General features: G+C 39.6%; 3 protein-coding genes across 5 annotated transcripts; all 3 read right to left on the reverse strand.

Annotated features, from left to right (window-relative positions):
• Nucleotides 1-36,834: 36,834 nt before the first annotated feature.
• On the reverse strand, nucleotides 36,835-80,123 carry uacab (uveal autoantigen with coiled-coil domains and ankyrin repeats b). 3 transcript variants are annotated; one of them, XM_054620139.1, is made up of 19 exons: nucleotides 79,939-80,123; nucleotides 59,364-59,494; nucleotides 55,010-55,098; nucleotides 52,759-52,823; nucleotides 51,389-51,446; nucleotides 50,631-50,701; nucleotides 50,122-50,228; nucleotides 49,100-49,281; nucleotides 48,472-48,509; nucleotides 48,023-48,079; nucleotides 47,687-47,794; nucleotides 47,190-47,222; nucleotides 46,012-46,104; nucleotides 45,089-45,119; nucleotides 44,931-44,980; nucleotides 41,943-44,657; nucleotides 41,544-41,696; nucleotides 40,787-40,852; nucleotides 36,835-39,886 (listed from the first exon to the last, which is right to left on the reverse strand). In XM_054620139.1, exons 1-19 carry the CDS (start codon nucleotides 79,984-79,986, stop codon nucleotides 39,815-39,817), a joined length of 4,167 nt encoding a protein of 1,388 aa, XP_054476114.1. In that variant the 5' UTR covers nucleotides 79,987-80,123; the 3' UTR covers nucleotides 36,835-39,814. The 3 variants fall into 3 exon arrangements, with proteins under 3 accessions (XP_054476114.1, XP_054476122.1, XP_054476131.1); XM_054620147.1 differs by lacking the exon at nucleotides 79,939-80,123 and adding an exon at nucleotides 60,128-60,301; XM_054620156.1 differs by lacking the exon at nucleotides 48,023-48,079.
• Nucleotides 80,124-84,683: 4,560 nt separating this feature from the next.
• LOC129108472 (mortality factor 4-like protein 1) lies at nucleotides 84,684-93,559 on the reverse strand. Its single transcript, XM_054620308.1, has 12 exons — nucleotides 93,427-93,559; nucleotides 93,146-93,192; nucleotides 92,339-92,406; nucleotides 92,165-92,251; nucleotides 91,815-91,895; nucleotides 91,578-91,603; nucleotides 90,943-91,031; nucleotides 89,991-90,092; nucleotides 89,438-89,526; nucleotides 87,699-87,871; nucleotides 85,900-85,984; nucleotides 84,684-85,249 (listed from the first exon to the last, which is right to left on the reverse strand). Exons 1-12 carry the CDS (start codon nucleotides 93,464-93,466, stop codon nucleotides 85,165-85,167), a joined length of 972 nt encoding a protein of 323 aa, XP_054476283.1. The 5' UTR covers nucleotides 93,467-93,559; the 3' UTR covers nucleotides 84,684-85,164.
• A 7,327-nt stretch (nucleotides 93,560-100,886) lies between these two features.
• On the reverse strand, nucleotides 100,887-101,867 carry rxfp3.3a1 (relaxin family peptide receptor 3.3a1). The gene has a single exon (XM_054620296.1). The coding sequence runs from the start codon at nucleotides 101,865-101,867 to the stop codon at nucleotides 100,887-100,889; it is 981 nt and encodes a 326-aa protein (XP_054476271.1).
• Nucleotides 101,868-103,645: the final 1,778 nt, after the last annotated feature.

A 103,645-nucleotide genomic window follows, 5' to 3' on the forward strand; every position in this document is an offset into this window, starting at 1 on the left:
CGAGCAGCCTAACCTTCGCTTTAGTGGTACATCGGTGATTGATTCATTCAGGGGCTACTCCACAGTTGATTACCGAGGTTTCTGACTGAGGCGCCGTGATTGAGGCGGAGGACTGCTGGGTCGAAATTCCAGCAGAAGAAATCTGCGTAAAGAAAGTGAATGAGAAACACTATTCCCTTCAAGAACAACAGCTGCCAGAGTATCTTCAAGCAAGGCACCAAACCTCTGATCACTGCGGTGGAGCTAACGACAAAAAAACAGGTTACACTGAGGTGTGTACTGTACCAATATGAAGCAGTACTTTCATGTTATTGGCATACATTCCACCAAACCACAAGATATAATGCAGCGTGAAATAAATGCACCACATTGTTCAAGTTCAGGCAGCTTGTGGGGCATTTTCTCTCCCCCCCAGCCTGTTAAGATATTTCAGGAAGACTTTAAAGAAAGTGAATTTGGATCTGCTGCTGTATGACTGCCTCTTCTCCTGCCAAATTTAGGTATTACATTCAGCCTTTTTCAGAGACGGCGATACATCTGAATCTATTTGATGAGATGATGTGTACAGGTGTGAATACGGAGGAAGGAAACTCTTGCTTGATCTGCTCTAGTCTGCCAACAAGCTGACAGTGTCTCCCTTTCTAGGAACATATTAGCATTCCTGCAGCGCACACCAATCCCAATACACCTTGTTGGGTCAGAGAAATCAAAGCGGGGCACATCTGAGGAATATCAGAGAGGGGGCGCATAGATTAGTGTCCACAGGTTGTATCACAGGTTGTATCGCTAATTAGAGTATAAGAGGAAAATGGTGCTTTGGCTGCGCTCTGATGGTAAGCTGTTGCCAAGTGATTGGCTTCTGGTAATCAATAGGCTTCATGGGTGGGCGAGGCTGCTGGATGGGACCCTCACTTTTGAATTTTGAATAAAAAATAAATTTGCGTCAAAGGGAAGGAAATGGAGTACTGATCTGAGTTTTTGGTCCCGCGAAATGGGGGGGGAATAGACTTTAGAGCACTCTCAAACTGTTTTAAAAACTGTTTGGTAATAAATATTCAGTCTAAAAGTTAAGTTGACTGTTTGACATTTTCTTTAAGTATCTGACTGACGTCTCCAGCCGGCTGTGTAGTTCACAACAACAAGCTAATAATAGCTGTTATGCTCTTGAAACAAGGCAATGCCAAAACAATTCTTCCATTATTTCATACATTTCCCACAATGATTCATGAACCTAAAAATCAAGAAAAGCAGACAGTCTAATAGCTTTGGGATGGAAGTAGACAGCTGTGGCAGCCAAACCTGTGGACGATGACAGGAATGTTTTGTTTACAGACCACCTACTGCAACCTTCCCATGTCAGAAATGTCTGAATCCTGTCTGCAGGCATAACAAAGCCTCTCAGAAACACAATACAGCACCGAGGTAATACGATGGGAGCGGAAAAAAGGGACTCCTCGTAACCTCTCCCCTGTCCTATTTATCCAACAAACCCCTCGCTGTGATCAGTGAACGTGTCCTCAGGGACGCCAGCAACAACAGAGCAGGTAATTCTCCCTCGCCCCCCTCCTGAGACCGCCATATCCACAGTGCAAAACAAGCCAGAGTCCCAACAGAATTGACCCTGATTTAAACCCAACACTTCAATCCACTCTCTCCTCGGAAGAAAAAGGCTCTGTTTATTACCTAACATGCCCTGATGGCTCTGCATGGAGGAGGGAATGCTATGCAAGGGTAGACAGCAGTCGAAAGGAAAAGGATTAGAGCTTGGGTACGGATCGGATACAGCCTTATTTACAACTAACAATGTTTTTCTGTTGAGAAGCCAGCCTTAATTTGTTGCTTAATAACTGACTTCCACCACCATGTTCAAATCCCCCTGAGAGGCTTTTGTGGTTTGTTCGCAAGATGTCTCTGCTGCCTGCACTGCAAATTAGCCTTTCAGAAAGGCACCTCACCTTCCGGCCACAGTTTGCAACACACAAAGGGGGTCTGGGTTTTTTTTGCCTTCTTACCTTGTGCCTTTCTACTTCTTTCTGCCAGTTATAACCTTCAACTAACCTTTAAACCATTGTGAATAATTTAAATCCTATTTTCATATCAATGGAGGAGTCAAGCCAGGCAATTATCTTTTATCTGTGTACTTTGCTGTCGGAACAAAGCATAATAAAGTCTTCCCAAGAGATAGAGAGAGAGAGGCAGAGAGGGAAAGAGAGAGAGAGGCATAGAAAGAGAGAGAGACACAAGGTGTAGATAGTGTAGAAAAGCCATAGGCCATAAGGGCTTGATCTGGGAAAGATAGAGGAGATGTTTGATGAGAAAAAGAAAAAAAAAGGCAGTAAGAAAATAACACAAAGAAATGTTTGGATGCTTGTGATGGTATCTGGAAGACTCTAATGAAAAGAATGAATAATTCACTAATGAGCAACAGATCTCTCATGGAAAGAAATACTGTCTACATCTGCACTGGTTTCCGGGAAGAGGATGTGGCGGAGTGCCACGTGTGGTTTTGGTGGCGGGTGGAAGACAGTAAAGATATACATGACAAATACGCAGTTTCATTAGGAATTTAAGGTCTGTGTTTTTTTCTCGCCGCATTCTGTAGCAGATGGCCCTATTCTGTGAAACGCTGCTGTCCAGGCCAAAGACAAACTGTGTTTAAAAGAGAGGGGAATCGAGAACCGATTCTAGTTGACAGTTCTGCAGTGTCACCCGTTTCAGAATTTTGGCATCGACTTGGTACCTAAGTATCGATTCTCGTAACATCACTAGTCACATCCGGCTCTAGGGTGGCTTGGAAAGGCCCAGGGTAACCCCTAAAAGAACCCCTAACCTGGACACTTAAACTGTCCTCAGTTTGACAATGTAGGCATCCCATCAGACCTGTCTTGAAACACAAACACCGTCCCTTTTACCATGCTTTGTGGGTGTGACCTTTGCCCTGTCGTCAGCATTCATATCCATACAACTAATGTGTTTATGAATAAATTGTTTACTATAGTACAAAACTGTTTACAAGAGCCCATTGTTCTTCAAAGATCTAGCCTCTTAATTTTGCTAGCACTGTGCACAACATTGATGCATTACACAACATTTCTACCAGGAGAGCATGACCCCTGACCCCAAGAGAGGGTCACACTATCAAAAAATCTTGTGGGAAACAATGAGGAGTCATGGCAGGGAGGAAGAATTGGTCCAAAAAGCGGCTTCATTTCACAAAGAAAGATGACAACGGTGCTGCCTGTAATGTCTATAAATTGATTAGAAATTATTTAAACACATTCAAATTTGTACTCAGAGGTAATAAAACAGCTGTGTATAAACTCAAAACTTGTGTAGGTCAATTTTTTTCCAACACAGAAAAAAATTATCAGGAATCAATAAGGGAATCAACCGATAAGCAGAATCAATAATGGCATCGGTATCGGTAAAATCTTCAATTGATCAATTCCCATCCCTAGTTCATTTTTGTGACAGTGATTTAGAGCCATGTAGGAGATGGGTGATCCCAGGAAGAAAGAAATGGAAAGTGAGCACAAAAAAGAAAATGAAGAAGAAATTCCCCTTGGAACTCATTAAAATGAGCCCGCTTCTTCTTTCCCCTCCCTTTCTCATTTTTATTTTTTTTCCTCTTTCCTCCATCTGTTCCGACAGCTATCGTCTCGCCTCGTTGCCTCCCTCCGTGCCTCCCTGGACTGTCCATGATCATTCTGATGAATTCATAAAACTTGCTGCATTCTTGATTGAGATGGAGCAGTGGATAAAACAAGAGTGATGGAGAGGAACAAAAATAAATAAAAATCCAAAATCCACAACCTGTGAGGAAGGCCGGGGGGGAGGTGAAGAAGCGAATGTGTTTGGAAAGTGATGGGATGCAGAGATAACAAGAGAAAGAGGAGAGAGGATGAGGGTGGCAGATATAGGCTTTGCAATATTAATCCGTGGTGCAGAGATGAAACAGACAGGTGAGCCCTGCAAGTGAAGGCAGGATTTCCTTTATTTGAGAGTGAATGCAGGGCACGTTGTTGAAAGAGATGCCATTTTTTTTTGAACCAGGACCAAACTTTCTTTGACTCGCATCTGAATACTTCATCAAAAAAACCCTCAAGAGCAGAGCAGAGGCAAAGTTAACAAAACCCAGAATCAGATCACACCGGGGTGTTCAGCTCCTCACTGAAGCCACATTGTGTCATTTGAAGTTATACGGTGTGTTTACATGTATGCTAACAAGTCAATGAGCGATAACAAATCCCAGCTGATATCCATCATACACATGTTGCGAGACTCAGCTAACATCAGAAGAAAGTATTACCCTTTCATGAAAAACAATATAAAGCCTCAGAAGAAATTAGCTAATGAGTCAGTAATTGATTAAACTTTCATCTAGTCATTTTATAGACAATGAAGACGCAATATGTCACAAATGTTTTAACGCAACACAGGTGACAATGATTTATCGAGCACATTGTAAATATGATCCGAGAAAATTATTGACAGTAGGATACTGTTATTTCAGAAGAAATGTTAGATTTTTTTAATTTGGTAAATTTGAGTCAAACTGCTCCAGCAGGAAATAAATATAAATATAAATGTGATCAGATGGAGAGTTCATTTACGATGGATTTCTTCCTATAACTGAAATTCGCTATTTTTTATACACATATACACATTTTTTCCAGGTGCATTTGGATTGACAGCGTGATGGATCCACCTTCAGGCAGCCAAGTGAATGAAGTGTCGGTGGTTTCTGGCAGATTTGCCAGGTTCTGTGTGTTTATACCCTCATTTTGTGGCATGTTTTTTTTAAACCACAGATCCCTCTCGATGTTAAACCACTTACCAAACATACATATACATTCTACTTACTGTGAAAATCCGGTTCTTACGAACCATGTAAAAGCTTAAATCTTCAGTGTTTACATAAACATTCTGAGTGACAGACGAGCTCGGAGCTCATCTGATTCATCCAGCCCATTTGCTCTCAGCTACATCAAGCAGCTGCCATGAGCCCAGAGCAAAGGCAAGCAGTTGCTGTCAAGCTTATTTTGTCATAGAGTGTGTGTGTGGAGTTATAGGGACGATATGAAAATTTCATGGTACAAACATCCTGCCCAAAATAGCAATTCAAGGTAATATCCCGATAATTATCAAAATTTGCTTAAAACTCTTACAGTGGCACTTAAACATACAGCCATTTCTTTATCTTAAATTTTGTTAAGAAACAAAATATTTTTATTACATGTGACACTTTTTTTAGGGTGAACATCCTTTTTTGGTGAAAAACAAACAATCTTAAATAAGGTACGTTTTAAATCGAAAGGACTCTCTGGAGAAATGAAGGCTAAATAATTTTTTAAAAATCGATTCTGTCCTTTCTTACATGATAATAATAACGTTTCATTTTTCAGATTCACCGCTTTGTTTTTGCTAACGCTGCTTGCTCTGTTCATTAACTCTTTAGCTCGCTCGACCTTTGCTCTTGCTCTCTCTTTCTCGCTGGTTAAGACAGGGCAAACACCAACCCACCATTCTGCATCGATTCCTTTAAATCAAGCTCCATTTTCCACTTCCCTACAGTGATAGCCATCTAGACAGCTTTTTTAAGTCACTCGTGACCATATCCCAGTAACGGAAATTCACCACGATCAATTATTTGATCATCTGTTTGCCTCTCCTCTAAATCCAGGTGCTTGGATCAGTTTGTGTGTGTCACATGCTGTGCTGTGTGATATAAGGTCAGGTCAGGTCTATTCTCTATCAAGGTGTATTTTCAATGTAGAGAGATTCTACAGGAGATTTAGGTACGACTGTACGCTCCCGTCTGAAGTGGATACATAGGAAGGCAGACACCAAACTAAGGGATTAAAACATCTGTGTCTATATAGAATATACTGTATCAAAGAGAGCACCATATGGCCAAATACTTTAATTTGTAAGCAATTGTCGAGAACATGTGAGCTCTGTGCTTAGGTAACAAACAGTGAAACATTAAATGAGTTAGTAGTCAAAACTACCGACCCAAAGTCAATGTGATGCTACAAATGGCTGCCAACATGGAAAATGCACTTTTCAACCATATACTCTAAATTATTCATAACTTAAAAGTGTGCAAATCTTTTTAAGGTGTTTAGATCTCCAGACTAAGACATGTTGTGGAAGTTTAAAGAACATATACACTTGGCTGAAAATACATATTATAAATAAACTGTCGTCAAGAAGCATTAACTTAAACAAGATGTTACAAAGTACAAAAAGACAAATGTATCAGCCGTCCAACCATGTATATGAATACATTTTCTTCACCATATAAACATGCAGAATATTCTAATTAAGTTAAGATGTATAACCTCAAGGCCAAGCAACCATTAATCCCAATCTTTTTTATTTTGTATTTGCTGCCCCTTCACCACCACAACCACAACCTCACTCATACAAACACATACACAAAGCAGAAAAACATAAAGTCTCCATTTCCCTCTGGTCGTTTCTCAGCCTTTGAATTACACACACTGACTAATTGACCAACAGCTTGGTGCAGAATCTATCCCCAGAGAGAGAGAGCGAGTGAGTGAGAGAGAGAGAGAGCAGCGAGTGGGAGAGAAGAAGCTGGTTAGGCACAATCACAATGGGAGCGGACTTAATGATGTGCTGAACATCAAAAAAGAATTCCTTAATAAGCTGAAAAATTCTCTCCCATGCAAACATCGAGTCTTCTAAAGCATACTGTATACGTTTCTTTAGAGAAGCACGATTAGACAATTACACTAAAAAAGTATAAATATCATTAAGACATTTTCAGAGCTAATTAATTTAGAGGGTGTAGCGTTCTAGTGCGGGGAAAGAGATGGGAAAAATACAGAAACCACAGAGGCAGCAAATGTTGCATTCCATTTTCTTTTTGTTAAATTGCAGACATCCCACTGGGGGAGGTAAAATAACCCCGAGCCAGACTTTTGTCTTTTGCTGTTAATAATAATAGAGTTGCTTTTTCAAGCTAATCAAATACTGAGCCTGATTTGCATAGCAAAAAAAGGGCCAAAATGTCCCTAAAAGCTGCAGCAGCTTCAGTGTCTGTGTTTTTTTTTACCCCTTTTTTCACTTTTATGTGCTAATATGTTGTCAGAGGCAGTTCCCTGGATTTGGGCTCAGGCACATACACACACTTTCTCATTATTCCTTTATCAGCACTGCTCCTCTCTCTCACTTCCACTCTCACCTGTCTCCCCCCCCCCCTCGTCTCCCCCTCCCCTCTCGTCTCCCAGGGGACAGATGCCCAGGCTTCTTTCATGACAGATCTGTTCCCTGCAGATTTGAACTGCACATCCTCCCTCTCTTCAAGGTGACAGACTGTTGTACGCCCCAAATTCGCCCCTAAAGCACTCCCCGATGTCTTTCTCACCCCGTCTGCAGCACAAAGCACTCACGATTCCCGCAGATCAAACACCGTCTTATCCCCGTAAACTTTATCAAAGAATAGCCGGGAACAAGTACGACGGAGAGAACTTGACGAGCTGCCACAGGGCGCTGTATAAATGATCATGTAAATATGCAGATGCACCTGTGTACTCTGTTTGTCAGAGATTAACAGATGTTTTTAAAGTCTTTAGTTAAACGAGAGGATGTGTTAACTTCAAAATCAAGTGGGGATTATGCGCAAGTATTTCAAGATGGAGCAGACTTGAATAAACACAGAGACTAGCAGCTCTGTGAAGCTGAACGTAGGCACAGAAGAGCTTTGAGCTAAATGTTAACATGCTAACATGCTAACACGCTCACAGTGACAATGCTAACATGCTTGTGTATTTACGGCCATCTATAATTGTCTTGTACATCTGCACATTTTTTCAGATGAAGATGTAATGTTAATTTGTATGATTGGCATTTATGGTGATTTATAAGTCACATGACCAATCAATGAGCTGTACTGTCTGAAAGAAAAAACACCTCACTCAACAAAACCTGAAAAGGTTTGGAGAATAATGCTCTGAGTCCTTGACTTTGAACGTTTTTGTTGGAGTAAGGGTTTATCATTAATGATGACAAATCAGTACACGACGCAATAATACATGAATCATCTTAGATTTAATAGAAATGGAGGATGAGAGAGAGAGAGACAGCAAAGAGATGAAGTGTTCATCATTTGCACTGGCACGCACGTACAAGTAGACACTTCCAGCAGAATGTCAGAAGAGAAAAAAGTCCAATTCACCTGCAAATCAGACACATTTATGTGCCAAATGAGGCGCGCTGACAGCAGCACAATCCTCGGGCTGCGCTACCACCCTTTTGAGTTTCAAGGGTTTTAACAAGACATAAAAGTAGCAGAGATGTCCGCTCTCCCTCTTATACATCGCATCCAATAAAAGGTTAGGCAGCAGAAGCTCAGGATGAGACTCATTTTCTGCATTTTTCTCTCTTTTTCATCTCAAGCTAGTCAGAGCGAGTTAACGTCTCACCCCGATGTGTTCATAATTCAAATGGCAATGCATCTGTCTGTCTGTGTGTGGTACTGACGTGCCATGCATTATTCAGCACTTCGTTTTTTTCTCCCGCAAATAGACAAATAGAGCACCATTATGGCGGCACTAAGGCAAAAAGCAAACAATCAAAATGGCAGACATTAAATGCTTAATTAGGCATTTAAATTAGAGGTTGACAATGAGGAAGCGGTCACTTTATACTGGCAGCTGTGCATTATTCTGTAATTGGCTCAGGTTACCTTACAGGTACAACAGGTCAGGTGCATGTCAAGGTCAAAAAATAATCACCGACACAGGGCAGTACATACTGATTGTCTTCATTATCAATTAATCTGAGAAATATTTTCTCAATATACTGAATAAATATATGGTCTAAAAAATATTTTAAAAAAAAGAGAAATAAGGGACACATCACCATTTCTCAGAGCTCCAGGTGACATTTTCAGATTCTCACACCAACAATTCAAATCCTAAAGATTAGAATTTAAAAACGGAAAAAACAAAACAGAAAAGCTGCATATCCTTCTGTTTGAGAAGCTAGAGCAATATGCTATTGGGATTTTTTTTTTCTGAAAAATGTCTTAACCAGTAAACAGTTTGTCAATTGTGTTGCATTCTTGGCTTAACTTGTAAACATGGTTATTGGGAAAACCAAAGACTCAGGCCATGAATGAGAACAAATAGATAATGTTCTATTTATTGATCATTCTGGTCAAATTAAGAGAACAATCCTGCGCAAGGCTGAGTTCTTTAGTGTAAACTCAATCCATTGATTAAATCTGATTTACGGCTTAGAGGTCAGCAAAGATCAACTAATGTAATGGCCTGTGCGTGTGTGTGTGTGTGTGTGTGTGTGTGTGTGTGTGTGTGTGTGTGTGTGTGTGTGTGTGTGTGTGTGTGTGTGTGTGTGTGTGTGTGTGTGTGTGTGTGTGTGTGTGCATAGACCTTTTGTTTGATAATGTGGGTCAATACTGCCGATACAATCATGGGTAGAGGTATGAGGTGAGACAGCAGGACGGGGCCGCTGCTCCAGGTTGATTAAAGGCTGACGATAATCCCAGACAGACTCTGAGAGTCTCAGTGGACAAACACGAGAGAATCATCACTTCTTTTATCAGGTTACTCCTGACTGATCGATCACATAGCGATCAAAGAGAGTGGTACGGGGACATCATTTTGCTCCTACGAAACAGGAAGCCTTCAAAGTTTTTCAGTGTGATTTTCAAACTGCTGAGCAGCCACATTCTGTCAAAGCAGCCATCGAAATGATGACACATTTCTTTTAAATCTCACCCTGTATAAACCAAAGCAATTGAGTGAGAGCTTCCTGCCTGATAAGCTAATACGCATGTCAGTTCATACTCAGTGGTGTGTGTGTGTGTGTGTGTGTGTGTGTGTGTTTGTGTCTGTGTGAAAGCCAGTAAAAGGGAGGCGATGTTGTTCCACCTGACATGGCTCGTCCGCCCACCTGACAAAGCGCTAATTTGGGGAGCGGTTGTTCCTTTGTTTCTCAGAGGAACAGAGCCACCAGGTGGCCGCTGAACCTTTCTGCTCATGTCTCACACAAAACACCACACAGTATGGAGGCACCAGTGCATCTGCGCACACACACACACACACACACACACACACACACACACACACACACACACACACACACACACACACACACACACACACACACACACACACACACACACACACACACACACACACACACACACACACACACACACACACACACACACACACACACACACACACACACACACACACACAATGCACTTACAAATGCACTTAATGCTTTTGCCGTCACAGATATGTTGTTGGAGGTGGATGCACGGAAAAGAAAACACACTGATGGGAGCCACACATGGAGTGAAAAGAGCAACAACAACAACAAACAAAAAAAGAGACACTTGTTCTGTAGACACTGATTTATATTCCAAAGTGCTCGTGTCAGATCTCGGCATGTAAAGAGGGCTCTATTACTAATAAATGAACATACCGTTAGAAAAAATAAAAAGATTCCCTTCAAATCTGCCTGTATAACGTGAATCTTTTATGCAAATGGAATTTCAAATGAGGTGGAGCTATCTTCAGAGACCTTGACTGTTTTTCCACAGCCCTCTATTAAAATGTATGCCACCGCTGATTTATAAATTTTATTAATAGCCCGCTGCTGAGGAGAGAGAAGCAAAAGTGATGAAACAGCTTCACTTCTGTCTTTCTTCTACGCGGTCCCTCTCTCCCATCGCTGGTCCAGCAGGTCCCTCGTCACTCTCTCAATCTTTTATGCTCCCTCTGTTTCTCTCTCTCTCTCTCTGTCTGTCTCTCTCTTGCTCCTCTGTGGTGTCTCATAGTGATTTTATAATTGGGCTCGGCTCATTGTTATTCAAAACCCTGTAGAACCAATTAGTGGCAGACCTCCCGACCTTCAGTTGCTATGTAATGGTGGTAACTAAAGACTCTAAGTGAGGCAGCTGAGAGCAAAGGTCTGAATTTTTCTTTAGTTCCTGATTAATAATTCTGTCAACCCTATCACATGCAGACATTAAACAGAATTGCTACTTTAAAGCTCTTGTCTTTTTTTTTAGGGCTTTCTTTTCACTTTTTTTGACTGCCTTTTATTAATCTTTAAAGAAGCCCTGGATGCTCCCTCCCTGCTCTCTTGTCAGATAAATGTTGAGATAAAAGGATAATGAGACTTTGCAGGGAACCTGGTGGAGTCAGGGAGGGACGGCAAGTGACCTCCGCCAACGAGTGCGGCCCGTCGGAAAGTTTATTTATAGTGAGAAATTATAATTCCTGGTATTGTTAAAAAGTCGGCACAATCCCTCACATCTCAGTCTTTTATCACTGATGTTGACTTTTATTTAAACCCATAACAGACAACTATTGGCAGTGACAGATCTTTTCTGCTTTTCCGCAGTCAGACAGCTGCAAAACCATGAAAATGTGACTGTGTTCAGGGTCACAGATAGCTGACAGACCGAGGATTATGATGCAATGTTGTGACAAAAAGGGTTTCTGAACCTGTGAGATTCTGTGTTATTACAACAAATTATAAAAAATGCCAATTGCTGTGTACTACTGAGACCCTCGTGGATCAAGTGTAACATTTGTTGAAAATAAGTTTGCACAAAATGTACCCTAGCATCTCGGCAGGATTTGCAAGCACACAATTGCCTTAAATTAGGCTTATATATTAGTTTTATGGGAACTGAACTTGGTAGTTATGTCTGGTTAGTCTGGCTAGTTACGGTTAGCCAACATTTGCAGGTACGATTAAAATACTGAATTTATAAAAACAAGGTCCATAATGATATCACATAATTGTCCTTGCTGAGCTTTTAACAGGCCTACAGCTAATGAACTAGAATATGCATCATCATCATCATCATCATGTATTTAATTTATCTAACACAATTTTTTTACTGAATGGAGCATGAATGCGCCACAATGAAACTAAATGTTCATATATGTATATAAATATACATATCCGAATAGTTTGAACCTTTTTTTAGGCCAGCATAGTCCTGGCGAGGAGAAGTACACAACAAAAACATCCTGAATGTGTCTGTCATTACTTAAATACACTCTTTGTCCGTATGTTGTGGAACACGCTGTGTTGTGACCTGTGATGCATCTATGCCGTAACGCCAACGTAAACTTTTCAAATTCCTCTTCTTTCACATTTTCTAACTTGCAACATCAGGCAAGAACTTGAATTCCCACAGTTACCAAACAGATAGAAAGCATTTCAGAGTTATTGGTACTGGTTTCCTGATCTCTGGAAGGAACTTCCTCAAGTCAAATCCTCCAAGCTGTTATTAAACGTTAGATAATGTATAAATGCGGAAAAAGAAAGCAGGGATATGAAAAAGGAAGAGACGAGAAAGACAAGAAAAGGAGAACATACAAATTAAACTTCACCTTAAACACGTCTTGGACGTTGTCCTTTGACATCCACAGGGAAATGTCCGCATCAGTCCAGTCTAAACAAAGACAACCTGCCACAGTCTATACATGTCCGGCTGGAACCTGGTCATGCTCCCAAACAAACACAGGATGAACTTTTCTGCAACCTTGTCAACGCGGAGTCACAGTCGGGGAAGAGAGGTCTTAGTTCACCCGCAACAGTAAATACTGACAAATGTCATCAGACAGTCCGCAGTCACAACAGATAACTCCGATGTAACATTATGCTTAGCCAGATGTCACCCAGTAACACTTAGGCAGTGACTTGACAGTAGGGAAACATCTAACATGCAGAAAGAAAAGCCTCAGGAAGTCCCTATAAATATAACAGCAGAGAGACCGACTAACAGATGTAATGCTGACTTATTGATGGACATGCAGGGAGACAGAGTACGACAGGCTGAGAGGTAATACACACACAGAAGGTGCACACAGGCCCCGTCTTTAATTTCCTTTTTTTCCAAAATTAAATTAAAATCTTGTAGGTATCCATGAGATCAACCTATAGTCCGTTTGAATTTATGCTTGTCAAGAGTTATCAGTTATGACAGAATGAGAACTATTTTGAAATGCAATGCCTGTATCAAGAACAGCTGGCTTTGGATAAATAAGGGCTGATATTTTACATATGGACTCATGTATGTGTACTCAACTTTGAAAGACGTAGACGACTCTTTTCAAACGTGGAAATTAATCCATAAGTGGAAGTGCAAAACAGCAGAGTTTTAGTCTATTTACTGTGTAACTGCAGAACTACAACAGCTTGGCAGTATCCATGCTAGAAGCTGCAACATTAATACAGGCCTACAGTAGCAGCCTGTTAGCCATCAGCCACCGTTTCAGTGCTGTTTCTCATTGTTTTTGACATTTTCTGGGGATCCTTGATGTTAATTAGGACATTTGAGGTAAAGATAAAGATAGGAGAAAGTGAGTGCATCTACGTATAAATGCACATCCTGTCAAGAGCACAGGCTATCGGATAGTAGCAGCCTTATCAGTCTGAGATACCTGTCAAACTCCTGCAAGTCCTGATTAACACCACATATTAAATCATGATAGACAGGATGGCGTCTACATGTTGTTGACCAGATTGGTCGGAGAACCTGAATTTCAACTTTGTTTGTGCAAAGACTGCAGGAGTGAAACCTTGAGCCAGATGGAAAATAAATGCCTTCATCGCCACTGGCATAATGTGCAATGATTGACAAGAACCGAAAAAAAGCAAGGCCTTTAATAATCTCACTTTAATAAGGATTCATGAGGGCTTTTTCGCTGCCTGATTTCCCCCTCTATGGTTGTGTCAGTGTTTGTGTGTTTGGGAGAGACTGTGTGGGTGCACATTTGTATATGTGCGTGATTGAGATACTGCAGAGTGTGAAAAAAAAGTGATGGAGGAGTGGGTGCAGGAAAGACAGACAGCAAAACAACATCAAATATCTTATTTTCAGTCGTGGGCTGCCAGATGAGAAAAAAAAAAAAAAAAAAGGCAAACTAATGAAAAGCAGAAAAGACCTACTTTCAGTACTCCTGCGTAAAGAGACAGAGGGGCTGGTGTAAGAGGAACTAATGACACAGATGAGAAAACAGCCCTCTAGTTAGTCCCATTAGCTTTACTAATAATGAACTTTGAGACCTTTCACGCAGCAGTCTAAGATCTCTTTAGCTCAGGGTGCTAAGGCCATTTTGCTGTGCAAGTCTACAGTTAGCCTTAATCAGTACTGGTTCTCTCTCTTGTGTAATAAATACTGGATTGTCTCAAACTGGTGCTCCCTCTACCAATCAAACCGAACGCTCAAGTGGATTAATTGATTCCGCGCATGAATGCATGCTTGCACAAACACTAACAAACATGCTCCCACGCACGTGCACACGAAAAAAAAACCCACTTCCCCTGCATAATATCAAGGCTAGAACCAATGAACAACGCTACCAGCCAAAAGAAACAAGAAGACACAACTCCTTCTAACAGCAGGAAAAGGAAAGGGTGTGTTGATAATTGGTGGATGTCATTATGTGAAAATGGCCATCTCCGATCTCCCAGAATAAATGTTGAGGCATCCAAACTTAAGATGCCAAAAATTCTCTCTCAACAAACAATGTCTGGAGCAGCTCATGCCTGTCGCATTCTAAAATAGTTCACTTATATCTTTGCTGATATCAAACCAAACCATCTACTTCTGGCCCTGCTTTTATTGTAACCCCATCTGTCACTGAGAGATAGACATCAACAATTCCCCTTTCATTTATTGCAAAAATGCAGCCGGATTCCTCACATGGCAGCCTTGTTTACTCTCTTGTAACACTCTCGGCCTTGTTTCAGCGTCTTCTTTTATCTAAATCTGAGTGCTTGTGTAGGTGGGGGGGGTGAGACGGATGAGCAATTTGTTGGCAGGAGAGGAAATGAAGCGTCCTGCTTTTTATTGGGATGCTGGTAGGATCACATGACACTGCGAGGGATGAGTGGCTTGTGGGAAGAAGAAGTAAACCCTGGTGGTTTCTACAGACAGCTCACTCGCAGGCATACATTCGTTTACCGGTATGTGCACAATAGAGCTGTCACTTTAAGTTTGTGTAAGTCAGCAAGCAAAACAAGATTTGCTACTTTCTTTGTCTTGTGTAATAGTAGACTGAATATAATTGGGTTTAGGAGAAAAACATGCGGCGTAAAGGGGACTTAATGTGCTCAGGGAAATTGTGATAGGCATTTTTCATAATTTTTTTTAATACCGTGAAAGCTTTAATAGAGCGTTCACATGTATACATATAATTAGCAAACATATTAAATTCACACGCATACAGAATTTGATACATACTTGCACTTCACTACTTCCTCGGGGAAGTGTTTCTGATCTTTTCTGCCTCTTGAGAGTTCATTTTCTTAATTTCCTGCCGTTCACTGACATGGTAACACCAATCATATCACACATTGTGGCATCAGAATTGTCAGGCAGCACTCTGAAAAAGGTTTTTCTGAAAGCCCGAAGAACTATGAGAATAGAGAAAAATGTTTTTGGAGAGTACGTCGTCATCGTGACCTTTACTTTGAAATTGCTTTTATCGTGGTGTGGTGTGGAGACAACAGTGACACATGGTTTTTCAACGGTAATGGTGCTGTCGCAACAAAGCTTGGTTATGTGACCTGAAGTTGTACTAAAATGATACAGAAGCAAACAAGTGGAGAAAAATAAAAAAAGAGGGAAGCTGAGGTTTCACGGAGACCTAGAGAGAAATGAAAGTTCAGTGCGAATGACAGAGAAATGATGGAGTAAGGAAAGAGAGCCCAGGGGAGAGAGATGAACTCAAATGAAGCTGATGAGAGGGAAAAGTTGAAAGGGACAAAAAGAAGAAATAAGAAAGGGGAAGTAGAAAGAGAAAGAGAAAGAGGGGGAAAAAAAGTAGGTGTGAAATGCAACATGAAGTAGTCATTATGTTGGTTATTGGTTTAAGCATCATGTGGTTGTGGTGAGTACAGACGGGCATCCGTCCAGCCGTACGGAAAGCAGGTTGTGAAAGACAAATATGCTGACCCAAACCCATGATGTTCCGCAAAAGTTAAGAGCGGTTTCATGTTCACACAAAAACACATACAAAAGCAAGAGCTGAAAAGTCAAGTTGGCTAACTCATGTTCCTTTTTTAACATCCACAAATGGGTGTGTGCAGTGCCTGAATATAAGTGTTTGTCTTATTTTAAAACGTCTGTAATCCTCTTAAATGTAACTCAGCTAAAAAGCATTAACTCAAGTTTTGGAGTCAATGAATGTTTCTGGTGTTGCGTGATTTAAAGTGAACATATGTTAACTCATCATGCCCAAATGCATCTCTATAACGTTGACTGTTTAGACATGACAACCCATTGGCTTGGGGTTTTCCTTCCAAACCCTTTAAACCACTAAACAGATGGCAATCCATGAAATTGTTTTGCTCATAAGAGAGAAAGCAATGTAGCACAGTTAAAAAAAACAACCCACACCATGATGCAACAACTCAACAGGAATATTAATCAAAACACCAAACTTAATTGCTTTCACACTGGAGGGGTGTGATGTTTGCATCAGTGAATCCTAACACTTATTTCCGTTTCTCAACACCAGCACTGGCCCTCTGTGGAGTATAGGGTGTCTGACACACGGCCCATAATCCCCCCCCCCCTCTCCATGACCACTTCTGCAGCCCGCCATAAATCCTTAACGACAAACTCTATAAACTTCTCTGGGCTTGAATATTTATGGATGCCTGTGGTTCCCCAGAGTGCCGTTTCTGCTGTCTGGGGTTCAACACACGACAGAAACTTCTCTGGCCTGCTACAGCCCTCATGCTGAAAAGAGCTTTTGAATAGCAGACGTGGTGGTCTGCTCGGCTTGGGTCATAAACAATATGGCCCCCTGTAACGTATCAGAGTTCATTCAAATCCATAACACCGGCATAAACCAACCTCTCCAGCTGTCTGCGGCTCAGACTCTCATGGCTCATGCTGCTCAGGCTTCCTGACTTCAATCAAACTGAAGCCTTTTAATCAAACAAAGAGTTGACAGGCAGTAAAAAAATCACTTCAGGCTGTATCAACTCATCATCAGATCTTATTCGGAAGTCCAACTTCCTACACGGGTTCAGTGCCAAAACATCCATTGAAGTCAAATTACTAGGATGAAAACCTGCCAGTATCTGTCTACGTTGGCACGATTAAAATGTAGACACTGCTTAGCATTACCTTTAATATGTTTCTAATCTTTTAAATACTGTGTCAGCACCACATGACCTTAAGAGTTTAACCCACATGAGAAAGAGTTTAATGGTGAAATGTTAAGTTGCACGTAGTGTTGCCAAGACTTATTGCAAGCCTTGTAATTGTTGTTTCAACATTAGTTATTATGAAGTAACCCAATGAAGAAAACACTTTGTACATTGGAAACTCCTGACTTCTGACATAAAATGTCACACAAGGAGTATGCATAAGATTTTTGTTTTCTTTGATCACATCTAGACATATTCTTGTTTAACTGGGGAAAATGCTTAACACAAAATTTGAGCCAAAATCAAAAGGTCAACAGCGTTGTTTACTAACCCAACCCCCCAGATGGTTTGTTACACAGAACCATGTGAGACACAGTCATTGGAAACTGTTTGGAAATGGGCGTGAAAAGGGAAAAAAAATACTTGAAAAGTCATTAGATGAACCATCTGTCAATCAAACTCTTGCCAAAGCGAGGTGGAAGAAGAGCAAAAACATGTTTTCCCTTAATAAAGGCCTTCAGTGCCGTTGTTTGCTTTTCTTTAAATTAAGAAATACTCTCCAGTTCTAATATAACTCGTGCTATTGCAGCATCTAAGCTAGCCTCTTAGGCGCCACCATTGTTGTTATGAACTAACAGTTGCCGCTAGCAATTGTTGCGTGATCTTGTGACATTGCAAGAATCTAGCTGCCGCGCAAGGTAACCTGTTTACAACCCTGACGCCTACATAAAAGTTTGCGTTGAGATGATTAGAAAATGCTACTGAGCATTATTGTACCTTAATGATATGGTTACAGGCAATAAATCAAGTACTACAGTACCTTCCCTCATAAATGAAGGAATAAACCTCTTCCACGTCCTGTTTTTTCCCCAGTTACTTTGGCCAGAAATAGTTTTGCATCTGTAATTTACTTGTGGATCACAAAGGGTCAGGTCAGTTCTAGTCAGGGGCTTCCCCAGGCTATAGTTGGCATAAAAGTTTGCTACAGACTCAAACAGAGAGACACATTAAGTATTACAGTAAGAAATATGTGCTATACTGTAGACAGTTGCCGACAAGCAAGAGAGAATGTTATATAGCACGTTCTTTTTCATGACCTTTCCGTAGAGACTGAATGAACACCAGAATAGGGACGGGAAACAGGACCTAAAATGTATATCACAGTATTTTGGGGGGGGGGGGTTTGCAGGCCTGTATTCTATAACGATAATTCAAAATGGAAAGCAACACTGCACTTAAAAAATGATTCCACAAATATTCATTTTATTGCCAATGTAGGGAAACAAATCTTAAAAGAGAAAAAACTATTTAACAATAAGAATGAAAGTGAGGTTTACCCATACATGTGTTTTGGGAGGAGCCTGCCCCATAATGTGATTCATACAGAGTTAATAGTCTAATAACAGCCATGCTGCTGTATTGAGTTGTGAGCCAACTGTATTGATGAGCGACCTGGATGTCAGCAATGAAGAATATTTGGAGATTTATTTTTTTTTTGCATATATTTACTGTTCCGACAATGGGAATTACATAACATTTGAACACATGGACCGTGAGAAGGGTGGCTCGTCTGCAGTTAGCTCATCTGATCTGTTGAGGGCTGCCAGTAGCAGGCCAAATGTGTCACCGGTGAAGGAGATTTAAAAAAAGGTACCCCGCCCACCCCTACACCTAAAATATACATCATCAGCCACCTGTTATCCGAAGGCCCATAACTAAGTCACATGAGATCAACTAAGGTATCGCCACGACAACTGAGCAACTCAATCCACTGAGGAAGGCATCTAAATGTAATTGAAAGCTTTAGAAACAACAAATAAGTTGTATATTGTGTTGAGATTTCTTTTGTTAATCAATTAGGAAATAGCTAAAGAATAAAATAACCAGATATGAATGTTGTTGTTTTTTTTAAAAACCTGAGATGTCAAAGAACTTTATACCATTGATGTAAAAATCATATAAAAACACAATACTGCCATTAAACAGCCCTGTTAATTGATTTCCAACACTTACTAATTCCAATAATAGTATTAGTATAAACAGTCTAACAAAAAATCTCAACGTATAGAAATGTATATTATATATATTTCAAAATATATATTGTGCTATCGCCTACAGATAGTTAACCATACCCAGTGAAGGTACATTTTGTATCTTTAATTGTTACATAAAGGTTTTGTAATAGGATGTATAAATGTGTGAAAGTCACGACAATCATGAAAAATGTTACATAAATATATTTCAGGGGTATTTTCTTTCACCATTGTTCATTTTCTTTTCAGCGAGTACTACCACCAGCCTACTACTTTACTCCACTATGATACCACCAAATCGTAATAATGTTCTCAGGCGCCTTAGAGGCATTCATTGCCTTTGGATAATTTGCCGCACAGGAAGCAGAGACCTTGCCACACCTCATGAAACTTTGACAAAAAACAGAACCTACACAGAAATAGTATTGTGTTCTGTGATGTGTTTGCAGAGGTGTTAACATGTAGTGTAGTGGAGGTGGCACAGCTTGTGCTACTGTCCATGTTCTGCTGTTAAAAACCTCTGACCTTGGTGAGGAAGCTCAATATTTTTTATAAGTCTCTCAGCACCCCTTCACAGCGGTAAAGTTTCACTTTTACTTTTTCTAATAACTTTCACTCTCTCTAATAACAGTAATTCCCCCCCCTTTCCCCTATGATTCATAAGTAATACGTCTTTAAGGGGGAAAACACTGTTCGTGGAGGTCTGCCAATACCAAGCTGGAGAAAAAAAAACTTGCCAGTAATTTCCCCCCGGAGTTGGATATGTTAAACCAATCTGACGATGAATGTTTGTTAGATTTTGAGAGGAGAGCGGGGGATGCAGTCGGTGGGAGGGCATCTGTGTGTGTGGGCTGGTGTTAATATGTTGATATAAATACAATAACAATCAACTTGATGCTGAAAATACTTGGCATTCGCAAACGATATTATGCTGTTTATTTACCTCATACGAGATTGAGTGTTGAGTGACTGAGCTTAACTCATTTTCCATTTTATTTCTATTTCCCATTTAAAATCTGGCGGTAAGCGCAAAGAGTTCATCAACAGGCCGTGTGTCAGTGTCAATGGGCAATTATAACGACCTGCCTCGCTAAGCAGGGGGTTTCCACTGACGAATCCATCCACAGCCAGCCTGCAGCAACATGCTGTTGACTTCTGACCCACAGTGACAGTAACCTTTACATTAAAGCGTGAAAGGTTTGATTGTACATCACAAGCTCTGGACGTCAAGGCTCTGACATCATCGCTCACTACAACCGAACGCTCAGCACAGCAGAGATTGGGGAGTGACAATAACTGTTAAAATTTCTTCCAAAAAAAACATATTGTATGCATGTAAGACAACGAAAATGAACAATTTGAGAAACTCCATCAAATAATTTGCTTGAAAAAATACTTTAAAGGACTTGTAGATAATCAAAACGACTGACAATTATTTCTCAACCTGCCGTCTCATTGTTGCAGCTCTAATATCTATTCACTTTAACGTATTGAAAATCTCAAACTCATGAAATGTTTTGGTGCCGTACTTGAGCCGTAGAGTCACAAGTTAAACGTCGAGTGTGCCGCAAAACATTGGTTAAATGTAGATATTGTGAAAAAAAGTAACAGCAAGCCTACACAAACCCAGTGCTGCTTATCTAAATAGGCCACAAGTGGTGAAAATGTGAATTTGATTACCTATTTAATGGTATATGTGCAAATAACAGACATTTTTACATACCTGAAGCCAAACATCATATCCTTCATGGAGGTAGGATATAGGTTGTTTTATATTTCTGCACAGTGAAGAGAAGTATATAAGTAACACATTCAGAATCAAAAAGTACAAAAGTATACCAAAGTACTAAAAGTCAAAGTACTCATTGTGCAGAATGGACCATTTCATGATAATGCATGTAATTGGGTTATAATTATTGATGCAGACATGTGGATATTACTTTAATGTTGCAGCTGGTTACTAACTTATTGACTTAAGTTATGAAGTGAATCTAGAGGAGTATGTATGCTGTTTGGGTACAAGTATGAAGTAACAGCATATTAAAAAACACAAGCAAAGTAAAATACCTCAAAATGGTACTTTGGTGCAGAACTTGAGTATATGCCTTTGCATGTCTCAAATACATGACTTACACTTATTTTGCTATGGCATACAAATGTCCTTTGTTTCTCTCATGTTACTCATCAATATAGTAATTTAAAAGCAAGATAATGATATTACAAAATGCAGTCACCACAGAGTCATATATGTAAAACAAAACAAACAGAGAGACATAATAGAGGTGTATTCTGGACAATTCATGTTTACTATGAAATAACTAAGACACATCTGACTGGTTAAAAAAAAATACTGTTTTTTTAATAAACGGATGCTAATTTACTTGCTTTCCATTCAGTAGACTTAACCGAAATATTTACGTTATTTGTGCAATACTCCCTTTCACCACAAAAACTGACCTGGTGGGACGTTCACAATCCAGGGGGCGCTGTTTTACCTTTTTAAAAGAAACTCAACAGAAATGGGAGAGAGATGGCTGTGAAGCAAATTAATAAATGTAGATAAATCAGATGTAGAAATATTACAAAATATAATAAATAATCCATACAAGATCAAATTCCTTTTTTTTCAAAATGTCAGTTAAGTAAAAGTACAGGAGTTTTATCACCAAAATGTACTTAAAAGTACCAAAAGTAAGAGTACTCATGCAGAATTGCTCCTTCCTACGTGTTATATTGTGATAGAATATTATACTATTCTGTTTTTATCACTAATGGTAACATGTAAGATTTAGTTTTAGTGTTGTAGTTGATCAATGTGGAGTCAATTTCAGAGACTTTCCACCTGGACCAAAGTGGTGAGCTATTGAGTTAGATTATGATTTATTTAAATTCTAATAGGACAACATGCATGCACCTGGATTGAGCCAAGATCAATAAAAGAAGATTTGTAACACAAGATATGCGACTTAAATAATGTCTGCAGGAGCATATTTCAATAGAAAAAACACAGCCTGTCTCTCTCCCTTTATCCATGATTGGTTTGATACTGAGCAGTCTTTTGCAAAAACCTTGTCGCAACTAGAAATCAGTATTCATGAATATGAATATTAACATGTTGTCGAACCCATAAACCTATAATATCACAAAGCTTTACTCATTCATCGCCTACATCTGAAGCTCTTATTAACTTTCCAACAAACCAAACATGCACCAGTTGCCTACACATCAAGAGATAGACAGACAATAAAGGAGCTCCTTTGAAATGCAGCTACAGTTCAGTACAGTCACAATCAACTATTTTCAGCACGGAGGTACCGGGGAGATCATACATCGCAGGAGTTTATTAGCATCCAGAGTATCACTGCTAACAACCGATGGATAAATAATTTATAGCTTTTACCCAACTGCTGCCAAGAGCAAGAATGCAAAACAACTTGGCTAGTCTCTGCGAGGCTCTGGAACGGGGAGCTGTTTACAGACTACAAGAGCGAGAAAAACAAATTTGTACTGAGACAGTTTTAACCATCTAATAATCGGCCACGGTAAGGGAAAGACTGCATCATTATCATGTTTTTTTTTTCAGAGCTCAAGCTGGAAAAGACTTCCTGATGGCCATCTCAGGAAGGGCAGCTTTATCTCACAAACAGTGTTTACTTCCAAATATGAACGCTCCTAATCTACTTTTACTGTGCTGAGTATTTTTTAACAATCATTTAAGCAGATGTTGTGGGACAGGAAGCCGATGCATTGTGCACTGATTTTATGGGAATGATTCACTCCTTTGCAAAGACCAATGCAACGCTGTGCTGGTGATTCATAAGTCACCTAAAATCCCAAACAATGAGTAATGTGTGGTGCTGTACTGTGCACATTGGCAGTTGTAGAAACAGAGCTAATTGAATTTTCTTTGAACTACAAGTAGATGTTTGAAAAAAGAAAGAAAATAAGTCACGTTATAACTGGAGGTTGTGTATGCCTCGATGACCTTTGACCCCTTCACTTACTTGTTACCTGTTTTGGACTGATGTTTCACAAGCAGTTGATGTTTGTTTCCAGTGTTGATTCAGTCTCGTGTCCAGGGTCTATTCCTTTTCACAGATGGTTAAAATACTGCTTTCGAGGTCAAGACTAAACTTTCATATTCAACCCTTTAATAAGTTCATTTTTACTATAATCCACTTAGGGAAATGCAGCTGGCATCCATTTCTAAAGAGCAAATTTATCATGATGTTACTTACATTTTCCACACAATAGAACACATCACTTATAAAGATTCTCACTATCCCACTGAAAATCATTGGGTTCTACTGTACATAACATTTCATCAGTCTGTCTCTTCATTAATTGTCTCAATAAATTAACTATAATTGACTTTTTTTACTCACAGGTACTTTACATGAACAAACGATATAAATAACTAACTTAGTTCTTACTGAACACCCGGGGGCAGAGCAAACACAACACTGGTAGGTTTGCCCTTTTTAGTTGATGTTACGAACATGTTAGCAAACAGTTGCCTGCTTTCACATCCATCCAATACTGAGCATAATTAGCATACATTTGGAGTTACGTTTTTTTTGTCCACCGGCTGAATTTAAATCCAATATCAACACACAGAAATAGGTAAAATTATCACAATCTCTTAACACGCTAACTTTGTCTCCTGGCAGTTTGGTGCTGGCAGGTACCGTACGGTTCATCAGCAGATCATAAAGGGTTAAGAGTAGCGAAACTGAACCAAAACAGTGAAGTCGCAGGCCGGGAAACCAAAACATGGTGGTGAAAGATGCTGAGATGCTCCATGGAAATGAGAGGAACTGAGAGTCTGGTGATGATTCTCTGTGGGTTGGTCACCAATGACCCCTTTCACGTACAGTTAGCCGATGTGATCCATTGTTAATGTAAACATATGTATGTTAGCTGCATTAATAAGAATTCAAATACTAAAATGTTCAAAGTTCAGAAAGTTTAAATGGTAGAAAAGAAAGTGTAACATTCAGAAATACAAGAAAGAAAGCAAAACTTCAGTCCAGTAACTGGAGTGGTTTTACAGTAATTAGCTGCTTTCCAGCTCTGCACAGAAGTCTTTAAACACAAGAGGTATAACTTCAACAGCTACGAGTTAAATCACAAATGAGGGATTAAAGAGGCCGTGAAACAAAGGAGGTGAGAAAAAAGAGAGCCAATCTAATTAAGATCTCAATCACTCAATTAGACTTGAGCAGGAGAAACAAATGGCAAATAAATTCTTTCATCATAACAACCGGTTTAATTGCTCCAAGAAGCACTGACATCTGGCGTGCCCCCTCCAGACTGTCGAGTGTGTGTGTGTGTGTGTATGTGTGTGTGTACACACACACACACACACACACACACACACACACACACACACACACACACACACACACACACACACACACACACACACACACACACACACACACACACACACACACACACACACACACACACACACACACACACAAGAGAGAGAGGATTTTGGTACAACAACATTGGAAAGGCGGGAGTTCAATGATGAGTGTGTGCTTCCACTGAGCCCTGACTGCGTTTATGAGCGTGAAACTGCCCGAGTGCAATGGAGCAGCAGGCCGGTTTATCCATCCGCACCTCACCCACATGGTCAGGGGAGGGCGGTTGAATTCACGGGCCTTTTTTTTGTCTCACGAGAGCACAGCCTTTTTCAGACAGAGAATGAGGCCGCTCCCTCTTTGAGAAACAGGAGATGTGGTTTAAGGTCGACACACAAAACACGTGGCCTGATCGTCGGTACGACAACCCGAGTTCGTGAGACTCTAGAACTTGCAGCGGTAGCCGGAGGTGCCGTGCCAAAAAAACAAAGGGAAGGTGCACTTCTCTCTCTCTCTCTCTCCCCACCGCTTCGGTTTCTCAGTACTCGGCTGCACCACGTCTTGTTATGAGTCTGTCTAACCACTTCCTCATGCTGCTGGCAGAGAGGTCAGGGTTCAGTCAGATCTTCTGACAGGCTGCAATAACAAGAACGCTGCAAACGAGAACTCTCCTTTCATTTCCCCCCTCTTCAGCTACCCACCTCTCTCTACCCACAACCCCTCTCTTTCCCTTCCTGCATCCAGTAATCACATTTTTCACTGAATTCGTCACGGAGGTGGCCCCGTCATGTATAACCGTCTGTATCATCCGCGTGCTGTCTGATCTCTGTCTGAAGCATTTAAAAAAGGTCAAAAACAACCATCATCTGGAATAATTTTTGTGATTAAGCAAACAGTCATAGATTTTGAAACAGCGCTCATGCAAGAAGCAGGATGTGTTGCACAAAAATGATGAAATATAAGAAAAATGTGTTGGATAAATGAAAGGGGTTTAGTACCTACAGCAGCACAGATGGATAGTGTTTCCCCTGATCTTGACTCACATTAAAACAATCTCCTCTGAGGGGAGCGACACTGTTAGTGAAGTCAGTCCACTCATTTAGTTGCTTTAAAAGGGATATTGCCTCCATCCAGTACTGAACAGATTGGGATATGCTGCCCTCTGCTGGTTTAGACTGATGCTGCAGCTACAATACCATATCTACAAAAAACATATGTACACAAACTCACCAAAACACAAAACTCAACCCACATATGTAGAGTTAAACTACTTAAATGTGCTCCTTTTTTTGACACGCTTCATCTACTGTGCATGTGGTTTGTGGATACCCTTAAATTGAAGCTATAAGTCGCCACTTTCTCCTCATTGTCACGGTTTCATTTTGAATCCAAGAGTATGGATACAAAACCAAACTGTCATCATACTTAAAGGCTGCATTGCATTGTTTGTCAAAGAACATGAAATAAAAATGCAATTAGAACATTTAAGGTTGGTGCAATTCACAGTTGAAGAGTTTCCCCTATTTGAAAATGTAAACTTCAGTTCTGACAAATAAATACACGCCTAAATAATAAACTTAATGTTCCTTTAAACTGTTTCAAAGTTATGAAAAACGATGTTTTACACAAGTTTTTGAGAATGTCACAAGCTGCTATAATTTGTATCTGCCAGGTCCATATTTCATATAGTATTCAAACATGTTTTTATGGCTGCATTTTAATCTTCAACCTGACATATTAAGCATCTTTTAAAGTTGTATGATGAGGTGTAGAATTTATAAGGCCTAAATTATGTGATAATCTGTGTACCTTTTTTAAAAAAAAAATGATAAGACTCTATGGCACATTGAGGAGTTCTGAATGACAGTTTATGTAATTATGTTAACTGACAATAGTCTGCAAGTTAGATATGAAAATGTGTAAAAAAGACACATTGTAAAGAGTTTGCCATATTTCAAACCATGTGGGCTGATCTTCTATTTCTCAGAACATGTGCTGGTTATAGAGTTGAGATATTTTCTCTCTAGAATTATAACTCAAACAGGTCAAAGTCCACACAGACAGCCATACACCCACAAGTGCATAACAATTCCTCCCACATGTGCCCGACGGCCTTGCCAAGCTGCAGAAACACCAGTCTGTGAGACATTACGCTGCATGTTTCTATAAATCACCAGCAAAATGCGTGTTAGGCATGAGTTTGTCTTGGACAAAGAGGAATATAACGATAAAAAGATGGTGTACAGGTGCAGCAATATTAACCTCACCAAACGTTTACAGCTGGTGACCGAAGGTGTTTGCAGCTAAACTATATATATCAATCAGCTGTACTTGAACTCATCATCTCTCTTAAAAATACCATATTTCCTGCCAGTGGATGCAGAAATGTAATTACGAAACATATAATACAACAAGCTTATTTTCTGAATATTCTGCAGCCAATCTCAGTCCATCAGTGAGTGTGTTTATATGGATGAGTGTAAACAAACTCACTGTGTATTCTGGATATGCTGAATACATATTGTAACACATAAACAGGATACTTCTAAAACCAGATCATAAACTAAATACTTGTGTCCATGTAAAAACACTCAGAGTAAAAAGACAATCTCTAATTTTAAATACAAAGCAACACGTTCTGTCTTCTCTCCATCTCACATGTCAAAACACAGTCGACTCGAATCGCTTCCATCTCTTAACAAAGTTATGGATAACCCTAAATTAATTTCAAAGCTAATAAAACATCTATCTCTCCTCATCCATCCAAACATAGCTTCGAGTCTAGTTCCTCATTTCATGATTTGTAGCTTCAAGAAATCAAGAACTTCTGTCAATCATCCTTTCACCGACAAAAATACTCCAATATACGTATATAGGGAAAAACGTAAAACCCTGAGACATTTTTTGTTGGGCTTCCATAACGAAACAGATTTATGGGAATTTAAAGCAACTGTGCAAATGTGCCTAAAGTAAACCCAGAGGTCGACCAGTTTGACTCCAAGAGAACTCTGCATTCACCTGGAGTTTTTACTACTTCACAAACTTGAGCAGAATGTATTTTTTCATTTATGCTTCTGTGAATATATAAAGTAATTTCTGGCATGTTAAAGTCAAATTTCATGCCCATCTTAAGCACAACTCACATACAGTGACAATGAAATGAAATGGGTCAGACAGCAACAACAGAAAGCACATGCTGCATGGTGAAGAATGTCTGCTGGAAGTAGTTTTATCGCTCAAGTACCAGATGTTTACATTTGATCTTCCAGCAAGCAGCAGTTCAAAATCCCAGAGGGAGCATGTTGGTATTAATAGGTCCGAATGGTGTGTGTGTGTCTGTGTGTGTGTGTGTGTGTGTGTGTGTGTGTGTGTGTGTGTGTGTGATGTATAAGTGGGTCAGAGACATGGTTCCAGCGACGCTCTGGTGGATCAGCAGGCGGACTCAGAGGTGTGTTTGCACATTTCTGGCAAGGGTGTCCATCCGAATGGTTTTGACCTCTCAGGTCAGATTCAATATTTGTTGTGCGGATGATTTATAAATATTTCCCTTTGGTCTCGCCAAGGGCAAGATATCTTGCCAAGGGAAAGCTCTCTCTGTTGTAAAGCCAAGAAAGTCATTTTTGTGAGATGCCTGCATTCTCAAACACACACACACACACACACACACACACACACACACACACACACACACACACACACACACACACACACACACACACACACACACACACACACACACACACACACACACACACACACACACACACACACACACACACACACACACACACACACACACACACACACACACACACACACACACACCTCTGCAGCTTGTCAAAGCCAAATAACCCCCGATCAGGTGAACAGGAGCACTTCCCATGAGATTAAAAACCGGAATGCCGGAAACGTCCAATCATTGTGAATTTGCATCAAAGACACAAAGAGGCAGTCGTCGCCCAACACGGCTGAGATCAGAGAGAGGCAAACGCTTTGACACACCGACACTCTGAAGACAACGCTCCGTGTTTAAACCTGCGTCTAATGAGGAGAAAAAAAAAAAAAAAAGAAAGGAGGCCAGCAATTAAATCAAGTTACTGCACAACGGGGGAGGAGGTTACGAGGGGGGGAGACGAGCCTCGTCTTTTATTCTGCCTGAATATCAAAAGGTTAGAGTCAGTGATTAAAAGAGGAAACCTTTCACTGTGTGGAGAACATCACAACAACCAATTAGGATTTCATCCCTTATTTATTATTTCATTTTTTTCAGGTAGTCTTTTCTGAGAAAAGCAGAAAAGCTGGTTCTCATATTTGGTCGACTACCATTAGATGTATAATCACCAAGAAAAACATGATATTTTGTCACTAATTATACGTAAACAAAGACGATGGGGGATGCAGGTTGAATAGACTAATTCTCCAAATTTCCAGGGGGAAGAGGTACACAAGTCTTTAACTAAAGTACAAGTATCAATTTAACTGTGTAAAAATACTCACTTACAAGTAACAGGTAATATTTCAAGTTCTTACATACGTAAAAGTACAATATGCAAAATGTACTTTAGGTATCAAAAAGTACTCATTGTTACAACCTGACAACCCTAATATACTCACTTAAAATGGAAAAGTCAAGAAGGAATCATTTAATGGATATTTCAAATACTTTATAATCAGATGGACAGTTTATTTTATAACATTGGAATGTGATTTATTACGGTTTGCATGTGATCTCTCTAAAAAGCTTGCAAACTGAATGCAGTGAAGTAAAAAATGTAGTGGAGTATAAGTATGAAGTAACCTATCATGGACATATTTAGGGTAAAGTTTAGATCCTGATGTAAATGTATTTTGTTGTGTACTTTCCACCAGTGAAAATTTCAAAGCACTTTGACACGGAACATAAACTATATGAAGGTTATACACTAAAGGAGCACACATGAAGCCTTATTATTTTTATGCACATACATAAATTAAACTTGATCAACTCCAATCAGAACCTGGCTTCCTTTCAACCTTTACAGCGGATGATTTAAACATTTATTTGGCAAAATCTGCCCTGGAGAGTTCTTGATTCTGAGCCATGCTGACTAAAGATTACCAAATGTGGAAGAAAAGGGGAGAAAAAAAAGAATGAATGCAGATGTCTCCATTTTTACAGCCTGTTTACATCTTGTGAACTCCTGCCCAACGAAAAGAGGTTCCTTTTATGTGTCTAATGAGATGGTGTGACAATATGGCCTTGTGTAACTCGTTTAGCTCTTAACCACCGGCTCCATCCTATGAAGTCGATTTGAAGTCGGACTGAGTTAATATCTACGATCCACAATAACTCAGCAACTGAAACCCGCGGCCGAGACGGGAGAGAGGCTTTGAGTGTTTGACCTTTTGATCTCCTCGCTACTGAAATCCCAGCTCTGTAGAGGAAATGAACCTCCCGAACCACTTAATCATCATCAAGCCACTACAAAGCAAAAAGCTATAAGCTAATTCACGTTTGGCAAGAGGCTGCAAATAATAATTGGAGACTCTAAATTAGTTTATTGTTAAGTTCAAGAACACAGAACTTCTATACTGTCTGTGCGTCCTTCCAACACAAATCATTTGTCTAATTATCAAGTGATATATGAAGAAAAAAGGCGTTTTTTAATGGTATTTCTGAAGTACATATCTCTGTAAGACATACACTCATGGGCTTTCTTCCTGAGAGTAAGATATGAAAATGTATATCACTATGACTGTGTGTTTATTACGAAACTCGAGCCAAGAGGTGTCTAACTCAGCTCCAAGCTAGCCAAGAAAGAGTCCAGTATGCACCCAAAACACTACAACATGCCGGATTTAATTAACAATATACCGTATATTGTAGATTTACTTAGTTTCCTTTAGCTAGGCTAACAGTTAGCATGTTTTCAGCCTTTATTCGAAGCTAAGATAACCATTAGCTTATTCATCCTTGTAAGTAAAGAGGAAGTACTTACAAGTACTTCCTCATTACACACACACTGTGCAGTTTCTGATCATTTAAAGTAAAAGTTTGATACTTTTGGGGAATATGCCTAATTGATTTTTTCATGAAAGTTAGTCAAGAAAATCGACAAGTGGGTTCTGTATGGAGTTAGTGTTGGGAGGTGATTAGCTAAGCATCCCTGCTCCCACCTGTTAATCTCAAATAAATAGTCACCGTGAAACCAAGAATTTAAGTGTTTTAAGCACCTTTCCCTGTGTGAAATGCAACTCTTTACACCCAGTTTGGTCTTTTTGCTAATAATAAAGAAATTGTTTGACACTTTAGGAAATAGATTTTATTTAGCTTAGTTTAGCATATATAAACAGTGAAACCGCTAGCATTCATACACTTCCTAGCGCCTTATATATATATATACATATACATATATATATATATATCATATACATATACGTATATATACATATATATACATATATATATATGTACAGATCTGGAGCTAGTTAGCTTAGTTTAGCATACAGACTATAAACAGTGAAACCGCTAGCATTCATACACTTCCTAGCGCCTCTGAAGATCACTAATTTACACATATATATATATATATATATATATATATATATATATATATATATATATATATATATATATATATATATATATATATATATATATATATATATATATATATACGTATATATATATATATAAATATATATATATATATATATATACATACACATATATATATATATATATATATATATATATATATATATATATATATATATATATATATATATATATATATATATATATATATATATATATATACGTATATATATACATATATATATATAAATATATACATATATATACATATATATATATATAAATATATATATATATACATATATATATATATATACTATATATATACATACATATATATATATATACATATATATATATATATATATATATATATATATATATAAAAATATATATATATATATATATATATATATACATATATATTTATATATATATATATATATATTTATATATATGTATATATATATATATATATATCTCCATTCTCTATCTCTATGTTAAGCCGGAGTAATACGTAACAGTTAGTCCTGGTTCACTTGGGCATGTGGGAAAAAAAAAATATATAACTTTTTCGATATACATATATATATATATCCATTCTCTGGATCACCGAGCCACCCTTCGTGTCAGCGGTCTGTTTCGGCTGAACTGGCGTCCCAGTCTGCATGCCATACCAAGATACCACAACTGAAAATCGAGCAGCTCTCAAAACGCCAACATCAAATCAACGTCAGTCCTCCAGACTCACAGCTTTTCATCCAGCCGTCATCATGGAATCAAACACAGCCTTTTCCAACCGCACTAACAAGCTCAAGCTAACACCCTCAGGCCCAACCCGATGTCTTTAAGATGATTGAAGCAGCCAGAGGTAGCCTCAGCCGTGTTTCCAAGCACCGAGCAACCCCAAAAGCCTTATCCTATTAAAACCACACACACCATCTCATGTGTTGCGCCACGAGCAGACATGCAAAACCGGGACTATTTTCCGTTTGAGAGGGAGAGATTATTGTGAAAGAAGTGGTGGGGAAGGGATGACAGTCAGGAGGGAGAGGGAGATGTGGCGGTTTGGGCCCATCTGTTTCTTACTAAGTCAATGAAGGGAGGGAAGAAAAGCTGAGCAGATACTCTAAGCATTAGTGGTTAACCAACTACTAATGAGGGGAAAAAGAAAAACATTGAACTCAGATGAAACCGTTTAGTGTACAGTGGTGTACAATGTCCTCACTGGGTTTCAGGGAAAGATGGCCAACACTCATGTAAGCCTCATGTGCAATAACCAAAGGGATAAAAAGAAGTGGAGGTTGGGCCTGTTTCTAATCTATTATGTGCCCGTGTGTTTATAAAACCCCCTTCAGAGAATAGAAATCTGTTTAAGGTATGCATCCCATACATGTACTTTCACACCTTTGATACAGCAAATGTCCGGGGCACTCGGCTCTGGTGTAGTCTTGGCATGTAGAGCTTGATCCTCCTGCCAGGGTTTGAGGCTTGAGGGTTTTTCATTCCTCTGATCGCCTCTCTTCCCTCCTCCCCCGCCCCGCTGCCTTCCCCCCTCCCCGAGCTCTGGAATAAATCCTGGGAAATGAGAGTGGCCCCCTGCCCCCTCACTGCTACTCATTCCCAGGTGTGCAAACCCCAGGTCAACCCAGGATCAGACAGTTACACTGCCAAAAAGTGAGAGAGAGAGAGAGAGAGAGAGGGAAGAATAATAAATGACGGCGGATAAAGAGTGCGGGGGGATGTGAGGTGAGGAGGGAGACGAAAGGTGAGGAGTGGAGGGAAGACAAAAGAAATGAAATAAAAGGAAAAGGGATGGAAGAGACGGAGCTTGCTTTTGGGAATGTGATCCATGCTGAAAACATTGCACTCAAACCAGCACCATGTGTCCTCCAGAGCCTTATTATCCCATAAATGAACTTTATTGAGGCAACAAAGTGCTTTGGAGCTCTGCAAAAACATTAAAGGGGGCCTCGCCTGTCTCGGCCTGGAGCCAAGAGTAGTCCGATTCCTCAGGGGACTAATGAAAAAAAAGAAAAAGAGGGGCCTTCTGGCCTCGTGTTCGCTGCCCCGCCCCCGCCCCCCAGTGCTGCCTCACGAGATGGCCGGCCGGCACCGTCTGAGTAATGGCCTATTAGTGACGGAGAAATAGTTAGCAATTACACCAGGGAGACAAATGTGGCACAGACCTCTTGACTGACCTGACCTGTGGAATTAACCAGGAAGGAAGGATGACAGACAACAGGTAAAACAGCAGGAAGGAAGGAAGGGGGCAGTGGGGAGAAGGAGGCAAGGAAAGTAGATGATACGACAGAAAGGATGAATAAGTGGACATAGCTGCATCTGTGTCTTCTTTGGTCATTTGATTACTTGTGTTTTTGGGGGAGAATCTGCACCACAGAATATCAACTTTCAGTTTATAATGTGCTCACATGGTGCATTTTTCCCAAATAAAGTTGTCTAAACAAGACATACAAAAACTCTGAGTCAGATAACTCCAGTGTAAAAGTACCGTTAGGTTGTAAAATATAATGAAACCATCTACAGTGTGCTGAATTTAAAGGGGAACTCCACCTAAAAAATCTGTCTGTTTCGAGGTGACGAGGAGAACTCCCCGCATATGTGAAAAAAAATGATTGTATGAAGCTTTTTTTGCGGATCCAGAGGGAGCTATAAAGTACAATAAATAGTTTCAAGAGATGACAAGTGTGGCAGCGTTTGGGTTGTGGCCTAAGACTACAAGGTTGAATGTGAAAAAAAGATATATATGAAGGGGTAGAGTGTGGAAGAAGTGAGTTAACTTTGCATACCTCATCTCAGCTTGTGGTTAGCAGCTGGAGGTTACATTAGCTGAACTAGCATAACACACCGGAGTGTCAGACAAGAAATGTTGGCAATCGAGTTGCATTGCGGGTGATGTAGGCCCCAGAGAGAGGAGAATACGTGGGGGAAAAGACGATGGTTGTGACGCACAGATTCAGATAACCATGTCCATCATGGGTCAGGGGTCTAATGGAGGTGAGAATTTGGAGGCAAAAGAGGGACCTAATGGGGAATTTCTTAAACTTGTGGCTCCTAAATAGGTTAATCAGGCCATGTAGGAGATAAAGGGTGAAGACAACTACACAGGTGATAGGAGTGAGGGCAGAGGAGAAGAGTTTAATAACCCTATGTCATGTGTCAGGTAGTCAAAACAAAAAGGTGTCACGATTCCTGTAAAACACAAGAAGGGCCTCTCAGCTGTTCTGAATAGAAAACAATGCAGAGCAACTCCTCCTCCCACAGCGAACGGAGCGCCGCAGAGGTGGCGAACTGCTGTGCGAGATAACAAACGTTCGTGACAGCTCAAAAGGACTGGAAGCGAAAAGACGTGGGCGTGTTTCTGATGTGTATACAACCCAACCGCCTGCTTCCTCCGCCAGTTTACCGCTCATGAGGCACACGGTGGACGGCCGGGGTTTTACTCCAACCTAAATAAAGTCTCTGATCCTTTTCGCAGGATGACGAATATTTATAAAGATGGGATTCTTTGTGGTCGGGAAAGGGGGTTAGGATGGTAAACCAAATGGCCGCAAGTGGATGTATGGGACTGATTAGGAGCCTGGAAATGAGATTAAAGGGAGACCTACCAACAGATTGAATTGTATTTGCCATAATTGCTGAGAACAGCTTATTCAGTGCAGACCGCAAAAAAGAGAATCATAAAACCAAGGAAGGAGGAGGAGGAGGAGGAGGAGGGAGGAGGAGGACTGCCACTTGAAACCAGCAAGCGTTTCTCAAAGAAATCAAACCCAGGACAAGTCTTGTATCAATTAGAGGCTGTGTGCATGTTGTGTTTGTGTGAACAGAGGATGCGATAAGGGACGGATTAGCTGTTACTCAGAAAGTTCAGCTTCAAGCTTGGAGTAATGATTTATTTTTTCGAGAAGGGTGGGGGGGGGGGGGGGGGGGGCTTGGGTGTAATGTATTAGTAAGCTTGCTTATTTTTAGACCAATTCAACCACACTGTACTTTAAATGGAAAATCCCCCCACGTTCAGTGACTGTGCACGCTGGGAATTTATCTGGAATGAGATAACTTTAAAAAAAAAAGCCTTGACCTCTGTTCTCAGCATCCCGTCGCAAAAGAGCTTTTAATGAAAAATAAATCTTGTGAAGAGGGGGGAAAAAAAAGGACCAACAGACAAATCAATAGAGGCACGGCCTCGAAGATAAAAGTGAGAACCGTGTGCCAGAGAGCTACTCGCTCTCATTCCAGGGTTGATTGTGCTTAAAGTGAAACCACATGAACTGAGCCGTTTCCACGAGGGGAGTACGAGCGTGTGGAGCTAAAAGCACACATTTACTGTCGGCTCTAAAGTCCCTGAACATTTGGTCTTTCTCTGTTACATTAAACATTCATGACTAAATCTGCAACTATCAATATCAAAGTTCAGGAAAACAAACTCATCTAATTTGCTCCATCAGGCTTTACGGATGTCTTTTGATCTGATTTGATTAACAGTTGTCTGGCAACATAAGAAAACAAACTGTAAAACATTTTGATTAAAATATTGATAAAACCTGATTGGGTCCATATAAATTTGGGTTAGCAGATTTTTCTAACAGAGCCTTAAAACACAAAACAAATGGCAGTTGAAAAAGAAGTAAGGACATAAACACATTAACAGAAATCCTCATAAAATAAACAAAACTATTCTGACTTTGGCAGAATATTCTGTGTTTATGTGCAGTAGGACTTTTCTCTTTTCTAATACCATGAGCAAAAAGAGAAAAAAGACTAAGGGTCTACAGCTATGCTCTGTCTCACACGGATTACAATCATTTCAGCTCTTATGGGACATGAAATCATTAAAAATTTCAAATTAACCATATAAACTAACTTGTACTTCAGATTGTACATTTTACATACAGGACTATATTCCACTTCTCAGACATATTTACATGCAACCGACCAATAATGAACATCGCCGTTAGCCGTTTTTATGTTTTTGACAATGTGTATATTTTGGATTTGCACCTTGTTCATATTTTATATTTGCACTCTTCCTCCTTTGTACTGCAATTAAGCACAACATTTTTTCCTTGTATGTATAAAGTTCTATCTGATCTCATGCTAGCAGCTCTGTGAGTCTCTACTTAGCCACAAGGAGCTTTGAGCTAAATGCTAACACCAGCCTACTAGCATACTGAGAACGACAATGCTAACATATATTGATGATCAGCAGATGGAAGGTTTATCATGTTCACCATGCTAACTAGCACTTAAAACAAAGTTCTGCAGAAGCGATGATAAATGTAATTAGCTTAAAAGGTATTTGGTCATTAACCAAAATATTGGACAAATTGAAAGTTTGATCAGATGATGGAGCTACATGAAAAATGTGTGGATCACCAAAGTAATTTAAATACATCTTCTGGGGACCATGAATGTCTGTAAAATAATGACAATACCTTGAGTAAAATGCTGATTAACAGCGCAATATAAAACTTTGACCTTAAGAGGGCGCTAGATGAAAAGTTAGAAAGTCACCAAATCCAGTATGATTCATCCTCTGGGGACCATGAAGGTCCGTACGAACTGTCATGGCCATCCATCCATCCTCTGATAGTTGTTGAGGTATTTAAGTCTGGAAATACAAAAGCACTGAACAAAAATGTGGTTTTCTATGTTAGGCACTTTTATTGATTTTGTATTACTGATTCACAAACACAAAGATTATTGTCAAAGACGTCAACCGGTTTAAACAGACCGGTACACAGTGAAGTTGTTTAGAGATCGACTTAGATTCAACTTACATTCTATGTTAAACAGTACATGGAAGACAGAAAGTAATTATTCATAACACCTGCATTACAAAATGCAAGAGGCATTTATTAAACTATCTGTCGATGCGAGTTTTTTGGCCAAAATACAAAAACGGAGAGCGAGTATTTTAACCGTGTAAAGGTGGAAGGTAAAGACAGGAGTGCTTCAAAAGAAATAACCGTAAAGAGTTTTGTTTATGCACATAAATAAATGTTTCTGCTCTATTCGGGTCACACTACAGTTAAACGTTACCCTGAACCTGTTTTGTGCCGCTCTACTTCCAGACCTGCTGAATATCAGAATTGTCACACTGTAGGTACAGTAATCAAAGTAGTACAAAGCTATGAAAAATATATCAGTGTAAAGGCATAAGAGACTCGCTCAACAATCACAACACCACGACACGACACCATCAAGAGTCACAAAGAGCGGGCTCAGGGGTACGCAGCCTTTTTTGCTCTAGAAAGTATTCACTTCTGCAGAAATCAGGTTTTGTATAAAGTCAAGCTTCAGCTGGGACATTAACTGTCTTTAAACAGGGGGTTTGGTTTAAATGTTATAATGCTAAGCAACAGATACAAGTAGATAACGCTCGGTCAATTTAGTGTTACATTCACATTTTATATTCTCTCAGCTATCCGTGAGATTTAACACATTTTACAGATATTACAGCTTCTAAATAACAGCAGCTGCTTACCCCTGGGCCACACTCATTATTACAACTTCTACCAACTTGGCCTGCCAAGTCTCTCCACTAGAGGACACTCTGGTTTCAACAACAAAAAAGAAAAAGGACGACTTGCCACTGCAAACTGTGGGACACAGCAAGAGATCTCCTCTCCCTCCATGACTCAAATCCAGCACAAACCATGTCAGGACTCAATTAGGCTGTGAGAGTGACATGACTCCCAAATATGTCATTATATTACTATCTGCCACGGTGCAGAAATTACGAGTACTTTTAGATTTGGAGTTTTGTTTTTTTTATCCTCTACAGGTCTTTGGATTATTCTGAAAACGTGGGTGCTGGTTTGGACCTCCAGGAGACAATAACTGAGCCACAAAATGAGTAAAGAGAGACTCAAATGTCTCCAGTAAGTAGCTGACATTAACAAAGTTAAATGATAGGTTCACATTCTTTTAAGTCTGTCTTAAAACAATTATGACAACATTAAATATGGGATGCTGTAATCAATCCTTCTGTCCATACTGCATGTGAGGGGTTCCTTTATAAAACTGTTCTAAAGTAAGAGATGTCCACAGTCCTCTTTCTGTGAGACAGTCAGTCAAATCATGTGGGTAACTTCCAAAATTTAAGACATTTTATTGCAAAATGTCCTTTTTCTTTAGCAATGTCTTGACAAACAGGGGATTTTAAACTAAGAAAAGACAGCTGCATAATTGTTATGACTGCTTCATACTGGTGAAGCCTCATTTGCAAAGCTTAAACTTTTGAATTTGCTTTTGCACAGCGCCACAATCTGTTACAATTTTATCGTGTTAATAATAATACATATTATTTGTATAGCGTTTGTTACGAAGAGATCTTTTCACTGCCAGCCAGATTACAGCGACAAAGAACTCCTTATATACACATGCTGTATTGATTTAAAGGGCATGTACACAAGTTTTAAAGGGGTATTTTAGTATCCAGTATGAACAGGAGGAATGCTTACAGCAAATAAAACCTATTTCAGTGTTCAGACAATATCTATATATTTTAAGGAAAACCCTATGTATTCTGCCTTTAAGGTCCACTTGAAAAAGAAATGTGAACGTTTCCCTCAAATTCTAGCAAACACCGCTGTCCAACGTGAAAACATACTGTATGAGAGCTGACTGTCAGGTGGGAATGTGAAAAGTGGTCTTTGTGTTCATGTCCGTTTTACATTTTAATGAGCATGTGAAGAATGAGTCATCTATGAGAAGGTCATACATGTACAATAACTGTTAAAGCGGCATAACAATGCAATGATTTTGCATTATCATGCACAACAGATCCCACAGTGATGTACGGAATCTCATTCTCATATACCGTTCTGTAAGAGGAAGAGGAAAATGTTCCTGCATAAATGGCAAAAATATAAGGCAAAATTATTTCACAGTAAGGGTGTCACGATTTAAATTCATTTTTGATTCAAACCGTAGAAATCAAAAGCAGCATTGCCGATTCTCAGTATCATTTTCCACTTTTCTTAAAAAAAAGAAAAAGAAAACGCACTTCAAATACGACGCAGCGTAGCTTACTGGTAGCCTGCAGTAGCACTTTTTGCAACAGCATGGTGACTGATGAAACAAGAGAAGTGTAAAATCCTCCTGATTCCCTGATGTTGTAAAGTATCCTGCTGTCATCTAGTGGCTCTTCTTATCGTGTTTCAACAGTTTGTTCTCTATTTACTGGTGAAATAAGTCATTTTTATAACATTTTAAATAAATCTGATTTGGAGAATCGTGACACCCCCATTTCACAGGTAAGTTTGATACATAAATTGATACGACAGCTTTTTTTAAGTAAGGTTTTCATTTGCTGAGATCTATGAAAGTTGAGATAATTTGTATCTAAATCTACGGTTATTGACTTTTACCTACAACATTGATATTTGGGAACCAAAGTGCAGCCATACTAATATATAATTGTCTGTTTTTTGCAATATTGCCAAATGACAAACACATACACACATGCGCACACACACACGCACACGCACGCACACACACACACACACACACACACACACACACCGGGCACCCACAGGGGCCACAGCAGGTGAACTCAGCAGTAGGAGATGTGAGAATGGTGAATTTGAGTCAGCAGGCAGCGTTTTGTTTTCGTAGGAGCTTTAACACACAAACTCCTGTCTCATGCGGATGATCTGCAGTAAGGCGGCCTGAACGTCCTCGTCCATGTGGCCCTGCCAGAGAAACAGTCAGAAAGGAGCTTCAGTTAATCCATCCGTCACGAATTTCTCAATAAAAGCTCCTTTTATCAATTACTCGCATAACATAATAATTCTGTGCTTCAGCTCCAGACGGCTGCGGTGCACTTACACCTTCATATTTTTAGATATAATTTGGGCTATAATACATTTTTTTTCTTGTTCTAATGAGTTATTTTGCAGACGGCTCCCACTGGACATCCAACCATTAGAGTTTCAATAACATGTTCCCAAACCATCTGCAATGTCTGCCTCTAATAATCAGCAGACTTTCACACATTTGACCGTAGTGTAAACATATGAGGTAGCATCTCTTCGCTGGAATGGTGACAAAGTGCTGAAAGTTGATTGATCTTGATTTGACCAAAGCTGAACCATGAATCAATAAAACAGATGTGATTTCATAAACATCTTTTACTGGTTTTTCTACAGATCATTCAGTGATTGCAGTGTTCGTTTATTGTTTTAATGTGCACTGCCAGTTTGTCATACGAGCCTTCAGTGATTTGTTTCGCCTCTCAGAAACGTCGGCTGCATGCTAACCAGAGCCGTGCTGCAGCTGTTGTGACAGCTCACAATATCTGTCAATTACTTCCTTTTGCCATATGGATGGAAAAAGTTATGACTAGAGAATAACATCTGTGAAAGGAGTTTCTATGGAGGTTTAGTTATCAAAATCAGAAATGTGTTGCTCTCTTCATGGGTCTGCCTTTTATGCAATTAAGAGTTTTAATATAAATTATTAATATCTTCTCCATAACAAGTTACATTGTTACTGTCCTCAACATGCTCATATAATTATATAACTGTCTGAACAACAGAACCTAAGACCTTTCATGGGAATGAAAACCCCACAGATCAATGAGATAAACGTACCTGTGCTGCACTGAGAAGATGAGTCCGATAAATGGAAACCACCTCCCTGTGTTGCCTCTCAGCATCCTGATGGAGCAGAAGAGAAAGACATGAAGTGGTTATTGAACACCTCAATGTTAGGATAAGAACAGCACATATTCATTCTCTGCAGTTTGTTATATTTTGCTTTTTGTCATGACATATGTTGGACATATTTGAATACAGAAATGAAAACACTATCATGATCACATGCAGAACAACCTTAAGCTTATCTCACTTTGCCCTTAAGGCCATTAAATCTTTAATTTCTATTACTATTTCACTTCCAGTTATTCTTGTTTTAATTTGTCTGGAATCTTAACTGCATTATTTATTATTAAGTTTCTTATTTGTGTTTCTTGGTGCCTACATTCTTACTCTGCTGTATTGTAAATTAGGTCTCTGCATCAATGTATTTGTGAGTTAATATATAGGTTGAATTAATTAATTCTAAATCAGTCACTTCCCGTAGTTTCCATGTTTTATTCTATGAACTACTTGATAAGCCATTAAACCCCAAAAATCTTACCAAATAACACATGGATTATGAAGCCAAAATGTGGCAGCATAAACTTTAAATGTAATTAATAATCTTAAGGAAAGATTTTTTTAATACGACTGTAAATAGTTTTTAAATGAAGATGATGGTGTTTTTAACAGAGAGACAGTTACTGTGCTGTAAATGGAATATAAAGCAGGATATACACATGTCAACATCATTGTCTGTGTGTCCACTCACAGCCAGCTGTTGCTGTAGGTTCTTGATCTCGGTGTGGAGTGTGTCGATGTGCTGCGTCTGTCTTTTATTGGGCGCGTTGCTTGTGTACGCCAGCTGGGACAGACCGTTTAGTGCCTGCTTCAATCGCTCAACATCTGTCAGCAACTCTGTGATCTGAAACACGCACACAAAGACACGCAAACACACACATGTTAATGTTCCTCCATATATCATTACTTTATCAACCACGCAACAAAACTGTAAAAAATAATTTCATCCTTAGAAACAGAAACGAATTAGATTTTATTTTTATTGTACATGCAGGTTTTTTTTTTCCCCTTAGTGTCAAAACAGACACACAAATTATTGTCAGTGGAGGAACATCACATTATGCATCTATCATCTGCATTATTTTGTTACCTTTCTGTCTTTGGCTTCAGTCTGCTGAGCTGATTTCTGAATCCCCCTTTGAAGATCACGGATGGTGGAGAGCGACTCATCGTATCTCTCTTTCAGCTCCCTGATTTCACTCTCGATGGAGCGTCCCTTCTCCTGGACGGCCTCCATCTCTGCCCGCGCCCGGCTCTCGCCCTCCCTGGCTTGGGTTGCCTCCCGACGGGCCTCTGTGCTCTCTTCTGCTAAGCTCCGAAGCTTGTTGCTCAGGTTGGCAGCCTCCTCCTCCAGCTGCTGCTTCTCCTTCTTCAGCTGGTTCATTTGGTCTTCTTTGTAGTTAATTTCCTCGAGAGCCTGCGTGGCCTGGAGGAGCTCGGATTGCAGGGCGGACACGTCCTCGGCCCTCTGGGCGCTGTTCTCCTCCTCCTCTCGCAGATCCAAACGAAACTTAGCGACCTCGGCCTCCAGGGCTTCCGTGGCCTCGGCTTGTTGTTGCAGCAGAGAAGCCTGATCCCCGCGGCGGTCCTGAACCTCTTTCTGCAAGGCGCAAACCCTCTGGGCCTCCTCCTGCTGAGCATCCCTTGCTTTCTTGCAATCCGCCTGGGCTTGCCGCATGGCGTCATTGAGCGCTTTAAGCTCCGTGTCGTACGTCGCAATCCGAGTCAACTCCGATTTCAGACGCTCCTGGAGGTTCTGGATCTGAGCCTTGCCGTGGGCGTTCTGCTCTTGGAGATCGGCTTTCTGAAGCGTAACCTCCTCGTGCTGCTGCTCTAACTTGACCAACTTCTGTGTTAATCCCTCAAATTTATCCTTGAACTCCTCCTCCACATTCTTGTGCTTTTCACTGGAAGCTGCAGCGGAGTCTAGTCTCCGTTGAACGGATTCGATCTCAGCTCTTAGTTTCTCGTTCTCCTGTTTGACGCTCTCTCTTGCAGACATTTCTTTCTTATACTTCTCTTCCATCTCCAACAGCTTGACCGTCAGCTCCTTCACCTGAGCACTGTGAGAGTGCTCCTTCTCCTCGGCTGCCGTCAGTGGAATAAACTTGGACTGAATGGCCTCCTGTATGGTGTCGAGTTCTTTCTTCTGCTCTTCCAGTTCCTGTGTGAGCTTTACCGTTTCCTCCTGAGCCAACACATAATTCCTTGACACTTCGTTTGCTTTATTCTCTGCCTCGACCACGGCAGCATTCAACTTGTCTGTCATAGCTTTGTGGTCTTTCTCGCTCACGTAGTCCTTTTTCATCTCCAACTGGACTTTTTCCAACATTTCTTTTAACTTTTCATTTCTTTCTTTCACATTCGTCAATTCTTCCCCACTTTCTTTACCCTTGGTCTCCAACTTCAACCTCTCGGCTTTAACGCTCTCTAAGGTGGAACTCAGCTCCATCTTCACTTGCTCGTGCTGCTGTCTGGGCACATACTCTCCCTCCATGCTCTGCTTCAGAGTCTGGCTCTGCGTGGTCAGCTGCACACACTCTCTATCCCGGTCTTCACATCTCCTCTGCAAAAGTGCAAGTTGCTTCATCAGGTCGGCGTTCTGGGATCTCAGAGCTTCCATTTCACTTTGGTGTCTCTCGGTGGCGCTCTGGAGACTGCTGATGTTCTCCTGCAGCGCTGGCCTCTCGGATTGAAGCTGCTGGACTTGCGCCTCCGCTTTGCCGTAACGTTCGCTGGCCTCCACCAGTTTGTCCTCCAGCTCCTCCAGCGCCGTCACCATGTTCCTCCGCGCTTCATCGTGCGCCGTCATGGGAACGTAGTCCATCTCAATCTTGCTGTTGAGCTCGTCCAGCTGCTCTCGTAGTATGTCTCTCTCCTCCTCGCTCTCCTCGACCTCCTGAATCAGAGACTGGCTTCTGGTGGTCACGTCCACCAGTTTCCTTTTCAAAGAGGCGTTCTGCTCTTCGAGTGCCGCCCGTATCCTCTGCTGCTCCTCAGCAGCAATCGCCCCCGATCCTCCCTGGGATGACGGGCTGTCCAGCTTTCGATGGAGATCGGCCACCTCCTCCAGCACGCGGTCGTAGTCCTCCCTCAGCTCAGCGATCTGCCGTTCCTTCTCATCGACTGCGTTGCTCAGCAGGTTCTTCATGTTGTCAAACTTCTCAGCTGGCACCGTGTGGCCGTGTTTGGCCTGGGTCTCCTTTAAGTGGGTTTCCATTTCTAGAAGGGTTTCTGCCAGTTCATCTCTGTCTGCGATCACTTCTCTCAGCTCTTGATTCGACTTCTCTGCCTCCGTCGCCAGCTGGTTCTCGCTGCTCTTGTACTCCTCCAAGGCCTTCTCGCTGTGTTTGAGGCGGTTACGAACGCGACACACCTCGGCCGAAGCTCCTTCATACTTGGCCTTGACATCCTGGAGCTGAGCGCGCAGCTCTTCCGCCGCCTGGCCCCCTAAGTGTTCCTTCATAGCGACCACATGGGCCTGCAGCTGTTTGACCTTACACTCAGAATCCAGCATCCTCTTCTGGACGTCCCCCAAGGCGTCCTCCAGTTCTTGGACCTGCTGGTCGGCCTGTTTCTGGATGGAGTCCCGACTAAGAACCAGCTCTTGGCACTCTCGGTTCTTACGGTTCAGGGCCGTCTGAACCCGCGCCGTCTCTTCATCCGCTGCCTGTTGTTTTCTCTTGACCGCCTCAAGTTCACGTTTGAGGGCATCCAGTTCTCTAGAGACGTCCCAGCCTGCAGTGGGCTGACTCTTCTCTTGAGGTCTGGACAGCGAGCGCGACATGCCATGATTCTGGAGCATCTGCAGAGAATGAGGAAAAACTGTTTTGATTAGCGTTATCCTTTATTTTTATGGAAAGCCAGACACTATATTGGAGAATAGAGAATAGATGTTAATTGCTTTGTAACATATAAAAAAAAAAAAAAGGTTTCCTGAGCTCTTTTTCCTTTGATCTGTAAACTTACAGACTTATTATTTGTCAGTTATAATTCTCCCTTACTGAGGGCAAGAAAAAAGAATAACAATTGGGATCTGAATATTGTATAAACAGTTTAATTTAATTCATAAACTGACCTGATCAGAGTCCAGACTGTGAGCTTGTTTGACCAAAATGTTTTCTTTACCTGCGAGGAAAACAGTGTACAAACACAACATTCAGACATCATCATACTCTACAGGTGAACGTTGAGATTATGGGACCAAATGTTTCTTTATGAAGAGACGAAGCTTACCTTTGATAACAGACTGTCCAGAGTAGTCCCCCTGTGAATACACACAGAAACACATACTCATTACAAACGGTTGAACTGAGACTTTTTAGACTTAAAATAAATTCTATTTTCAACACTTTATGGATTATCGTAACCTTTGCATGGACTTGGATGTCTCAAAGTGATAAAAAAAACCTTTTATTGAAACATTGCCAGTGCAGCTTCAAATAGCAGCATCCAAGGAATGACATGACAACGTCAGATCACAGCAGCAAGGACAAAGAATATACATCACATAAATAGTGCATTCACCAGACAGGACATATTGGTAATATGTTTGTTAGTTAATTAAGGCAACTGCAGCTAGATATAGATGGTTTGAGCCACACAGATTTATTTCAATAACTTACTGCATTTATTTTGCATTTTCTCAAAGCAGATACACAGTTAATTAGGTACACTAATGGAGTCCAATACAACAGTACTTATTGTCCTTACTCATTTATAATGTTCATGTTTGGTTGAAAATAGAGAGGTTTGATTTTGAACTGTGTGATTGATTTGGGAGAGAGGTGCTTCTGGTATTTAGCCTGCCATAATTGATGTAAATGGGGTTGACAAAATAATAATAAAAAAAAGAAAATTGTCAGTATAATTCTTATCAGTTCAAAAGCATCACAAACAAAATACTCCAAATGAACCATAAAGTTGAATCAATGCATCTAAATCAGTACCAACAAATACTGCGCATTATAACCTTAACATTGTATTTGTTGTTTGCACTAATGTTGTGTTAGACTGCAACAGTTTTAGCCGGATGTACCTAATAAACTGGAAACTGAAAAATTAAGTTATTTGTGTGTAAACCAACAATCAGATATGATTAACTTTGTTGAGGAGTAAATGCTCAAAGTAAAAATCGGATTAAGTATAAAGTCACTGACCAAAGTGCTCCGGAGCTGAACCTTGACAGTCTCTTGGCCTCGAGCTCCATCCTGACTCTCTTTGGAACCGAGTAACATCTTCAACTGCTCCTTCTGATTCAAGAGGGGAAAAAAACAAAGATCAATAAATGGCTGATTACTGAAAGATGGCAAATACAGCTTAATGATATCATTTATCTTATTACTCACTTTAGATACTTTTTTTTTACATCTTTGAGAAATGTGCCAAAAATATTTGCCACACATCATTTGTTAAGGGCTTCTAAAACTATTATACAAGCTGTAATTTACTCATATATTAAACATAGTGTGAACTGCTTTGGTCTTTTAAAAACTTACACCAGATACCTAATAAATGTGTTGCAGTGCTTTCGTCTGTAACACGTATTTCTGTCACCACTGAAGGCGCTTCAAGTGTAAAAACATTATCAAATGGGCTAAATGAACATGTTTGGAGCAACACTGTTAACCAAAGTGCTGCAAATATTCAATCATTTTTCACTTTTATGATTATGTTTGATTGTTGATAAATTATGAAGTGTTTTTTAATAGTTACATCTGACTAACAGATCTCACTGCACACAATCATCTATTAAAAAGCAGCAACTTCTTGAAAGAACGAGTCTCATTCATGAAACATACAGGAGCACACCCCGTTACTTGTGTAAACATGCACAATGACATTTGTTTGATTCGTAGGTTTTTGTTTATCTTTCTTCCCCGACTTTCTGACTATAACACTGGAACTAACATTACTGTTTTTTTTCTTCTTTTTTTTAAGATTTGTCCCAGGAAATATCAAAATGTTGAATTGCTACAGCACTTGACCTTGAATCCTGAATGCGTGGCGCTGGTAGAATGTTATAAAGTGTTATTACATCACATCTGGAATGTGCTCCCTTCCTTTCCCCTTCAACTCAACATGTACAGTTCTGTGTCCACACCGCTCCACCAACACCCTCCACCTCTTTTATTTGCTCTTATTTTTAGGATCCTGAGGTCATACAGTAACTTAAGACGTCTCCACACTGCTGCACTCATGACTGCTACTGATTCATAATCATGGCATGTTGATAATATAATAAGCATCCACTGTAAGATTCTTACAAACAAATGTAACCAAGAAAACAATCATGAATGAGGCACACGATGTCCAATAAATCATTTCAGTTTCATACCTCTTTTTGAGCGTCTTCCACAGTGCTCTTTTCCTGCAGATGAATGAAAAAAAGAATGCATATACAGTCAATTAAGGGATTAACAACTAACAATAAACCAGGAAAAGTATCTATTGACTTTCCTCGTTATTATTCTGGCAGTTACAATTGAGGAATTTATTATGCTCACTGAATAAAGTAAGTCATCTCTATTTTACATCAGCAAACACAAATCACAGATCCTGCTTTGTGTTTAGAAATGTATTACACGTCCCTTAATATAAGTATGATGACATTAAAGCAAGAGAGCTTGACTCAAATAACCTTTAATATTATATTTGCTTATATTTGTCACTCAAAGCTCTAGTTTAAGACCCTCGGATGTACCCCAAAACTCAAAAATCAAGCAAGCAGTAAAGGAAAAGCAAGCTTCGAAGGCTACTCTTGCTGCTTAGCTTTTCTTTAGCCAAATAGCTCTTGTTGTGTTGTTGTGTTGTTGTTGTGGTTGTGTTGTTTACCTGTGTGAGCTGTTGCTGTAGCACGTTGACTTTATCTAACAAGGCTCTCTGATCCTGGTGGTATTTCCTAACACTTTCCTGAAGGGTCTCGTTCTGCCTCTCCAATTCCTGAAACAAAGACATAAAACGATAAAGCTTACAAACTTAAACCAACAAAAACACAACTACTGAATGCTAAAAACAACACAAAATGTATCAGTGCTTCATGGATAAGGATGTCTTGATGATTTAATTTGACTTTGGATGCAGTGAATTCAAGCAAACACTTTTTAAATGTCAAAAAAGTTGCTTGTGTGTTTGTGTGGAACAGGGAGGCTGGAGTTAAACAGCACTTACATGTATGATCTGATCCCTTCTGCTAACCTCAGCTGCCTCTGATCTCTCCACTGAATGCTGAGGAGGAGACAGGATTGTTTTTACAACCATGTTTTGAAGATATAAAATTACCGTAGGTTATGAAAGTGCGCAGAGCAACTCTCCCTTATAATCACTAGATGGCAGTCCTGTACATCTGAGCGGCTGTGAGTGATTCAAAGAAAAAAATAAATGTTTGAAGTGTGGAACCACTGGAGGAAAGTGCAGAATCTAAAGGATTCAAAGTGTCTTAGCATTTGAATGGCCTCGACCTTTACCTTTGCCCTCTTTTAACAAAGAGACCTGCCAAAACAATGGCTACACTAAATGTCAGTGTATAGAAGTGTGGAGAATAAAGGCTGCTCCTCACTAAAGGTGGGGTTTAATAGATGAGATGGTGTGAGCCAGTAAAGTTAATAAAGCAGGATTACCTGTCGCTTCAACTGCTCCATCTTCGCAGTCTCTTTATCTGGAACAAAACCAGAAAACAGCAAGTTAAGACTTCCTCACACTCAAGATTTGATAAAACAGGTATGTTTACGGATCAGTGCTTCTTCAAAACATGCTCAAGGAAAGGAATGCAATCAATCAGGACAAAAATATACTAGAGAAATAAGGAATCAGGAAATAATCGTGAAAGTCAAGATTATGGCTAAAGATATTGTGAGATATTAAAATTGAGAAGTGTTAAAACACATATAGACAAAGACTAGAAAATAAATAATCATACAGAATATTTACATTCTGCTTTGACATAATTATAGATTCTACAGCAGTGTGCCACACTTTTGCTGCTGTTACCTATGAGAATCACTGAAATAATATTTTAAATATTGCAATGCAGCTGAAACAGAGCGAGCTAAACTCTGGAGACTTGTTGCTCTTCGTCTAAATCAACTTTCACCTTCTTTATGTAGATTATGTTTTTTGAAAGAAAAAGGTGAGGTGATTCTCAGCTTTAATGCGATGCAAAAATGTTTTTTTTCTTATATTTATTCCAAACAAACTGCAACAGAATTATTTCATGTTTAGTCTCTGTTGTACTTTTTGCCATCTCACCTCTGGTGGCTTTGTCGAGGTAACTTTTGACCATCTGAACGAGCTCCAGGTTCTTGCTGAGGCGAGCGTAGTGAAACGCATCGTGACCCGAGCCGTCCACTGCCTTCACGTCGGTGCCGTTCTTCAGCAACACCTCCACTGCATCCTTACAGCCGTACTCGCAGCCCAGAATCAGCGCCGTCCTGAGGGCGTCAAGAAACAGCGTTTATGAGCGAAGAACATGCACAAACTATCCATGAAACAGTTATGTCTGAATAAGAGGATGTCAAATCAAAACATGTGGTACAAAAAACAATTCACTGTGCACGTTGTTCCACTGCTGCTGAATAATTAAGAGCTGTGGTAGCTGAGCTGAGAGGATTTGTCCTTTCCTTGGCACAACATTTAGTTTTTTCTAACATTTTTTAAGATCTGTGTTTCCTTTTGTTATAAATGCTGCTCAGAAATCAAAGAAAATGAGTCAGGCAAAACGTGTCATACATTAGTGTGACCTTAAAAGTTATATGAAACAGAAAATAAAAATGTAATACTTTCTCAGACAATCTTTATTTTTAATGCATCTAAAATATAAGATATTGTAACACTACTGCAATCTATATAATCAAGCCATGGAATTTGTTTATTTGTGAACCCCCAACAAACAGAAACAGAAAACTGGTTTGTCTATTTAGCCAGGCAAATGTACTATAAAAATATACAGCATCTTATTACTGTTGAAATTTTCAACATCTACATTTACTGATAATCATAACCTGCGTAACACAGATTTAGCTAAAAGGTTTCTATAATCGTTTTTTGCAAAGAAAGCCCTTTCAGAAAGGCCTTTTTTATTTTATAATAAGTGTGAATAGCTGGCACAGAATTTCCAATATTTTCTAGGACCTGACGTTAATGTCAGAAAGACTGTCACAGCAAGGAAATCTTCAGAAATTCAAATAGGGCGTTTTTTTCCCAATTATTAAAATGTGTTTCTGCCAACAAGCTGACCAAAGATAAACACCAGGATGGGAGATGTTTCTTACTTTTTTTGTTTGTCCCGGCTGGTGATGTCAGCCCCTCGCTCCAGCAGCAGCTGACAGATGCGTGGATGACACATCTGGGTTGCCAGCACCAGAGGTGTCCTGCCATCCTGCAGGAAAATCAAATCACATACACATGAATACACAAATGTAAATCCAAAACCCACACAGTTATGAGAGGAGGATGTTAGTTTAAAACAAAACTATAAACTTAGCCATGTTGGTTTTTAAAAAGCTGAATTTTCAGAATGAAACCGATCACTTTTCAATTCCAATCAAAAGAATCAATTCTAATCCAACTTCAAAGCAAAAAGAGTAATCCAAAATTCAGAGAGCTCTAAATTAATATTCAGTGAACACCTTTTTGTGCTGCTCTAACTAACCTTGAATGTCATTGACAAGGAGTGAGCCAATCAATACACTTTTCTATGACGATAACTGAACTGAAAATATCTTAGAAGTGACCATTACAACACACTGTGTGAAATTAAGTGAAAAACCCAAAAACTCACGAAATCAGTGGTATTCACAGAAGCCCCGCTGTCACAGAGAAGTTTCACGCTGGAGGAGCAGCCGGCCATGACTGTGGAGAAGAAGAGTAGAAATGATTGCAATCATTTCACCGCATTTATCACTGAAATACACATGTGTGGATCGATCTGATCCAGCAGCAGCGTGCAGCTGGTTTATATGTTGACAAGGTGAGAAGGCTAGACAAGCACTCTCTTTAAAATGAAGACAGCATGGTTAAATTATTATACTGGAATATTTTATGTAATGTCCTTCATATTAATGATAATGTGAGCATGTTGATGTTCTGCTGATCAGGGTTTTGATTTATTTTTAAACAGATTAGAGTACAGTAAACCGTTTGTTAAGATAATGCAGAACACAGTCGAGAGTAGAGTAGTTCCTAAGATAAAGAGTTAAGTAGAGTAAAGTTCAAAAGTGTAGTGAAGGGTAGAGAAGATTAAAGTATAATAAAGTAGAGTAGTTACTAAGATAAAGTATAATAAAGAAGAGTAGAGTGTAGTTCTTACTAAGGTTAAGAGTAATACAGTAGAGTAAAGTCTTTGCTAAGGTAAAGTAGAATAAAGTAGAGTTAGGACTAGGGTAGATTCCAGTAGAGTCAGTGTCAGAGTAAAGTCAGTATTACAGTAGAGTAGTCAGTTTAAGAGAATACTTAGCATTATACTACAGTACTAGAGTAAAGTCAGTATGAGATTGGAGTCAGTACTAGAGTAGAGTAAATACTAGAGTAGAGTCTTACCAGCATCATGTAGAGCTGTTCTTCCTTGTAGGTCCACATTTCCAACTGGACTGTTGTGCTGTAGAAAAACAGAATCAAGTTAAGCTAATTATTTTAGAGTAAAGTTCTGGATCCCTTAAGAGAGACATAATTGTTTGTCATAAGATCTCTATATATGATTTCATCACATTATCTTATATAGTTTCTATTTAAAAAAAAAAACTATAAATGAATCAATTTGAATTATTGCCCTGCCATATTCAAGTACAAATAATTAGTTATTCAAAGTCAGATGAACTTGAAAGAATCGTGGCTTATTTCACAAAGATGTTACATTTTGACAATTACTCCAACAGAGGAAAGACCACTGACTGTTTCAGCTCAAATCTACCCCTGGGAAGAACTTATTTTAAGTAATAGTTTCATTATATTTGAATAGTTGCAGAATACAATTATTAATTTCCACTGGTCGCGCGGTGGAACCTGAGAGGCAACAGCAGGCAGGTCATATTAGGCTAAGTGGCGCTGTGATGATATGCTTGTGACATCTCTACCCAGTCAGTCAGCTGGTCGGAGTGTACCACTGCGGTGATGAGGGCCTGCTATGAAGGCCTTGAGGACTCAATGCTAACAGGGGCCTCGGTGTTGCTGGGTAGACTTGCCAGCGAGCTCCACTATAAACACCCAACTCTCTCCAGCAACAAGGGCCAAAAATTAGCTGCACGCTCAAGTGACAAAGCGAAGGGGGCGGGGGAGGCATGACCGGCAATGGGATATCCTATACTTTGAGGGTTCGGGCTGACGAGGGAGATAGTGGAGGCGGGTGGGGGTGGGGGTGGAGGGTGTTGGCGTCCAGCTGCTATGTCTGGTGCGATGACGGCACCAAGAATGGACGGCAGGTTTGCAGGAGGGTAGCCTTGTCAACACCGCTGACAACCCCCTGCCAACAGCCGCGATCTCAGTTAGATCACTGCTACGAGAGGGGGGGGGGGAAGGGCTACGACACTATGAGAGCACAATGTTGCAGAGATAGCCCCCGTGATTGTAAACACATAAACCCCCCTAGCGGGACACGGTGACTCAACAGGGCCTACTGTTGACCGATACGGAGCGGGATCAGCTGCCAGAGCTGTTTGGCAATAATTATTTAAAGAAGGAAACGGCTCTGACTGGCCAGTGACTGGGAGGCAGGTCTGTGGAGCAGTCATGCAGTGGAGTGTGTGTAGATGCACAACACACCAACATGAGGGGCAAGAAACTGAATCAAAAAAAAAAAAAAACCTGAAACAAACGCTAAAATTTGACATCTTATCTTGTAGTTTGGCACGTGAATATATCAGTCAGGTAGAAATATTGTTGGATGAACACATGGACGATGAAATGCACTTTACCTGCAAGAGTTTCTGCACACACAGAGAATGTCCGTTTCTTGAAGCCTGATGAAGAGCATTTTTGCCTGCAAGCATTAAATGCAGCAATCAGAAAATGAAATACAATCACAATCACAATCACAATGTGCAATTATGTCTCAATGACCGGTTAGACTGTACTTAGCATTAATCAAACATTTGTCACGAGCAACCGGAACACGTCGCTGTTGCTCTGCTGATGCTAAAAAAACCTAAAGTTTACTGCACATGTGCCATTGATTGCACCACGAGATTCATCAGTGAACCGCTTTGAGTTTGTCTCAGCTGGAGGCCTTGAGTTTAAATCCTAATGGAGGCAGTTAGAGATTAACAGCATGACATAAATTATGCACAATGCAATATACGATTCAGAAAGTCTACTCGATTTTACATTAAGCCAGTTTCTCTTAACCTATTCTCCCGGGTTTCAATGACAAATTCCCCTCACGGTCCATGTCAGTGCAGTGTGTTAATATTTATCAGTAGTGCCCCGACCGACCAGTAGGATGTGATAGTACAGCGACAACGAGAAATGATATCCTATTAAGTTTTTTTGAATGCCCTACAATGCTTAATCATCTCCAATATCTGAATCTGAAAGGGTGGAATAATTGTCGAAAACTCTGCTTTGGTATTGATCTGTCTACTTTGTTGAGGGAACACTTGCCGGTATAAACAATCAACTTCTTAAGCTACTTTGTAATCTTTTCCCTGCTACCTGACTTGAATACCTTCATTTTTATTGACATATTTACATTTTTGGGACAAATATATCATTTATCACTTAGTCATGCAAAGGGAACCTCTTATATATGCACCCTGAAATGGATGAGATCTAAAATATGTCAAGTGCAAACTTTACACATTCATGCTTTTTTTAAACGTCTAGAAAAGCTGCTTCATCACTGCAACACGTAGCCTTATTGTAGTTTGTTGCGTCATCTTTGCATTGCTACATGAACCTTATGTCTGAATAGTTTTTTTAAAATAGACACGAAATGCGTTCATGTCTCTTGCTCATTACGCAGCCTTATTTCACATCCCATTTAAAGATGACAATGATGAGCAGCCTTCTGCTTCTATTGATCGGCTAAAAAAGAACACTAATGAGACCAATTTTCTGCCCAACACATCTTCACCTACTTTAAAAAAGGAAACTTGGTCAGGCACAGCTGAAGTAATCTGGCTTTATGCAACATGTGATAATGTGGACATAATATCACATTAACTCAGGGTCATTGGTAAGCCCTGTGCGAACCAGATGTGAGGCACTGTTCAATGAAGTGTAAAAAGCATCCATTGCACCTTACATTATATTATTTATTTTGCACCCTCAGATAATGGAAAGAGGTGGTAGGTGTGCAGACTGTGGGTGTCCTAATCTATTTTGGTTCATGCATGTGCAGCGGCGCGTTGTGCGAAAGGGCTGGGCGATGTGAATATAGATCAGCGTGTGTGGTGATTATTAAATACTCTCTCAGCCAGTCACATGACCGGTCTAATAGCTCTGAAACAGCTCTGCCAATCACAGTTAAACAAGATAACGACAATTTAGCAAACAGAAATGGACATGAACACGAATCTACCAGAAAACACATGGGGTATGATTTGCTATAAAAAGGTAGGTACTATACGTTGATATGATTCGAACTGAAGCTATCTCAGCTTGTACGTGGGAACATAGTTTAGTAATTACTGTTACACAACAGTGTTGTACTCCAATATGTCTCAAGGACAAAACATGAGAAGCTACTTTTGCTAAAAGGAAAAGAGGCTTTGTAACTAGATGTCTCCTTGAAAAAAAAGCAGAATATGGAGTCGTAACTTATACTGCAACCGACCAATCGGACGTGAAGAGGTCTGTATAGATCTACTGTTATGAGGCGAGGTAATGACGTAAACATTGTGAGCGGCCGTGCGTAACGACACTGCGCGGTGCAGAGTTATCCTTTTGCCATCAGAGGCTGCAATGCTTTCATTAACTAAAGGAGAAGTGGGTCAAGAAACAGTCAGTAAATTATATATTTAAAAACAACAACCCTGAAGCCCCCCAGAGGTGGAAGGGCATGTGGTCGGCACTCACGGCAATGTGCTACGGTTCTGCACCTACTGTACGTGAGACCAAGGTGCACACTGTGGTTTATTTTCCATCATGGCAAAACCAGTGCACTCTTGCCGAATACTTTATATAACTACAGCTCCAGGACACTGCTTTCATCCAACCTGAACTCACCAGTGGCATCAGTCGCAGTGACATCAACACTGTGTCCCAGGATGAGATTGAGACAGTCCAGGTGTCCTCGCGTTGCAGCCAAATGAAACCTGGAAAACAAGAAGAGAGATGGAGGTAAAAAATTAGGAGAGGATAACTGGCGGAGAGAGACGTCAAAGAGTAGAGACAGCAGGGAGTAGAAGGAGAAGGGCAAGTGAAAAAGTGATAGGGTGTAAGGAGAGGGGAGGGGTGAGGGTGAAACTTAAGGACAAGTCAGGGGCTGCAAGCGGACGCCTGGCTCCTCGCTAACAGCAAGATCAGCATTCTTGAGGCAAATAACAAGAAACATCAGGGTCTGTCATGTCTCCAAGGCAACCAAGAGCTACACAAACAACGTTATCTGGCTGTATCAGCTTCACTGGTATGTACACGAGCACTACCATATAAAAAAAATATAGACCATCTGCATAAAAAGGTTGAAGAAATACCGCAGCTTCTGTTTTTGTTTTCTGTGTCCCATGTTCTTTTTTGTCTGTGAAGGCAACACCTCTGGCACTATTCTTATTGAGGGATAATTATGTTTGCATTGAAGTTTAAGAATAGTTACACATGACAATATTCATGAGTTTTGCCTGTGTGTTCACTGTCTAGTTTGAAGAATGTGATAAAACTAAAACAGCCTGAATTTTAAATAATACCATTAATTAGTCACGCAACTGATCTAAATATTATTTAATCATGAGTTTCTAGAACTTGGAAGCAATTGTCAAATTTGCATTCATGGTTAATTGTCAAAGTTTACATATTCCCTTGTTAATTGCCGACTCAATTAAACAGTTTCCCACTGAACTTGGTTGTCAACGTGTCTTTAATCATCACTTTGAATGGAAACATTTCTGTTCCCCTCCTCTGATTTAACCCACAGCAACACCGACGCCAGCAGCCATGAAGGTCTGCAGAGCACTTGTGTGTAAACCAATCTCAGTCTGTCACCCATCAAGCCACATGAGCCTGTTTATACATTAACCCTGAGGTATCTGCCAAGGAGACAGCTAGGCTGTCACCTCAACACTGCCGCGGGTATTAAAAGCCGCGTTGATGGCCTGGAGATGCGGGTTCTCTGGGGTGCAGTGGAGGGTCGTGACCTCTCGGGGCAAACAGCAGACTGGATGCAGACGAGACCTGTCCAAGTTAGGCGGATATAAGTTTTGTGAACCGCCAAGTTCATGAGCCGCAGCATTTTCCAGAAGATAACTGGAGTAATACTTTTGAACGCAGTCAAAAATACATAATTGCACGCATGAACTGGGGTTAGTGGATTTCCTCTCAACTCTGTGATGAATAAAGAATGACAAGTTGTGTGACAGTTAGCGCCACTAACTGCTGTTTAACAATGAAAATAATGTATCTGCAACTATATTATGACTAAATACAAGAAACTAAACACAGATTTGATTTGAGGAGAAGTAAATCAATTAAAATAGTTGTGATCTGCTCAGCTTAGACTGCTAAAAAAACAACAACTAAGAAACCGACTCAACAGCTAGATGTTGGAAACTGTTTTTAAATTGTGGGGATGTATACTGCTTACCCAGCTGGCGGCCTCAGTAAAACGGTTTTAGATACATTTTGTTTAACTAATGGGTCTGGCTTTAAGAGAGCACATGGCATTTCATCGTCACACCTGCTCCTTGGGCGGTTTCAGGTCGACAGTCTACAGGATATGGTTGCTATTTTTAGAGAGTGGACAGGGGAAGAGTAAACCAGAGAGTATATGCTGGTAGCTGAACCATATACAGCGTACGATGATGTGTGTCTCTAAAGGCACGGTAGTCAAAATACTGTGGCTGCTGCAGCTTCAAATGCCACGCAATTAATTCCGTCACACTTTCTCAATCACTGCTGCACATTGTTTTAAGAAGTCTACATATCTTCTGATGCATTTACGTGCCATCACGACCAACATTCATAGTATCAAAGCTAGACGTCCCCGTTTGGTCAGACTTACTCTAGGAGCAGCATTATTTAATCAGTGACTATGTGCATTATCAAAGTGGTCACTCATAAAGAACACACTGACTTATCATCCATTTCTGCAGTACCGTTTTCAGAAAATAAGCTTTCAGCTCCAAACAGCAAACAAAAGGTCAACAACTAGCTGGAGACATTTTGATAAACATTTAGTGAGCTTGAGACTCATATTTTTCTCAGGAGTTGGTGGAAAATAAACCACAGCTAGAATGTTGAAGGAATGAGTCCTAAAACCCAGATATGAGTGAGCATTTTTGTCCCTCTTCTGGAAGCCAATGTTTTTCTTGAAAGGGTTTTTTGGTTAGATGCCTGAAATAATGTTTGCGATTAACACAAGCTAAAGAGGATTTTAACATTTTGTTCTAAGATACAAAATATGTTAAATTTGAAGCGTCTAATTGTCTTGCCAAAAATGAGACTACAAAAAGGTCATCACGGGTACCAGCCCGCCTTCACAGCCTTGTTGTGTAAACATCGCGCTCATGTGACCATGTTGTCATTTGTTTATAGCTTGACATAAGCTTTTTACTTCTGACGATTGCGCTCTTGCTTCAAAAATCCCAAAAGGTGGTGTTCGTTTGTGAAGACTATCTCGCTGAATAAAACATGTAAGTATCATTAACAATTGTTTGCCACAAATCATATTTTCTGGAATAATCCAAAGGACGAGGAAAGCAGTGGGATACTAACATCTGGGGCTGTCCCAGAATGAACTCCATTGGACAGAGGCAGGATAATGAACATGCTGCTTTAAAGAAAACACACTTTTGCTTTAACAGTTTGTAATTAGTTCCCCCACAGACGTCCATGATTACAAGACATCGCCATCAGCAGTTCCTCCGCTAGCTTTCTGCAGAGGCCAGAGAGCCATGGACACGTGTTAGTCTGTGTGTGGCCCACTGAACTAAAAGTAGACCTGCTGAGTTGAGATTGTGGTTCACTTTTGTTTTGGGTAGACTGGACCGGCATACGCGTGACCCGTTTCCATAAATGTTCAATGTGTGGATTTTATAGTTAACTCGCTGTGGTGTGTCCGCCCTGCATGGGGAACACCAAATGATGAGCATGACTCAGTTTGTGAACAACAACCTCCGCAGCCACCGGATTTAGTTCTGACAAATTCTAGCACCTTATTATGAGACCAGGCATTTATCAGGTTGTGTGTGTAATTGTGCTTATTTGCAAACATGCATGTATACAATCATTGGTCTGTGCAATGGTGCCATGACAGAATTTCACACACTGCTGAAAATACTCGGCAACTTTGCTGCCTGGATTTGTGGCTCCATAGTTTTATGCTTTAACAAAGCCTTTATCAAAATAAACCTGAAGCACAAGCCAGAAACCAGAGACTTCTTCATATATCTAGGATTAAACTGAGGGCGCCGGGGCCTCCCAAAATGCTGGTGTTGGAATCTGGTTACATTTAGCAACAAAACAAAGTACCTGCTTTTTTAAACTGCTCAATGCATTGTTTTACCATTATGCCATTACGGACCAAAACAAAAAGGTCTGTGTGTGATACCTGAAATATCTGTGGTCATGCAAAAATCAAAAACGATTCCCTTGTACATGTTTAATTTGGGATGACCTACTTTTCTCCCTGCACCTTCCAGCTACTTCCTGTCCTATCTTATAGTCTTTCTAATGAAACCTTGTGAGGGATGTAAAACAAAAACAACCAAAAACCTGAGGTCGTCCCTGAAAAATTCCTACCAGACAAAACATGGTCCTTAAAGATGTCAACTGATCCTCATAATATCCTGCAGCTGGGCGAATATGTATTACTTTGTGTTGCAAGCACCACAGTGGATCAGATCTGGATCTACAGGGGGTCATTTCCTGTGGGGACTACATAAACAGCCTCCAGCCAATGTGGTTGAGCCTTCAGTGGCCACAAACATTTTTTGTACCAACTCCCACGATGACCTCCAGTCAGATGGACACTAAAAGAGACATTTATGGACATAAAAATTGACTCATACTGATGACTCATGCAAGCTGGGTGAAGTTTTAAAGGTTGACATTGTGCGACAGGGTCATCATAGTTACAGGAAATTTGGGGAGGAGGCAATTGTTGGTTTTTTTAGGAGTCATGCAGGGTGACTTGGAAGCAAGAGGTTACATTTATTTTGTAAGAGTGACCTTATTGTGAAGAAACTCCCATCAATAGAAGTTTTATCTGGGAAACCACAACAATGTTTGGAATGTGTGATGCTCAGCACTTTTACAGTTGCAAATGTAAAAAAGGCTTGGTAGTAGTAGCAACAATCAAGAGAAACGTAGCATGTGTAACATACTGAATATGGATGTGTGTATGTCTGTAGATGTTCTGTTTACTTACGCTGAGCGTCCTTCCACGTCCAGCTTGGTGGGGATGATGCCCTTCTTGCTGAGAACGGCGGCCACCTTGTCCACCTCGCTCCGTTCCACGGCCTTCATCAGCCGATCATCATACTTGTTCCAGTCTGTGTTCTGACAATGAAGACAGTGAACTTTCAGACATGCAGGATGTTTGACCAGTATTTACCAAACCAAATAGCTAAACAAATATTTGACCAAACGCCTTCTCAGTTTAAATGTAGTTTCCAGGTCTTCTAGCTGACGAATAAATGCAACAGTGACATATGCATATGACACACTGGCATTGTAGTTTGTCCTTTTGTAGTACAATAACAGACTTAAGCTAAAGCAGAATGAGCCAAGAATGTGCTGTGCTGCAGTTTCACCAAGCCCCCCCCCCCCCCCCACCCTCATGAGTGACAGATACAAAGCATGGGAACAGAGGACTTTTAAGGCTCACTGTTAGTGGGCTGTTTTATACTGGAAGTAAAAAATGAAGAGAGGACACGAGTACAAATGATGACCTTAACGGAGTTTCAAACACAAGCAATGTGAATGTACCCAGCAGCAATACACTGAAACCACACAATAAGAAAATAATGAAACCATACACACATCATTTTGACAACATCATGTACAATATAATATAATCACTTTGTTAAATCACAACTTTCAAGTAACTCAATTAGTAGACAAAGGCATACTAACAGAACAGTAACCATAGAAACAGATTGCGGTGACAAACTGAAACCAATGAATACCTACAAAGTGCATGGAGGTGCATTTCAGCCAGCGGCTCATCTTTGGTGAGTGGAGCTGGTCCTTGCACCGCGCTACCGAAAAAGTTGCCAGGGTTCCGGTTTACAAAAGCAAAAACTAAGAGAAAAAAAAGTGTATAAAAAAAGTCTCTCGGTGCACTCAACCAGTGAGTACAACAAAAAAAAAGGACGAGAAGACAGAAGGGTGACAGCCTCTACTGCAGTGGGGGTCCTCTTATCGAAGGCTCAACCTCTCGAGTTTCCCTCACTTGAGGCAGAAGAGTGTATTTGGCAGGATTTTCTAAGCATTCCTGTGTTGCTCACAGGCTCTGCCTGTAACTTCATCACTGCACAGCAGTTTAGTTGATTGTTAAAGGGAGGAGAAGGAGGAGTGAGAGGAGGAAGGAATGGAGGTGGAGAAGCAGTAGGGCCAGCCCTGCCAGCCCTGGGACCTGCCCTGGCCGGCAACTGCAACTCCTCCTCTGGGGGGAGAGTCAGCTCAGCCTGGCTACCTCTCGCCTCCTCCCAAGTGCCTCCCCCTCTTTTCTCGCCTTTATCCTCAAACCTTCTGTTCGGCTCAGTCTCTTTTTGTTTTGGTAATCTTCCTCTTCTTCTCTGGATTGTTCTCTATGTATAAAAGCTGCAAGCTACTTGCTGAACAAGCTGTGACTAAAGAGCTCCTCTCTTTGCCTCTCCTCTCCTCTATCAGTGGTCTCCAGCGTCTTCACCCCACCAAATGGCAAGTCAGTCAGGCTCAGTGGGGTAAATATGTGAGCTCTCCCAGGTTTAAAATATCACCCCCTCCCCGGTAAACAGCGGTGGTGCAGACAGCGCTGCAGACTGGTTACCTCTTTATTTTTTGACCCTCCAACCTTTCTGTAGTGACTGATAGGAAGACAGGGGCTAAGAATACATTCTGGACATGCCTGCACCGTGAGTAATGGCTTTAGTGTCTATCACCACTGCCAGCATGAAACAAGGCCAGCCAAAAAGACCTTGCTTACATCGCCACCCCCCACCATGCTCCCTGCTTGCCTCCATCTGAAAATATTAATGTCAGAGGGGGATTAGGGCTTGCACATTTGAAGTGGTCTTGGCACTGACCCCGACAGGACACCACGGGCCCCGAGAGCTGCTGTTAACCCATCCATCTAAAGAGGGTGGTGTTGCTCCAAAGCCCCCTGATCCGGGGTTCACGGTAGCAAGGTTAGATGTCAGCCTTTTTAAAAACCAGCTGCCTGAGACTGCAGCCCCACCGAAAACTACAACTACACCGCCTCTTTGCTTACACACAAAACAAACACTGCAAAAGCACATGTGTCCCTTTAATTAGGTAAAAAAAAAAAATTGGGTACAGAGACAGCAACCCAAGGACCCGTTTAATTTACACACTGCATCAGCTCGTTGTGGCCTCGTGTTACGGTCCGCTGCCAGACTGGCGTTGAGCGGCACTGATATCCACAAACATGCAAAAAAAGTCCTCCTCCGCATGACATGTCATTTGAAGAAGTAGGTGTCAACTTACGAAAGCTGCTCAGCCTAGCATAGAGACAAAGGCGCCAATGGCATCCAGCCACGCAGCATACTGGACATCGGTCACTTAAATATCTTACATGAGCGTGCTGGTGTGCGTGTGTGTATTTGTTTGGGAATATGTTAATGTACTAGTTAATGGTAGGGCTGCTAGCAAGTAAAAGTTTCCACTGCAGTAGTCACGCACTTACTGGCTAAATCAAATATCATGATAGGCTTTAAAGTATGGCTTGATCAATAAAGTGATATTGATTATTGCTGCCAATATTTGGTCTAAACTATTTGTGATTTTTATGGAATATGAAAGCCTTTTTCATTTTATTCAGAGTTGTTAAATGATCTAAACTTGAATCACCTGACTGCAGCCTTAAAGACCTGGGAAGATGACGACGAGAACACATGACGATATCTAGTTTCATATCATGTTGTGAATATGATGTCAATGCTATTGCCCTGCTTCACTTTCATACGTTGGAATGGTGATAACAAATCAGGCAAAAAGTTTATTTCAGGCTAAAAGTTTATTTTAAAAACACTGAGCTCAACCACATTTGATCGGAGGTCGGTCTGGGTAGGGATAAAAGATAAAGATAAAATCTTTTAATATTTTAGTTTCTAGAGATTTTTATAAGCTTTAAATTCAATTTGTTGTAGCTTTACATGCAAAAGGTTTTATCAAAACCAAAATATTGCACCGAACATTTTTATTCTCGTACTTTTTTCTTTTTGATTTCTTTTGTCATTCAAATATTTAGATAAGATGTTTTTTTATTTGATCGTAGATGTTTAGCAGGAACAGTACATTGTTTTAAAATGATCATGCTAACATCTTTTAAAGTACAGCTGAGGCTGATGGAAATAGCATTGATTTTGTTAGTATTCGGTCATAAACCAAAATAATTGTACAAAATTTTATGACAATCCATCCAATAGTTGTGCAGATATTTCACTCAAACCCCCCAAAAAAGTAAACTTCATTGTGCATAGGATTCATCCTCTGGGCACCATGACTTCTACAAATGTTAAATTGTAGATATATTTAAGTTTCTTTCCTTTCCATTCCTTTAAGCAATCCACTGAAGGGCAACAAAAGGTAAATTATTATCTTATAATATTTGTAATATTCTCCGTTTGTGCACAAATGCTGGTACTAAAGGGCAAAAAGGACACAAACTGGCCTGAACTATTAGCGTCACCTGATTGCATCGCATTGTTTACTGTGATGTCGGTGCTGAAACGATATTCAACCCTCGTGGCGTGCAACTGAAACAAACACATTACCTAAAGTTTCTATTTAAACACAGTGACCTTGAGGACAAAACGGTGGATGTGCCAGTTCAGGCTTCTACCTGTCCACACAGATTATTCTGGGTGTCAGTTAGAGGCCGTTGTCCTCTTCAGTTCAGGTTTTCCATCACTGTCTACAGACTGTAATTCTTTCCAACACCTCAGTTTCCTGCCTCTCTCTCTCAGCTCCTGGCCAGACTGATGGGTCTCTAATGTCCTCACAGATGAAATCACCAGCAGGAAATATCTAACTGGTCATCTGATAACAGACCAAAGCCAAGACCAAAACATAAAGCTGTGTGCCAATATGTCAGGTGATAGTGGTGTCAGATGCCAAACTGCAGTTACTCGAGTGGTTTTATACGATTATGATTATGGGGGATGTTCGTGAGAGCAGCAGACATCTGTGAAGTGACATTATGTCATGAAATGTAAACCTTTGACATTTTAGGGGCGAAGTGGATAGCTATCTGGAAGTACAGACCTTTTGCAGAACTTACTTTCTTATCTATTAGTATCTTAAATAAGGGGTGAAAGTTATGTTATTGGTTGCTGAACTCACTCCTTCTGTTCATGCTGGCCATTAAAGGGATACAAACTTATATAAGAGAGGAAAAAACAAGTCCTGCTCCTGTGAAAGCAATTCATTCAAAAATCTGAAGCCAATGTGAGGTTTCAGCAAATGTCATAATCAAATTCTCAGAACTGCCAATGACAAAGCATGCTACTTCTATCTAATTCAAATCTTATCTCGCCATTTTTTATCATCCTGCCACTGTTAAGCTATGAATCGGTTGCAGAACATGGCAGAGAACTTTTACTGCATGTGTTCATCTGTTAGCCTCAGTTAGCACAGCATTTCCATCTGTGTTCACAGTGTAAGACAGTGAAGCGATAAAAACAATATGTCCTGTTTAATGAGAAACGAATCAGAGTCTACAACCGTGCTCTGTGAGGCCAGACTTAGATATAGTGGTGCTTGAAGCTAAAAGCTAACGCCAACAATGCTAACATGCTTATGTTTTTTTCCATGTCCACCAACTAACTTTATTGTGTTCGCATGGTAACATTTCCTAATCAGCATTAAAAGTACAGCATAGGCTGATGGGAATGGTACTAGTTTTGCCGGTATTTTGTAATAAAAAAATATAATGGATAAATAAAAAAAGAATTTACCTGATAGTGGCTCTAGTTTTATCCTGAGTGGCGCATGAATGTCTGAACCAAATTTGCCCTCATTAACAGATTCACTGAATATCTATGTTAACTTATGATGTACTGTATGTTGGGTTTCTTTTTTGGTATGAGGTAAAAATTCCAAAGCAAATAACTGAAAGCAGTTCAAACTCAAGCATAAAATCCTTACAATACTTCAAGTTTATGAAGAGGCCCAAACATTACATCTGTTTTTATTTTTTTTTAACATTTTACCCCTTTATATACCTGTTTGTGACATTAAAATATCTGCATGCTGTGTGAATATCTCAGTGACGAGCGGATCTATTGGTGCATTGAAAAGCCAAAACTGGAGCTGCATCAATGAGAACAGAGCTCGACTGTTTCACAAGAATGTGAATTACGTAATAAACGCAGTAACAAATCAAAACGTCTTTCCTGTTACTGATTGCCTATAAAAATCATATTTCTTTTCTGTGTCAGTCATTCCTCTTAAAGCCGCCGAGTAGCAGTCAATATGAATTCAGTGTGAAACATTTAAAAAGACGACGTTCTCTCTCTCCCTCGTCAAAATACCCCCCTCTTACAATCAGCAGGTTTTCTGGGCATGCTGTTAGCTGTAGCAGTTTCACACCTCAGACCTGCCACATACGCTCGTCTGATGTGTGACGATAGACCTGTGAATAACGTGGTGAATGTGCAACTGTCTGGACATGTAGAGGGTAGGTATAAAAAAATAAAAGAGATTCTGAGAGATCAACAAATGTGTAAATGAACAAGACAGAGGGATAAGAAGGTAACAAGATGTAGCATGCTTGCAGTCGATCTGTCATTATGGGACAGGAAAACTGATGCTCTGAGTGAAAGCCCCTTTTGAAACGGGCCAAACCCCTTCGCTGACGGTTCAGGCCAGGTGTCAAGAGGAAAGAGGCGCTCTGTTTTTGGTATGTACACGAGGCACACGCTGCATATCTGCGTAGCTGCTAAACACAGGACCACTCTTGCTGGGCAGAGTACGGACTGGATGCAGCGGGACAGACAGACGGACACGCCCTCTAGTGGTTTATAGACAAATAACAGGTCCAATTCACTAAAGTCGATTTGTATCCTGGACACAGAGGATGGTCATCTTCACTGTTGATGCTTTCTATTCAAGATAATCCTTTTTCTCTCTGCATTGTCAATACTTCAGTAGTCAAACCGCTATATGCTGTTAAGGGGGTTTTAAGCTAATTATTCTTATGAATAGAGTTGGGTTGATTTATGTTTTTCTGGTTTGGCCAGATGTCCGAGTTTAAACCGATTTGGTTCATGTGAACCAGCTAAACCGGCATTTGTTATAACAACATGTTGAGGCAAATTAAAGAGTTACCTGCATCAGCAACCTGTGCCGACGGCTTCACGCCTTTAAATCCAACTTGTATTGCATTAGTAATATCAAAACAAGAAACCGTGATAAATGGAGCCTCTAGTGACTGACAGGCCGTTTAGAAAAGGTGGGAGGGGGGTGAGGGCGCTCATGGGGCACGTTGTGTTTGTTTACACTAAAGCTCATGTGTTCTTTGGGTGACGAGAATGAAAACTACCCTAATGTGGCAAAATTTTGATTTGTAGCTGACCAAGGAAAAAAAAAAAACAAGCGAACTTCAGTCACGGCGCTCTCATTCGTGGGCTCTCTCAGTAACATTTCACTCGTGAGCGGCTGCTGAGACACATATCGGTAGAACGGTTCCATCCGGTGTCTAGCTTAATGTCAAACACCGGCCCGACCGTACTTAGAAATGATTTTGCAAGTTAAGTGCGAATTTGTAAGACTAACAGACAAGTTTAAGGGGCCATCCTGCTCTAGTCTCTCTGCAGCTATGAGTGCCAGCTAAAATTACTGTGTAAATACTTGAAGGAGTTGCACTCTCATCCACGGGGAGATGCCGTTGCTCACTGACAATTTTGTGGAAGCTGTGGAAAAAATCTACAGCAAGCCACTGCTGATAGCAAGCAGAATGTACATATAACAAACAAGTATTTGTCATGTGACTAGTGACAAGCGCCTATAAAAAGCATTAAATGCCTGGGACTTTTTCCATGTCTTACAATTAATCTTAATAAATGTGCATTTATTGTATTGCAAGTAGCTATATAGAACGCACTTTCACTGATTGCACCAGAATGGACTCTCTGATAAATTAACAATCTAAATCATCACCAGTTTGATCAATTATTTTATGCCGTTGCATGATGAGAATGATAAAAAATTTGATGAAAAGTGCCAATTAGAGAAGAATACATAGAATTTCCGAATACGTCTCACAATAAAGTAAGGTCGTTTATAAGGAAATGGAGAAAGAGCAGGCTGTCCTCAAATACTGATAAAAACTGATAACATAGGTCTGTTTTATGATAGTTGTGTTAAGCCCGAGCCTGTTAAAAACTGGGAAATTCCTGTCGACCCCCTTAAGATATCTTTACTTGTGTTGCCCAGAGATTGAAAATGGAGACAAGTTGGTCCAGCTGCTGGGTCACACCATTTTAGACGACTTATGACCCAGAGGGCAAAGCCTTTCCTTGCTATTTTCTACTACTTCCGCCACCCGTTGCTAGGGGAAGGAGATCATGTTTCCAGTCGCCCAAACCCTGTGAACTTTGCCCCTGCCAACTCCCCAGGAAAGACAGTTTTCACAGGTTCATGAAAAACAAGAAGGCCATAATATGGAGTCTGAACGACAGTTCTAGAAAGACGATGGTGGTTTTGATGCCAGATATCTCAAATCGCTTCGTTATCATTTCATATCTGAAAATTCAATTATTGAATCTGGACAAAACCCCTCTTGAGGTAATGCTTTCTCATCTCTGCTGCCTTTATCCCAAATGGATTAGGAGGAATATTCTGGACCACTAATGTGTTTTTCAGAACTTTAGAGCTTATTGAAGAACAGTATTGAGTTTCTAAAAAATAATGAGATAAGATAGTTATATATCAAACATGTAACATTACAAATAAGAAATCCAAAGGATAATAACCAAAAAAATAAACAGTAAACATATACAGGAAATAAAAAAAACTGAAATAAAGAAACATTAGATGTTAGACGAATATAAGATTGTGAAGATGATAAACATTTGACGGCTAAACCTCGGCATGATACTGTTGCCAATGTGAGCATGTTAACACACTGACATTAGCATTAAGCTAGAAGCATTTGTCAAAGTAATGATTTAATTCCAATTTTTTTTTTGCAAACTTCATTTTGAAGGCGCCAGATCTGTACCCGTTTTGTATGAGGTTAAAAATACCAATTTCCTGTAAAATGTCAGCAGCGTCGCTAGCAATCATTGAAACAGCCCTGTCCCGCGGGGGGGGAGAATTAAAAACAAGCAGGGTTGTGGACTTTGGCTGTAGATGATGCTGGTGTGGCTGATATTATTGCAGCTGGTATGATGAAGTAGAGATAAAAGAACAGGGCAGACACAGATCCATGGGGCTATGAGATTATTTCCAATCAGCTGGACAGGAGCCATTTAGATCTCTAATGGAGAAACACTACTGTAAATTGACAAGATGATAAAAAAAAAAAAAAAAAACACCATTAAAATTAGCATTTTCAGTGCCATGAGAGACGGTAAGAGAATATAGACACTGCTGAATGCGACACAGACAGAGTAATCTGTATGAACACGGATGTCTACCACCCGTGTTTATACATGTGACAGTGGTACTTCAATGTTAATGTGGCTGAAGGGAATGTTGTGAGGAATGAAGGCTGGTTCTTTTTTTAAAAATCTCATCTCAAGAAAAATGATGAGGCAACATAAGGGCAAAATACCACAAGAGTCTTTTGTCTTACACGGCCATATTTGGTTAAATGAGGAGCTCTTCGGGCATGCTGGTACTTGGGCACAAACAGTGGTGATGATGCTTGTTTGGCAAGCACTTGCAATTCATCGCACACCCCCACACAAGGAATGTGACTGGAGGGTTGGTCAAATGGACTAGGCTTCACGAAAAACATGCATAAACTAAAAACTATTTCCCCATAGTCTTATGGAATGTGTTAAAACAATGGTGGCTCAAAGTCTGAAAATGACTTTCATTTTCTATGTGGTTAGTATCAGTAAACACAGCCCATAAGATCTCATCTGATCTAATCGTATATGTAGAGAATTATGTTTATGGAATAATGATTAAGAAAACAAAATATTCAAGTGTAGAAAATGTCTTTTGAGCTGCTTTATTAAAGTCCTGAAAACAACACTTTGACTGCTACGGTGACAGATAACCATCAGGTAAATACAGAGCAGGTAGTGACTTGCACCCTTCGATAAGTCAGAAGCTCCACCTAGTCTTTCCTATGACCACGCAGGTCTTCCTGTAAACGTCTGCTTCCACCTCTCAAAATGCCTTTATTATATGTTGACCTTTATAATTATGATCTTTATAAATCAGCAACATCACAATCAACTCTGCTGCACTTTGTGTTTCTCGGCAAAACTCGCTCGACAGTAGGAGCCCGCAGTGGTGTTGAAAACAAAAAAGGCACTATTTGGCTCCACCATCACGCTGGGGGCAGCGTGAGTTTTGCAAAAAGTTTGAAAAAGTTTTACAGACTTCGACCTTGTCTAATCCGCAGAGAGACAAAAAAGTACAACCACACACGGAGCACAGCTTGGTGAGGCTTAGGCTGAGCCGTTACACAGCAGTTTGTCCCTCATCAGCAGAATCTTTGTGCTCCTGTTGCTCAGCATGCCTGACTGTACATATACACATGTTGGTGTGTGTGTGTGTGTGTGTGTGTGTGTGTGTGTGTGTGTGTGTGTGTGTGTGTGTGTGTGTGTGTGTGTGTGTGTGTGTGTGTGTGTGTGTGCGTTTGGCCGATATCCGCCACAGCCCACCCTAAAGTCAGTCAATAAGCTCAGCCTCCTCCCACATGACAACCTCCCTCATCCTTGGTAATCTCTCCATCACTAGCCCTACACAGTTCAAATTACACATATACAGTCAGCCAACTGCATGGTCCACCCTGTAATAAGACATAACAAAACACACAAGATGCAAACAAACACGGACATGCACGGCCACCACACACACACTCTTAGGGTCTCTCACAGAGCGAGCTCCCTGCCTGGGAACACCGGCGGACAACACTGCTGGGATGACCTCATGGCTGCCCCCATGGAGCCAGACTTTAATCCTAAAAACACAGACTGTCACGCTCCCACCTCCTCTGCAGCCAACACAACGTCCAGCCTAAAACAAACTTCTGCTGATCCTGTCTGAGAGTTGGCCTCCTACAGTGAATATAAGTCAAATGGCCGTGTGAACAAATAGATATAACACTGAGGAAGACAACTGGTTATTTTTTTCAGATAAATACAAACAGAAAGAATGGAGATTTCCGTTGGTCCTTCGTTCCAAACAAGATATCAAGCAGCACTACAGACTGCTATGAAATTTGATATATGTATTCATCTACCCCTTCATCAGGGCCAAAATTTCCAAAAACAATCAAAACCAACTGTTACAGGCAGACTGCCATGACATTAAAATCCTATTTATACTAAGGCGGGTTCCGTGGGGCTCCCTGCTGTTTCTTTCAGAGTGAATAAAAAAGAAGCTTTGTTAGCTTCTGTTTTACAGTAAGGAACATCTAGCAAAGCCATTTCCACCACAACCATTCTGCTTTCTTTATCAGAGTGAATGAAACAACGTCAATCACAAAGAAAATGAAAGAATGTGAACAGTTATTGTGGGGAATAAAATAAAACGACTACACGGCCTGATCCGTTCGACTCCTATTATGTCGCGAGTAAAACAAGCTTCACTGTGCACATTCCTGCTTCCCAGAGGATGAACCATTTCCAATTTGGACACTCCACAAGTTTCCCTCTCGCACGCGGTCGAGCTAAAATGTCAGTTTTGCACACAAGGTAAAACCCACTGTAAGATATAAACCTTTACGATATAACTAACATTGCAGCCTCTATGAGCCACCAGCGGAGCTTAAAACTATTAGTCTTATTCATACCGAGACAACATCATTTACCACTTCAGTCCAATCGCAAGCCAGTCATTTCTCTTTACTTTAAGTGTTTGGTTTAATAGTGTTGATGCCATTTCAGTCAATGCAATATATAAATATATATATATATAAAAATCGATAAATATTCTGGGTGATGCAATTTCAGAAATGAAATCTTTAGCTTATGTGCGATGAAGTGAGAGACGGATTTTATGACTGTACAGTTCACTGTTGTGGATGAATGGGAAAATGTTTTTTAATGGTAAAATTGGGTACAGTGTGTTCTCTTGTATTCATGTGTGACAGCAGCCTTTTGCTCCATTGTATAGCTTGAACATCTTCCTGGCAGGGCAGCAAAGCAGACCAGCAATTTAGTCTGACAGGCGCATGTCTGAGGAAGATTTTGAAAAGTCCTGTCGTCTGACCGAGGATTAACTCAAATGAAACCTTCAGTCTTTACCCACTCAAGCTCAAAAGGCAAAGCAACACACTTTACTTTGAGAAAAGAGGGAGGGAAAAGAGGATCCCCCCCCCCTCCAAATCCCAGACCTTCTCACCCCCACCAGCAGAGGGGTAAGAACGCCTGCTGGGTGTATTTACCAAGTTGGAGCCTAAACTCGCTGAAGGAGGCTTCCACTTGATAATGTTAAGTAGGTACTGAGGGCTTTATAGGCTGCTCAACGGCTTGTGAGAGATTCCTCAAGGGGTTCAGGAGACTGCAAGTTCCCACACCAGGGGAGAATGTTTATTAGTATTAGAAATCAACAAACTTCTCATCTTTCGATAACACTGCAAGTTTGAGAACACTAATTCTGCTTCTTGCTCAGATGCCATTTCTCTGATGACGTGAAAGCAGTCTTACATGTAGCGGATAATGATCACTGCTATGGGTGACATCACCGTGACAGTGACAGACATGTTACAACATCCATGTTTAAAATTAAGTGGAATTCTCAATTTAAAAACATGAGACTGAATCTCCGTCTCTGCATCACAGACATCGGTGCAGTCCGACAACAATCGCATCTACTTCCTGATACGATAGATATATATATATATATAGATATATATCCTTTACTATACTGTGGTCCTTTTTCTAACAGGATTTATAGGAAAACTGGAGCAGTGTACACTCCTGGGGTTGGAGTAGCAGCAGTAGACCATCACAGAGCTCTCCAAAGAGCTGCAGTGGATCACATTTAAAAGCCTCAGCATGTGATAGCAGAGAAGTGGGAGATGGGAAAAAAAATGAATTGTTTTCATAATGGTTTCAGCTCTTATGACTCCCACAAAACAAAGTGGTAGTTGGTGTTTTATGTTTTTCATTTTGAACAATTGAATGCTGTATTAAAAAAGATATATATTATTAAAATAATAAATATGAATGAAATACATTTATGTTTTCAGCCCTGGTCATGTGATACATGTTTTCAGGCGTGGTAGAATGGACAGTGAATATTCCTGAAACGGTTTTAAAACCCTCGTCTTGACGGGGTTCGTTTTGTTTTTAAAACACCGTTTCAGAATAATAAGCTAGCAGTGTAGATATCGCTTAGACACAACCTAAACAGCAGATAGTGATCACTGCCAAAGGCTCGGAGCCACATACTCCCTTTTAACAGCCACATACCAACTCTCCTTTTGTCACGACTTCCCAACAATACAGGCGAACTCCATCCGGCTCCACTATGCTATCATCAACCACTCCCATAACAACACTTCAAGGGCGAGGGAGGCTCTCACGTTTCATCCTTAAGGATGCCTGCTGGGGGGGCGAAGGCAAAATAAAAAGGCACGGTGTGATCAGGAACACGGGGGAAGCAGGAAAATATGGAGCGACTTCCCCGTGCAAATGAAAAGGGAGTATAAATATAAATTTCTTGTTACCTGAAATGATACAAGTGGATGATAATGATGCACCATACTGAGGCAGAAACAATGACAAGCAGACAGTCGGCTGATATTAGCGTGAGCAGCAACAATAACAGTGTTCATTTGTGTTACCGATCTAATAAACAGCCCTGCTGCCATTAAGGTTGTGAGTCACACATGCTATAATATAATAACAACGGTGGAGCAGAAGGCTGTCTATGCTGAGGGGGCTGCAAATGCTTGAATGGATGCTTTATCCTTAAGTTCACCCCTTTCATTATGCTGTGCTGTGTCTGCATGAAAGAAGCTTCATTAGGCGAGGGTTCAACCCCGACACTGATGGAGGCTTCTGAGTCGCTTTGATGATCAGCCTTGATCTGCCCCTTAAACTGTGTTCGGAATAGATATCAAAGGTTTTGCAGAAGAAAACAAACTATCTGAAGATGTTGTTGGAACAAAACACAAATGGTACAGAAAGCAAACATTAAGCAACAGCAACAGAACCATAAAATAAAGCAGTGGCACAATTTACAACCTCAGCACTACTTTACCAAAGGGAGCATGGACGTAGACGCTTTACTGTTACATGCCGGAGAAGTCACCCCTAACAACCACCGCTGTGAGCAGCCACTTCAAAACACACTTTCCTCCAACTCCTTGTTGGAGACAATAAATGTAGCAGTGAGCATCAATTTATAATCAGATTGAATACAATGCATCTGGCTAGCAAAGTGGTTGGGGATAATGTATATGAAGATTTACACCAGGCCATTTCCAAGGTATTAAAGCTGTCATATAATATTTCTTGTTCTGTATGTTTAAAAGTCCCAAACTCAAAAGATATTCACTTTAAAATATCATAAGAAAGAGAAAAGCAGCAAATCCTTACAAACGAGAACTAGCAGCTGAAATGCCTGGAATTCCTGCCTAAAAGAATGACTAAATTGATGAATAAAATAGTTGCCAATCAATTTTCTGTCAATTGACTAATCACATTAATAGACTAAACATTCAGCTCTAACCATCACATGAAAAAATGTGCATTAAAATACACAAAAGTCTGGCAAGTTGGACTTTAAACACTAGAAAATGAATGAAACAGTCCATCAAGAAACTGATGAAATCATCTTAATCAGAATAATACATGGCCAGTGATCAGAGATCTTTATTGTCAGGACGTCAACTGACATAAATTCGCTTTTTTCTGCTCTACAGGGAATGCATCACACACTCAAACATGTCTTTGATGATTAACTCAAATGCCAGTGGTTCATATGGGATATGGCATTAATGGCTTTCATTTTAGCCCAATAACTGTTTCCATCACATTCCCAACATTTATCCAAACACTAAACCAGGACCCAAAATATATATATATATATTTTAGGCCTGATACTGTTGGATGATCACAGATATGTCCAACAATAATCTTACGCAATAAGCTTCTGTACACATCATTGTAACCTTTATAAAATAGTACACACCCAGTTTACTGACATAACTCCACTTAGCTACAAAACTAGGTCAGAGAAACTTCTCCTCATGGTCCCAACAACCTGAACAGAGCGGAGAAATCTGCTTTTCCTTTCACGCCCTGCAGGCTTGCAATGAGCTGCAAGGAATAATTAACTTGGAGTCTCTCCCCTCTGATGACAAGTTGAAAAATACTTATTAAATCAGTTTTTACAGAACAATGCTAATGCTTTTAACAAGTGGCATTATTTGCATTGACTCTTTTAGCCTCTGATTCCTGTGATTCCTGTATTTTGGGTCTGTTTTTTTCTTAAGTCACGTCATCTGTCCCTTTTTTATTCTGCCCATCTTAAGAACTCCCGGCAGCAGAGGTATTGTATTTAAATGTGACCTGTCTGGTTGAATAAATTATAATTTGAATGACATTTTCTTTTAAATTAACAACCAAGTTATAAGTGGTATGCAAATTCATAACTTCTCACCGTATTATCATATCGCCCACCCTGACTTGGTCGACAAATTTCACTTTTTCCTTCCACTAAGTTACAGGAAGAAACAAGTCAAATGTATCCTGTGTAATTTTATTGGAAACAAAGTTATGATTACATTCAGTGTTATGCCCCGAAATGCATTGCGTGCATCCTTGAGATCAAACAAACATGCTGCGTACATTTCTTTTTAAAAGATTATTTCGGGGCCTTTTATATTTTTATTTGACAGCGACAGCTCGGAGAGACAAGAATGTGGAAAGGAGACAAGAAATGTGGGGGAAAGAGTGAAGCCAACTCAGTGGAATAAACTAGCGGTAAAACGAGTATCGCATGGTTTGCAGTGTATGAGCAAAATAGTAAACAAATCCCCCTGATGGTAAATGCATTTACTCACAGCTCTTTAGATATAGCCAGACTAATCAAAAGGAGGACACAAACACATCAAATCAATACTGCATAGAGAATCAATGTTGAACATTTCATGACAGAACTGCCTGTTCATGTTCCAGCGAGCAGAATGCAACTAAAGCGCTTGGGAGTTGGATCTTGAGGATGAGGAAAAACATTCTGAAATGACACAACACGAGCCACACCACAGTTTTTGTTTCTCACTGTGGTCTCGGGGCTATAGATGAACTTTCATCACAAAGACCTCAGTTCATGTGGGCTGCAGAATCGATGGAAGGTACAGTGTCTCCTTCATTGTATGAACCAGTCGGATTTTCGTGTCTTTTTGGCCTCCCAAGAAAAACACAGAGTTTTGTTCCCCAGCTCACAGAACAGATGTTTGCTGTGACACGCTATGTGACAGCTGAGACTAATCTCAAAACTAACCAGGAAATCCAGTTTTGTATTCTCCTCCAGGAGCTCTCCTGTCAGCTCCCGTCTCTGTAGATACAGTTTCTGCTGAAGCTGAAACATTTTCTTCCAACATATTTGCTTTGGAAAATCTGGGGTTTGTGGCCAGCTAATGTGTTTCAGATTAGATCTTAATCTCGCCAAGGACATCCTTATTTAGACATTTTATTCTGCGTTCTTTTCTGTTTGCTTATATTTTTTACAGGGAACTGCTTATCAGTATAATGGTTGTATAATTTATGTTAGTGACAAAATGGATCAAAAACTAATTATGGTTAAATATGAATGTTTCTGTTCATTTAATGTCTAAATGAAGATTAAATAAGCAATCTTCTTTTACTTTAGAGCAGGAACAGTTTATCAATTAGTTGATCGAAAATACATCAGCGTCTATTTTATTTATAAATTAATCGTTGTGAAACATTTTTAAAAGGAATTAATGCAAAAAAGATCTGGTTCAATCTTCTCTAATGTAAAGATTTGCTTCTTTTCTCTGTTTTATGTTTTGTAAACTGCATATCTTCGGGTTTTGAAATGCTTGTAGAACAAAACAAGATATTTGAGGAAGTCACTTTTTGTTGTGGGAAACTGGGATCTACAGTTTTAACTATGTAACATTCAACTTTGTCTTCTTGAAACAAAAACATATTTAATGACAGATTCATTGATAATTACTTAAAGTCCTAGTCATACATTTGTCTCTGTCAAAATTAAAAACATCATAAATCCTTGTTTTCCTAAAAGGCAATTATAAACCTAGGTGATAGTCCGTGTCATGAGAAGCCTTGGAATCAATCACTCCCGACAGAAAAACACAACAAAAAAAATCTGTTTTCCACAGAAGAGAATGAGTGAAACTGGAGCTCTGTCTGCAAACCTGAGCCAAAACTACAAATGGTCCTGAGGGAATGTCTTGGCACTTTGTATCCTGGTCACTGAGTTGGTTTTCGAGCTACCTTAAAAAGGTTTAGTTTGCATTCCTTGGCTAAAAGAAGTTCTTGTCAATATTTGACAGATAAACCCGATGATGAATAATGACAGAAATCAATAAAAAAAGACAATGTCAAGTCTGAATAGGCCGTTTTAGGGCTTCTTTGTTTAATAAAATCTAAGTAAATCCATATATTATCCCTTTAGGAGATAATAGAAAAGATAATATAAGGAGTGGAAGAGGCTAGAATTTAGTTACAGTTTGTTCAAAAACTAAAGGAAGTTTCTTGGAATCCCCCCCCTGCCTCTCCCACTCGGAAAACACAGATGAAAACCCCACCAGGAAATTGTGAGTGAGTTCACCTCCTACGCATTGTGTAGCAATGAGGAAAGGATTCACGTTAAAAGAGTTACAGTGAGATGTGATGCTGTCAATCTAATGCCTCAGTGCGGATATTATCTACGTTTTTTTATGAGTATAAAAAGTTTCAGGTGGTGATGATCCGATATGCAACGAATGATAACCATGTCTTTACATGAAGTGCCACAAAAATCAGCACTAAAATACGGTACGTCTTTAAATACATTTAACATTAAATTAAACCTATAGTGATGTTTGTAAGGGCACTACCATGTTCAGAAGTTAGCGTGAAGAACTATTAACTGGTTCTGAAACAGTCTCAATACTAACGCCTCAATATGACCTACATGAATAAACGAGACCATCAGCGAGAAGATTTGCCATTTCTATATAGTTATTAATATAAATTATTTTGTTTAATTAATGTCTGTCATTGGTGCCACACTACCACATTCACCCACAGGGACCGCCATACCAAGACAAAAGGAAAGCTCCTTAAAAGTAGCTTTAAGTTCTTCCTTTGGTACATCTGCTTTCACAAAGGAATGCAACGGGGATGTTACAGAATCATCACTCAGACAGACCTGCATAAGTGTCATTTCTGTTTCCTCAACAAGGCGTATCTCAAGCTTTTCCCGAGGCAGCTGGAGAACAAAACAGGACAGAAAATGCTGCAGGGCAAAAAAACAGGCTTGAATTTTAAATGGCTGCCTCTGACGGACGGAGTGAGACAACCGTCAACCTGGATACAATACCATTTCATTGTTGAAGGGATATTTTTCTCTCTCCCTTTTAAAAAGAAAGGGCCAGATAGTTTACCACACACAGCTCCTCTGGCTTTGTGCCTTTCTCATGGTAATTGCTAGGAGCGGAGAACAGACTGCAGTGCCAAACACCCACAGCATGTTGAACTGTGCTGAATTATAATGACGGTCTATTGAGCAAAGTTCATAGGCTGTTGCTGGATAGTGAAGAATTAATATAAAAAGATGTCTTATAGTGTGGGCACTCTAGCTGAAAAGCGTAGACCCGATAGATATTCAAACAGCGTGCTATGAATTAAAAACTCAGATCTTTAAAACACATGCAGACTTATCTTGACACGAAAAATCACTGTTACATTCCTGAGGGGACTTATGGTGTATCCATGGAGCCGTGATGGCTACCCACAACAAAATCTATACAAACGCAACGTTTTGAGTAATATACTAATTCTTCTGGATAGCTGCATATATTTGGAGGTAAAGATATACACTCAGTTGTCAGTTTATTGGGTACACCTTGTTAAAACCAGTTTAGTCTCACACAACATGCAGTAAATCTGACTTTCATGAATGTTAGGATGTTCAGATTTTGGTTAAAGAGAGATGTTTCAACTGTGTGGTCATTTTTGAGGCTATAATTTGTGGGAGAGCTGAAATGATTTTAGAGCTGATTAATAGATTAGGAAGTATTTTGATAATTCATTTATGGTTGTAGTCATTTTCCAAGCACAAATGCTGTACATTCTTTGGTTTCAGCTGCTCAAAAGTGACGATTTGCGGTCTTTCTTTTTACATATATGATGGTAAACTACATATCAGTACAATTTAACGGCACCACAAAATGACCATAAAGCTGATTCAACAACTTTTCTGCAACAGTTTAAACATATAAAACACAAACTATTGTATTAGCAGTGTTGGAAAGTAATTATGCAACAACAATTTTGAGGTACTTGTACTTAACTTGCGTATTTTCATTTTACTTTATACTCACTACATTTCAGAGGCAATGAACTGTGGTTTTTACTCCACTAGATGTATTCGATACATGTAGTTACAAGGCACTTTACAGATTTGGATTAGTACAAAATATAAATCAACAAATAAGTAATAAAGTATAATTATGGATTAAGCTTCACAGCTGTGTATAAAGTAATTCAAATCTTTAACAACTGCAACATTAAAGTGACATGAATCTATTAATGAATTGTCTATTGTGCATAATGAGTACTTTAAGTATATTTTGATGCCAACACTTTATCCGTATACAGTACCAGTCAAAAGTTTGGACACACCTTCTCATTCAATGGTTTTTCTTTATTATTATTTTTATTTTTTCTACATTGTAGATTAATATTGAAGACATCCAAACTATGAAGGAACACATATGGAATGATGTGGTAAACAAACAAATGCTCAACAAACCAGAATGTTTTATATTTTAGATTCTTCAAAGTAGTTGAATGAGAAGGTGTGTCCACACTTTTGACTGGTACTGTAGTTACAAGGCACTCATGTCAAAGTGACATTAATCTATTAATGAATTGTCTATTGTGCATAATGAGTACTTTAAGTATCTTTTGATGCCAACACTTTATCCATTATCTTTTGAATGCCTAACAAGGGTGTTTCTACTTGTACTTTAAGTAAAATATGTGAGTAATGCTGCATAATTAAGGATTAAGCTTCACAGCCGTGTATAAAGTAATTCAAAACTTTAACAACTGCAACATTAAAGTGACATGAATATATTAATGAGCATAATGAGTACTTTAAGTATCTTTTGAATGCCTAACAAGGGTGTTTCTACTTGTACTTTAAGTAAAATACGTGAGTAATGCTGCATAATTAAGGATTAAGCTTCACAGCCGTGTATAAAGTAATTCAAAACTTTACCAACTGCAACATTAAAGTGACATTAATATATTAATGAATTGTCTACTGTGCATATTGAGTACTTTAAGTATCTTTTGCATGCCTAACAAGAGTATTTCTACTTGTATAACATACGTATTATAATTATGGATTAAGCTTCACAGCTGTGTATAAAGTAATTCAAATCAACCCCAACTTTACCAATTGCAACATTAAAGTGACATGAATATATTAATGAATTGTCTATTGTGCATGAGTACTTTAAGTATCTTTTGAATGCCTAACAAGAGTATTTCTGCTTGTACTTTAAGTAAAATATGTGAGTAATGCTGCATAATTAAGGATTAAGCTTCACAGCTGTGTATACAGTAATTCAAAACTTTACCAACTTTACCAATTGAAACATTAAAGTGACATTAATCAATTAATGAATTGTCTACTGTGCATAATGAGTACTTTAAGTATCTTTTGAATGCCTAACAAGAGTATTTCTACACTGTGGTATGTCTACTTGGATAAAAGCGTCTGCTAAATGACTGTAATGTAATGTAATGTAATGTACTTGTACTTTAAGTAAAATATGAGTACTTTCCCCACCAGCTGGAAAATAGGTAATGCTACATAATTATGGATTAAAGTAATTCAAATCAACCCCAACTTTATCAATTGCAACATTAAAGTGACATGAATATATTAATGAGCATAATGAGTACTTTAAGTATATTTTGAATGCCTAACAAGAGTATTTCTGCTTGTACTTTAAGTAAAATATGAGTACTTTCCCCACCAGCTGGGTTTACCTAGTTTACCTAATAAAGCCAATAACAGAACACATTTGACCTTTGACCCTAAAGAAACCCTCACATCTGATGTTAAAGCTGCTGCGTTCAAGAAAACTCAGAAATGTGAACCTCCAGCTCCCAGGAGTCTAAAGAAAGCCCGAGCAGGGAGCGATAACGACCGGGGCGAGGAGGCACCGTGCTGCCCCTGATCTGACGAGCTTTACCCCCTCTCCCCACCCACCACCGCCACGTTTTGTGAAAACCAACAACAACCCCAATTGCCCCTGTTTTTTTTAGGGGAGCAGATTATGAACGGACCGGCCCTGAACGTCCGCGGAGCAATGGAACGTCTCAAGCTGCAGGTGCTCTCCACGTTATGGAAACAGGGTGAAATAGACTTACTGTGATGGTCACTTCGTGCTTTTTCAATCGATACTTCAGGCTCTTCATCTTGTCACGTGTTGTGTTCCAAGTATTAAAAGTTTACTTTGGTTAAAAAGTTCATAAATAGCATTAAAAAAAAACTTCCCAGAAAGTTCACAGGAGTCAGTTTTTTTTTTTTTTTAATCTGTTCCCTTTTCCCTCCTCCTCCTCCTCCTCCTCCTCCTCACTGGGCGAGTTTCACCTGACGCCTAACCGCAAATTCTACTCGCCTTTTTTGATTGACAGCCCACTGGAGCCAATCACAATGGAAGCCTTTGCGGGTTTTGTTGTTTTTGAACCAATCGGTGACGAGGGGAGGGCGGGACTTCCGGTTACATTGTCGTTGGGAGCAGTTTCAGACATCCTGGGACAAGGGGAGGGAAAAAAAACCTGGCGTGACGTCAGACGTACCTGACGTACCGAAACACCTGGGGGAAAAAAATATATATATTTTAATCTGTGAACAATCTGGATTCATTAGTTTATGTTTACAGTCAATACCTCAGTGGAAAATATATAAAAAAATAATAATGAAATAAAAAATGCACATTTCACCTGCTATTAAAATTAACTTAATAACTACCCAACCTGTCTGTTGCCTAGCTACCCGTTGCCTAGCTACCAGTCTGTCATGTCACGGATGACCTACCTTACTGCACTGTGGTTGACTGGTCATTATGAACCTTAAACTCAATAACACTATTAATTAATGTGCTATACATTACACATTACACTGTGCAATAATAGTTAAAACATAGTTGAAAATGAGTTGTTTTTTTCTCTGTTTTCTCCAAAATCGTAAAACTATAATATTTCAGTTATTGTTGTTTTTTAAAATAGTTGTTTTTTTTTTTGCTTATTTATAATACTTGTTTTATTTTATTTTTATTTTTCATTTTTTATTTTTTAGCTTGTCTTCTTCTACTATGTCTCTTGTGTGCACTTTACTCTACGCTGTTGTAAGCCTGCAAATTTCCCCGCTGCGGGACTAATAAAGGATTATCTTATCTTATCTTATCTTATCTTATCTTATCTTAATTCAGTTTAGTAGGAAATATTTAACCCTGGAAGAAGTACTCAGACTCAGTAAAAGTAGTAATACCACAGTGTAGAAATACTTTGTTACAAGTAAAACGTGCTGCATTCAAATTATTACTCAAGTATAAGTACATAACATTTACATTTTGTATCAATAATGTGAATCTACAAAGTTACTTAAGATGACAAATAAGTGTAGTCGGCTGAAACTTACAATATTGTAGGATAGGAGAAGTGAAAAGTAACATAAAATGGAAATACTCAAGTACAGTACAAGGACATTTAATGATGTGTGTTTACACATAATTATTATATCTCAGTGAGATACTATTGGTACTTTGAAAAGATAAATCGAATGGAATCTGTCAACAACTTTCAAGAAACCCCATGAATAAATAAACTATCCCCAGCGGCATTCAGTGCCTAAAATAAACAGTTATATTTATCTGCATCAAAATATAAACACCAGTGATTAAACCTATTTACCTAACTATACTGCGCAAACAGTATCTAATCTATCGTGTAATAATGTGCCTCAGTTGTCGACATTTTCTGCTTTAGATAAACAACTGAAATATCTAAATCTTATCTATCTCCTTCCTAGGCCAAACATTGGACTATTTATTATCCTCAATAAACATCTAGGATAAAAAGTATTCATTTGTGAGAACATTTCCTGAAGTGCAGTGTAGCTTTGGTGAGACTTTTAATGGGTTGCTCCCTGTACAGTATGTACATCTTTTTGTCTTCACAGTCATCTGTCCTTGAAACTTCTCATTCTGCCATTTTTAATCAGTATGATACAAAATAGGATAGGACAAATATGTAATAGCATTTACAACAGAAAATGTTTTAGATTTTCTGAAAATATTTCTTCATCCATTTATGTATGATTCTGATTCTTTAGAAACAGTTAAAACATTTATACCAAACACCATTATATTTTGAAAGGAAAATATGTATGTCCGGTTTGGACTTTCTTAATACACTTGGTAGCTTTTTGTCACTTCAAAAGAAATCTTAACAAAGACATTTAAAGGAGGAAATCAAATTCTCATTGGCCAGAGGTTAGAACAGCTGATTGTATTCAGCATTCTACTGATTTGACTGTTCATCAGAGAAACATTGAGTTAAAGGTGTGTTATTGCTAAAAAAATATTTAGTTACTGGACATATCCTTGTTCCTTGTTGTTTACACGTGACTAATATTTGTTTTATGCTTTGTTCACCTACTATTTCTATTGTATACAACTTTAACTTTTACTTCACTATATCTCAAATGTAAATATTGTACATTTTACTCTATTTCGTCTGAGAGCTTTACTTACTTTTCAGATTAGTTTTCCAACCCCTTCCTGTCCAGTGAAAACCATGTATCCATAGATTTTAAATGATTGTGATAAACTGAAGGATAATGTGTTTTTTTATGTGTTGAGAAAAATCTCCTAGTCTTAATCTAGAAAATCGATTCAAAACCCTCCTAAATCAGCTGGATCAGCATCATCACAAAGCTGAAAACAGGGCTGTTTTCCGAGCTCATGAAAAGTCAACTTTTTAGAGATACGTGGTTCTCAAAGGACAGCGACACTACAAACATATGATGATCTCATAGAATATGATGCATTGCTGTATATTAAACCAGCCAGCAGTTAATAAAGTAGGCACAGTTAAAATAAGCACAACCTTAAACATCTACAGCAGCAAAATGCAACATAGACTACACATTATTGCATCAATAATACAATCCAAAAACATCATATATACTATAAAACACTGATAGGGACCATTTTACTGCATTATTAGTACTCATACCTTTGATACATTTAGCAGATACTACTTATAGACCTGTACTTTTACTTACAGAAGGATTTAAATTCAGACCCTTTACTTGTAGTCCTAGTGGAGTATTTTCACACTGATGAATGCTACTTTTACTTCAGTAACGTAGTGGGCCTACGTCCTCCTTGAGGTTTAAACATCAGGTAGACACCAAGTTTTTTAAGGACAATCAATCAAAAGAAGGGGGAAACTCTGCCCCCTTGTGATGTTTAATCACAAAATACTAAAGCAATGAGTCAATCAATAAATAAATAAATAGATGATAATAAGTGGCCGACATAAACTGACATAATCGAGACAATAAACTCCCGTGGAATCCAAAGTGACAAATCAGTCCTGGTTGATTTTGAATTTCTACTTGAGTGAGAACAATGGAGTTGTGTATAAAGTCTGGAGTATGTTTGGTGATACACAAGCTTGAAGTTTTTATATATAATTATGTGCATGGTTCGATTTTTTGTGTGTGTTTACAATGGGGAAAAACTGTAATGCATTATTTTTCCACAGTCACCCTGTTTGTAATACTGCAAATATATAAATATTGCAATACTTTAATCAGTGGGCCACGGACTCAATCACCATTGTGTTACCTCCTGCTGAAATCACCATTACACGTTTGGATTTATCAATAAAAGGCTGCAAACGGGTAATTGTCTTTTATTATGTTGCATTCTTCACTTTGAGGAAATATTTAACCAACCGTTAAATGTCTTTGTTTTTGTCCTTGTCACCATGGCAACAGCGTTACCCTGGTAACACACCCACATTTGCTGCTCCATCCTTCTAGCTTGCAGGCGAGCCAGCTTCAGCCAACTGGTGGAAGGTAACCAGGTGGGCTGCATTCGCCCAGGTATATCAGTTATGTGCAGTTTTGAGGCACTTGTTCATTACTTGATATTTCCATTCTATTCCACTGCGATTCAGAGGGAAATGTTATACTTTAAACTCCCCAACATTTATTTTCTGATACTAATCCCTTTTGCAGATTCAGATTAATAACACAGAATGTAATCAACAAATACATTATTATGTAGCCTAATATTTTAGATTAAGATACAGATTAAGATTAAGTTTGTAGCAGTAGCCCTGGTAAAGTAATTAAAATAATCTCCACCTTTGCAGCAGCACTAAAGTGATAAATACATAATGCAGCAATGATTATAATCCAATATACATACAATGCAGCAATTCTGCATGATTTCCTTCACTTTATGGTAATTTAAGTTTATTTTGTTCCCAGTACGTTTTATTTTATATTTGGATAAACATTTGAATGCATGACTTTTACTTGTAGTAATTCAGCAGCAGTATTTAAGTACAATCATGAAAATGGGCTGCAAGGCATAAATGTAAAAAGCACTAAATGCAGAAAAATGCCCCATGTGACTGTTAATATATTTTTATAAATTATTTTTATTTGATACATTAATCTAAAAGCAGTGTTTCTATTAAATCTAACCATTTCATATTTGTATTGTTGGTTATGTGGCTTCCTCTATTTGGAGTTTCCTGGAGAATAACTTATTACAATCAACAGCCTTTTTAAGTGAGTTTAAAGCATCTATATGTTAGAAATTGGATTTCTGTCTACTGTATGTTTTATTTATTCAACATCAGTATTGAGAATTGTTTTGGTCACTGCTGCTTTGTGCAGCACTTGTACAATTATATATTTTTCATGAACTGCACAAGTGAATGAAAATGGATGTTTTTGAACACAAACAATGTAAGTGCACTTACTTTCCTCCATTATTTTGGGAGCAAACGTTCTTGAAGAACAGTGGTGAAAACAAATAATTTATAGGAAGATCATTTATAAGAAGAAAACACAGTAAACCATGTCGGTTGTGTAGAAACATGGTTTTTTTTTTTACAAATTGGTACAAATGAACAAGATACAGATACAAAAACATCAACTGCTGAGTGATGACCATGTGGTCCAGCATTAAATTGCACCTTGTGTGGCAGAGCGAACACTAATAAATACATACATGCAACAGTAACAAATATCTATGGGATAGAATGCACAAAAACACCTAAGAGCTGCTTGTGGAAACTGTAACTTGTCACCAGAACTAAAAAAAAATTCTTGTGTCTTTTCAGATAAGTGAGAAGGAAAAAGAGAAAGAAAAGAGGAGAGGGATTCAACGAAAAAAATACTTTTTAAAAACTTCTTAACTGTGACACACTCCTGAGACCTTTGTGGAAGGAGCGGATCAGTTCAAGGGAAAAATCTCATCCAAGTCTGCACTCAAAGAGGAAGTAATGGTTATTCTACATGTGGCGTGAGAGAGGTCTCTTAATAGGAGAGCTGTGTGCTGATGGCGCTCACACGGCCTTGCGGTGGTACTCTGGGGGCGCCACCTCGTAATCAGTGGCACTCAAGAGGGTGGAGGAATTCTTTACCAGGTACCTGCAAGAAAATGTCAAATTGATTGTCATGTGGAGCGGGCAGGAAATGGTTATTGCTGAAAGTGGAAACAAAATGTGTCCCTCAACAGTTGTCACGCAGATACACAGTTCCTAAAATATGTCAAATAAGTTTTAATTAAGATAAGATTGTGAGGCTATCTGCCTCCAAAGGGATTAGCTGAACAGGCTTTAAACGAAGGGAAGGTTATCACTCAACCCTCTATCCTGTCAAATTAAGAGTCCCTATAGGAGTCTTGTCCTCATGAAAATGAGCTTTGTCTGGATAAACACAAGATGGGAATAATAAACACTTTTCACAATTAATTAAGATTCAGTTTGCAGGACTCAAACAAAGCTATCCACTGGGGAGTGGACAATTAGAAAACAGATGGAGAGAAAAAATGTAATTTAGTCTTTCTATTAGTCATCTGTGAAACCATTTTTAAATTAAAAAAAGAATCCAAACTTTAGAGCTTAACATCATAAAATGCAGTTCAGTGTCCATCACTGTTGTAGCTAAAAATATCTTCCAGGGCATCGATTTTATGTTTTGAGGATTTTCAACCACATGGCTGCACTAATAAGAACGTGGAAGTAACATGACTTTTCCAAACATGACATGGAGTCCCTGTGGAGGGATTTAAACCTTACTTGAGGAAATCTTGGAGGTAATTGAGCAGCAAGGCCAGACTCTTCTCGTCCAGTGGAGTGTAGGCCAGCATGGCTCCAATACGAACTGTTGGGGGACGCAGAAGGAGACGTTTGTGAGGAGCAACGCAGAAAAAGACTGCATACTGAAAGAGACTCAGGAATGTTTTTTAAATACTGTTTGAATGTATAAATGCTTCATAAAATGGGCATTAAACTAGAAATGTGCATTCAGTAGAGTGCAGATCTGCGCCAAGTGTGTCTTCAATGATCACTGTTGTCACGTTGGATTGAATGAATACAACCCATAATTGGCTGACCCGCCGTCCAGACTGCAAGTGGATCAGATGTGTTTGTCATCGCACAGCTTCCACAACAGATACTCTCATTTAACTCTATGCAGATGTCTCAACCACCTCTGAGCCTCTCAGCTCCGTCTCACAGGTGTTACAGCAACTTAAAGGGTTTATTTAGGCTCCAAGCTTATTTTTGGACATTATGTGCGTTAATGTGAGGTTGATGCCAAATAAAAAAGACACGGAATATCTGTTTTTTTGGGTGCAGAACAGCGGCTGAGAGGCGGCAACGCAGTCAGCTGTGTGTGTTAAAATTCTGTTAGTTCTTAGCTGAACACACCGTCCGAAACAATCAAAATATTTTCTCCATAGATATACAGTTTATGGTTTTCCCCCACTGTGTCTCTGGCAGCAGAGTAGCAGCCGGGGTTGGTGATGCACTCAGCTGTGTTAAGAGTTGTGAGTGAGGAGTCAGCAGGCGGTCAATGGCTGTACAAAACAGGCAATAAAAGGTGCTTTGAAAACAAGTGAGTCACCGAAACCACGAGAGGTCCTTGAGCAGGCATCCAGAACTGGGAACCCAAAATAAAATGTTTTTTGCAAAAAGCTTTTATATTATTATTTAATAGTTGACCGTGGACAGACACAAAGCTGCACACTCAGTGACGCACGCATGATAATAACTTCGAAAATGAGAAATACATTTTAAAATCTGCGTGGAGATCAGCTCACCTAGAACAATTCAGTTGTTTAAATATCTGTGAAATCAATCTGTAGAATTCACCAGATCAGCTTCAGACTCGTGTAACTGTCTCACTATTAGGGACATAATTGGTAAAAAAATAAAATAAAATAAAAACATATTTTAGCTTTAATGACAGTTAAACATCCTTTTGGCTGACTGTTATATTAAGTTTGACTGTTGTTTATTGTGAAGTCAGAGGCATTCAATGATATCTGCAATCAAATGAGATAAGTTATCGAAAAACCACAGCGACTGCGAATTTAATCTAAAATTCATTTGAAAAGAGCTGTGCTTGCTGTAGTGCATTATTTCAAACTGTGGCTGTGTGCTCTCTGTTGCCACGACAACATTGGTATGATATCTTGGTCCAGGATTGATTTTCTGCTTCCACAGTGGGAGAAACTGTCTCGGACAACAAACATAGACAGCGAGGTGATTATTTGTCTGCTAACCTGAACAGTGTTCAAGCTCCTGTGGGGCACATTTCACAGACGAGAACTTAAAGAACTGTAAGAATGTATTCAGTCCCAATGCCACGCTGCCTGTACGACTGTCTTTTTCTCCAAGAATCCAATTAAATCGTTTGAAAAGCACTTATGATAGAAGAGGTAGGTGCTTGAACTTCTGCACAATGATAAAAAATGATCCATCCCTCCCTCAATTGAAAGCAATGGTTCAGTGTTCACCTGTGTGTGTGTGAGCTGCATGTGGTAGTGTATATATATGTGTGTGTGTTTTCACGGTGTGTCCAAGGTCCCTACCAAATAGACGCAGTAAGTGTGGAGCTCCGTACACCTGCGACATCGGCATGTCTGGGTGTTCAGCCAGGATCTCGGCGTACTGCGGCCTCTCAAACTTGTAAAGCAGCTGAGTGCCCAGCATGACGTTGAAGTACTCCCGAATCCCCGCCACAACCTCGTTTACTGCGTACTCCCTGAGTGGAGGGGAGAGAGGGAAGTCACATATTTCACTGGAGAGAGTTTCCATGGAGAGTTCAGAGGTCGCAGCTCAAAAGGAGCCACCAATTGAGACCAACTTTCTTGAGATAGGGAATCAATCAAAGCTAGCATCATGCTTGGGTTAATTTATGTGGAGGTTGGGCTTTTGTCGTGCTGTGACGCTGTTTAAACAGTTGGAAATCGGCAAGTCTAGTGTGTTCATCAATTTGGAAACACCAACTATGATGACGGACAATTAGACCCAAGAAAAAATCAATAAGTTATCAGGGATGGTGTGAAAAAATGATGTGAATTTCATTTAATTTCCCCCCTTTATGTCCATGAAAATGAGTCTGGCTGATATTTTCACATCTGTCTGTGTTTCCAACTGCATCACAGTGCGACACCACCATTTAGATTAAACTTTTTCATTGCATGATTTTGTCTTTGAAGCAAGTATCCAACCAAAGCAAGTCGATTTTTATATGTTACTGAATTTAATACGATTAAATTGTAGTCTAGGAGACAGAAAAAACGCTTCTATAAAAATGTTGCATATTTAGGAAAATGGCCAGCAGCATGTATGGTTTGCTGTAAATGGGCTAAAACATGGAAAAAACATATGATCATTTAAATATCAAAAGATTCAGCAGGGCGTCCAATCATGTCTGAGGGAATTGAACATAATCTGCATAAATGGTACAATGCTGGGTAAATTGCAGAAGAGTGAGTCAAAATTGTCTGTTATTCATTTCACATAGAAGGAAGTAAAGCTGACAGTACATGAGGCAGATAATCTGTGAAAAAATCAGTTTCCTTTGCCTCCTTTTGGAATTTGCAAGACTGTTTAGCTGTGAAATGAAAAAACATTTGTCGCCATGTTGCTGTCAGTCGAGCCAAAACCGAGTACTGCACACCAGCCGCGTCGATATCTTTCTCATTTTACAGCCATCGGGTACGCTAAATAGGTTTCCAAAAATTATTTTAAGCAAGAAATAGGTTATACAGTAACAGAATCTTTGTTCATATTTAATCAGAGCTGCCTAGTTTGACAGTGTGATCCGAATTCCCGAGCAGTGATTGACACTGCGTTAGTGACTCCTCGGCTCTGATTGGTTGTTTTCCTTCAGGCGCAGTGGAATCTTGAAAATGACATTAGGAGCACTGAGAGGAAGCTGGGAAACCTGTTTTTTTTCACAGTTTATCTATTTTTCAATCCTATTTTCCCATGTTTTTGTGTCAAAGTGGATATTAGGGACAACAATTTTATAAACTTGTGCAATATTAATGGAAAAACGCTGTTTTTCTTTACCTTTGGCTTGATCATGTCTGTTTGTTATTGTGTCTCACCGAGTCTTAATCAAGGAGAAGTGCGCACACAGCAGCGCTCTCACACAATACTGGACCAATTTCAAAAAATGTTGCCCCCTTTAGTCACTTAGACACAAAAACATGGGAAAAGAAAGTCCAAAAGGTTGAGATACCAAAGTTACCCTTTAAGCACATTGATGGGGAGGACTACATGAACATCATTTGAAGAACGTCAGGGTGCTTATTCTTACTTGTTGTCCGAGTTTCCTTTCAATTTCTTATAGTTTGCATAGTCCTCCAAGACAGTCTCTATATTCTTCTTAGCAGGCAGATGAAATAACTGTAAGCAACAGAAAACCTTGATTTAGTTAGAAACATTGACAAATATCCGTGTACCTCACTTTGAAGGTAATTTTACTCACATATCTTTCAGAATTTAATTATGGCATTTCCTGTCAGTGCTACATTCTACAGATCTGATCTACAGCTTGACATTCTGCTACCTATTGAAGAGTTTTCATGGCATATTTTAGTCAGTAAGGCACATTTTTTGTGTCCATTGTCATCTCAACAACAGATCTGATTCTACAAACCACATGAGATAAGAAATCAATCTGCATTCTGAGAGGGTTTAAGCATTTCTTGACAAATAGTTGAGGATTGATACTGGTTTTGACACAGTGGTTAAGTCAAACATCATTAAATATACAAATGGTTGTTAATTAGGAATTTCCATCATTTAATTTGTCACAGGTGGATTAAAAAAGAGGGATGTCTGTATGAGTTTGTGTGTTTTTTCTTTACCTGTTTCTGTCGTGTGATGAGGTCCCAGTCGTCCACCAGCCAGGGTTTCAGCTCTTCAGGAATCTTCACCTTCACCTCCACGCGGTTGGTGAACATCTCCTCCTGGACACACAAGGTTGATTATTGATTATTATTATTAATTGGTATTTGGAAGCAGTAAAACTTATCTATTTCCGAGAACATTTTGCATTTCTCTCACAAAAAAAAATTGCATTTCTTATGTCAAACGCATGTATTCTTAGTTTTCATATTCATATATTAATATATTTTCTCTGTTATACTAATTTTAACATAACTGAATTACATCAAGATATTGGACTATTAAATAATACAGCTGCAATGCATATTAGTAAATGCAAATACAATTTCTATAAATAAGCCATTGTGCTTTATTTCAAACTATAATATCCCAGTTTGCCAACACACCTATAGGTCGTATAGAAGAGAATAACGTCTTTCTTTGGCTGCAAACATAATAATCATAATTACTGTGACGTAATCTTTTGTTGACACCCTGGCTGGTACGCGGGTCTTGATAACATGTCTGCATGGTGCCGCACTGCACAAACAAGTGACTCCTCAAGCAACTTTGTGAGGCAGATGAAATGAGAAAGAACAGGAATGTTTTTTTATATACAGACATTCCTGGTAAATATCAAATTTAAAGGGCATTTTTTTACCCTAACATCTCAATATTTCCCCACATTGCTCACACCTGTGGAAGGAAGCTCAGCCTGCAGTTTTAGAAAATAATCTTCTTATACAAATGCTCAGTTGTGGTTTCAATCTATGACTGTTCAGAAGCCTAATGATCAAAATGACTCTTTAAAACAAAGTATATTTTACCAGCTTTACACATAAACAAAATGCCATGCTATTGTTTAAGATATATAATCAGGTATCTCTGTGTTCATGTGTCTCCCCAGGGCTCCCAATAGCTGATGATACATACACTCTCCACAGTGGGATCCACTCGAGCCCTCTTCTTCCGTGGTCCCGGCGGCGTTTCTCCGCTGCTGGTGCCTTCACCCGGCCCTGGGGCTAAACGAAAAACACCCAATACAGCTTAGAAATTATGAAGAAATGATAATGCAAATCTATAACAAGTTCCCAAAATAGGACAGCGCTTTTAGGCATGATGGGTGAGCAGGTAAACAACAAGTTTGTATGAAGTCTCTAGAACTTCTGTAGAATAGAGCAGCAAACTAAGAACTCTGTGATTTTCACAGATTCAGCATGCCTCCAAATGACTTAACACTGTGGTTAGGAAAGTGCTTGTTCTGAAAATGTGCTCTATGTAACATAGTTATTAATGTATTACCTGATTTCACCATATACAAAATACGCTTTTTTTTTCATGTGTTTCTGATATGGATTATCAGATTATCACACATTATTATTATCACAATGCTGGCTCTAAAGCAAAACCATCATCTAATAAAAACTGATGGGACATCTTTGCCATTTCTTTTCTCTATTGGAACCTGCTAAGAACATGTAATTGTAAGACTTAAATGCTACCCGTTTGATGAGTAAAACCATCATAATATAAAGAAAGAACATGTGATGCAGAAACCTTATACTTACTCTTCTGCTTTGCCTTTTTCACTTTCCTAGGATGCAAAAAAAGTAAATAAGTAAATAAGGACGATATGATATTATACATGTATACTGTGCAGTCCTCCTGCAGAGTGAATACATTCAGTACATGCATACTATATATCATTCAACATATATATTGTAAGGCCAACATTATGTTTACTTACATGCTGTGTTTACAATATGTTGAATTATTGGAGGTGGGAAAACAAGGTGGAAACTTACAGATCAACATTTTTCTGCTGCACAGCAGCAATCTTCTTGCTTGGTGCTAAACCCCTCATCTTTCCCTCAACATAATGGTCCCTGGGGAAGCAAAAGAAAATAGTCAGGATAAAATAAATACACTTAATATACTATAATGTCGTAAATCAACTACTACTAAATCCATGTTGAATACTGAATTGACAAGGCGCAAATTATGTTAATGTTTTGTGAAGGTTGAAGCTATTTGTGGAAAGATTATAAAAGATTTAACGACAGGGAGTGATGTTTTTTCTCAGTAACAGATGTCTCACACGGAAATAACTTCTTTATCATCTCAATCTTTTGAGCACGCAAAAAGGGAAACTTACTGATTGGCCTTTTGAAGCTCTTTTTGTTTCGCAAGGTTGCTGTCCACATATTTGAGAACTCTGCTTTCAGGAACCCATTCATCCCAGCTGCAAAAAAAAACCACATCAAACATTGAAACTCAAGCAAGGATTTGAGCTAATCAAGCAAATAAAAAAAAATGGAAGATTGCTCACTTTTTGTTCCATCCGCTGTAATGAATGAAGTATTTGATCAGTTTATCCTTTATGTTGATCTTTACACACTGTTGAGAAAACACACACAGGTCAGTCGTTGGCTCACATTTGTTTTGAAAACTCACCTCTTCATGAAGTACTACCCTGAGCCTTCCTCGTAGCACTTATTGTATTCGTATTAGTTCGCTGCACTTATTGAATTCGTATTCGTTTACTGCACTTATCCTATTCGTAGTAGTTTGTAGCACTTATTGTATTCGTATTAGTCTGTTGCAATTATTGTTTTCGTAGTAATTTGCCTCTGCACTATACTTTTGCTCTGGTTTATGCTTTAAGATGCTTGTTTAAGAAAGGAGATGCACTTATGACTTCTGGTGACTAGTAGTTCTCTTGAATACCTATGTTGAATACACTTCCTGTAAGTCGCTTTGGATAAAAGCGTCTGCTAAATGACTGTAATGTAATGTTTTGTTTTGCAGTTAATATATGAAGTCAGTAATGAAACGGCTGTGGCATAATGGAGAGCAAGGTAGTTCTCCAATCAGAGGGTCGGTGGTTTGATACCCGGCTTCGGCAGTCGATGTGTCCTTGGGCAAGACACTTAACCCCAAGTTGCTCCCGAAGGCTTGCCATCGGTGTGGACTGGATGTTGCATGAATGTTAGTTAGAGTCTGATGGTGGCACCTTGCATGGTAGCCTGTCATCAGTGTGTGAATGGGTGAATGATATGTAATATACTACTGATTGTAAGTCGCTTTGGATAAAAGCGTCTGCTAAATGACTGTAATGTAATGTAATGAAACAAACCTTTGCCTCATAGAGCAATGGCCCATGAAAGCACAGGACTCTTTCACCTGCAAGGAGAGGGAAAAAACAAAATGAGGAGACTGAGAAGGAGGGAAAACATCCAACATACCACCTTATATTCAAGTGTTTTTGTCTTAAAGTGACATAAACTCTTGTAGGTATCAGTGTCAGTCATCTGCATAGAGGTTTATCTCACACTTAGCATAGAGAGCTAGCTGTTAGCTTCAACAACAACAACAACAACAACAACAAACCACATGTTCCTCTGTGACGTCACCCACCTTCTTGAAATTTAGGTTTAGGGTCCTGTTTTGGCGCCATTCACAGACTCAGCTGGTCGGATCTCTGAACGATCAAATCCGCGCATTGCCAGAGTCCATTCCCTCCGAGCGCAAACACCTCCGACATCGGGGCCAAAACAAGCGAGGGTTTGGCCCCGCCCCCCTCCGCTGGGTCACATGACCGCCGTGGAGACCGTGGTGCGTTCAGGGGGCTCCTGCAGAAACTCGGAATTTTTAAAAAAAGAATAATCAGACCGAAAAAAGAGAAAGAGGGTTTTTTATTGTCATTGTAGTGATGGCAGCTCTCAGCTAGCCAGCAGCAGTGTTTAATAGTAATAGTAATAGTAATAATAATAATAATAATAATAATAATAATAATAATAATAATAATAATAATAATAATAATGTACAAGATAAAAAAGGAATAAAAAAGGAATAAAAACGTTACTATGTACAGCATTTATATTGCTGTACATGCTCAATAAACTTGCCAGCAGTGGGTTGTATATATATATATATATATATATATATATATATATATATAAAGCCATTCCTGCTATATATATATGTACAGTGGGGAAAGTATTCAGACCCCTTTAAATTTTTCACTCTTTGTTTCATGCAGCCATTTGCTAAAATCGACACTACAATGACAATAAAAAAACCTCTCTCTTTTTGGTCTGATTATTTAAAAAAATTATAGTTATAGTATTGCACAGTGTATTTGTATTGCACAGATTTATTAGTGTTTTGTTTTGTGGTCTACTGGGATGGCAGACAGAGCTGGTTGTGCAGCCTGACAGCAGCAGAGTATACACTGCTGCTGGCTGTATTTAAGTGGGTACGGAAAGTATTTTTAAATTTTTCACCCTTTGTTTCATTGCAGCCATTTGCTAAAATCGCAAAAGTTCATTTTTTTCATTAATGTACACCCAGCAACCCATCTTGACAGAAAAAAAACAGAAATGTTTTTTGCAAATTTATTAAAAATAATAACATGGTCATACAGACCCTTTGCTCAGTATTGAAGAAGCACCCTTTTGAAGTACAATGAGTCTTCTTGGGAATAAAAAGTTTCTCACACCTGGATTTGGGGATATTCTTCCTTGCAATCCTCTCCAGTTCTGTCAGGTTGGATGGTGAACGTTGGAGGTTTTTTTATTGTCATTGTAGTGATGGCAGCTCTCAGCATGTTTATAATAATAATAACAATGTACAAGATAAAAAAGCTTACTATGTACAGCATTTATATTGCTGTACATGCTGGGGCAGCATCTCGACTCAATAAACTTGTCAGGAAGGCCAGCAGTGGGCTGTATGTATGTGCAAATTTCCCCGCTGCGGGGACTAATAAAGGATTATCTTATCTTATCTTATCTTATCTTATCTTATATATATATATATATATATATATATATATATATATACAGCTATTCCATTCCTGCTGCTGTCAGGCTGGACAACCAGCTCTGTCTGCCATCCCAGTAGACAACATTTAAACACTAATAAATCTGTGCAATACAAATACACTGTGCAACACTAATAAATCTGTGCAATACAAACACACTGTACAATACTATAATTATTCTGTCTGTATTTATAAGATTTTTTTTTTTACTATGTGGAATTTTTTTTTTTCTTACTTACTTATTTAAAATACTTGTTTGTTTTTTTCTACTATGTCTCTTGTTTGCACTATATCTATGCTGCTGTAATCCTGTAAATGTCCCCGCTGCGGGACTAATAAAGGATTATCTTATCTTATCTTATCTTATCTTTAAGATTTGTGCAAACAGTGCAGTGTAAACATTTGTTGGTAGTGCAAATAGAGTATGAAGTGTTTGGTGGGGGTGGTGCTAGCTGAAATCTGAGCTGGTTGTATTTAAATGCAAAATACATAAAATATATATTTTATCCCAAATGCAATTTGAATTTGAGACATGGATTTTTGTCATTGTCATTTATATTTGATTTAAATTTACTAAATGTTATTTGTATTAGTGCAGCACCCCAGGGTTCACACTCCAGTGGTGGAGTATTCAGATCCCTCCAGTAAAAGTACTAATACAACACCATAAAAAAACATCTTATCCCCAATACACACTACACATTACATTAAGCACACAGCAGAGTCGCTGCCCATCTTTCGGCGCAGGCCTCCAGTAAAAGTACTAATACAACACCATAAAAAAAGGATCTTATCCCTAGTAGTTCTCTTGAATACCTATGTTGAATACACTACAAATGACAATTAATGTATTAATGTCTTAACATGTCTATATATGTGTTACATTAACGCACAACTTTGTGAGTAATATCTATGTACATTGCATATTATTTCTATTTTTAATACTGTGAACCTTTATGCCTTTGTTTTTGATATGACATTGTATGTGAGTGTAAGATCACCTACTTCCAAATGTTTCCACAAACCACCATCAACTTTTAGCCTGAGAAATCTTAGCTAGGTTGCTGGGAAACAGGCTGAGATGAGGATGACATTTTTGTGGAGTCACCACACCAATGTTTCTCAGCCTTTTTTTGGGCCCCAAAAAATTCTCATGAACTCTGAACTCCCATTGTCATGTTATTTGGATATTTGACATATTTCTTTGTTGTATTTTTAATTGCACTGACAGACCACCAAATGGCTCAAAAAAATGTTTAAGAGTCGTAGACACCATATGTCGTCATGAACTGGTGTTTGTGAGTCTCTGCAATATTAAATCCAATTTAAGATCTAAGCATGAATATATTTGTCACTTTCCCCATGTTTTGCGATTGTAAGACAAATTAAGCAAAGACAAGCGGGAATGACTTGGAATACCATGATGTGGAGTCAGAATGAAGCTCACTGCATCAGCTAGGAGATGTAGGTTCAATGTTGTGCGATTGACTGTTGCTGTATTTGTGCAGGATAAATGAAAACCCACTGAGTCCCTACCAGGCTGCAACATGCAGACTACAGTGTCACAATGAATTCCCCATCCAAGACCTATAAACATCTTTTCAACAGTTCCAATAATGATGAGGGACTTTGTGAGAAAAGGCAAAGAATCATTATACAATGTCAAAAAGACTCAAGGGAGGTAGAAAAAATATCTCCAAAGTATTTTAGGAACTGGTACAACTGTCAAATAAAGTTTATGAGAAACCCATGACCCTTTGATGAATGACATACTCCCATTTGGGGATTTGTTAATTGTTTTAAATGTAATAACTGTATCGAGGCCCAGAGGGTATCTCAAAAAGGGAAGAATCAATCAGAGAGGATTTAAAAATGAGTTTAACTCTGCAGGCATGACTAGAGGCTTTTTCTTGCCTTGTTCATGGTTCAAGTTTATTGCAGTAATAACAAGCACCGAATTAATAGGAAGGCCAAAAAGCCTTCCTGCTCTTTATGTGTCTTTTATGGACACATAAAGAGCAGTTCTCTTTATAATCTCCATAACAGGTGGGAATGATTGGGGTTGATTAGAGAGATGTTATAACATTCATGGCCTCTCTCCTTTTTCTTACTGTGAGCTATTTCTTTGTCCTGAGAGGATATTTGATAAGTGCTTTCTCCAAAATGTCATCATTTGTTATTTATCCACTAGATGACCTTTACGAGACCTGCAGGGTACCATGAATGATGCGACAACAAAGACTACAGACACTCAGGTAACACTCCAAAAATGTCAAAAGATACATTTTTTCAAGGCTATGTGGAAAATGAAGTATAACAGTTCACACAAAGCTTCTGTTCAATATTTCACGGAGTCCTTGTGAAATCTTCTGAGCGGTACAAAACATCCTTCTGGTGCTTCTCCTGCCTTTTTATCCTACTAAGACTTCAGATATATGCTGTCCAGCCCTGCTACCAGTGGTGGGTGGATCATTTACTCACCTACTTTCATTTAAGTAAATGTACCAATAAGGAAAGGGAAAATTATTAAAGATTACAAAAGTTTAGGGAACTCACCAAACACCCGTTCATGTATTATATATACGTATTTTTATTAAAATTTCTGCTTTCGCTTTTGAATTACGAGATAAATAGACTTCTTTTGAGCCTCAAAATGTTACTTACTTATCTGTGACCGAGGTGGGGCCTCCACACGGCTCTCAACATGGAGCCGGCAGGAAGAAGCTAATGGTGCTAAAAGCGCTAACAATGAAAATGACGGAAAACAGAGCTGACAGTGCTAACTTAAGGTGCTCTTAGATGCTTGTTTAAGAAAGGAGATGCACTTATGACTTCTGGTGACTAGTAGTTCTCTTCATACCTATGTTGAATACACTTATTGTAAGTCGCTTTGGATAAAAGCGTCTGCTAAATGACTGTAATGTAATGTAATGTAATGTTGTTCAGGGGGAACTGGAGGGCGGGTGCTTACAACATCCACAGAAGGAGTGTGACTTTATTCTCTGGATGATTAAAGAGAACTGGATAAAGTGTTGGAGGCAGAGCTCCAATTTGGTCCTACTGCTGTATTAATACTCACAATTTCATATTTAGCAACTTTAAAAGAAACCACCTAAAAAGTTAGGGGAAATGTCTCTTTGGGAGAACAGATACCAACTAGACTAAACTCACTAAACTTCTAATATTAAACCATCTGTTGTATTTTATAAGCTCATCATATGTTTCCAAGGTGAAATCTTCATTAAGAAATTGATTAGCTGTTACTAAAGAACATTTGGCTCTGATATGGGATGGAAATAGAAATACATAAGTAAAATAAAAACCAAATGTAACTACTGCGCTCAGGCGTTATTCATGGCCTGTTATGTGACCATAAAAGGAGTTCATCAAATGTTTTAATATAGAATCTGACAAGCCAGTAGAAACTATAGCTGTCAAATAAAGTAGTGAAAAAACCTATAATATCTAATGCAGTGGAGTACATTACATTACATTACATTACAGTCATTTAGCAGACGCTTTTATCCAAAGCGACTTACAGGAAGTGTATTCAACATAGGTATTCAAGAGAACTACTAGTCACCAGAAGTCATAAGTGCATCTCCTTTCTTAAACAAGCATCTTAAAGCATAAGCCAGAGCAAAAGTATAGTGCAGAGGCAAGTTACTACGAAAACAATAATTGCAACAGACTAATCCGAATATAGTAAGTGCTACAAACTACTACGAATAGGATAAGTGCAGTAAACAAATACAAATTCAATAAGTGCAGCGAACTGATACAAATACAGTAAGTGCAACAACTAATACGAGTGCAATAAGTGCTACGAGGAAGGCTCAGGGTAGTACTTAGAAGAAGAGTAGAAGTATGAAGCAGCAGAAAATGATATAACTCAAAGAAGTCTAGCAGTAACAGTATCTCAGGTAAACAACAGGTACCTCAGAACTGTACACAAGCAGAGTACTTTAGTAAATGTCTATGCTTTCCATCACTGCCTTCCTCTGAGACCAGTAAAAAGAAACATGTTCTTATTATGACAATATATTCACAGATACAAACCTTTCAATCAATTATTTCCAACAGTTTTCATTCAGTTCAATTAAATTTAATCCACAGCTACAGCCAGTGGCTGTCCTGTGATACAAGCATAGATCTTTCTAATATTAAAATGTGTTCCCTTGACACCCAGCTGTGTGTGTATGTGCGCTGAATGTCGCAAACCCATTCGGTCAGGCATTTGTGCACGTGGCTCATGAAGAGCTCGTGCATGCAGCCAATTTCCCTCTGTTGAGTGATAGTGGAGAGCTCCCAGTGTTGAACAGATAACCCATTATAAAGTCTATTTATACTGCACGCTTTGTGTGTTGATGATGTTTGAGCGGGCGTCGTAGTCGGGAGGAAAAGTGAGATTGACTGAATTTTGAATCCAGAAAGAAAATCCCTCAGACCCCCAGGGCCCACAGTCTGCTTATGCATCCGGTCCAGAAGGAAATCGAATTATTGAGACTCATAACTTCTTATCATCTGCACAACAAATGCCTCCATCTGTTACTTTTTGCCTCGTGCGCAATCAGATATTATTATAGAGAAAAATGAAGCCACGTGAGTTGACTTGAGTACATTTTTATTATCACACATCGTGGATACAGTTTTTCTTTTTGTGTATTTACAACAATCATTTTTACAAATTTGTTGTCTGTTGTTCATAACTGTTGATTTTGGCATGTTGTAGTTAATAATAAAAAAAAAAACACCTGTTCCTAACCTGATCTCAATCCCAACTCGTTACAAAAACACCTGTCAGTGCCCCTCGGTGTCTGATAGCGACGCACCGTGCTCTAAACTAACTCCAATGCAAACCCACCGGCATCATTACGAGACAGAAAAACTAACGTAGATAAAGCAGACACAGGACAGACACAGGACAAACACAGGACTTTTGTTCAGGAGACCGCTGTTTGTGTCACGGGCAAAACAAAAACTAAACATTGATTAGTTGTCACGTCAGTTGTTGGTCACAACCGTCATCATTGATGCTTGTCACCTGAATCTGATGAGTCTCTAGTCTCGTGAGTCGTTAGTCAGTCAGGTTAACGTTAACCACGCTCTTTTCCTAACTCTAACCACTCTGTCCGGTCGGGGAGTTTTCCATGTTTCTGTCTTTACAACTTTAACCCTTTCAGAGTTTGTTTCCAGTTCATGAACGTTAATTGTAACATTTTTAGTTGCCTTAACATTTTTTATTCAGCTTTCAGTTGAATTCAACCCTCTAGTTGCAATTCTGGGTGCAAAATCAAGATGGCGACGGCCAAAAACCAAGATGGCAACTGCCCGAATGCCAAACCTGAGGCTTGAAACTAGTAATTGCGACCATAAACTCATTTACAATTAGTTAATAGTGAGAATTAGGTTTTTTTTTTCTGATAGACTTCTATTAAATCGGACTACTTTTTTGCAACCAGATGAGTCACAATGCAAGATTATGTCACTTTGGCATTGGCCTCAATTTTCAGAACAGGAGCTGTGTAAGAAGTGAAAACGTGACACGTGCAAAAAAGTATTTGTTTTGGTAACTTTTCCTTCTTTGGTTAAGGAGAGGTGATGTTTGCATCCACCATGTCTAGTAAACCCACTTCACGCGCACTACATGATCTTCAAAGACATTCACAGATGGATTTAGAAAGCGTTGTTTCTATTCAGCTATTATGCAAGCTGTTGTTAATTATCATTTTCAATCAGGCACTCACTAGAGACACATCACTCGTAGTGGATATTATACAAGCAATGCCACAGTGGACATACAAGTGTATTCACTTAAACACACAATTGGCACTTCCTATGCGTAAAGCCCCAAAACCAGCTACGACGTTTTCTATAAAAAGGTCACATTACGCAGTCCTTTAAAAACAAGAAGCACTGATGAAAGTGACATTATTCCACAAGCAGGATGGAGTAAATAGTCCTTATAATGTTTCTGGTTCTCTTTGTGCTTTCTGACAGCTGATCTCTCTCGCTCCAAGCCTTAAATCATCCACAAAGCTCCGTAAAGACATCACCCTCTGTGTATCAGACTCCTCAGTTTATTCCTGAACTCCTTCCTCATGAGGCAGTAAATAACCGGGTTCAGACAGCTGTTGGTGTGAGCCAGACAGACGGTCAGAGGGAACACATATGTGTGGACTATGTAATAGGCTCTGTCCCAGTTCACCACGTTCAGTTTGACCAGGACACTCCACAAGGTGATGGCATGGTTCGGCATCCAGCACAGGAAGAAGGACAACACCACGATGGTGATGGATTTGGTAACTTGGGTTCTCCGTTTGGGGTTGCTGGTTTTCATACTCCTGCTGCTGATGAAACGCAGCAGCATGATGTAGCTGATGGACACGATGGACATGGGCAGAACAAAACCCACAAGTATCTTCTGGATGTGATAGACTGCCAGCCAGTACTGCCCACCTGGAAACCTCAGCAGACACAGCTTCTCTCCGGTCACGTTGCTGAGAGTTGAGAAGATCGAGGTTGGCGCAGTGGCCAGAGTCGCCAGTGTCCAGATGATTACGCACGTCCATCTGGAGGAGCAGGACTTGTGCGCTGTCCTGTTCTTCAGGGCCGAGGCCACCGACCAGTAGCGGGTCACACTCATGGCCGTGAGGAAGAACACGCTGGCGTACATGTTCATCACGGTGACCGAGAGGATGATCTTGCACATGGCGTCTCCAAAGGGCCAGCTGAAGTCCAGCGCGGTGTCCACGGCCCAGAAGGGCAGAGTGAGGACGAACTGGAGGTCCGTCACCGCCAAGTGGAGCACGAATAAGTTGACCGTGGACTTCTTCCTCTCCTGCTTCACCCTGATGAAGAAGATGACCAGCAGGTTGCCGATCAGACCCGCAGCGCACACCACAGAGTACACGACGCAGATGAGGAACCTCAGGCTCCCGTCGGCCGACACGTCCATGTCCTCCAGGTTGCTGAAGCAGTCAACCTCATCTAGTGAGCTGTTCACACAGACGCTCTCATTCTCCTCATCCATCATGTCAGCAGCTCACAGGCACCTCAAGCAGCCTCTGTTTAAGAAAGATAAAAAAACAAACCATTTCTGTCCTGGATGCTGGATGCTGGAGAGACACATTGAGCATCTCCTCCTCCTCCTCCTCCTCCTCCTCCCTCCTGTCCTGTGATGTCCCCTTCTCTCCTCTGAGACTCTCTCATCCAACACCAGTGTTCCCAGCTGTGGCAGCACTGCAGTGATGGCGGGGTTGAGGAGTCCACTGGTGAACATTAGGTTTGACACTTTACGCACCACCACCAGTCTTGTGCGTAACGTGGTCTCTCCTCCAAGCACAAGGCTTCCCCATCACTTTTGATCAAAAGTCAAAGATCTAATTAATAATTTCAACATGTTTATATTATATATAACTCCTGTCAGAGCCATGAAGTAACAGGCTGGAGTTGACAAAGCGTGCGTAATTGGTTTTGTGCCATCGCAGCAAAGGGACGTGTTGATGAACACGTCTCTCTGATGCCACCTAGTGTTCACTTCTGAGTGTAACAGGCAACATTTTCCTCCAGAAGGGTTAAATCTCATCGTTTAGAAATAAGGGGAGAAGACAAAAGAAATAACAGAATGCATTTTTTTATTACATCTAAACTTTTTCTACATAAACAGGTAACATTCAATAAGTAAACAATTTCTTCAATGCAGGTAATAAATATTTTTTTTTTCACTTGGTATATTTGTACAAACTGACAAGGGTCTACTGTACAGCGTCTTCTCCTTGCCCTCCTCGAAAAAAGCCTTTTTATGATTTTTCCTCGGATTGGAGCCGTGAAACAGAACCTGTGAATGTTTTTAAGGCAGTGAGTGCAGATGTCGACTTAAGTCTGACTTTGAGATTATTTTCTGCTGTGTAAGACTCTTTATTGGCCACAGTCCTTTTCTTTTTTTTTTTAATAATAGTACAGCTGTCATTTTCTAAAAAATATATAAATTAATTTATTCTTTCGCTCTGAATTGACACACAAAAAGCATACAAACGGACATCAAACACCCACGTTTGGATCTGAACTTTTCCGGGTTTCCATACAGACACAAAATACACAAGGTTGACTTTTCCCTTTTATCTACGGAGAGACGTCATGACAACCGCCCGTGGAGATTTGGAAAACACTTCTAATAATAGTGGCCTTATTCCCAGTGTCCTCACACCAGCAAACACATAAGCTGCTGCTGCAAAAAAAGCTCTATATAGATACTGTGCACATGTTCACACCTGTGTGAGTCTAATTGGAGAGGGATTGACATGGCGACAGCGTGTTGCAGCTGTGTTTATCCATCCCTACATGCAATCTGATATTTTATAACAAAACAAAACAAAAAAAGAACTCCCCCAGCTCAATAATGACGGTTTCTCCCTCTGTTATCCAACCACTGTGCACCACAGGATGAAGCTGGGCACAATCAACACTATGAAACAATCAATAATCCCACGTAGACCCTACTGTGTGGAGCATTTCAACTGAAACACATTGGACACCCTCCGCTCTCTCTCACTTCCTGTGCGTAATCTGCTGCACCGTCTCATCACAAGCGTGAGGAAAGAAGAAGTTCAAATAAATTAAATCGTGATCAAATGCTTTCTTGTCAAGCGTCCAAATACCGGTGATTATTATTCAAACTACCGTGATGGTCGGACTCCACATCTTCAGTGTGGAAGGTCTGGATAACTCTTCATGATTAAAAAGGTACAAACACACATGCTTTAGTCGACGCTTAGCTAATGCATGAGTCATGAGGATTTGATGCTTGAA

The sequence above is a fragment of the Anoplopoma fimbria genome, chromosome 2 (genome assembly GCF_027596085.1).
Source record: "Anoplopoma fimbria isolate UVic2021 breed Golden Eagle Sablefish chromosome 2, Afim_UVic_2022, whole genome shotgun sequence".
Taxonomy (NCBI): Eukaryota; Metazoa; Chordata; class Actinopteri; order Perciformes; family Anoplopomatidae; genus Anoplopoma; species Anoplopoma fimbria.

Excerpts from the sequence above, each read along its gene's own strand:
- uacab (XM_054620139.1), bottom strand. The coding sequence starts at position 79,986 with ATGAAGAGCCTGAAGTATCGATTGAAAAAGCACGAAGTGACCATCACA. Across the intron at positions 59,495-79,938 it reads AGCACGAAGTGACCATCACA|AACACAGACTGGAACAAGTA; the intron begins GTAAGTCTATTT and ends CTTCATTGTCAG. Across the intron at positions 46,105-47,189 it reads TGGAAGACGCTCAAAAAGAG|AAGGAGCAGTTGAAGATGTT; the intron begins GTATGAAACTGA and ends CTCTTGAATCAG.
- LOC129108472 (XM_054620308.1), bottom strand. The coding sequence starts at position 93,466 with ATGGCGCCAAAACAGGACCCTAAACCTAAATTTCAAGAAG. Across the intron at positions 90,093-90,942 it reads TGGATCCCACTGTGGAGAGT|GAGGAGATGTTCACCAACCG; the intron begins GTATGTATCATC and ends TTGTGTGTCCAG. Across the intron at positions 85,250-85,899 it reads TACCTCCAAGATTTCCTCAA|GTACCTGGTAAAGAATTCCT; the intron begins GTAAGGTTTAAA and ends ATTTTCTTGCAG.
- rxfp3.3a1 (XM_054620296.1), bottom strand. The coding sequence starts at position 101,867 with ATGGATGAGGAGAATGAGAGCGTCTGTGTGAACAGCTCACTAGATGAG.